At 33.8% G+C, this 132655-nt stretch overlaps 17 protein-coding genes across 22 annotated transcripts; 6 read left to right on the top strand and 11 right to left on the bottom strand.

Annotated features, from left to right (window-relative positions):
* Positions 1-17594: 17594 nt before the first annotated feature.
* LOC106380019 (transcription factor MYB86-like) lies at positions 17595-19513 on the top strand. Its single transcript, XM_013819851.3, has 3 exons — positions 17595-18203; positions 18289-18418; positions 18531-19513. Exons 1-3 carry the CDS (start codon positions 18071-18073, stop codon positions 19288-19290), a joined length of 1023 nt encoding a protein of 340 aa, XP_013675305.2. The 5' UTR covers positions 17595-18070; the 3' UTR covers positions 19291-19513.
* A 12999-nt stretch (positions 19514-32512) lies between these two features.
* LOC106378907 (flap endonuclease 1-like) lies at positions 32513-35480 on the top strand. The gene is made up of 12 exons (XM_048748049.1): positions 32513-33468; positions 33539-33587; positions 33638-33685; positions 33791-33856; positions 34063-34113; positions 34197-34316; positions 34392-34476; positions 34539-34620; positions 34696-34810; positions 34883-34939; positions 35015-35116; positions 35331-35480. The coding sequence occupies exons 1-12, from the start codon at positions 33398-33400 to the stop codon at positions 35406-35408; spliced, it is 924 nt and encodes a 307-aa protein (XP_048604006.1). The 5' UTR covers positions 32513-33397; the 3' UTR covers positions 35409-35480.
* Positions 35481-35563: 83 nt separating this feature from the next.
* Positions 35564-36417, bottom strand: LOC106380018 (heavy metal-associated isoprenylated plant protein 2). Of its 2 annotated transcripts, XM_013819850.3 has the most exons (3): positions 36259-36417; positions 36094-36169; positions 35564-36016 (listed from the first exon to the last, which is right to left on the bottom strand). In XM_013819850.3, exons 1-3 carry the CDS (start codon positions 36268-36270, stop codon positions 35739-35741), a joined length of 366 nt encoding a protein of 121 aa, XP_013675304.1. In that variant the 5' UTR covers positions 36271-36417; the 3' UTR covers positions 35564-35738. The 2 variants fall into 2 exon arrangements, with proteins under 2 accessions (XP_013675304.1, XP_048604004.1); XM_048748047.1 differs by lacking the exon at positions 36259-36417 and having other exon boundaries at positions 36094-36220.
* Positions 36418-37114: 697 nt separating this feature from the next.
* Positions 37115-37937, top strand: LOC125581879 (probable germin-like protein subfamily 2 member 5). The gene is made up of 2 exons (XM_048748048.1): positions 37115-37229; positions 37396-37937. Exons 1-2 carry the CDS (start codon positions 37115-37117, stop codon positions 37935-37937), a joined length of 657 nt encoding a protein of 218 aa, XP_048604005.1.
* A 59-nt stretch (positions 37938-37996) lies between these two features.
* On the bottom strand, positions 37997-42259 carry LOC111198215 (glutamate--tRNA ligase, cytoplasmic). Its single transcript, XM_048748046.1, has 6 exons — positions 41956-42259; positions 41777-41876; positions 40952-41105; positions 39431-40512; positions 38404-38871; positions 37997-38328 (listed from the first exon to the last, which is right to left on the bottom strand). The coding sequence occupies exons 1-6, from the start codon at positions 42093-42095 to the stop codon at positions 38104-38106; spliced, it is 2169 nt and encodes a 722-aa protein (XP_048604003.1). The 5' UTR covers positions 42096-42259; the 3' UTR covers positions 37997-38103.
* Positions 42260-60050: 17791 nt separating this feature from the next.
* Positions 60051-61193, bottom strand: BNACNNG61670D. Its single transcript, XM_013819848.3, has one exon. The coding sequence runs from the start codon at positions 60596-60598 to the stop codon at positions 60242-60244; it is 357 nt and encodes a 118-aa protein (XP_013675302.2). The 5' UTR covers positions 60599-61193; the 3' UTR covers positions 60051-60241.
* An 8374-nt stretch (positions 61194-69567) lies between these two features.
* Positions 69568-70318, bottom strand: LOC125581878. The gene is made up of 2 exons (XM_048748045.1): positions 70074-70318; positions 69568-69981 (listed from the first exon to the last, which is right to left on the bottom strand). Exons 1-2 carry the CDS (start codon positions 70152-70154, stop codon positions 69721-69723), a joined length of 342 nt encoding a protein of 113 aa, XP_048604002.1. The 5' UTR covers positions 70155-70318; the 3' UTR covers positions 69568-69720.
* A 2640-nt stretch (positions 70319-72958) lies between these two features.
* Positions 72959-75984, bottom strand: LOC106382539 (transmembrane protein 184A). Its single transcript, XM_013822571.3, has 7 exons — positions 75518-75984; positions 75279-75436; positions 75113-75186; positions 74806-74955; positions 74446-74731; positions 73718-73951; positions 72959-73637 (listed from the first exon to the last, which is right to left on the bottom strand). Exons 2-7 carry the CDS (start codon positions 75432-75434, stop codon positions 73266-73268), a joined length of 1272 nt encoding a protein of 423 aa, XP_013678025.2. The 5' UTR covers positions 75435-75436; positions 75518-75984; the 3' UTR covers positions 72959-73265.
* Positions 75985-79388: 3404 nt separating this feature from the next.
* Positions 79389-83951, top strand: LOC106382538 (DEAD-box ATP-dependent RNA helicase 3, chloroplastic). Its single transcript, XM_048748043.1, has 9 exons — positions 79389-79812; positions 79904-80040; positions 80945-81458; positions 81948-82172; positions 82243-82620; positions 82689-82832; positions 82924-83019; positions 83116-83414; positions 83503-83951. Exons 1-9 carry the CDS (start codon positions 79453-79455, stop codon positions 83579-83581), a joined length of 2232 nt encoding a protein of 743 aa, XP_048604000.1. The 5' UTR covers positions 79389-79452; the 3' UTR covers positions 83582-83951.
* LOC111203256 lies at positions 83647-84566 on the bottom strand. Its single transcript, XM_048748044.1, has one exon. It carries the CDS (start codon positions 84525-84527, stop codon positions 84096-84098), a length of 432 nt encoding a protein of 143 aa, XP_048604001.1. The 5' UTR covers positions 84528-84566; the 3' UTR covers positions 83647-84095.
* Positions 84567-94167: 9601 nt separating this feature from the next.
* Positions 94168-95174, bottom strand: LOC111202744. The gene has a single exon (XM_048748042.1). The coding sequence runs from the start codon at positions 94446-94448 to the stop codon at positions 94185-94187; it is 264 nt and encodes an 87-aa protein (XP_048603999.1). The 5' UTR covers positions 94449-95174; the 3' UTR covers positions 94168-94184.
* An 807-nt stretch (positions 95175-95981) lies between these two features.
* Positions 95982-96480, bottom strand: LOC111203255. The gene has a single exon (XM_022696801.2). It carries the CDS (start codon positions 96457-96459, stop codon positions 96199-96201), a length of 261 nt encoding a protein of 86 aa, XP_022552522.2. The 5' UTR covers positions 96460-96480; the 3' UTR covers positions 95982-96198.
* A 1143-nt stretch (positions 96481-97623) lies between these two features.
* Positions 97624-100131, bottom strand: LOC106382537 (UMP-CMP kinase 3). The gene is made up of 10 exons (XM_013822569.3): positions 100016-100131; positions 99462-99522; positions 99193-99244; positions 98994-99111; positions 98741-98897; positions 98586-98666; positions 98404-98511; positions 98257-98328; positions 98019-98073; positions 97624-97800 (listed from the first exon to the last, which is right to left on the bottom strand). Exons 2-9 carry the CDS (start codon positions 99489-99491, stop codon positions 98062-98064), a joined length of 630 nt encoding a protein of 209 aa, XP_013678023.1. The 5' UTR covers positions 99492-99522; positions 100016-100131; the 3' UTR covers positions 97624-97800; positions 98019-98061.
* Positions 100132-101988: 1857 nt separating this feature from the next.
* On the bottom strand, positions 101989-103160 carry LOC106380362 (two-component response regulator 24). The gene is made up of 2 exons (XM_013820125.3): positions 102481-103160; positions 101989-102326 (listed from the first exon to the last, which is right to left on the bottom strand). The coding sequence occupies exons 1-2, from the start codon at positions 102700-102702 to the stop codon at positions 102144-102146; spliced, it is 405 nt and encodes a 134-aa protein (XP_013675579.2). The 5' UTR covers positions 102703-103160; the 3' UTR covers positions 101989-102143.
* An 88-nt stretch (positions 103161-103248) lies between these two features.
* Positions 103249-109782, bottom strand: LOC106382536 (phosphoglucan, water dikinase, chloroplastic). The gene is made up of 19 exons (XM_013822568.3): positions 109529-109782; positions 108866-109448; positions 108333-108419; positions 108115-108246; positions 107574-107699; positions 107312-107490; positions 107149-107233; positions 106916-107065; positions 106787-106839; positions 106498-106706; positions 106300-106418; positions 106095-106165; positions 105855-105972; positions 105500-105586; positions 105348-105434; positions 105184-105260; positions 104968-105109; positions 104775-104886; positions 103249-104315 (listed from the first exon to the last, which is right to left on the bottom strand). The coding sequence occupies exons 1-19, from the start codon at positions 109684-109686 to the stop codon at positions 103411-103413; spliced, it is 3480 nt and encodes a 1159-aa protein (XP_013678022.2). The 5' UTR covers positions 109687-109782; the 3' UTR covers positions 103249-103410.
* Positions 109783-117108: 7326 nt separating this feature from the next.
* Positions 117109-118621, top strand: LOC106380016 (mavicyanin). The gene is made up of 2 exons (XM_013819847.3): positions 117109-117469; positions 118062-118621. The coding sequence occupies exons 1-2, from the start codon at positions 117304-117306 to the stop codon at positions 118460-118462; spliced, it is 567 nt and encodes a 188-aa protein (XP_013675301.2). The 5' UTR covers positions 117109-117303; the 3' UTR covers positions 118463-118621.
* Positions 118622-126740: 8119 nt separating this feature from the next.
* Positions 126741-128698, top strand: LOC106382535 (rhodanese-like domain-containing protein 14, chloroplastic). Of its 5 annotated transcripts, none has more exons than XR_001276904.3 (5): positions 126741-126932; positions 127108-127944; positions 128063-128116; positions 128214-128306; positions 128380-128698. XR_001276904.3 is itself a non-coding variant. In XM_013822567.3 (5 exons), exons 2-5 carry the CDS (start codon positions 127935-127937, stop codon positions 128500-128502), a joined length of 273 nt encoding a protein of 90 aa, XP_013678021.2. In that variant the 5' UTR covers positions 126741-126932; positions 127108-127934; the 3' UTR covers positions 128503-128698. The 5 variants fall into 5 exon arrangements, 4 of the variants coding, with proteins under 4 accessions (XP_013678021.2, XP_048603996.1, XP_048603997.1 ...); XM_013822567.3 differs by having other exon boundaries at positions 128070-128116; XM_048748040.1 differs by having other exon boundaries at positions 126918-127012; positions 128070-128116.
* The last annotated feature ends 3957 nt before the right edge of the window (positions 128699-132655 follow it).

Below are 132655 nucleotides of genomic sequence, written 5' to 3'. Positions count from 1 at the left end.
TATCATAAAACTTCAGAGAATATGCAAGTAAAAAATTTCAAAGTATGAGATGTCCAGTTGTTCAGATTATGATACATAAACTTATGAAAAAACAGATCTAAATCAATGTTCAGAATATGAAACATAAAAATTTGTAACCTTTTTAATATTAATTCTTTAGCGAACAGAAATAGTTTAACAACGCGTCTGTCAGGATAAATCGTTTCGATTACCTGAAAATAGGAAACAATAATTACGAAAAAAAATATTACGAAGAAATAATATATTCAAATCGATCTGCATATTAAAAATAAACAAAATCTCTAATACCAATCTGATTGCATCGTCTGTCGGAGGTAAAGAGATATTCTTCAAACACATAAATATCGGAAGCTGGTTTATGTCCGATAACTTCTAATATTGTATCGGAAACAACAAGCAAACGGTTCCTGTCTTTTTTTTGGAAAACAACCGGTTCATATCGGAGAGGAACACTACAAGAAAACACAGTTTTAGCAAGGAAATTTAACGAGGAAAACTATTCCTCGTGAAATTACGATGACTTAACGATGAAATTGCGAGGAAATAAAGTTTCCTCGTAATGGCCTTGTAAAATACCGAGTAAAGCTTTTCCTCGTAGAATCGTCGTAAGTTGACGTGGTTTTTCCGAGAAAAATGTGTTTCGTCGCAAATTCGTCGTAATTTTAGCATGATTTTTACGAGGAAATAACTTACGAGGAAAGAACGAGAAATCCACCAACTTAACACGTTTTTTTTGCCACCAACCTAATTTTTCGTCGTAAATTCCTAGCAAAATTCAACTACCAGATTCGAAAATTTTCTATATATATGGAGGTTTGAACATAATTTTAAGCACACCAACAAGAAAAAAAACGTGAAAAAAATGTCGGGCTTGGGAAATATTTTCGAGTTGCGGAGGTGGATGTATATGCATAGAGATGCTAACGGGAGAGTGACGAAAGAATATCTTGCTGGGTTGGAGCGTTTTATGCATCAAGCAGATTCTACACCGCTCGCCCAAGAAAGCGGTAAAATATTCTGTCCTTGTAGGAAATGTAACAATTCAAAGTTGGCAAATCGTGAAAATGTTTGGAAGCATTTAGTAAATAGAGGTTTCACGCCAAATTATTATATCTGGTTTCAACATGGAGAAGGTTATAGTTATGATCAGAATGAAGCTAGTAGTAGTAATAGCAACTTTCAAGAAGAACCGGTTGATCATCAATTGCATAATGCACATAGTTACCATCAGGAGGATCAGCCGATGGTAGATTATGATAGGGTTCATGATATGGTAACTGATGCATTCGTAGCTCATGATGATGAAGATGAAGAACCTAACATAGATTCAAAAAAGTTTTATGAAATGTTAGATGCGGCAAATCAACCACTTTACAGTGGTTGTAGAGAAGGTCTCTCTAAATTGTCATTGGCTGCTAGAATGATGAATATTAAAACTGATCACAATCTACCTGAAAGTTGCATGAACGAATGGGCAGATTTATTTAAAGAGTATTTGCCGGAAGACAATGAGTCTGCTGATTCTTATTATGAGATTCAGAAACTGGTTTATAGTCTTGGGTTGCCTTCGGAGATGATAGATGTTTGCATCGACAACTGCATGATCTACTGGGGAGATGATGAGAAGTTGGAAGAATGTCGATTCTGCAAGAAACCACGATTCAAGCCGCAAGGAAGGGGACGTAATAGGGTACCGTACCAAAGGATGTGGTACCTACCAATTACAGATAGATTGAAAAGATTGTACCAATCGGAGCAGACTGCTGGAAAGATGAGGTGGCATGCCGAGCATACTCAGACGGATGGTGAGATGACTCATCCATCAGATGCAAGAGCCTGGAAACATTTTAACAAAGTACATCCGAATTTCGCTAGCAATAGCCGGAATGTGTACCTCGGATTATGCACAGATGGATTTAGTCCATTTGGAATGTCAGGGAGACAATATTCATTGTGGCCTGTCTTTCTTACGCCATACAACCTGCCACCGGAGATGTGCATGCAACAGGAGTTTTTATTCTTGACCATATTAATACCCGGTCCGAAGCATCCAAAAAGGTCACTTGATGTTTTCCTACAACCACTGATAAAAGAGTTGAAGGATTTGTGGTCAACAGGGGTGAGGACGTATGACTGCTCAACGAAGAAGAATTTTACGATGCGAGCTATGCTTTTGTGGACCATAAGTGACTTTCCTGCCTATGGGATGTTGTCTGGATGGACTACACATGGGAGATTAGCTTGTCCATATTGTAATGGAACGACAGATGCATTTCAACTGAAGAATGGTAGAAAGACAAGTTGGTTCGATTGTCACCGTCGATTTCTTCCAGTTGGCCATCCGTACCGAAGAAACAAGAATTTGTTTAGGCACAAAAAGGTTGTGAGAGACACTCCTCCTCCATATCTAACTGGAGAACAAATTGAAGCGCAAATCGACTACTACGGAGCTAACGAAACAGTTCGCTGGGGTGGTAATTGGCATGTCCCTCGTAATATGCCTGATTCTTACGGTGTTCATCACAACTGGCACAAGAAGAGTATATTTTGGGAGTTACCATATTGGAAGGATCTTCTTCTGCGCCACAACCTTGATGTGATGCATATAGAGAAGAATTTCTTTGAGAACATCATGAATACAATATTGAATGTCCCAGGGAAGACAAAAGACAACATAAAATCGAGGTTGGACTTGCCGGATATTTGCTCAAGAAGTGAGTTACATATAAAAAGCAATGGCCAAGTTCCCGTTCCAATTTTTAGATTGTCTTCAGAAAAAAAGTCGGTTTTGTTCAATTGGGTGGCATCAGAAGTGAAGTTCCCTGATGGGTATGTTTCAAATCTTTCAAGATGTGTTGAAAAGGGTCAAAAGTTCTCCGGGATGAAGAGTCATGATTGTCATGTCTTTATGCAACGACTTCTGCCATTTGCATTTGCGGAGCTACTTGCAACAAACGTACATGAAGCACTTGCAGGTAGTTTACAATAGGACAATAATATTAAATTGGTTTAGTTTACAATAATAGTATTTGACTAACAATGTGTTTAATTGTTTTTGGAATAGGCATTGGAGCATTTTTCAGGGATTTGAGCACACGCACTCTTAAAGAAGAAGTCGTAGAACAGCTTCAGGAGAACATTCCTATCTTATTGTGCAACTTGGAGAAGATATTTCCTCCATGCTTTTTTGACGTGATGGAGCATCTAGCTATCCACCTCCCATATGAGGCATTGCTTCGTGGACCGGTACATTACGGATGGATGTATCAGTACGAGCGAGCCATGAAATATTTGAAGGGAAAAGCAAAGAACCTCGCCAAAGTTGAAGGTTCTATAATTGCTGGAAGTTTGACAGAAGAAGTTTCTCACTTCACATCGTACTACTTTGCGTCAAAAGTACGTACCCGAAGAAGAGCTCCAAGAAGATATGATGATGGTGGCGTTGCGCCCACATATGCAGTTGTTGGTGTTCCAGAAATCTTTAGCCAGATTGGACGACTTGGTGGGAAATCAAAACAGGTTTGGTGGTCGAGTGAAGAAGACGCTCATAGATCAACACTTTGTTAAGTGGTTGAAGAATCAGGTATTAATCAAATACTTTTAAAATTTTCATACATGAATGATTTGTATTTCAACGTTCTTTTTATTTTTAAATAGGTTGATTATGACGACGATGCAGATTATCCTAAGTGGTTACACGAAGTAATTCAATCTCCACTTGTAAAGGTCACCACATCACATATGTATTTCACACGAGGCTATACTTTTCACACATATGAGTATGGTAAACAGCGGGCAACCAGTAACTATGGAATTTGTGTGAAAGGAGAAACAGATTTCTACGGAATCTTGACGGAGATTATTGAAGTCGAATTCCCAGGGATATTGAAGCTAAAATGCGTCCTCTTCAAGTGTGAATGGTTCGACCCCGTCGTCAATAGAGGTGTTCGGTTGAACAAATTCGGTGTAGTAGATGTCAACGGTGGCCGGAGGTACAACAAATTCGAGCCCTTCATCTTAGCTTCACAAGCAGACCAAGTTAGCTTCCTTCCATACCCACGGATGAGAGAGTCGGGTATAAATTGGTTAGCCGTGATCAAAGTTACACCTCGAGGACGAATCATCGTAGGAGAAGAACCACCATTGCAAGAAGAACAAATAAATGAAGTTCATGAACCTGAACAAGAAATTGATGACATCCTTCTCATTGATCCGCATAATCACGAGTATGAAGATCTTACCGAAGATCCCACGGAGGAAGCTGTTGAAGACGAGTTTCATGTAAATGATGATGTTTCAAGTGATGACGAGAATGTCGATGAATCCGATTAATGTATTTCATATTTGTATGAGTTTGATTTATTATATATAATTAAAGATAATGGGAGTTTATTTATAAATAAGATATCGACATTAATTATAAGTAAAGGAATTGTGTTTTTATAATTTTCGGTTTGGATTAGAATGAATTGCTTGAGGTTAAAGGATAGAAGTGTTTGATATATGAAGTAGAAGATAAAGAAGATGTGGTTTGGGATTTGGGGTTTCGTTTTAGGGGTTTAGAGACAGTCGTCGTACTTTCCACGTTATCTCACGGGAATTTTACGACGATTAATAATACATTACCTCGCATATTCCACGGTAACAGTAAACGTCGTAAGAGCCTCGTAACTTACGTGGACTAAGCGACGATTTATAATTAAAAAAGCGGACCTCGCTTATTCCACGTAAGACCAAAACGTCGTAAGAGCCTCGTTAACTTACGTGGAATGAGCGAGGTTAGCTTTTTTATTTTACTTTTCGTCGTTAATTCGTCGGTAAATATAAACCCTAAACTAAAATGAAACCCAAATCCCTAAACCCCAAATGTGCAAACCCTAAAACTCCCCATCCTACTTCATATAAACTAAAAAAAAATTAATTTTCAATTTTATATAAACTTAAAAAAAAAAAAAAGAAAGATATTGGAAACACATATGACGAGATACGTAAGTGTAGCCCACATAAATCTACATCATTTGTATTCAAATATCTTCTTCTCTTTTTTTTTTTGTTTTTAAACCTTTCATATATGATTTGTAGCGTGTGTTTGATTTGTTGTGTGATACGTCAAATTCAAAATTTGTAAAATTGTTTTCCAACGTATTAAACCTTTCAAATTCAAAAATATATATATATTGAAGTTAAAGGGTTAGAAATATATGAAGTATTAGATAAGAAATATAAGAAAGATAGGGTTTGAGGTTTGGAGATAAGAAAGATAGGGTTTGAGGTTTGGGGTTTAAGATTTTAGGGGTTAGCAAAAAAAGCCTCGCTATTTGCACGTAAAATCGATGATAAAAACAAAAATCGTCGCAAGAACGACGTTAAATAAAACACGGGCCTCTGTATATCCTCGTTAATTTGCTTGGGCCTTGCGACGAAACGAAAGACGGGCCCACGTAAAATCGATGATAAAACAAAAATCATCGCAAGAACGACGTTAAATAAAAGACGGCCCTCTGTATATCCTCGTTAATTTGCTTGGGCCTTGCGACAAAACGAAAGACGGGCCTCTGTCTTTCCTCGTTATTTTGCGACGAATTTTCGACGAACACTAATCCTATATATAGGCGAAACCGCAGCCCTCTTCATTTCCTCTCTAATTCCTCTCTACAGCCTCTCCATTTCCTCTCAACATGGTAACTCTCTTTCCTCTCTAAGTAGTTTAGGGAATTTAGATTAGGTGGTTAGTTTAGGGAATTTAGTTTACGAAATTAGTTTACAAAATTTAGGTTTCCTCATTTTATTAATTACGTAGTTAATACTGTTCATAATTTTTTATTTACTCTTGACTTTAATTTAGAAATTTAAATTTTGCAGACTATTCGTAGACACCAGCGTAGTGCTCACTACTCGCAGATGTTCGGTCCACCGGGTAGTCGGTTAGACCCGCCTTCACTTCCCGGTTCTTCTTCAGCTCCCGGTTCTTCGGGTCAGCAGGAGACCGTCCCCGAGACTCAATCTTCTCAGAGAGTCTCGCCTTCTTCTACGGCATCGCCATCAGTTCCTCATGTGCCTCCTCCGGTAGCTCCTCCTCCGATGCCAGCTCCTCATGTGCCTCCTCAGATGCCCGCCCATCAGGTTCATGCTGATTTGATGGTGCCAGCGAGTTGTCCTTACTCTCAGTACACTGTTGAGGACATTCTCGGTTTGCCAGGCAGAGAAGGCTTACCGATCATAGACCCCGACCGACCTGAAGGAACACTTTGGTATGTATGTTACATTTATTTTTTAAATTCATTTGTGACTTTAATAAATATTTAAAACTTTGAATTTGTTTTTTTTTTCCAGGTTTGGGGTTGATAACTGCCTTGCAACAGAAGTAACCGAGACGATTAAAGGTTACTTCTCCATGGCACATCCCAACTGGAAATCCACTCCGATCTACATCAGAAGGACGTGGTTCAAGATTTACGCTGTAAGTTTTTACAATTTATTCCTGATTTATATTTTTTTAAATTTTATTTTTCTAAACTAATTATTAATATTTTTTTTTGCAGCAAAAATTTAATTGGTCCATGGGGGTCACTGAGAAGGTGCGGAAAGAGTTTATCGACAAGGCGAAGAAACGTTTGTTGGACACGGTCTCCAACTGGAAGGGTGACTGGATCGTGAAGGGCTATGAGCGGGGCAAACCCACAACCATCACCACGGACGTGTGGGATGGCCTCATCCGTTACTGGAGGGATCCTGATGCCATGAGAGTCGCCCAGTCTTGCTCCGCCTCCCGTAACTCGGTAGATGAGCACGGCCACAGGGCGATGCAACATAGTACGGGCCAAAAACCACACGCCCGCGTCCGTTTGGAAATGGTACGTAATTTAAATATTTAACTTTTTGATTTTTAATATATATATATATATATATAATAAAAACTTTCTTAACTATTTTTAGGCCAAGGAGTTGGGACGTTTACCGACTCTTATGGAACTTTTCGATCGGACCCACAAGAACAAGGCGGGCGCATTTGTAGATGAGAAGTCTGAGAAGATCTACAATGATGTGGCAGCTCGTATTGACGAGCGTGAGACCCAGCTGGCGCAGGAGTCCGCCGACGGATCACCCGTCGTCTTATCCACAATAGAAGTGGATAGAATTTACGAGGAGGTAAATTTTATATAAATTTTTTATTAATTCCATTTTACTTTAAATTTAAATTTTAATATATATTTTATTGTTTTTTAAGGTCGCTCCCAAGAAAAAGGGACGTGTGTTGGGGATTGGTTCCGTCAACGATGTTCCGAGAGCGACTTCCTCTTATGGCCAGAGACGGGATGATGAAGTCTCTCAGCTGCGCGACGTGTTGGAGACGACACAACATCAGCTGTCGTCGACACAAAACGAGTTGGCCTCGACAAAATCGTCGTTCACAGCTCGTATGACTGGTCTCGAGAACTTCTTGGACGTCATAGCGGCCACAAATCCGGAATGGGAGGCCATGTTCAGGACCATGAGACAACAAAACCCCATTCCAGGCGAGACATCCGTGCAAGTCAACGAGGAAGATCTCTCGAGAAGGAGCGAGGAATTCTACGACGCGGCAATGCAGCATTAGTTTTTTTTTTTGTTATTGTATTTTAAAATTCAAAACTTATTTATATATTATATAATTTCATTTTAATTCGGCCAAAAAAAAATTTTCTATTCGATTTAATTTCAATTAAAATTTTATTAATAAATTAAATAAATATAATTTTTATTTATAAATTCAGTAAATAGAAAACAAAGTAATTGCGTCGCTAATTCCCGATGTATTAACGAGGAAAATTAACGACGAAATATCGAGGAACAATTAACGAGGATTTTACGTGGATTTAGTTACGATTCTATTACGACGAATTGTTTCCGTGTTCCTTACGTTTTTATTACGACGAATTTATTTAGAGGTTTTTGCGGGTCTTTTACGACGAATCATTTACGAGTTTCTTACGAGGAAGCACAACGACCGCGTTACGTGGAAACCCCACGTGGTCTTTACGACGAAAACTTAATTCTTCTTTACGAGGAAAATATAACCTCGCTAATTAACGAGGAAATGGCGACGAATCTTCTCTTACGACAATCATATAACGACGAAACGTCTTTCATCGCCATTTCCTCGTAAGCCTTCTTTTCCGAGGAAATAACAACGATTTTGGCCGTCGTTAAATTTGTGTTTTCTTGTAGTGGAACAACCCGGCGATCTCCTCCTTCGGTAGCTGAATCGCCATCGATCGGACAGGACTTTTGTTTTTTAATTTTGATTCGATCTTGTGAAGTCTTGAATGTTCTTCCCAGCTTTTGTCGGTAGAAGAACAAGAAAAATGGGTTGGGCCTTAACTAAACAATTCAAGTTGCCCACATTTAAGTCATTTTGCTAAAATACAATATTAAAACTATAACAAATCATCAAAAACCCATTATATTAAAACCCATTTTACACCCATATTAATAGACCTGCAATTAAAAACTTTGATTTTAATTTTCAACAATAATTTAAATATTGACTATTTATAGAAAAAAAATTATAGCTTTATAATAACTACAGATTAAATCCCATTTATATATTTGCTTTTATCTTTTTAAAATTTTATAGTTAATATTAAAACTATAACAAATCATCAAAAACCCATTATATTAAAACCCATTTTACACCCATATTAATAGACCTGCAATTAAAAACTTTGATTTTGATTTTCAACAATAATTTAAATATTGACTATTTATAGAAAAAAAATATAGCTTTATAATAACTACAGATTAAATCCCTTTTATATATTTGCTTTAATCTTTTGTAAATATTATTTAGAGTTAATATATATATATATATATATATATATATATATATATATATATATAGTTGTGTGCAACAATCTTTCCAATACCAAAAGATATATTTACACTTCATAATTCCTACACTATTAAACAAAGAAACATCATTTTTAAAAACATTTCAACCAAATTTCAAAAACGCAGATGCTTGATCACATCAATATAAATCATGATGACTCTAATCTTAAAAAAATTATATGAACACAAAATAATAATCAATTTCAAATTTTATTTTTTCCGGAAAAAAACCCGCGCGGGTCAAAATCTAGTTTGGGAGTTAAAACAACACGTGCTTAGTTACATTATATCAGTGACCATTTTTTGCTACGTACGTTATGGTTCAAAGTAATCTCTCTATATTATATCTTTGTAACCACGCAGACATAAAGTTATGGTGTGCATTTTATTTACATTTTCTCTTATTAATTAGAGGACTAATCTGAACCTTCCATAGATCCGAATTATCTTCTATATTAAAAAATACATTACATGTGAATGTATATAGTATGCTACGTACGTTACATGTGAATGTGTATAGTATGCTGCGGAATCGGCTAGGCCGAGTTTAAGAGCATGGATTACATGTGAATATATATTACTCCTTCCGTTCCTAAAAGATTTATATTCTATAGAAAACTTGTGTTTCAAAAAGATACATATTTTATATTTCCAAAGTATTTTTTGTCAACCTTTTTTTTTTGGAACACAACTTAATTTCATAACTCTTCAAACTGCTTGATTACAACGATTAGATGGAATTAACCATCTTCTTTGATTGAAAACATAAACTACAACAATGTAAACTAAACAAGATAACTCTTCAAATGAAGATGACAGCGGATTCGAGACGAAGTTTGAATGCGTCGGAGTAGCCTTCACGACGAAGTCAGACAGCGTAGAAATAATCACATATAGTGACGTTGAAGACCAGCTCTCATAGACGAGGAAGCTGAAACCGGAACTCAGCAACGAGTTCAGGAATTCCTCTCCTTTCATAGAAAGGAGGTATGGTGATGACAGAGACCAACCCGGTGAATCCACCGGTAAACTATTCTTCGTAAAAAAGAACTATGGCATTAAGATCAAGATAAAGGACCCGGTGAACCCACCGGAAATCCTTTGCATCTTTGCCACACTTAACAAATCATCAAACACGGGTTTAAGATTTGGTGGGCCAGCAAGATGAATAACAGATTCACATATCTTACAGGGTCAGGCCCACAAGATTAACATTCTCGGCTTTGAACTAAACGGCTGCTTGATCGGGAGACTTGAAAGCTTAGGGTTCTTGCCCGAGTTGAAGGAGCAGTCACCGGTTATGAAGCACGGCGTGTCAGATGATGGTAAGTTATTCTCCCCAGAGTCGACTAGACTCACAACGCCATCTATCAAAGATGGAGCAGAACTGTCGTCAGCGCGTCGGACCTCGCCGTATCCATAGTAGAGTCTTTCAAAACGGGACCTTGCTGGGATGGAGGTGGTGGTTGTGAATCGAGGTGAGCTTGTCCATATCAACCAAAATGCTTCCACAGACAGCAGACGTTCGGTCACCGGAAACTAAAGGCGGAAGGAGGACTTGCGGAGGAAGGGAGGAAGAGATCCGATGAAAATCTTCGGTTGAGAGTCTCTGAGTTACGTTGATGGAGACAAGGCTCACAGATCTGCACGAGACAAGCGAGGAGCCACGGTAGAGGCTGCAGCGAGGGGAGGAAACGCTTTGACGGGATGTAGGCCGGGAACCCCCGGAGAAACAAACAATTCTGGTGGTATCCAAACCGCCAGAGAATGCCATACGAGTCATCTCAAAGGAGGGAGGAGCCGAGTACGGAAAAGACAACACAAAAACTCCAAAAGAACTTAAGTAGACATAGACCAGAGTGAAGAGAAGCAGGGGAGGAAGGAAACAGAGGCGATGCCGGCGAGAAGATGCGCCGCCGGCGCCGTGAAACGGTGACCAAATGGGTGTCTCGAGAATTGTGCTTGAGAGATTTATTAGGGCAAACTCTGTAATTTTTGTCAACTAATAATGATAAATTGTGAAGTTCAAGAACATTAATTGCATTTCTTAAATTTTATTGCTTTTAAAAATATAGGAAATATAAAATTACAAAAAACTATGCACTTATAGGTAAGTTTTAATATGTTTTATTAAAATGTGTGAAAATTCTAAAACATGGATCTTTTAAGAACGGAGGGAGTACTATTTTTGAATTAGGTCTGTTTACATTTATATTTGCGTTTCTAGAAGGGGTTAAACTGCTTTTAGTGATGTTGAAATACTTTTCATCCCCATGATATACTATTCTAGCAACTGTATAGAAACCCAAACAAACAGTTAGATTTTTTTTTGAAAACTGGCCTCGTCGGAAATTTAATCTGTTTTTTTTAAGAAACTATCATTGTAGCACAAAAATTAGGTGATTCTTAACTAAGGTCCTTAATTAGCTATAATTTAATAGTTAAATAATCATTAAAGTGTACTTAAGAAATCTTATGGGTTTCTAGGGATAATCATACTCTTAGTTGCATGTGACTAGTTTAACAAGTCAATTAACCAGTGGTTTATTGATCTTAATTAACTTCATCTAATATGGTCAGTATATGTGTCTCAGTATTCCAATAAAACTTATTGAATATATCAATGCCTCCAGTTTAATAAAGATAACATTTAATAAATAAACTAAATAATACAATTAAAAGAATTTTGTACAACTGAAAGAAGGAAACTAATAAACCTCCTAACAAGAAAAACAAATTTTAACTGAAACTAGAGTTTGATCCGCGCACCTGCGCGGATTTTGATTTTGATTGTGGGCTTTGATTTTAATTTTTTCTTTTATAAAATTTTAATGTTTTTTAAATGCATAGATTATTTGGATATTTTTAATTTTTTACGAACCTACCAAGACCCGGAAAGAGACTCAAACCCCCTGTCCAAAAATTTATAATATTCAAATGAAGTTTAATTTTAAAATCCAAAAAAACCTGATATCCAAAAAAAATTGATTTATATTCGAATGGACTTGGATGTCCATGTCTAACTTATTATGTACACATAAAAAAAATTGTTAAACGATTTGAATTCTTGTCACGAATGAAACAATTTCGTAAAAAATTGTAAAATTTTTAGGTTTAACACATAAAATAAATGATGTTCAAAGACTATAGTAAATACAATTAGTGAAGTAGCTAAGAAGAGTGCAAAAATCAAAATATTATGTAAATACTTTAAAATAAGTAATTATTGTTTTATGATTTTTAATAAATGATGTCGAATTAATTATTAAAAACAATAAATGAAGTATTTAAAATTAGTTAAAAAAAAAGAATGAAAGCCGGTAAGAAACCACTTAAAAAATATGCAAGTATTATTTTCTACTTCAGTTTTAATAGTGTAGATTATGTTGTGATATAAAAACGAAATAATATCAGAAGTACCACAAACATGATAGAAGATAGCTTTTTAGAGGTAATTAATATCTTTATGACTTATATGGAAAAAAAGTTGTAGACTGCACATATAACATTCAGGAAAATAATATATCCTTGCGATACCATTGGACTTATTGAGGCCTAGCTCTATCTGACGTGACCGAACATTGGATTTTAAAAAGTATATGTGTAATATATGTGTGAATCGAAAGAAATATGTAGACTGCACATATAACATAGGACTTGGGGTCATAATATTTTTGGTTTGATGCTACGATAAGAATGAATAATTTCGATATTGATTTAGTAGACTAGTGAATCATGTCTTTTGGAAAGCTATAATTTCGATAACAATGATTTAGTTGATACTATTTATTTTGGGACAACATATTAATCTAACTGAAAAGGGCAAGCATTAATATAGGTAAGTTCCATAATTACTCAGTGGCAAGATAATGTAAATAACTTTGAAAATTAAGAATTATTTTTTATTGGTACTTCTCTTTTAATAATAGATACGAAAGGAACATATGACCAAAAAGATTAGTACGAAGATAATGTGAGGTAGAAAAAGAAATATAACACACAGAAAAAGGAAAATATGAAAGTAAAAAAAAGTAAAGAAAGGAAAAAATATTAAAAACAGGCAGGTGGACATTCTTGGTTCAGTGGGTGCAAAGAGGGGCTTTAGCCACTAGCTGCAATGTATCCGTTTATTCCAAGTTTCCAACACAAATAGATTTAGCTTTAACTTTTTGTGGGGGTAGCTGCACCCCCATTCTGGGATGTCCCGAATACGGCTACTTGATACATAGGACAAAAGTATATCGTCAGGCTATGATTAGATTTGTTGTAAACTACGCGATTTCTTCTATTACAAGGGGACAGGTTGTAAATACAAGGGATTTTGAGTGTTTTCGTGTTAATGATACTCTTCAATTATGCTGATGATTTAATAATTTATTAAGACTCGACTAAAGCTAGTAGTTTCTTTATAAAAAATCAGGGTTAGCCCGTCCTACGGGCGGGATATACTTTATTTGTGTGTAAATATTGTGATTACTCTCTCCTCACCCTTGAACTATAACCGAGAGTCAATACAAGAGTTTTTGTATTGTATGTATAATTATTGTTATGAACTCTCTCTCTCTATCTCTCTTTGGTGGTGGTGAAGGTCATGGTTACGGAAATGGAACTGACGAAAGTGATAACACAAGGTAAAAATGCGTACGGAGGTGTTGTTCAAGGTGGAGGCATGGAGGAGGTGGTTTTATGGTGATGGTGCTTACGGAATCAGTGAAAAAAGAAGATGCATAAGTGGAAGTAGACCATAAACCAGATGGTATGGAGAAGGTGGCGATAGAACAAGTGGCGGCGGAAAAGCTTATGGAAATGGTTATGGAAGTGGTAGTGACGAAGGATGTGGATATTGTATACAATTATACATGACCACACCACTCTTGACCACATGTTCTTGGACAGCGCACTTCCACAAAGTCACCCCCTCCCCCAACCACAAGTTCTCCACCCACACTTACATTAACCACACATCACCCAACCAAAGTACAAATCCCCATCCACCACCAGACAAGTAGATGTGTACTTGCTTCAATAATAGCCGTCTGATTTTTTTTATAAACTTGTAATCTAACCGTTCTAACTCATTCCCACTGTTCAATAAACCTACCAAACTAATACACCCAAATCAAGTTAACTTTTGGTTATTTTACTTGTAGTCAGCATCAAACCAGAACTTAGCATTTCTCTCGTCTACATGAAGGGCAATAAAGGAAGAAAAAAATCAAAAGTAAGGCACAAAGTACATCTCATGGACAAATGTGTAAACTTCTCATTTTGTAATGTTCTCTAAATACTTCAGAAATTCGATAAAAGAATGCATTATTGTAATGTTCTCGTTGATTAATTTATTTGTAATACTTTTTGGATGATTTTAACTTTAAAAATTATATAGCTCATAATAGAAATTTTATCTTTTTATTTTTTAAATATTTACAATCAGCATGTTAAATACTCAAATATTATGTGCACATTTTTATTTCTGACTTATTCTTGGGTTCACCCCCTAGGGTAAACTTCTAGGTTCACCAACTAATAGAATTATGTTATTTCATATTCGATATCTTTTAAAAAAGAAAACAAAATATTGTCAAATTATATTGTGTTTTTAAAATTAAAAAGTAAAAGAAAATAAATAAAAAATAGTAGTAATTACAAAAAAAAAATATTTTTAACATCGTCAGCAAAACACTGAAACCCTAATCCCTAAACCCTAAACCCTTGGGTAAACCCTAAACCCTTGGATAAATCATAAACTCTAAATCACAATCACTAAACACTAAAACACTCAAGGATTTTGGGTTTTTGGTTTAGTATTTAGGGTTTAGGGTTTAGTGTTTTTATTTAGAGTTAAAGATTTATCCAAGGGTTTAGGGTTTACCCAAAGGTTTAGGATTTAGGGTTTAGTGTTTTAGTGACAGCGTTAACAATATTTTTTTAAAAAAAAAATTCAGTAACTACTTTTTTTTTTTGAAAACATAATATAACTTGGCAATATTTTGTTTCCTCTTTTAAAAGATATCGAATTTGAAATAATGAAATTCTATTGGTTGGTGAACCTAGAGGTTTACCTTAGATGGTGAACCCAAGAATCTATCTTATTAAAATAGAAGTACACTTATAAATTAACTCTTAGTTTTTTAATTTATTTACATCTCAATGCCACTGAAGTAATAAATTTACCTACTTTTTAGTATTCTTAGTTTAATGAATGCATTTTCCTAAAATGAAATACAACAAATTATGTCCTACTTATTGAAGGAATATTTCCTATAATCAAGCTAAATAATAAATTACATTTAATCAATACCAAAAATATAAAAAAATGTTCATTATATGGACTGGTTATTTTTTATTTTAGTATATTAACTATGTCTAAAAAACATAGAAAATGTTATAAAAATACATCATATAAAACACACAAAATTATAAATAATATATAGTCGATCATTTGATCGTATAAATCAAATATAACCATAGACAACATTTTTATTTTATCTAAATTTTTGATCCATAAAAAAAATACATTTACACCAACACACGAGTTATATTTTAAAATATGGGTATAATAATTGACGGATCAAAAAATAAAATAAAATTATTCACAATAAATTATAAAATTTATGGGTTTAGAAATATATTAAACGATTATTTAATACATATAAATTTTATAAATATATACTACCATTTATATAAGATAATTAAAAAAAAAGAATACCCGCGCGGGTGCGCGGATCAAGTTCTAGTAACTCTTTATTTCTTAACTAGCCATAGGCTGCACAAAATTTAAATAGTTAACCGCTGAAAATGGATGAAAACCGTTGGTTTCTATTTGTCATTAATGGTTAAATATTTCCTTCCGAATTTTGTATAATGATTTTTAAGAAATTAATTCGTGAAAGTAGTATTTTGATTAAAAATGCCAACTGTAGAAAATTAAGAAATTAAAAGATTATCAGCTCAAAAACATTGAATATATAAATTTAGCGTTAAAAGCCCAACAGATATGAGAATAAATGAAGTGCTGCGTTTTGTGTGGCCGGGACACGTGTCGACACTATGAACCTCGACTTTCTGACCTGGATCCTAGGTGACAGTATAGGAGAGAGTCAAACATTTTTTTATATATATAGATAGACATGTATTTGTTTTAAAGTAATCATGATATTATTTAGAAAACATTTCTCTTTCTAGACACATTGTTGTTGTTCTCTTGCAGAAACATGCTCACAATTCAAACTTAAGTTGTTGTTTTTGTTTTACATTTACCTTGTTAACTTTTCGTTACACGTTATATCACAATTCAAGCTTAAGTTGTTGTTTTTGTTTTACATTTACCTTGTTAACTTTTCGTTACACGTTATATCAACACCATCAATTTAAGATCGAAGAGAGGTTACAAGTTACAAGTAGGCAGCTATTAAATTAATTAATGTCTATGTAAAGTAGACTATTAGTGGTTACGCGACCAAATTATTGCATAGTGTAAACATTTATGGTTATTTTCACCGTCACTTTGCGTACTTGAATTGAACAAATCTTTAATTTTGGTACAACTCTTTTACATTCTCTGGACATCAAAGAAAATTAATACTCTTGGCACCTTTCAAAGTTCTATATTTTCCCCAATATTTTTGAGTTTAAAAGTAGGAGAAAATATAGAACTTTGAAAAGTACCAAAAGTATTAATTTTCTTTGTCAAACAAATTATATATCAACATTTCGTACTTTTTGTGTGGAGACAAATCATTTTAAGTTCGTTCAATGCTTCCATGGATATGAGACCGATGGCTTCCCTTTAGTATTTCTCTTCATTCTGCTGATTATAGGAAATTCTGAATTTTGGGTCATAGTATAGATATATATTTTTATACAACTCGGTATATTCGACGGAGGGAAACTCAATCGACTATTATCACTTGAACTATAATTAAATAACAATTCATCGCAAACATGCTTCTTATTTTTTTAGTCTTTTTTGATCTCTTTGCTTTAATTTAGCATTGACTAAATTGAAATAAAGATTATAAATTTGATGATAACAATTAGTGGAAATTCTTCACAATTTTTTTATCGATAAACGAATAGAGTTTCGTGTTTAATTGAAGAAAAATGACTTTGATGAACGCTAAATATGAAAGAATATAATAACTTATTTTTTGTGCTTCGTGCTTCTGTTTTATTTTTTGTTTTTTATTTTTATTATTAAAATTTTGAGCTTTGATTTTAATTATAGATTTGATTATTTTATTAGATGATAGAAACAATTTTTTATTTTTGTTCTTTTGGTTAAGCTTATAATATTTTTTAATAAATGAATGTGTTGACAACAAGGCTCTAAAATATATATAATATGATCCCAAAATAAAGAATTATGTTTTTGGTATAAAACCGAATAAACCGAAAACCGACGGTATATAAACCGAACCGAACCGAAGTAAATTTGGATTTAAAATGGTAGTTATATTTTACTAACCGAAATACCGAAAAACCAAAAAAACCGAACCGAAACCGAACCGATATCCAGATTGAACGCCCCTTATCACTTTAGGTTATTAAGTGGGGAAATAATTTTTTAAGTATTTTAATCGAAAGTACAACAAAAAAAATTAAGTATGTACGTTTATGTGTCTGAAAATTTATAAAGCCACAGTGTAATAAAACGAGGGTAATAGTTTTTATAAATTTACGATACAATAATGTTAATTTGTTATTTTTATTTAAATGTAGTCTTATAGATAAATTCTTGCAGCCAATGTATAACTTTATTTTTTATCTATATATTTAGAAAAAATAATAAAAATTTACGATTTTTTATTTAAAATATTAACCACTTTTCTTTCTATTTTGTAAAGGAAACAAATAGTTTTCTACTAGGTTTTTAGTTTATCTCTTGATTTTTTTTTCCTATATTGTGGTCCCATAAAAGGTGTCAATTATATCAAGCAAACGATTATAAAAGTTTTACACCCGAAATCGCCAATCACATTTACTCTCATTTTATAATAATTTCTCCATCATCTTCCTTCCTCTATCACCTTATAGAACCTTCACATGTCATAATACTCCCTATATTTACAGCAATCTATAGCCTCTTTTCTCAAAAAAAGAAAGAATCAGTTGCTTCTTGTTTCTTCATTACTCTTATATATCAATTGCTTCATTCATATACATATTACATATAAATATGAGAAGACATTCCTGTTGTTATAAGCAAAAGCTTAGAAAAGGACTTTGGTCTCCTGAAGAAGATAAGAAACTTCTCAATTACATAACTAGACATGGTCATGGCTGTTGGAGTTCTGTCCCCAAACTCGCAGGTTTGGTTTCATCATGTGTTCTTATATTTGAAAAGTTAAAGATATGTATTAAATGTTTATATTTATGGTTGGTATGATCATATAGGTTTACAGAGATGTGGAAAGAGTTGTAGGCTTAGGTGGATAAATTATTTGAGACCAGACTTAAAGAGGGGAGCATTCTCCCAAGACGAAGAGAGCTTGATTATTGAGCTCCATGCTGCGTTAGGGAACAGGTTAATTAACAAATTAACAACATATTTATATAGAGTTTTGAATACATATATATAATAATAATGTAAAATTTGAAATATATTTCATTGTCTGAATCGATTTTGAATTGTGTAGATGGTCTCAGATTGCAACTAGGTTACCAGGAAGAACAGACAACGAGATCAAAAACTTTTGGAACTCATGTCTTAAGAAGAAGCTGAGAATAAAAGGCATTGACCCAACAACACATAAACCCTTAGTAAGCGACCTTCAAACTCTTAACGTCATAGATCAGAAGCTGACGTCATCAACTATTTCAGAAGTATCAAAGTCAACGGGTTTGATAACAAACAACCATGATCAGTCGATGGTCATCTCATCGCAACTAGGTCCGTGTTGGTTCCCGGAGATCAAGACGGCGGCTAATCAAAACGTTGCGTTTTGCTTCAGTTCAAGTACTACTACACCAACAGTTTTAGACCAGATGACTTCAAACTTCAACCCTGTTCCAAACAATTGGGAGCTCAACTACTGCAGAAACACAGTTCCATCTCAGAGAAACAGTATTTATAATGCTTTCTTTGGTAATCATTTCACAGGAGCTAGTCAAATCATGAATAATAATAATAATCATGTACTGGATCTTCATTATCATCAAGACATGAAGTCATGGCCATCAGAGATTCTTCATTACACAGAACATAACCAAAGCTCAGAAACTGGTTTAAAAGCAGAGGTGAAGCCAGACATTGCCAAGTACTACTTGGGATCATCATCATCATCATCGTCATCACTAAACGAAAGCGCTGCGAGATTACTGCATAATGCTGAGGTTGATTTGTACGGTACAAACCTTCAGAAGCTTAATAACATGGCGTTTCATCAGAGCCTTTAGATTATTAACATGTGCTAGAGAGTGTCTAAATAGTTTTTTTTTTTTTTTCATTTTCTATCCGCGTTCACGGACCGGAGTTTATTTGCTTTTGGCTGTGTAAATTTTCTCCTCATGTATTTTTTCGCGTGCTTAGATGTAGTTAATTTTTCATCTTCTTCCTTGTCATGAGTTTGATCTTAATAGAGTGTCACGTTAATTTTTTTATATATCTTTACTTGAGAAATTTTATTCACTCACTGATTATAATATTTTTTCAGAAAATAAAGTAAAAATGTCCCGGTCAAGATGGGCGGTGTTTCAAAAAAAAAAAAGATGGGCGGTGTTTTTCTTTAAGAAGAGGTTAATAGATCCTAACTTGGAGTGGAGTGGGGACTTATTCGGAAAAGTGATTCCGGACAACGAGATGCATGCGTGAGCAATGAACCCACAATTTTGTACTTATTTAACATATCTACCAAGTGTGCCTCAATTTTTTTTTTTTTTTTTACATTACAAAATATATCGACCGTATTTTCATTTATGAATATGATAATATCCATAAATTTAGAATATAATTCAATAAAATGATTTTGGAGTATGTTTTGTAAAAGCTAGGAATTCACATATCTTAGAATTAATATTTAATCATTACGTTTACTATAGATATATGGAATATTAGAACTTATAATACTATAAGAAGGGATAAATTAATTTGACAAATAATCTAATTTTTGTTTAGCACCAACGAAAAAAACTAATCAAATCTCAAAAGAGTTTTTTGGTGTAAATGTTTTTAAAAAAAAACTCAAAGGAGTTATTGTTTATATAAAGTAAAAAATGTCATTAAGAATTTTTTTTAGTGCAATTCTCTCAAATAGTTTTTTTAAAAATTTTGTCACGAAAAGAGTTCTAAAAATGACCAAAATACCTCATTTTTATTTTGAAATTTTTAATTTTCAATTTTTATTTTTTAAAATTTGAAATCATATCCCCAAAATTTCACCCTTTAACTCTAAACCATAAGTGTAGATTAGTTAACCCTTTAATAAAACTTATTTTGGTCATTTTGAGAGTTATTTTTGTGAAAATAAACTAAAAAGGGTTATCATAGGGAATTTATTTATTTTTTATTAAGAAGTTTTGGGTTTTACTAATTATTATTTTTTCTCTAGTTGATTGCAGACAGAAAAAATAAGAGACGGTTAATTTTTCTCGATTTTCAGAATTTGAAGTCAAGACCTGATCTTTCTCTATCCCAAAAAACTTCTCTAGATTTAGCCGGTTTAGCTATTGAGACTGAATCATAAGTGAAAAATGTGTGAATGAAACATTTCATACCTTAGAATGGATCGAAGTCCATATCTTTGTGTCTCCTTTAGAAAGAGAGATAAAAATGTGCTTCACTTGTGAACAGTTCTCATACTCATTGTTTTTACTTCTCAAAATCGATTTCCCACAGTTTTGAAAACGACGTGTGAGAATAGGAAGATGTAATATGCAAAACGAGGAGAGAGCATGTGAAAGACCAATCGGAGTTCAAAGTTTCCGTGCATGAAAGAAGACTAATTACACATTCCTGTTTCTTAATTTTTTGAACTAAATATATATTTTTGTAACTAACTTAATACATTTCTTTATAGTTGATTTTCAAATCATATTTTGTTTCTGTGATCGTCATTCATCAGTTTATTTTAGAAATACAAAATTGATAAAATTATAAATGATCATAAGCTTTTTACAAGTCTAATACACTCAGCGTCTAAGAAATTAACATAACAATTGCAAGTTCCACAAACTAGTCTAGGTTTCGATTTATGGTCATCGTTTACATAAAAAGAAAGAAGTCATGGGGGTAGAAGGGACCCTTGATCTTGTACGATGATGAATACGTAATTCGAAGGTGTGTATGTACTCTTCTGACAATATCCCAATATAATTCACATGAGGGCAGCTTTTGGGTTGGTGTTTTTCTGGAGGTGGACCAAAAGTCCTATGCTTGGGACCCTTGTTGCTGATACAGTGTTGATAAAACTAGAAAAGCCATGCAAAAAGCTAATGTTTAACAAAGAAAAATGTCGTTACATTCAAGATTTTATTACTAGTTAATTAGGACATATCAGTTTAAGTGCTTAACCCCAACCAACTTGTCAGTGAAACAAGAGTAACGTAAATATGTGCATTGATGAAAAATTTGACATGCTTTAACCTTTAAATGGTGATGACGGTCATGATCATGGACTTATTGGATATCTGTGTATCGAGCCTTATACGAAAATAATGTGACTGAGAAATTATACAGTTTTTTTTTTACGTAAACCAAAATCAAAAGAAGAGATGAAAGTTGCATATATTGTCGGCTATTATTTGAAAGACTGACGCCTACGGCTTTCTCTTTATCTTGCTCTCTTTGATAATTGATAAGGAAATGCCTATATTTTCGGTCCGACTCTATTAATTCTTCAAATTTATGATGATATCTTTTAGTTTAATTATAATATATTGATGATTCTTTGTTTCTTTTTATATTTTTCATTTTAAGTATCAATAGATCCAAAGCAATGTCATACAAAGCCAAAAAGACTATTTCTACTATATAAAATAAACTAAATTGAAGTAATTCTAGGGGTGCCACATAGGACAAAATATTTCTAACCAATCATTTGCCCATGTAATTAAAGATGTTAAGATGTTGGGTCACGAATCTGTGATGCGTAACAGACCCATTTCTTTTATTGACCCGCGTGTATTACTTTCCTCTTCCTTACGGCGTCTACAGACCCTCCAAAACTCACTGTCTTCCCATTTCCTCCGTATAACGCCTGCGACGAAAACAATGATAAATCAAAGCTATCCTCCAGACAAATCGGCGTGTAACTCTCCATATCCCTTCTCTTACTCAATGATATTGATGCCTCTTGAAGACCCCTTAATTAATCACTCAAATGAAATATCTCAGCTCTCTCCTTTCCGTCTTGAGACTATATATATATCCCAACCCAACAATCGCTTGCTCAGCAAACGCATCCCAGCACTATGGCAAATCAAACGGCAGTCAGCACTGTGCAAGCCATTCTCCACTTTTTCTTCACCAGGACCAGGAGATTCCAAGTTGATGTTTAGGTTAATCCATTTCTGGGAAACTTCCATTAATTCCAAAGGAGCCATCCTTATCGGAACCAAGTACGTGACAGTTGGTTTCTTTAATCATCATCATCCACAGTAACTTGATCGCTTTGGTTACAGAATCGACCGGTGGAGAAAATATTAGAGACTTAGGCTCAATTCTTCATTGACTTCGTCATGGAGAAGAAGATTAGGAGTGGTTATGGGAGTTATAGAAGGTATGTTTTATCTATTGGAACAATGGCATGAGATTACATTTGATCTGAATACAAGCAGTGTTTTGTTATTGATGATGATCAAGAACCATTGATTTCTCAATTAATGATTGGAGATGAAACCAACTCATCAAGTAATGGCTCTTTCTTTGAAAATATAAAATATAAAAAATTCAAAGTTAAATGTGTTTTTGTTTGTGTTATCATCTACAGATATATTTAACTTTTGATTGTTTATTTTGGAAAGGATTACAAATCTAAAACCTGGTGAGGAACAAGAAGATCCATAAAGGAGGTATGTTGAGTAAATAAGAGTTTATGGTCGGATAACTTAGGGAGAGTGGTTGATGAGAATATGAAGATTGAAGAGAGAACATTGTAAGCAAGTAATTACACTTGGACTTATGTTTACTGACAAATCCCGGTTAAAGCAAACCAAGCTTCAACGCAGATTTATGACATGGTGTTTCTTCATATGAGTCTAGCTCAAGGCATCAATCAGATATTGTAATTAGGTTGGGTGTATTGAAGAATTGAAGCTTTATTCTTTTGTTTTGATTTTTAATTGATAAGATAGTTTTGTTACGATTTGAAGACATCTTTTGTGTTCCTTTCTTAGTGAAATTAAATTTCTATGATTTTTTCTTCGATTTTAAATTTCACATAAACTTAATCCAAAGTTACATTGTTGTCGGTACAACAGACATATACAAGTACAACCAATACAATTTACTTTTTAGGTAAGATTTCACGTGCACAAATAAACATACATGTTTTCTGGTTTATCAGTCACTATTTTCAGTCCAATGTGATCTCTTTTATATAAAGGATAGGCAAAGCCATCTGTGGATACAAAAAGGCTTCTAACGAGGTATCTAATGAGTATATCAAATGAATCTAAGGTTATAGGAAAACATGGATGAGATGACATGATGAAAAGTTTTGTTCAAGTTTGCGGGATCAAAACAAATTCTAAAAAACACATGTACCTATTATTTGTATAACTAGGTACAGAAAATATGAAAAACATTTCAGCATACAAAAACAAATACTGTAAAATTTCGAGATAAAAATTCATATTAATATGCCTATGATCAATAAACAAAACTTTCAACAAAACAAATAATAAAATTTGTATATATACAAGAGAAAACAACAAAATATACATTTAATCCTATAAATTAAAAGTCATGAATTTGAATAGTACTCACTCCGTTTCAGAAAGATGTACATTTTAGGTTTTTCACACTTATTAAAAAAATATATCAGATTTTAGTTACCAATGCATTATTTTTAGTAATCAAATATTCTCCAAAAGTTTTAACCAATAAAATTTTAATAAACACAATTATGTTTTAAAAATTTACAATTTATTATTAATTGATGCATTGAAAATGTAACATGTATCATTTTGGAACAATTTTTTTTTCTAAAACATAAATCTTTTTGGAATAGATGGAGTATTGTTTAACATGAAAACTCAGATATTGTAACAACAAAACATATATACACTCACCAAATATAATACTACATTACTATGAACTGAAAACCAAAACTAATCAAACAAATTTGTTAACTATGAGCAATAAATCAATCAATTTAATATTGTCCAAAAAAACCACTAATAAAATCATAAGCTGATCATATGATTTATTTTCTTATCTATATTTATATTTTTCTGGTATAAAATAATGTAAATCAAATTTTAAATATTTTAAAAAGTTTTAAATTAAAAAAAATTATAAGATACTATCTGCACGTAGCGCGGAAAAAAAAAATCTAGTTCTTTTAATATTTCCTCCAAAGTTGATTAATTGTTGAATGAGAATATAATAATACAGAAACTCTAGAATTTTCAAAAGCAAACGTTTATGACTTGAGCATTTGTATTTTGAAGACTTGTAAAAAAGGTCCCATTTTTTTTATCCTTACACCTCATAATTTGCATGTGAGCCAAAATAATTGAGGCCCTACTTTAATCATAATATTCATTTCTATATTAGAATCAAAAAAAATATCACTATAGCTCTATGTTTTATTCGATCATTGTTGTTTTAAGTTTCTCAACTTGTCTTTAAAATAAAAGAGCATAATAAAATACTAGATTATTTTTATGGGGTTGTTTTTGTATCTAATTTTTCAGAAGGATCGTTGTCGTTTTAAGATGGAGTTAACGATAACGTAAACAAAAATCTAGCTTATTGATAAAGACAACGGTGTGGTGGTGTCAAGGCAATATTATAAAGTTGCATTATCAATCAAACAGTCATGGGGACTTGATATTTAAAGCGCGAGAGTACTATATCCTGTATAATAAAATACTAGACTAAGATATGCGCCAAGAAAAATGTTATATATATATATATACGTATTATTTATTTGTGTTCTTTAATTTATATTAAATTCGTGAGAGATCAGTGACAATTACATATATAAATAAATTGGTGCGGACATATAAATTAAAATGATTATTGTTTTTTACAATCATTTTATAGTAAATAAATTCAAATAATTATTTTTATATTTTATATTTTTTATAATTAAATTTAAATAACATAAACATCAATTTATAGTATATATTTTTTAATATGACTATTTATTAAATAAAAATTTCCTATTCACATGGTTTTTTTTTGTCAACAACATTACAGACTCATATTGACCCTGTAAACCACGTTGGGAGATGTTGATCCATGTGAACGACGAAAGATGTTTGTGTCCTGACACTGCGTACTAGGTTATCCACCCTTGTATTTTGCGTTCTTGGTACATGAATAATCTCTGATCGTATGAAACTCTCTTTCAGACTCTTGATATCTTCCAAATAACTTGCAAAAGCTGGTCATTCTTCTGGTTCCGAAACCATCTTCACCAATTGAGAACAATCCGTTGCAAACGTAACCTGAAATTGTCGTAAGTTTCTCATACATTCCATAGCCCATAGTAGCGCCTCCATCTCTTCATGTAATGGTGTTATAGTGGCCCGTAAATTCCTTGCTCCCACCAGTCCCTCAAATCCTTCTAACGTACTGAACCAACCCTGACCAAAAATATCACCCTCTTTCCATGATCCATCTGTAAAACACCATCGTCTGGGAATTGACGGAAGAGTCGTTACCTGTATCTGAGATCCCCTTTTTTGTTCATTCAAAAGCTGTGCCTCTGCCCAAAGTGTAGATTCCGTTTCTGCCAATTTTAGAGTATCCATAGGATCCATATCCAAATTACTAAAAACCTTATTGTTTCTTCCTTTCCAAATATACCATAGTATCCAAGCAAACTGATGATCCTCCATCTGTGGAACAACCCTCCAAAAAAGATGATCCATATTCGTAAAAAGAGAACTCGTTGGGAAAATGACAGGATTTGTTGGTATCTTTGAAAGAGCCCAAACCTGAAGTGCTGGAGGACATTCGAAAAACACATGGTTAATAGACTCCTCCTCCGCTCCACATCTTGCACAACAAATCTCACCTTGCATCCCTCTCGCCTTCAGATTCTTCAGTTGTCCTGAAACCACCTCGTACTCCTTTAAAATCCTGAGAATAGTGTGACATTCTTCCTTTTGAGCTTTGCAGAAGAACAAACTATCATCCGCAAAAAATGGATGTGAAATCGATGGACATGCTCTGGCTACCTTAATTCCTGTTAATTGTTTCCCTCTCTCCGCCTTCTTGATATTTGCAATCAACGCCTCAGTACACAGAATAAATAAATAAGAGGACAGCGGATCTCCTTGTCGTAAACCTCTTTGTGGTACAATGAGCCCTCGTGGTTGGCCATTTAGGAGAATCCTATATTGAACCGAGGATATGCACTCCATCATTAATTTAATACAATGCTGATGAAAACCCACCTTCTATAGTAAAGCTTTAATAAATTTTCATTCTATCCTATCGTACGCTTTACTCATATCCGTTTTAACTGCCATATACTTTCCTTGACACGCTTTATTTGTCCTTAATCCATGAAACATTTCCTGAGCTATAAGAATATTATCAGAGATCAAACGCCCTGCCACAAATGCCGATTGAGTCTCCGAAACGAGAGAGGGTAAATAGATTTTCAACCGTTGACACAAAACCTTCGATATTATTTTATACCCCACATTACATAAACTGATTGGTCGCAACTCCGTCATCCTTGTAAGCCTTTCAGTCTTTGGAATCATACATATATTAGTAATGTTTAACCTTGCGTCCATTTCTCCCGAGACCAGAAAATTATTCACCATATCTACCAAATCATTCTTAAAAATATGCCACGAATGTTGAAAAAAAAGAGCCGTCATGCCATCCGGTCCTGGTACTTTCTCAGGATGCATCATAAAGAGAGCCTCTCTGACCTCATCCTCAGTCGCCATTCTCAGTAACCATTGATTTATCTGAGGAGTAATCCCCGGTGTTATTTCCGAGAGAAAATCGTTTATGCTTAGATGCCTATTTATGCCTAACCATTGATTTATCTGAGGAGTAAGCCTAAAGTTGTGAGTCGCCATTCACATGGTTTTATGATCATTTTCATTTTTGAGAACAAAAAAAATTGAAACATTGATAACAAGATTTTCAATATGGAACTTTTCATATTTTTATTAATTTATAATCATTTTTACAAATTCAATGAAAATTTTGAAACTAAAATATTAAATTCTTAGTATTTGTTCAATAAAAATTTAGAAATTTAAATATTTATGCATTTATATAATATATAATATAATTTAAACGATATCTGTATATATGTATATATATTTAATCTAATATTTATTAAATAAGACATCTTACTCATATAATTTTACGAACATTTGTATCTTGGTATATATAAAAATTAAACCACTGATCACAAATTTTCAAAGTGAGATTTTTAAAAGATTATCAATTTATATTCTTTTTCAAAAATTCAAAATATACCATATACAAAAATCGAAATTTTTATTACTTGGTTAGTTTTATTGTCTAATTTATTCTTATGATATTAATATAAAAAAAAATGATAGAGGAAGTATAAATTATTATCAAATTTTTATTATTTAAAATCATTAATTATCATATATATGTTGATCAAATTAGATAATTCCGTATGTTCTATTTAAAGAAATAATGAAAAATATTTTTATATTAATAATTAATTATATGATTAGTTTAAAAAAAAGTATATATGTTTAGATGGACCAACTTATTTTCTAAGGATTTTGAAATTGATTCTCGTGATGACACGTATCATGGTTCAAAGGTTGTAATGTTTCTCTTTTAATATATAGGGGATTTAAAAAAAACATTTCGTGCGATAACTAGGCATGGGCATTCAGGTCCTCGGATCGGATCGTTGCGGGTCCGGGTCCTTTGGATCTAAGAGTTTAGGATCCGATAGGGTAATTTGAAATTCTCGGTTTGGGGTCGCTTCGGGTCCGGGTCGGGTCTTAAATAGTTGGACCCAATAGAATAATTAGAGATTGTCAATTCGAATTCAGTTCGATTACGGATTGGGTTCGGTTCGGGTCATGTCGGGGCCAACCCAAAAAATACCTAAAACACATAGAAAATATTTAAATACTCGAAAAATATGAGAAATTTTATCAAAAATCTGATCCAAGGACATGAAAAATATCCAACATTTTATATGATTATACGAATTATATTTTTTTAAATGTAAAAAAATTTCCAAAACCCAAAATTATACCAAAAAACTAAACCTGAACTCGTTGGAAAAATGACTGGATTTGTTGGTATCTTTGAAAGAGCCCAAACCTGAAGTGCTGGAGGACATTCGAAAAACACATGGTTAATAGACTCCTCCTCCGCTCCACATCTTGCACAACAAATCTCACCTTGCATCCCTCTCGCCTTCAGATTCTTCAGTTGTCCTGAAACCACCTCGTACTTCTTTAAAATCCTGAGAATAGTGTGACATTCTTCCTTTTGAGCTTTGCAGAAGAACAAACTATCATCCGCAAAAAATGGATGTGAAATCGATGGACATGCTCTGGCTACCTTAATTCCTGTTAATTGTTTCCCTCTCTCCGCCTTCTTGATATTTGCAATCAACGCCTCAGTACACAGAATAAATAAATAAGAGGACAGCGGATCTCCTTGTCGTAAACCTCTTTGTGGTACAATGAGCCCTCGTGGTTGGCCATTTAGGAGAATCCTATATTGAACCGAGGATATGCACTCCATCATTAATTTAATACAATGCTGATGAAAACCCACCTTCTATAGTAAAGCTTTAATAAATTTTCATTATATCCTATCGTACGCTTTACTCATATCCGTTTTAACTGCCATATACTTTCCTTGACACGCTTTATTTGTCCTTAATCCATGAAACATTTCCTGAGCTATAAGAATATTATCAGAGATCAAACGCTCTGCCACAAATGCCGATTGAGTCTCCGAAACGAGAGAGGGTAAATAGATTTTCAACCGTTGACACAAAACCTTCGATATTATTTTATACCCCACATTACATAAACTGATTGGTCGCAACTCCGTCATCCTTGTAAGCCTTTCAGTCTTTGGAATCATACAGATATTAGTAATGTTTAACCTTGGTCCATTTCTCCCGAGACCAGAAAATTATTCACCATATCTACCAAATCATTCTTAAAAATATGCCACGAATGTTGAAAAAAAAGAGCCGTCATGCCATCCGGTCCTGGTACTTTCTCAGGATGCATCATAAAGAGAGCCTCTCTGACCTCATCCTCAGTCGCCATTCTCAGTAACCATTGATTTATCTGAGGAGTAATCCCCGGTGTTATTTCCGAGAGAAAATCGTTTATGCTTAGATGCCTATTTATGCCTAACCATTGATTTATCTGAGGAGTAAGCCTAAAGTTGTGAGTCGCCATTCACATGGTTTTATGATCATTTTCATTTTTGAGAACAAAAAAAATTGAAACATTGATAACAAGATTTTCAATATGGAACTTTTCATATTTTTATTAATTTATAATCATTTTTACAAATTCAATGAAAATTTTGAAACTAAAATATTAAATTCTTAGTATTTGTTCAATAAAAATTTAGAAATTTAAATATTTATGCATTTATATAATATATAATATAATTTAAACGATATCTGTATATATGTATATATATTTAATCTAATATTTATTAAATAAGACATCTTACTCATATAATTTTACGAACATTTGTATCTTGGTATATATAAAAATTAAACCACTGATCACAAATTTTCAAAGTGAGATTTTTAAAAGATTATCAATTTATATTCTTTTTCAAAAATTCAAAATATACCATATACAAAAATCGAAATTTTTATTATTTGGTTAGTTTTATTGTCTAATTTATTCTTATGATATTAATATAAAAAAAATGATAGAGGAAGTATAAATTATTATCAAATTTTTATTATTTAAAATCATTAATTATCATATATATGTTGATCAAATTAGATAATTCCGTATGTTCTATTTAAAGAAATAATGAAAAATATTTTTATATTAATAATTAATTATATGATTAGTTTAAAAAAAAATATATATGTTTAGATGGACCAACTTATTTTCTAAGGATTTTGAAATTGATTCTCGTGATGACACGTATCATGGTTCAAAGGTTGTAATGTTTCTCTTTTAATATATAGGGGATTTAAAAAAAACATTTCGTGCGATAACTAGGCATGGGCATTCGGGTCCTCGGATCGGATCGTTGCGGGTCCGGGTCCTTTGGATCTAAGAGTTTAGGATCCGATAGGGTAATTTGAAATTCTCGGTTTGGGGTCGCTTCGGGTCCGGGTCGGGTCTTAAATAGTTGGACCCAATAGAATAATTAGAGATTGTCAATTCGAATTCAGTTCGATTACGGATTGGGTTCGGTTCGGGTCATGTCGGGGCCAACCCAAAAAATATCTAAAACACATAGAAAATATTTAAATACTCGAAAAATATGAGAAATTTTCTCTAAAATCTGATCCAAGGACATGAAAAATATCCAACATTTTATATGATTATACGAATTATATTTTTTTAAATGTAAAAAAATTTCCAAAACCCAAAATTATACCAAAAAACTAAGATTTGAAACTTAAAAAAAATACGTATTATACCAAAAATATACTGAAACATCCATATATACCTAATATATACTAGAAATTTCGGGTTTTCGGGTACCCCACTCGGTTTTCGGGTTCGGGTCGGGTCGGGCCCAAGACCTGCGGATCCTTCACAACAAGACCCAATAGGATAAAAAGTTCGGGTTGGTTTCGGATCGGGTCATGATTTTTCGAGTCGGTTTCAGGTCGGGTCCGCGGGTCCGGGTAAAATGTCCATGCCTAGCGATAACAATGATATTCGAATTAATACCGTTAAATTTATATTTTCAAACTTAATAACATATAATTCACATAAAATGTTTTGGCTACAATACAACAACCAAAACTTATATATATGAATTGATCAAACTTGTTGAAATATTTTCAAAAACGTATCCTAATATTTTTAAAAACGTATCTTTTCGTATTTGACTTAATTAAAACTTACATCAAATTCATATTAAAACTCCAAAAAAGAAACACAATGTGTTTAATTTACGGGAAAAAAAACTTGGGTTAGACAAACTTAAAATTTCATTTGAACTGTGTTGGTTATCAACACTACTTGTAAAATGATCTTCAGAGTCGGTTCTTATGGAAAAATATCGAAAACAACTACCAATCTATACTAATAAAGCAGAATTCTATTGTCATTTTTACCTTAACCTGTCTTTTTCTTTACTAACATTGCATGTTTCGTTAAGGGCAATCAAATAATATTAATAACACATCTATATTGGATCATTTTTTTCGGATCCAACCCACTGTCCACTTCAGATCTCTCTTGGGTCATTTGGGCCGATTAAAAAATCAGATCCAATTCTCATATTTTTTTTTCCTTTGGACCATTGAGTCCAAGTTCAAATAATTTTTTCCAACCATTCTTAATTATTTTTTTCCTTTTCTTAATATAATTTAAGCATTCATGAAAAAAATTGAATTTTTTCATTGAAAAGTATAAATCTTTATTAAAAACAAATAATTTTTTTTATTAAAAATATTAACCACATAATAAAATTAATTTATCAGAGTTATACCAACTTAATTCATTAAAGAAATACAGTTTAATTTTTTAAACATAAATAGTCATTTAAAATGAAACACGATAAAGAAAAATAAAAAGTTTAAGTTTTTTATAATATAAAACACAAATATATGAAATATGACATTTACTAAATATTTGTCAATTGAAAAAAAATAAAAATAAAAATAAAAATAAATTCGCGTTTTGAAAGCGCGGATCAAAATCTAGTAAAAAAGTTATAACCTCAAACATTTATGTTTGAAACATTCAGAAGAACTATGTATATGCAGTTGCATGTTTTGAACACGAGTACTTTTAATATTGGTCATAGTTTTAAACTATTTTTTTCTTTTCCTTACTGGCATTTATTATAATGACTATAATACAAATAATTTAACAATAAATATTTATTAGTTAGGGAACTCAAGTACATTTTCCTTTTCGAAATCTCCATATGATTTTTAACTAAAAGATCATTAACATGACAATCTATCTCTTAATTTGTATATTTACATGACGTCAAAAAAAAAAAAAAAATTAGGATAGCACTAAAAAAGTTTTTGTCACAAATATAGCGTATAAGAATAAAAATGACCAAAATATCACTTAATGTTTTATCAAAAGAGATAAATATACACTTATACCCCAATGGTAAATTAATTTATACATTAGGTTTAAAGTTAATGGGTGGGAGTTAGGATTTAGGGTTTAGGGTTTAGAGTTTAGGGTTTAGGGTTTAGAGTTTAGGGTTTAGGATTTAGAGTTGGGGAGTGGATTTTGGGATAAAATTTCAAATTTTGAAATATAAAAAAAAATTAAATTTTTCAAAAGATAAAATGTTATTTTGGTCATTTTAGTTTTTGAAGACTATTTTTGTGACATAAACTTAGAAAAGTGCTATTTTGAAGATTTGGCCCAAAAATATTGTATATTTACATATTTCCTCCAAAATAAGACCAAAAGGACCAAAACTCTTTGACTAACCGAGAGAATGCCTAGCGGATAGCCTATGGGCCTAAACTACTTAATAGCCCATTTGTGTTAACAGGCCATGGAAAGCAACACCTAGTGGACTTTGATAAACAGAGCCCACACGAGTTCAGAAGCGCGGGAAAAAACAAATATCATCGGCGCCGGAGATATCAAAAGTCCCCGGAGACTAAGAGAGAGAGACGGAAACCTTCTTCAAATCACTCAAAAGATAGTATCTTTTTATGAGAAATGTTGAGTCTTGAGAGAATCGATAATGTTGTAGATTGTGGTGGGGAGAACTGGGACTGATATGCTTATTGGTGAACCTACATTGCTCAAGAAGGTGGCAAGTGCCCCCACAAAATTTTCAAAGTTTGTTAAATATGTTTAAACTTTGATTATTTTTCTTTTAGTAAATAACATTTTTACCTATACTTTTTAAGTTTATGTAAGATTTGTCCACACAAGAAAATAATTCTACATTCGCCGCTGGATATGCTTACCAATGAAGCTGGGGAAGTCACTAGGTTACTCTCTCATGTGTTACCCTGTTTGTGTCTTTTAGCATTTGTGTTCTTATGTTAATGTGGTGTCTCATGTTTATGTAATGTTCTAGCCATTTGCAAGGGATGTTTAATCGAACAATCCGTCTTCTTGAAGCTGGAATCAAGCCTGTGTAAATGTTCTTCTCCCCCACATTCTTGTTTTACGTTCTTTTAATACTACTTTTTCTAAGTTAGTTATGAATGTTTACTACAGATATGTTTTCGATGGGAAGCCCCCGGAGTTAAAGAGACAAGAAATAGCTAAACGGTAAGCTTTTAGTATCTTGAGTGCTGCTCAAATGAGTTTGCTTACTATGTTGGTAACCTTCTTGGTTCAGGTACTCGAAGAGAGCAGATGCAACTGCGGATTTAGCTGGTGCTATTGAGGTATGTCAGTCTTGCTTACTTTAGCTTAAGAAACTGTTGCATGCTGACAGGCGGGAAACAAGGAGGACATTGAGAAGTACAGCAAACGAACTGTGAAGGTCCCTCTATGTATCGCTGGACTCCTTTAGTTTCTATACCATCCACTTCAAAGCAATTGAATCTAGGACTCTTGATGATACCTTGTGTAATTCTCCATTCTTTAGGTGACAAAACAACACAATGACGACTGCAAAAGACTCCTAAGGCTCATAGGGGTGCCTGTTGTTGAGGTACTTATGTGCAGAAGCCCCAGAGTTGCTATGAGTTCTGTTTTTCTTTGTAATAATTTGAAATCCAAACAAAATCGGTCTAGGTGTTAAATTAGTCGGCTAAACAATAATCTCTTATAAAGCGTCTAATTGCTGCCTAGCGATTTCTTGAACATTGATTGAAATGGTTAAATTTAAGAGAGGCTGATGCTTTTGTATACATACAGGCCACTTCCGAAGCTGAAGCGCAATGTGCTGCACTTTGCAAATCAGGAAAGGTCTGTCGTTTTTTGTTCTCTGTTCTCTTTTCAGGTTACAAACAGCTGCAATGTTTCCTTATATTATGATTCTATCTGTTTAGGTGTATGGTGTGGCTTCTGAAGATATGGATTCCATAACCTTTGGAGCACCTAAGTTTCTCCGCCACCTGATGGATCCTAGCTCCAGAAAGATCCCTGTCATGGAATTTGACGTTGCTAAGGTTTACCCTCGCCTCTCATACACGCTACATCTTAAAGTAAATGTGATCATCTCTGATTTTGCAATCTCGTTTCAGATATTAGAAGACCTTCAGCTTACCATGGACCAGTTCATCGATTTGTGCATATTGTCCGGATGTGACTACTGTGACAGCATCCGAGGTATCTTTTTATTTTATCATTTAGACAGAAGCTTAGGAACTAACACTCATTTTGTGCCTCATGTATTGGTGGGCAGACTGCTCTAAAGCTTATTCGCCAGCATGGATCCATTGAGACTATACTCGAAAATATTAACAAAGACAGGTTCAGCTCTTCTAAACTATCAACGAGTAATTTGATTCGTTGAAGACGTTTACCGTTGTGGTGTTTTATGTATAGGTATCAAATACCTGAGGAATGGCCATACAATGAAGCTCGTAAACTTTTTAAAGAACCTGATGTTTTAACAGATGAAGAGCAGCTTGATATCAAGTGGATCTCTCCAGATGAAGATGTCTAAACCCATTTAGATTCTTCGATAAATCATTTTAGTTACCTCAGATTTTTTTTTCTTCTCCTTTGGCAGGGTATAGTCCAGTTTTTGGTGAATGAAAATGGATTCAACATAGATAGAGTAACCAAGGTATGTTATTCATACTTTGTTCCGTATCACCATATACAGGTGCAATCGTTTATTCTTGTGGTTTTTCTTATATAGGCTGTAGAGAAAATAAAATCTGCAAAGAATAAGTCCTCCCAGGGAAGGCTGGAGTCGTTTTTCAAACCATTTGCTAACTCATCCATGCCTGCTAAGAGAAAGGTTTGTCACTTACAACTTTATATATAGTTGAACCCATTAGGTCTTAAGATCCTCTCTTTTGACTTGTACATGAGTGAAACTATCTTGCATAGACTAAGCTCTTCCATTCTTTAGATTCATGGGATCATTAAAGCAATCTAGTTTGCGTTTCACATGTTTCTAGATATACATAGTTCATTTGGTGCTTGACAAACTGTTTCTTATTTGGTAATAGCAAACCCCAGATAGTAACACTAAAGGAGCAGCAAATAAGAAAGCCAAGGCAGGTGGTGGTGGGAGGAAGAAGAAATAAGTCACAGTCCAAGTTGTTATCAAGCTGAAGGCTGTGTAAGTTAGTAGATAATCTACTGCAAAGATCTGGGGAGTAGATAAATCAACTGTGATGATTGTTCCTAAGTTTTAGCAGTCTATTTGCTTTTTGTTTTTTCTCTGTTTCTGTAACCATTGTAAAAGCACATCTACATGTTAAATTATATATTTTCAATAATATTTTAAGCCTTGGTTCAGCTAATAACAAAGATTCATTACAGGAAAGTATGAAACATGATTGCATAAGAAACTTTGTCTTGACCACAAAGAGCAGGATTTTACATGAAGGGCTAAGAGATGAAATGAGGGATTTTCAAACAATGGTGCAGCCGCCTCCGTTCTCATAGGTGCTAACTGATACCATGTCACGGGTATTGTAGTTGTAGTATGGAAGGTCACATGTATTATTGTAGTATGGAAGGCAAGGCTTGCAACACTCTGGCTTCTTTTCTGGAGGTTTTGGTGGTCCAATGTTGACTACTACTGGTTTCTGTTTGATCTTCCTAAGCTGTTCCGCAATGCAGATGGGATCCATTGTGCCCACTACAGTAAGCAAGCTCTTCTCTTCATCCAGTACAACCTGATTCACACCTGCATTCATAATCTCAGTCTTTATAATTATATCTGTGGATTTGATAACACTTCTTTTAAGAAAAAAAAAGCAATACCTTCTAGCTCTGTGACAGCCTGCATGATTTGGTTTTTGCATTTCCCACAGTTGATGTCCACTTGCATCTCAACTTTCTGCTCAAAACCGAACCAAATAAAACCGAATAAGTTATGACAAGAAACCATATGGCTTTCATAATACTAGTATGAGCATGTTTTGTTACCTTAACCGTCATGATGGAGAAATTAATGGGGAAGAATATGGGATTTGGAAATATGATTAGAGGAGAGGAAACTTGGAAACATATATAGAGTTTTGTCTCTTGATGTTCTCATCATTTCTCAACATCTTCCTTTAATAGAAGAAGCTTCTCTGTAACAGTTATGAGAAGCGACTTGACTTTTATGTCTTTTCATCCCACACTTTTTGCGTCAACGAACTCATTGTATCTGTATACATATGTGATACATGTGTTTACATATAAATTCATTAATATATGTACATTTTGAGTTATTAAATTATAGTTTTTCTTGGTGAGACTCACCTGGTTGATGATATATAACATCTACTATGGTCTCAACTTGAACTTGTGGTTTTGTTAAAGAGGCAATTTGTTAGTCCTCAGTGTATATCCATTTGCAATTGACCCTTTATTTTATATTTATGTTGTGACACAATGACATTTTAACAGACAAATCTCTGTCGGCCTTTACCAAGATTGAACTATATAAAGGAAATAACCAGCCAACTTCCACATTTTCTATTTATTTATTGAAACAAGTTATTATTTTGAATTTGGTGATTTGGACTTTTGTAATTACCAGGAGGATAACAAGTTATTTCCAATGAACAACCCTCTGTTAATCACAACTAGCCTACGTATTAACAAACAACTAATTGTCTAAGTTAAGGCCTAATTACACCTTTCACAATTAGTCTAAAAATAAACATTCAAAGCCTCAGGACTTATAAAAACATCTAATTTTAAAGATTCTCCATCCGTTGATTTATTCTTAATTATAAACTCATCTTCAAGAAGAAGCTCTGTTGTTTTCAGAATATAAACAATAACAACAACAATGGCGTCAGTAACGACCCATCTACTTGTTGTTGTTACCATGTTGGTCTCAGCCATGGCCGTAGCTTCAGAGTCCAACATGCTTCAAGATATTTGTGTTGCTGATTTGTCCAATGGTATTTAATTAATTTTGTTTTATATTTTTAAACTTCATATAACAAATCATTTTTTTGTTTCAATTTCCACAGCATAATATTATTCTCAAAATTATTTTTAATTTTTTTAATTTCGTTATATTTCCTATTTTTAACATTTTCTTTTTTCCATCTTTGACTAATGAAGCGGTCAAAGTCAACGGATACACATGCAAGGACACAACACAAGTAACACCGGAAGACTTCTACTTCCAAGGCTTAGCCACCGCCTCCGCCGCTTCCAACACCTCCACGGGAGCCATAGTAACCGGAGCCACCGTAGAGAAGCTACCAGGACTCAACACTCTAGGCCTCTCCATGTCCCGCATTGACTACGCACCAAACGGCCTAAACCCACCGCACATCCACCCACGCGCCTCTGAGATAATTTACGTCCTAGAAGGTCAGCTTTACGTAGGCTTTGTAACTACCGCTGGAAAACTCGTTGCTAAACACATTAACAAAGGAGAAGTCTTCGTTTTCCCCAAAGGACTTCTACATTTCCAGAAGAACATTGCCAAGTCTGCTCCAGCTTCTGTAATAGCAGCTTTTGATAGCCAGTTGCCTGGAACACAGTCGCTTGTGTCATCTCTCTTTGGTGCTCTTCCTGAAGACATTCTTGTTAAGTCTTTCCAGTTCAAACCCAAACAGGTTAAGAAGATTAAGTCCAGATACCAACCCAAGAAGTGAGACAAGAACAGAACAGAACACAACACAATCTTTTTCTTCTTCTTTGTTTTGTTGCTCCATTGTAATAAAAGATGTACTTAAAACTAAAAGCAAAGAAGATTCTTGTTTTAAACAGAGATTTTTTTTTGGCAAATTCATTAATACAAGTTTCATAAAATGGGAAAAGTCAATTAGCAGCCAATGGCTGGTGTTGCCTTCCATCTGGGATTGAGAACAAGACGATAGGTTTTGAAGACTTGATAAAAGGCACATCACATCTGTAGTAGCCTTTCCTCTCAAGCTGAATCACATCACCACGCTGCAGGTTCCTCATATTAGAATCACCAAGTGCCGACGTTTCCTTCTTCGTGTAAGGATTCACAAAAGTAGCAACCTCATCGTCTTCCTCTAGCTGTGTTTGCACCAAACCAAAAACACATCAGTGATTCTGAGAGTAGAAACGATAGACATCAACAGATTCTCTTACCTTCTTCTTGGTGATCAAATAATCAAAGTCGGTCAACGTGAGCTTAACCAACTCATTAGTCTCTGGAAGCCATGTCAGCTTCAGCTTTGTAGTCTTAACAGACCCTTTGAGATTCAGAACGCCAGACAACGCAGTGACACGACCCTCCTCGTCCTTTGTGACTTCCTTCACAATGGCGTTTCCCCAATCCATCAAAGTCACTTCCTCGTTAACAGAGATGGCACTCGCATCAGCTCCCTCGATCCATATGTTCTTGGTGAAAGTGGTTGCCTTCTCTCCAGCGCCTTCAAACTTCTTGTGCTTTGGTATCATCCGGACAAACGGCTCATCAGGACCATCGGTTAGTGTCAACAGCACACGCCTCTCTTCAACCACAGCCGTATGTCTAGGACACACAGGATCAATTATCTTCTTGTTAATAGTCCAAAGCTTGTCCCACTCCATCAAGTTTAGATTCTTTGAAGCACCCTGGAAACATAATCAAAACATAACTGTTATTACAGAACACTTAAAATAGGTAGTAACTATTTTTTTAATCTGATTTATGCTACTCAAAATCGGTTTAAACTGTTCTAAATAGGTAACAAACAATTTAAATCGGTTTAAATCAATCTAAATTGGTCTAAATCAAGCAATAATGTTAGTTCAAATCCAAAAATTTGTCTAATTCTTTCTTTTTTGTATATCTAATTTTTATAATTCATCTAAAATTTATAATTAAACAACACTAAAATATCTAATGTTAGTTCAAATCCAAAAATTTGTCTAATTCTTTCTTTTTTGTATATCTAATTTTTATAATTCATCTAAAATTTATAATTAAACAACACTAAAATATCTAATATAAATGTAAAATATATGAAAAAATAAATCAATAATTTGTTAATCGGTCTATGTCCAAATAATTTGATTAGTAGCTAGTCCTCTAGTAAACGCCTAATTAACCGCCTAACTATTGATGAAAACATATTTGTTATTACAGAACACTTAAAAGAGACATAAAAACAAAGAGAAGTAAAATGTTTACCTGTTCTAGAATGAACTGAATCAGTGCCTCGATTTTCAAACCTCTACGAACAATACCTTGCACCGTAGGAAACCGTGGATCATCCCACCCACCAACCAACCCTTGCTGAACAAACCAGAGAAGCTTCCTCTTACTAAGAAGCGTATAAACCAGATTCAACCTACTAAACTCATAAATCTCAACTCTCCTCAACCCCATATCCTCCAGAACCTTATAGTACTGAGCATTCCTATCATGATACTCACTCGACCGAAGCGCGTGCGTTATCCCTTCAATGGAGTCCACAAAGGGACAAGCGAAGTCATACGTCGGATAGATCTTGTACTTGTCCCCTATACGGTGGTGAGACATAGGGTTGCAGCGGTAGTAAACAGGGTCACGCATAGCTTTGTTGGGGTCTTGCATGTCCAGCTTCCCGCGGACGCAGCACTGTAACCCTCTCTCGCTTCCAGCGATCATCTCTCGCCATAGGTTAAGATTCTCCTCGACCGTGTGGTTCCTGCATTTGGAATCTATCCCGTCCATCCTCTCCTTCTGCATCTGCTCCCTCGGCGTGTCGTCCACGTAGGCTTTCCCCTCGCGCATGAGCTTCTCGGCCATGTTCATGAGTTCGGGGAAGTAGTCGGAAGTGTAGGTCACGCGCTCGTACTTGATCCCCAAGGTACCGATGTCCTTGACGAGGTTTTCGACGAACTCGTTGCTCTCTTTGGCGGGGTTTGTGTCGTCGAAGCGGATGATGACTTCCCCTTGGTACCGCTCGGCGAAGTACTTGTTCAGAAGGGCGGCCTTGGCGTGGCCGATGTGGAGGTAGCCGCTTGGCTCTGGAGCGAAACGGAGTTTGACTTTTCCGAGTTCTGCGCCTGGCAGGTCCACTTCAGGCTTTCCTTTGTCGTTGACGTTGTCTGCTTGTTGGTCCTTGGACCTTGGTGCAGCAGAAACAGCCTTCCCTGAAGGCTTCTTCGCAGTATATGTAGCTAGCTTGTTGAGTGGCTCTGCGTACTCGAGCGATATTGAGTTGAACCATCTAACCAAGTTCTGATACTTTTTAGATTTCCTCAAACTCTCCCATCTTGGACCGGATCCTGATAAAATGATAAAAATGTGTTAGAATCTGTAACTAATGTTCAAAAATTACTAAGCTATAACTAGGAATTATTCAGGAAACTTTAACAAATTATTTGTTTGTTTAAGATATATATATATATGTATATATATAATATATATAATATATTTATATTAGATATTTAAATTTTTAGATTTAATTATAAAACTATTTAGATGAATATAATAGTTAGATATAAAAAGACAAATTTGTGGATTTATACTAACATTGTTACTTGATTTAAGATTTAATAGATGTACACCAATTTAGATCAAACTAGACCAACTTAGATCGATTCTAACCGATTCAGAACTGTTTAAACCGATTTAAGATCATTTTGGCTATGAACAATTTGGACTGATTTTTAGAACATTGCATGTAACTAACGAGGTTTGTTCAGCAAGATGATGGATACATACCAGCAAGAGCTGACCAAACAGCAACATCGGCAATGGAAAGAGAATGACCAACAAGAAAGGTGACACTCTGAAGGAACTTATCGACACGAGAGCAAGCATTCTCAAACTCTGAGCCAGAGGAGAAGACATTAGCGTAGTCTACCCACTCATCAATCTGCAAAAAAAAAACGAAAGAAACAAAAAAAAGATTCGAGACCTTAAACACAAAACTACAATTAGAAGAAGACAAAGTAAAGGGGGGGGGGGTTAGTGGGAGATTGATTTTTAAAGAGTTGAAGAATTTAAAGATTCTAGTGTTATTGGTAACATGATTCTTAAAGTTCTAAAAGGTTTGGTGTTATTGGTGTGGTGATTTTACAATTCCATATAAATCTTTTGTTATTCAAAAAGTTTAATTTTATATTTCGTAATTCTATTAAACTACGGTGTTATTGGAACAAGGATTCATTACATTTTAACTCACTACTCAAGACTTTCAAAATACTAGACTAAACCCATGTATTCTCAATATGGGAAGATATATTGTCAGAATCAATGAAAATATTTAGAGAATTAAAATCCTCTTGACTTTTGAAATCAGCGTGAATTAGCTCCCCACTAACCCCCCCAAAAGGTTGAGACTTTGTAACAAAATCTACAATGCAAAGAAGAACAAAGTAAAGGTTGAGACTTTAAACAAAAAATCTACAATGAGAAGTAGAAACAAAGAAAAAGTTGAGACTTTTTAAACAAAATCTACAGTGAGAAGAAGAAACAGAGTAAAGGTTGAGACTTTGTCCACTTTTAAAGCAAAATTCTACAATGAGGAAGATTCGTGTTTGAGACCTGTGAAGATTCGAAAGCATCGTGGCCGTAAAACCCAGGAAGAGACTTCGCTGATCGACCAACGTACCGGAGAAGAACAGATGTCCCACTCAGCTTTCGCCTAAATCCAGACAAAAAAAAGGGTTTTAGTTTCAAAGAGGAAGAGAAGGAATCAGATTGGGGAAAAGTGAGAGAAGTACCCGTCGGAGAAGACGAAAGTAGGGACGGTGGTTGCGGCGGAGGAGGAGTCGATGGTTACCGGAGAGGATGAGAGGGAGAGAGCAGCGATTACTGAAAGCGGCGGAGTCTTCGGTGGGAAAGAGAGCTTGATCCCTTCCATATTCTTCTTCTTCTTCCTTTGTGTTTGTGAGACGAGGGGCGGCGACAAAACCGATTAAAAAAAAGACAGTCTTTTGGGTCTTAGGTTTTAGATGGAGAGCGGTCCTGACTTAATAAGAGGACCCAGAAGCTATTTCAAAACGTAAAACCGGTAATGAGCCCACCCACAGATCGAACTTATGCTGTTAGATTCCAAATTAACTAATAACTAGATTCTGCGGGTATATTTTTGTTTTAATTTTTTTTTAGAAATTTAATTTTCATATTTTTGTTTTTTTTCATAATTATATTTCTGTTTTTCTTTTTAATCGTATCTGTGTATAAATCTTTATCAAAATCTATTTTATAAAATAATAGTCATTTAAAAGTTGACGGCATACGCTTAGTTTTTTATAATCATATTGTCTGTATGTTCGTTTCTTTGTAATCATATTTGTCGGTTCTAGATGTTGACCCTCATGTATAATGTTGGTTTGTAATTTTTTTGTTTTTTTTTAATGTAAATATGTAACATTTTTTGTAATTTTTTTTATATGTTAAAGAAATTTAATTTATATGTTTGTGTATAATATTTTTTAAATTATTAGTAAGAGGTTTTGATAATTGTATTGAATTTGTGATGTTACATAACTATACAATTGTGTCATGGTCATTTCACACATTAATTATGTATTTTATTTTTAAAGAATGATTAATTTTAAAAAGATAAAAAAAAGTTATAGTTACAATTGATATGTGTTTGGAATGTCAATATATATTGGAATATGTGTTTAGAATGTCAATATATATTGGCATAAATTTAATTAAAACAAAGTTGATTTTTCTAATGTTTTTGTTTCTTTGGTATCTGGATTTATAGTCACTTACTACTAAAAATATATATATTGGCATAAATGTTTCTTTGGTAACTGATGTGATATATTAATTGATGTTTGTATGAATAACTGCATCAATATATTTTAATCAAACTGGTCATGGTGGTTATTGTGGTGGTTACCCGATTATTAGACATGTGGTGGTTAGATTCAGAAATTAAATTTAATTGCAGTTATATTTAAAAGGTATGTTTTGTTGAAATAATAGTTGGACATAACATTTTATCAATAGGTCATATTTATAATTTAATAGTATTGATACCACTAGGCTAAACAAACAGTTTGAATAATTCGGCCAAACATTGCATTTCTATCAGGGCCGGGTCAGAATCTATCCCAGCTTGGATTGAATTATAAGTTTTCTTTACACAAAAAGAGAGTAATTGTCATTCCTAGGGTCCGACTGGTGACCTTTTCGGGAACAAGTGGAACAATGGGGAAAAGGAATCAAAAGGAATGAATATGAACAAATTAAAAGGAATAAATGCAGAGAAGGAATGGAACAAAATATTGCAATGAATGGTAACCACTAAAAGGAATGAGTATTTTTAATTAAAGTAATTTAAAAACTATTGTTTAAAAACATTTTAAATATAAATAAACTTTCTTGTCCATAGGTTTTGGTGTCTCTTCCTTCACACGTATCTTTCACCTGCACAGCAAACATTTGTTTTATTTTTCACAAGAAAACACTATAATGTAATACCTATTACATTTCACGTATCTATAATTATTTGCAAACTTGTATTTATAAAGATACAAACCTATAGTCGACGAGAAGCATGTCTTTTATCAGTCCAGATTTGTTCAGCGATATGATCTCACACAATCTTCATATAAACTCCTGCCGATGTGTTTTGGTTCACTTGTTCATCACTCTCATCATCTGAATGATTGTTCACATTCGAATGTGAATGAGTAGTGTCCCCCCCCCCCCACATCAAATTCTTCGAAGTCAATATCTTTAATTTTGTTCCAACGAATAAAGTTGTGGAGCCCCATTGTTGCAAATATAACCTTTCTTTGCGTTGAGATATCATACCTTGGAAATTCATTTAAAACCCTCCATTTTTGTTTCCAAACACCGAATGTACGTTCAATAACTGAACGTAGTGACGCATGCCATCTGTTAAACATTTCCTTGCTGTTTTTTGGAGGTTCATTATTAAAAAAATCTTGGAGATGATATCGCGTACCTTCTATTCTTTCTTTTCGATATGGAGCTAGATAACCACGCCTATTTGCATAACCAGAATCTACAAGATAATATTTTCCTTCTGGAAGATGAGGAAACATTGGATCCTCTCGCATAGCGGTGTCCAGCACTCTAGAGTCATGTGTTGATCCTGCCATTCCCACGAAGCAATATGTAAATAACATATCATGATCACAAATTCCCAAAACATTAAGGCTTTCTGTTCCCTTCCGGTTCACAAAACGTAATGCATCTCGACCTGGAGTCACCATTACTGGTACATGTTTCCATCAAGAGCCCCGACAAAACCATTAAAATAAGGCGAATACCGCTTGTCTCCATGTAAGCTATTTGATATTGCTTCAAACTCACGAGTTGTTCTTGGTCGTAGATAGTCAACTGCCAATTGTACCACTGCTCCAAGAACATAGTGAAATTTTCTGCATATAGTCTCTTGCGCATGGCCAAATCTTAAACCAATGTCACGTTGAGTGTCGTTTTGGCCACACAAAATCAAGAAAATTGCAACGCTCTCATCCACTTTGATATTATTTGACTCTTGTAATTCATACTTCGTTTGAAGAACTTTGCATAAACGAATAAAGGCTTCTGAACTCATGCGGATAAGAGTACGACATGAAACTTCGTTATGGTAGATTTGGCCCCGTATCAACTTCCAACCATTTCCCCAATCTTTGTTCATTGGTTCTTTAAAAAAGTTTGTCTTGTAGTACTCTAATATAGGATGCATGTACCTTTGGAGAAACTCTTCTTCTTCCAATAACATTAGCTCCATCAACTCATCTTCATTTAAGTTTTGAATTCCACGTGAACGTAATCCTAGGATACGAAGTTCCTGCAAATATTTACATAGATATTATTATTTAGAGATAAAGAAAATAAACTCAAGTGCTCATAAATAAATAATTATCTTTATAAAAAGAAAACATGCAATAAAGCTTCAAAGCACTAAAAAGAATATCTGTAAACACCAAAACCAAATTCTTAAAGTCAAAACTTATATAATAAAGTATTTCTAGAAAGCTTACACGAGGCCATCATCATTGCTTTCATTAAGTAAATTGACAAAACTTGTTGGTTCTCTATGTGGCTCTTCCAATGCAGTGGAGTGCACACCAAGAAAACTCATGTAACCACCTCCAGTATTAGCTCCTATTGCAGTACTTCCACCCGTTCTAACACTCTGAAAATGGTTTTGACTTGTCGTCAACAAATCAACCTGATTGCATGGACTCCCATGTCTGTCTATGCCAAGTAAACTCTCCATATATTTGATCTTAATTTCTTCATTCTCCAATTTCACAAAGGCTTCACGTATATCAGCATCATTCTTTAACAATTTATTTGCTGCCCACCAAAATACCCCAAGCTGTTCTATTGGTAACTTTTCTAGAACTGATGTTGTTCTATTGGTAACTTTTCTAGAACTGATGTTGCATCACCATATGTTATCTTTTGAATTTTTCTTGATCATAGTTCTTCTAAAAAATCTTGCCGAGTATCTACGACACGCTGAAATCCACTCTCCACCTGTGTTTCAAAACTAGTTTTTCTTCTTGCAAGACGACGTGACGACATGCTTTGGATTGATGGGTTGCATCCTTGATCACTAGTAAGATCCACTATTGGTTCAGCAGTTTGAGTTTCTTGCAGTTGGTCCACCATTGTTATGCCATCAACATCTAAAGTAGGTTGAACTTGCTGGGGTTGTAGGCCAAGCATATGTGGTGAATAACGTTCATCTTCATCTTCACCAAAAATTTGATCCAACAAATCTTTAAATGGCAAAGGCTTCTTTTGCAAAACATGAACTAGTCTTCCTTTAGTTCCTCCATATTCCTGTGAATAATAAAAATTAGTATAAAACAAATATATCTAAAATAAAGTAATTATATATGATATACAGTAGATAATTACCGCAATCCGATCACTCCACCAAGTTTCCACCATATCTATTTGTCCAGAAGATGGATCAACAGCAACACCGGTGCGTTTTACCAATTGACTGTGAATATTCCAAAGTTTACGCAAGTAACCAATTTTGCTAGTTATCTCTGGATCCCAAGAGATCTTTTCACCTATCAGCTCGAAGTATTTTTTTTCAATTCTTTTTCTTGCTGCCACATCTGGCATTCTACTACGGTAGTCATCGGCTTTTAACTCCGCAATGACGAGTTCAAGCATAACTTTACAATTCTTATCCTTCCACAGATACTAAAGTATATATGTATTCTTATAATTAATTCACATGTTTTATAGTAATACAACAATGATTTAATAAGAAAAAAGTGCAAATATAAATACATGTCCTTCACGAGTTGTTCCGCCATCAGTCGTGGTTCTTGCCTCACCACTGGATTGACGTCCACGACGTTGTGATCCGCTAGTGTTTCTTGAACTTGACATGATATCTAACAGGCACACATAAAATATTCATTTATTTTCTATCTTAATACTGTGTATTATATACATATAACTTTCTCTTAAAAATTGTAAGAAAAAAGTGTGTACCTCTTGCTGTAAAACTTTAGTTGATTGTATTAGGTTATGTGAATAGAATAATTCTCACATATATAGTGGAAGCAAGACGTGAAAAGAGTCAAGAAAAATGTTAATTTTCTGTATAGTTCAACTCACGTTAATAGAGATTTGCCATTTTTTTTTATTTTCCATTTTGTTCCTTGCCAATATTGATAGGGAATATTTTTCTTCTATTATTCCTTAAATAAAGAGGAATGAAGAGGAATTGTATGTGTTCCTTATATATCAAAAGTTACTTGTGAATGGTGAAAAAAAAAAAGAATGAATAGGAATGCAGTGTTCCCTCTCGTTCCATTCCTTCTTAGCGGTCACCATTCATACCCCTAATGTTCAATGTATTGAGTTGATTATAAGTTTTTCAAACTTTTGTACTTTTTTACCACTAAAGTCCATAAAGTATCAAACTTTACATTATTCATCCCAACTTGTATTGAATTTAGTGTTCTTTAGACAACGAGAGACAACGAGAACTTGGTTTTTACATAATTCTCAAATAGTCTCACAGACATTTCCACAAGAAAGAGAGACGTCACATGTTTTGATTTCATTAGTACCACCACTGTATCCTTGCAATACTTGCTTCATCTCTAATAGCACTTGTAGTTGTAGGTAACAATGTTAGGCAAGGATGTATGCTTCAATCTCATATGGAGTGTGACTACTATATCCTTTTGGTTATGACTATTTTTCATGCATCAGTGTGTTTTCAAGAGAGTAGATGAATCCGAACAGAATCCACTTAGTTATGAGGCGTTTGGTTAAGTGTTAACTTCAGAGAAGATGAGCATGTTTACATTCTTTTTAGAACAAATACTCTAGTAAGAATTTAACATTCTTGCAATATTTTAATATTTATTCTAATATATGTATTTTGCTGACCTATGGCTCCTATAAATATGTAAGTCGTTTGTAAAGAGATATAATAATCTCTCTCTTTCTCTCATGTTTCCTAGCCATAACACTAATTTAGACGAGCACGATTACGATGTTAAACCAGCAAATTAAGATAGACATTAACTCAGTTGAGTCTTAGGTTAGACCTTAATCTATCATCTACCCTAAATAAACAAGTTCACACTTGGATTCCAATGAAACATTCCATAAAGAAGAGAAATCAACTTAAGTTCATCCGATTTTTACAAACAACTCTTTGATTCAAAATTATGCCGACAAATTTTCCCACTCACAGAGTACCCACCGCTGACTGATGCAAAGATTTTGCAAAATATAGATATTTTGCAAAATATAGATACCATCAACAAACTCACTTCTCAAATAATAATATAGATTGGTTGTTAATACAAAATTTCACATTTAAAAAATAATTTTTACTTATATTTTACTTATATTTTTATTGATTTTTATTTATATTTTTATATAATTTTATTAAATTTTATATATAAACAAAAGTTGTATTTATTTGATAATAATAATAATAGTAAAAACATTAGTATTGTTTATCTATACTATTATTTATGAGGTATTTTTTCTTATTTGTCGTACTTTCCATTAGTTTATTAATAGTTTTTAGCTGAGTTAATAATTAATTAATTTAATAATATAACTATAAAATTTGTAATTAGATATATAATTTTTTTTTTGCTTATTTGTCATGTTCTCCCGGATTTTAGTTAATTTTTCTTATTCGTCATTTTTATTAGGTTTAGCTTAGTCAATAATTTATTATTAGTTTTTAGCTGAATTATTAATTTATTAATTTAAATAGTATAACTATTTCAAGTTTTGTAATTAGACATACATCTTTTTTATTAAAAAAAATTGTAACTTTGAAGAGTTATGACCGATTCTTATTATTCTGTTTTAAAATCATATATGCTAATGGATAATTTTAAATCATATTTTTTACTGGACGTGGAACATAATATATCTTTTATTATAGTTTATAATTTAATGATAGTATAGATAATGTGTAAGTGATATTTATCTTAGTCTATGTCGTATTATAGTTATAATAGTATGTATAGACATGTCAATTAGGGCCGAAGCCCGCAGCCCGAGCCAACCTACACTAAAAATTATCGGGCTTGGGCTTAGTTTTATAAACCCAAAAAAATCAAGCCTTTCGGGCTAAGCCCATTTGGACTTTGGGTATTTTGGGCCTAAGCCCATTTGGGCTAGGACCGGTCCGAAAACCCGAAATTTTATACTTCAGCTTAAATATTATCATTCTTGAATCAAAATCATTATTAGTATTGATATATTATTTCAATATTTTTATCCAACACTCTAATAAAACACATATAAAAGTTGTTAATGCACTTTATTGTTTGATCATTACAAGTGTCACATTTTATATTTTGCAAATGTACATTCTTCTTTTATGTATAACATGTTTTTTGTTTCCAAATACAAATTATGAAACGTTTGACCATCTTTATCATAAATTTTGCTTTTTACATATTTAGTTTTAATTTATTTTTTATTATTATTTAAATCTTATTAAATTTGATTTGTTTATAATATGTTTTTAAATCATACGAAAAAGTAAAATATTTTTGATAAAGAACAAAAGTTTAAACTTACTTTATATTTTAAAACTAAAAAATGAAACTGTTTTTTTTAATGAAAATTCACATATATTAAAACGATAGAAGTGACAATGACAAATTATTTTCGAAAATGCCAAAAAAGTCCGAAAAGTCCTATAGCCCTACAAGGGCCGGACTGGGCCGGGCTTTGAATTCTGGGCCCAAAATATTTTCGGGCCGGGCCGGGCTCAAATGTCAACGGGCTTAGCGGGTTTGGCCGGGATGGGCCGGGCCAGCCCGAATTGACACCCCTCTGTATGTAAATGCTAATACATAGAAGCCGACTTTATCTTGGTATCCATCTTAATAATGTCTTATAATAATTTGTCGACTTTAGGCTATGATAGTATATATTCTCATCATACATTTGATGGGAAATACATACAAAACTTACAGAACTTCATCTTCAAATAATACTAGATTTTGCCTAGCACGTTCGTGTGGATAAATTTTTATCTTATACATTTTCCTTTGTTATTAATTGTTATTATATACTAATATTTTTTTAGTTTGGTACAGTAAATTCATAAATATAAGATAATCAAATAGAGAAACTCCTTCAGTATATATATATATATATATTTAAAATTTCTACAGTTTGTATACACTACATTTTAAAATTTTATTTAGTTCTACTATAGAAAGGATATTTGTTCAGGATAATTTATAATTTCATGTTGTGTTTAAAGTATACTTTAGCATTTTTATTATTTTAGTATATTGTGAGATCTTATAAGTAAATACATTTTTCAGTTTAAGCAATTTGGTTCGATTGTTTTAGTATATTGTATACATAGAACATCTATCATATTATTTTAGTATATTATATTAGTTTTAGTATATTATATTTTAAAAAGATGACAAAATCATATTATTTTAGTATATTATAGTAATTTAACAATTTAATATAATTTTCATTTTAATTCATATATTACAAATTATAAAATTCATAAAAATAGCATATAATTTTATTTTTGTAATAAAATTTTATTTAAAATTAATTTTTAATAATATTATATTACTAATTACGAAATTAATCATGCATTAATTTAAAAATATATTTAAAAATTTAGTAAGATTTTGTTAAATTTTTCTCTAACAGGTTTCGTAATAATATTAATATCTTTATAATTATTAAGAATTTTTAGAAATGTTGTATATTTAATAGATAATGTGAATAATTAAATAGAGGTAATTGATGAAATGGACCCAGTATGACTTTTTATAGTAGATAAAAATTGTACTTCTCTTTTAATAGAGAAAATGAAACACTTTCAAATGTTGTCTTTTTGAAAAAGAAGATCGTTTCAATTTTTCTTATTAGAGATATTGAGCCGGCTAAAGATTGCTATAAAATTAGAGAAAAAGTGTTGATACTTTGGAATCATGAAAAATCAAAATTTGTTTCAATTGAATTGGTGTTGGTTAATACCTTTGTAAACATATTAACTTATTTCGTTATTGATTCACGTTAATTATATGATTTGGTGTTAGTCACTTATTTTTCAAATTTAATTTGTAGGGAACTAGGGCTCATGCATCTATTGATAAATGTTCTTTTGGTGACTTGTCTTTTGGTAATTTCCTAATTAAGTTATCTCATAAGGATTCTTTTATTCTGCATAATTTCACTTTCGTGATTATACCATAAAATATAGAGTGACTCTTCTGGTTTTTAAGATAAAATTTCTGTAGATCAACCAAAATCATACCTTGTGATGATTTTCCATAAGAGTTAACACATAATTATTTCAAGGGATTTAAAAAAAATATTGGAACGTCAATACAATAGAAAAAAAAAATTTAGTCGGTGTATTTTCTATATCATATTAATTTTTTTATTGATGTGTCCTATTTATGATATGTTTGTTCACAAGTTCTTCTTTCTAATGCCGGCGTGTCTTAGTGAGATTATATGGAGTGTGAACTTCCTAATTATATATCGAAAATGAAGGGTATACATAAGTTCAGTCCCATGATCAGTTGAATTACTTGAATACACACTTAACATTAAATTTTAGACACTTCTGGCTTACTAATATGAGATTTGTGCATTAGTGTATCAAAGATAACTTGCAGGACAAGAAGTAAAGCTTGTGGACCAAATATGAGTGATGTAACCGTCGATTCATTATTGAGCAACCAAAACAAACATATACTTTTGATATTTTTCTCATAAATGTTGCTAAGCATTCAACAAAGTAGAGAGGACTCGCTCTTCCCACTTGATGTCACAGTTTCATCATTCCTCTGGTCTTGATCTTTTTTTTGGTATATATACGAAGTCACAAACGTCAAAATCTTAGCCTTTTCCCTAATACAATAGGGAGAAGAGAGAATGAGATTGGGATATAAATTTTCTATTTTCATTTCATCTGTTATCCTTGTGTAAATGCTCAGAGAACTCTTATTGATTCTTCTTCCCATTTTATGAAAGTTGTGTTGAGAATTTGCTAAAAAAGAAAAAAAAAATCTCTGTTAAGACAAGAATCTTCTTTTTTAGATATCATCATCAGAAAAACACTCATAGGCATTTTTTAAATTTTGCAAATGTACATTCTTCTTTTATGTACAACATGTTTTTTATTTCCAAATACAAATTATGAAACGTTTGACCATGTTTATCATAAATTTTGCTTTTACATATTTTGTTTTAATTTATTTTTTTATTATTTAAATCTTATTAAATTTGATTTGTTTATAATATGTTTTTAAATCATACGAAAAAGTAAAATATTTTTGATAAAGAAGAAAAGTTTAAACTTACTTTATATTTTAAAACTAAAAAATGAAACTGTTTTTTTAATGAAAATTCACATATATTAAAACGATGGAAGTGACAATGACAAATTATTTTTCGAAAAGGCCAAAAAAGTCCGAAAAGTCCTATAGCCCTACAAGGGCCGGACCGGGCCGGGCTTTGAATTCTGGGCCCAGAATATTTTCGGGCCGGGCTGGGCTCAAATGTCAACGGGCTTAGCGGGTTTGGCCGGGACGGGCCGGGCCAGCCCGAATTGACACCCCTCTGTATGTAAATGCTAATACATAGAAGCCGACTTTATCTTAGTATCCATCTTAATAATGTCTTATAATAATTTGTCGACTTTAGGCTATGATAGTATATTTTCTCATCATACATTTGATGGGAAATACATACAAAACTTACAGAACTTCATCTTTAAATAATACTAGATTTAGACTAGCACGTTCGTGTGGATAAATTTTTATCTTATACATTTTACTTTGTTAGTAATTGTTATTATATACTAATATTTTTTTAGTTCGGTACAGTAAATTCATAAATATAAAATAATCAAATAGAGAAATTCCTTCAGTATATATATATATGTTTTTTAAATTTCTACAGTTTGCATACACTACATTTTAAAATTTTATTTAGTTCTACTATAGAAAAGATATTTGTTCAGGATAATTTATAATTTCATGTTGTGTTTAAAGTATACTTTAGCATTTTTATTATTTTAGTATATTGTGAGATCTTATAAGTAAATACATTTTTCAGTTTAAGCAATTTGGTTCGATTGTTTTAGTATATTGTATACATAGAACATCTATCATATTATTTTAGTATATTATATTAGTTTTAGCATATTATATTTTAAAAAGATGACAAAATCATATTATTTTAGTATATTATAGTAATTTAACAATTTAATATAATTTTCATTTTAATTCATATATTACCAATTATAAAATTTATAAAAATAGCATATAATTTTATTTTTGTAATAAAATTTTATTTAAAATTAATTTTTAATAATATTATATTACTAATAACGAAATTAATCATGCATTAATTTAAAATATATTTAAAAATTTGGTAAGATTTTGTTAAATTTTTCTCTAACAGGTTTCGTAATAATATTAATATATTTATAATTATTAAGAATTTTTAGAAATGTTGTATATTTAATAGATAATGTGAATAATTAAATAGAGGTAATTCATGAAATGGACCCAGTATGACTTTTTATAGTAGATAAAAATTGTACTTCTCTTTTAATAGAGAAAATGAAACACTTTCAAATGTTGTCTTTTTGAAAAAGAAGATCGTTTCACTTTTTTTTATTAGAGATATTGAGCCGGCTAAAGATTGCTATAAAATTAGAGTAAAAGTGTTGATACTTTAGAATCATGAAAAATCAAAATTTGTTTCAATTGAATTGGTGTTGGTTAATACCTTTGTAAACATATTAACTTATTTCGTTATTGATTCACGTTAATTATATGATTTGGTGTTAGCCACTTATTTTTCAAATTTAATTTGTAGGGAACTAGGACTCATGCATCTATTGATAAATGTTCTTTTGGTGACTTGTCTTTTGGTAATTTCCTATTTAAGTTATCTCATAAGGATTTTTTTATTCTGCATAATTTCACTTTCGTGACTATACCATAAAATATAGAGTGACTCTTCTGGTTTTTAAGATAAAATTTCTGTAGATCAACCAAAATCATATCTTGTGATGATTTTCCATAAGAGTTAACACATAATTATTTCAAGGGATTTAAAAAAATATTGGAACGTCGATACAATAGAAAAAAAAAATTAGTCGGTGTATTTTCTATATCATATTAATTTTTTTATTGATGTGTCCTATTTATGATATGTTTGTTCACAAGTTCTTCTTTCTAATGCCGGCGTGTCTTAGTGAGATTATATGGAGTGTGAACTTCCTAATTATATATCGAAAATGAAGGGTATACATAAGTTCAGTCCCATGATCAGTTGAATTACATGAATACACACTTAACATTAAATTTTAGACACTTCTGGCTTACTAATATGAGATTTGTGCATTAGTGTATCAAAGATAACTTGCAGGACAAGAAGTAAAGCTTGTGGACCAAATATGAGTGATGTAACGTCGATTCATTATTGAGCAACCAAAACAAACATATACTTTTGATATTTTTCTCATAAATGTTGCTAAGCATTCAACAAAGTAGAGAGGACTCGCTCTTCCCACTTGATGTCACAGTTTCATCATTCCTCTGGTCTTGATCTTTTTTTTGGTATATATACGAAGTCACAAACGTCAAAATCTTAGCCTTTTCCCTAATACAATAGGGAGAAGAGAGAATGAGTTTGGGATATAAATTTTCTATTTTCATTTCATCTGTTATCCTTGTGTAAATGCTCAGAGAACTCTTATTGATTCTTCTTCCCATTTTATGAAAGTTGTGTTGAGAATTTGCTAAAAAAGAAAAAAAAAATCTCTGTTAAGACAAGAATCTTCTTTTTTAGATATCATCATCAGAAAAACACTCATAGGCATTTTTTAAATTTTGCAAATGTACATTCTTCTTTTATGTACAACATGTTTTTTATTTCCAAATACAAATTATGAAACGTTTGACCATGTTTATCATAAATTTTGCTTTTACATATTTTGTTTTAATTTATTTTTTATTATTTAAATCTTATTAAATTTGATTTGTTTATAATATGTTTTTAAATCATACGAAAAAGTAAAATATTTTTGATAAAGAAGAAAAGTTTAAACTTACTTTATATTTTAAAACTAAAAAATGAAACTGTTTTTTTAATGAAAATTCACATATATTAAAACGATGGAAGTGACAATGACAAATTATTTTTCGAAAAGGCCAAAAAAGTCCGAAAAGTCCTATAGCCCTACAAGGGCCGGACCGGGCCGGGCTTTGAATTCTGGGCCCAGAATATTTTCGGGCCGGGCTGGGCTCAAATGTCAACGGGCTTAGCGGGTTTGGCCGGGACGGGCCGGGCCAGCCCGAATTGACACCCCTCTGTATGTAAATGCTAATACATAGAAGCCGACTTTATCTTAGTATCCATCTTAATAATGTCTTATAATAATTTGTCGACTTTAGGCTATGATAGTATATTTTCTCATCATACATTTGATGGGAAATACATACAAAACTTACAGAACTTCATCTTTAAATAATACTAGATTTAGACTAGCACGTTCGTGTGGATAAATTTTTATCTTATACATTTTACTTTGTTAGTAATTGTTATTATATACTAATATTTTTTTAGTTCGGTACAGTAAATTCATAAATATAAAATAATCAAATAGAGAAATTCCTTCAGTATATATATATATTTTTTTTAAATTTCTACAGTTTGCATACACTACATTTTAAAATTTTATTTAGTTCTACTATAGAAAGGATATTTGTTCAGGATAATTTATAATTTCATGTTGTGTTTAAAGTATACTTTAGCATTTTTATTATTTTAGTATATTGTGAGATCTTATAAGTAAATACATTTTTCAGTTTAAGCAATTTGGTTCGATTGTTTTAGTATATTGTATACATAGAACATCAATCATATTATTTTAGTATATTATATTAGTTTTAGTATATTATATTTTAAAAAGATGACAAAATCATATTATTTTAGTATATTATAGTAATTTAAAAATTTAATATAATTTTCATTTTAATTCATATATCACCAATTATAAAATTTATAAAAATAGCATATAATTTTATTTTTGTATTATTTAAAATTAATTTTTAATAATATTATATTACTAATTACGAAATTAATCATGCATTAATTAAAAAATATATTTAAAATTTTAGTAAGATTTTGTTAAATTTTTCTCTAACAGGTTTCGTAATAATATTAATATCTTTATAATTATTAAGAATTTTTAGAAATGTTGTATATTTAATAGATAATGTGAATAATTAAATAGAGGTAATTGATGAAATGGACCCAGTATGACTTTTTATAGTAGATAAAAATTGTACTTCTCTTTTAATAGAGAAAATGAAACACTTTCAAATGTTGTCTTTTTGAAAAAGAAGATCGTTTCACTCTTTTTTATTAGAGATATTGAGCCGGCTAAAGATTGCTATAAAATTAGAGTAAAAGTGGTGATACTTTAGAATCATGAAAAATCAAATTTGTTTCAATTGAACTGGTGTTGGTTAATACCTTTGTAAACATATTAACTTATTTCGTTATTGATTCACGTTAATTATATGATTTGGTGTTAGTCACTTATTTTTCAAATTTAATTTGTAGGGAACTAGGGTTCATGCATCTATTGATAAATGTTCTTTTGGTGACTTGTCTTTTGGTAATTTCCTATTTAAGTTATCTCATAAAGATTTTTTTATTTTGCATAATTTCACTTTCTTGATTATACCATAAAATATAGAGTGACTCTTCTGGTTTTTAAGATAAAACTTCTGTAGATCAACCAAAATCATACCTTGTGATGATTTTCCATAAGAGTTAACACATAATTATTTCAAGGGATATAAAAAAATATTGGAACGTCAATACAATAGAAAAAAAAAATTTAGTCGGTGTATTTTCTATATCACATTAATTTTTTTATTGATGTGTCCTATTTATGATATGTTTGTTCACAAGTTCTTCTTTCTAATGCCGGCATGTCTTAGTGAGATTATATGGAGTGTGAACTTCCTAATTATATATCGAAAATGAAGGGTATACATAAGTTCAGTCCCATGATCAGTTGAATTACTTGAATACACACTTAACATTAAATTTTAGACACTTCTGGCTTACTAATATGAGATTTGTGCATTAGTGTATCAAAGATAACTTGCAGGACAAGAAGTAAAGCTTCTGGACCAAATATGAGTGATGTAACGTCGATTCATTATTGAGCAACCAAAACAAACATAGACTTTTGATATTTTTCTCATAAATGTTGCTAAGCATTCAACAAAGTAGAGAGGACTCGCTCTTCCCACTTGATGTCACAGTTTCATCATTCCTCTGGTCTTGATCTTTTTTTTGGTATATATACGAAGTCACAAACGTCAAAATCTTAGCCTTTTCCCTAATACAATAGGGAGAAGAGAGAATGAGATTGAGATATAAATTTTCTATTTTCATTTCATCTGTTATCATTGTGTAAATGCTCAGAGAACTCTTATTGATTCTTCTTCCCATTTTATGAAAGTTGTGTTGAGAATTTGCTAAAAATGAAAAAAAAAATCTCTATTAAGACAAGAATCTTCTTTTTTAGATATCATCATAAGAAAAACACTCATAGGCATTTTTTAAATTTTGCAAATGTACATTCTTCTTTTATGTACAACATGTTTTTTGTTTCCAAATACAAATTATGAAACGTTTGACCATCTTTATCATAAATTTTGCTTTTTACATATTTTGTTTTAATTTATATTTTTATTATTTAAATCTTATTAAATTTGATTTGTTTATAATATGTTTTTAAATCATACGAAAAAGTAAAATATTTTTGATAAAGAAGAAAAGTTTAAACTTACTTTATATTTTAAAACTAAAAAATGAAACTGTTTTTTTAATGAAAATTCACATATATTAAAACGATGGAAGTGACAATGACAAATTATTTTTCGAAAAGGCCAAAAAAATCCGAAAAGTCCTATAGCCCTACAAGGGTCGGACCGGGCCGGGCTTTGAATTCTGGGCCCAAAATATTTTCGGGCCGGGCCGGACTCAAATGTCAACGGGCTTAGCGGGTTTGGCCGGGACGGGCCGGGCCAGCCCGAATTGACACCCCTCTGTATGTAAATGCTAATACATAGAAGCCGACTTTATCTTAGTATCCATCTTAATAATGTCTTATAATAATTTGTCGACTTTAGGCTATGATAGTGTATATTCTCATCATACATTTGATGGGAAATACATACAAAACTTACAGAACTTCATCTTTAAATAATACTAGATTTTGACTAGCACGTTCGTGTGGATAAATTTTTATCTTATACATTTTACTTTGTTATTAATTGTTATTATATACTAATATTTTTTTAGTTCGGTACAGTAAATTCATAAATATAAAATAATCAAATAGAGAAACTCCTTCAGTATATATATATTTTTTAAAAATTTCTACAGTTTGCATACACTACATTTTAAAATTTTATTTAGTTCTACTATAGAAAGGATATTTGTTCAGGATAATTTATAATTTCATGTTGTGTTTAAAGTATACTTTAGCATTTTTATTATTTTTGTATATTGTGAGATCTTATAAGTAAATACATTTTTCAGTTTAAGCAATTTGGTTCGATTGTTTTAGTATATTGTATACATAGAACATATATCATATTATTTTAGTATATTATATTAGTTTTAGTATATTATATTTTAAAAAGATGACAAAATCATATTATTTTAGCATATTATAGTAATTTAACAATTTAATATAATTTTCATTTTAATTCATATATTACCAATTATAAAATTTATAAAAATAGCATATAGTTTTATTTTTGTAATAAAATTTTATTTAAAATTAGTTTTTAATAATATTATATTACCAATTACGAAATTAATCATGCATTAATTTAAAAATATATTTAAAAATTTGGTAAGATTTTGTTAAATTTTTCTCTAACAGTTTTCGTAATAATATTAATATCTTTATAATTATTAAGAATTTTTAGAAATGTTGTATATTTAATAGATAATGTGAATAATTAAATAGAGGTAATTGATGAAATGGACCCAGTATGACTTTTTATAGTAGATAAAAATTGTACTTCTCTTTTAATAGAGAAAATGAAACACTTTCAAATGTTGTCTTTTTGAAAAAGAAGATCGTTTCACTTTTTCTTATTAGAGATATTGAGCCGGCTAAAGATTGCTATAAAATTAGAGTAAAAGTGTTGATACTTTAGAATCATGAAAAATCAAAATTTGTTTCAATTGAATTGGTATTGGTTAATACCTTTGTAAACATATTAACTTATTTCGTTATTGATTCACGTTAATTATATGATTTGGTGTTAGTCACTTATTTTTCAAATTTAATTTGTAGGGAACTAGGGTTCATGCATCTATTGATAAATGTTCTTTTGGTGACTTGTCTTTTGGTAATTTCCTATTTAAGTTATCTCATAAGGATTTTTTTATTCTGCATAATTTCATTTTCGTGATTATACCATAAAATATAGAGTGACTCTTCTGGTTTTTAAGATAAAATTTCTGTAGATCAACAAAAATCATACCTTGTGATGATTTTCCATAAGAGTTACCACATAATTATTTCAAGGGATTTAAAAAAATATTGGAACGTCAATACAATAGAAAAAAAAAAATTAGTCTGTGTATTTTCTATATCATATTAATTTTTTTATTGATGTGTCCTATTTATGATATGTTTGTTCACAAGTTCTTCTTTCTAATGCCGGCATGTCTTAGTGAGATTATATGGAGTGTGAACTTCCTAATTATATATCGAAAATGAAGGGTATACATAAGTTCAGTCCCATGATCAGTTGAATTACTTGAATACACACTTAACATTAAATTTTAGACACTTCTGGCTTACTAATATGAGATTTGTGCATTAGTGTATCAAAGATAACTTGCAGGACAAGAAGTAAAGCTTGTGGACCAAATATGAGTGATGTAACCGTCGATTCATTATTGAGCAACCAACACAAACATATACTTTTGATATTTTTCTCATAAATGTTGCTAAGCATTCAACAAAGTAGAGAGGACTCGCTCTTCCCACCTGATGTCACAGTTTCATCATTCCTCTGGTCTTGATCTTTTTTTTGGTATATATACGAAGTCACAAACGTCAAAATCTTAGCCTATTCCCTAATACAATAGGGAAAGCCCCAGTTAGAAGAGAGAATGAGATTGGGATAGAAATTTTCTATTTTCATTTCATCTGTTATCCTTGTGTAAATGCTCAGAGAACTCTTATTGATTCTTCTTCCCATTTTATGAAAGTTGTGTTGTGAATTTGCTAAAAAAGAAAAAAAAATCTCTGTTAAGACAAGAATCTTCTTTTTTAGATATCATCATAAGAAAAACACTCATAGGCATTGATTGACTTAACCAGAAGATGAAGAAAAAAGTACTATACAAATTGAGCAGCAACAAATTAAAAAAGAATAATCCCCCCATCCCCCCGCCCCCCCCCAAACAGCAATGATCATCAAAGCTTACACAAAATCATCGATGTGGATTGCACTCGTCAGAGAAGTAATCATTGTTCTCCAACATAACTCTCAGCATATCATGAGCTGAAGATGAAGGAGAACCCTCTTCCTCCTCCTCCTCCTCTGTTCTTCGAGGTCTCATCACAGAAAAGCATCCTCCCTTACACGACCCAGAACGTGATTTGTGTTTCTTTCCGAACCTGTCTGTAAATTGCTTCCTGGGTTTTGAATTCGAGGGCACTATTAATTGGTTCCCGTTCTCGACATCATCGCCCTCCTCCTTCTTCTTCTTATTCTTCCTTGTCTTCTTGTTGTCGTTAACGACTCTGTTCTGTTCAACCACCGTAATCTCCCCGTGGCTTCCAGGCATTAACCAGACGCCGTTTCTCGATTCGGATAGCAAAAGAGAAGATCGGAATCGAAAGCAGAGGACGATGGTCAAAGAGAAATTGAGTAATTGAGAGAAACAGGAGTTTGATTTTTGCTGTTGTCTTCTACACGGTTTCACTTCGGTTTCGTTTCCAATCAGAAACCTTCGCTGGCGCTGTTCTCTCTCAATTAATTTATTAACCACTTTATTAATTTACAATTTAATTTAATAGATACGGTATCGCTGGTCTTTTTCTTTATTCTTTTTCGAGTCAAATCTTTCCGATTATCGTTTTATCCAAAAGATAGTAATAATCCAATATAATAAAATAATGTAATTTAATTTATTTATTTTTACAACAAAATAATTTAAATTATAATACAGAATATCTCAAAAATCACAAAAACTCATGTTTGAGTTTATAACACAAATAGACACTTTATGTGTTTTTATTACATGAAAGAACACATTGCGCTACTGACACACTTTATATTGGTTGATGACTTCTTTGTCCTCTCAAAACCAAAACTAGACATGGGCATTTGAGTAAAAGACTATATTGTTCTGGTTAGTTTTGTTAGTGGATTTAAATTTCAAAAATGACAGGTTCTGATTGGTGGACGCTTGAAAAAATGTTATTTGTTTAATAAAATGACTTTGTGCCAGTAAAAAAATAATATTTGTTCCCATTTACGTTTCTTACTCCTAAACCTAATTTATCCATTTCTTTTATTCTACCTGAGCAAGAACACGACAGAGATAGTGACTGCCGACAGAAATTAAAACGGTGGATCTAGGATAAATCGACAATGACGACAAGGAGGAAGCGACGGCGAGGAGGAAGAGAGCAGGGAAAGCGAAAGCCGACGGTTAGTGTGTCATTAATCTGTGAGTTTGGTTCTGGTTTTTTTTAGATTGCACAGTTAGTAAAGTTTCTTCTCTGAGATTTACTTCCTAGTGTTTTATGATGTGATTCATTGTTATGCGATGTTATTTTCAGCATGGTGGATCCATGAGAGATGTTGAGCACATAGCATATTTGAAGTCGTCCAAGTATGTTATATGTTAGGGATCTCGTGGAGCATGTTGTGTGTGGAGACTATAGAATGGAGCATGGTGGCTGTGGAGACTAAATCCATGTGTACACCGTTGTAACGATATTCATGTGTACACTATTGAAACAATATCCATGTGTACACCGATGTAATGATATTTACATTTACACAAAAATGTAAACTTTCCAACATATAGCAGTACCGATCTACTCCATTGCAAATTTATTTTTCATTTTTTATTCGAATACTTTCTACATTGAGAACCATTTACAACAGAATTATAAATTGGATCACATATTTCATTGATGGGGTGGATGGATATTGTTTAAATCAACCATCTATATAGTGAGTGAAATAAGTGTACACAAGAGGCTGTGTACATATGGACATTAGAGAGAGTGTGTACATATGGATAATAAAGAGAGTGTGTACATATGGACATTAGAGACCGAGAACTTGTGGATAGCAATATAACCATAAATGTGTTTTTTTATGACTTCAGAAATTTGATTACTTTATGTTAGAAAGTTTTATGCAGTCTGAGTAGATGTAATTTGTGCATGTAGTCTGGGTAGATGTAATTTGTGCTGGATGAATGGACTGGATCTTTGTGAGAACAATACTCACTGTACACCTGAGAACAATATCCATGTGTATACCTAAATACAATATCCACATGTACATGATATCCATATGTACACACACTTAATGTAACCAAACATGGTATCCATATGTACACAATCATCATGCCTAGTTCAGTTCACGTAATGTTGTCTTGACTCAGTTTAAGACGTTACCCTATTATAGTTTGGAAGCTTAAGTGGCTTTTAAAAATATTTATATGTTTGAAACCTAATGAATTTTAGTAATATAACCTAATGAATTTATAACCTAATGCATTTTAATTAATGCATTTTAGTAATGGATCTTTATAAATGAATGGTGTACATATGGAAATCGTATAAAGTTGATGTACACATTGATATCATATAAAATTGATGTATACAACACACATATATAACATAGACATCATAAAAATTGGTGTACACACGGATATCATATAAAGTTGATGTACACGTAAACATTATATTAAGTTGCATGTTATGAAAATCTTACAAATTATCAGATGAACCCATACACTGATTATGAAACAAGATGATTCTGAAACAAAAAGACAGTTTACTGAACCTGAAAATAAATAAATCGATTTTGGAAGACTCATCTACCCTTTATAGCTCTCAAGTGATCAAAATAATCACAATGTACATACATTGATATTCAACATAAACCCACTCTTAACATCTTCTCTAATCTGCTACAATATTAGTTAAAACAATGAGCACGAGTTCTTTTCCTTGAACATTCCATAGTTCTATCTATCAGTAGCAAAGACATATAGAGGAATGAATGAATGGAAATGAATGAACAAGAGACTAAGACGTCGAAGCATCACGAGCTTCAACGGTGATACAATCCACGGTCGGAGGAGCTTCATCAGAGATACATACGCCGTGACTCCAATCCTGCGAGAGAGATACAAACACGTGATAGAGAACTCCGTTCATGTGAGAGAGAAGACCACGGAGGAAGAGCTTCATGGGACGATGTCGAAGACGCAAATCTCATCGTCATAACATAGAAAAACGAGAGAGAAATAATTTGTTTGCATCAAAATTCTTTAGTTAACAAAAAAAAACCTTCGCCAGAAAAGAAAAAATTGAAAGCAATGAAGGTGATGAAGATGATGATTTGGATTTGTGAAATAGTAATAATCTGGGGCCTTGAAGTACAACAATCGATCTAGTGGATAGGATTTTAGGTAGATATACTCATGTTTAAATCCAGATCTGTGATAAAAGATTTTGGCCGTTGGAATTAAAGATAAATCAATGGTTGTGGTTAAAGCCCGCCAGTTCTCTTCTTTTTATTATAACTAGTCTTTAATAGTTGAACTAGAAGATAAATGATTTAGTTAGGACTGATGGAAATGGTTAAAGAAAGTGTGTGGATAGAAGAATGTGTTCTAGAATGTAATAAATAAGTTGAAATGTGTCCTAAAATGTAAATGTTTCTTAAAACATCTCTTATAAAATAATTTAGTGCAAATTTCTAATTTTTTTGAAAAATGATACAAATGTAATTTTTTTTCATTTTTTAACATGGAACTATTACTACAAATATAAATATAAGTACCTATAAATATTAATAAATTTTTTTTTTCTTCAAACGGCTATTCTATTACTCAAGCTTGAGGTGGTCTGGAAAACCAGACCGGAACAGAACAACCAATGTAATACAAGTCCCTATGGAAAGATCTCGCTATCTTAGCTAGTGAATCAGATGATACATTTTCCTGACGAGGTACAAAAACAATCGAGAATTCCGAGAATCTTGCTTTCAACTTCATAAACTCCTCCAGCTCAGTAGAAAAGCTCGGCCATGCTCCAAGGTCTTTGGTCATCGCGATTAATTCCTTACAATCAGTCCCAAAAGATTGGCATGTTGATACCTGTAGCATACATTCCATTGCCCATGATAATGCTTCCAGTTCAGAATGCAGTGGTGAGATTCAACGTCGTTGATTTCTTGCTCCCAATAATTTTAGCGCACCACTTGAACTTGCCCATGTCCATCCATAACCACTAAAGAGTGCATCATGTGTCCATGATCCATCTATCATGCAGCGCCCGGAGATTGGATTCCTTACTATGTTTTGTTCTTCCACCACCTCATCCGTTCTTTGATTTGTGTCAAACCAAGCTTGGCATTCAGATTCAGCGTGTCTGACAGTTTCCAAAGGGTCCCTGTCAATTCCTTTAAAGAGTTTGTTGTTCCTCGCTTTCCAAATAAACCATATGATCCATGGATATGGGTCCCTGTCCAATTCTGGTTCTACAATATCATTCTTCCTCCAAAACAGGTAATCTATATTTGTGAACTAACTTCCGCTTGGAAATATAGTCGGCGGCGTTGGAGTTGATGCATGTGCCCATGTCTGAATTGCAGGAGGACACTCAAAGATGGCGTGATTTACAGATTCATCATCTGCACCACATCGAGGGTAGTAATTATCGCATCGCATATGGCGATGAGTCAGATTACTCGTTACTGCTAGTTGGCCCGATACCACCTGCCAAATGAGATGTCTCATTTTTGGAGGAGCTTTTATCTTCCAAGCATAGGCCTGGAGCTTTGTGATACTAGGCTCCTTCGTCTCCAATGACTGTTCCTTTAGCAAATTAGTTGCCACCCAGTAACCTGATTTGACAGTGTACATCCCATTCTTCGTATAGCTCCAGCAATATCCATCTCGTTGATAGTCCTGGCTTATGGCCAGTGACTGAATCAATGGGATATCCTCCTGATGGACATAATTCTCTATCATTTATGTATTCCATCTCTTCGGGTTCCCAATCATCAGACTGCTCACTGGCATCATTGGGTGAAGTACTGGTGCAATTGGCCTAGCTGGTCTCGTCGGTATCGTTGGGATCCAAGGATCTTCCCACATCCTGATTTCATTCCCAGAGTGTACCTTTTGTCTAATCCCCAACGTTATTAATGGCTTTGCAGCCATTATACTCCTCCACCCATATGAGGGATTGTTAACATCATTTAGTCGTAATGGTGAGCTAAAACGAAAATATCGTCCTCTCAATACTCTTGCCAGTAAAGAGTCCGGAAATTGCACTAATCGCCACAGTTGCTTCCCAAGTAATGCGAGATTGAACTCATGGATCATCCTGAACCCTATTCCTCCTTCTTCCCTTGATTTGCAGAGTTGCTCCCACTTAACCCAGTGTATTCCTCTCTTCGGAGGGTTCGAGCTCCACCAGAACTGTGCAATGGCACTAGCTAAGTTCTCACAGGTCTCCAAGGGGAGAAGAAGGGTCGACATTACATACGTAGGTAGAGCCAGTAGTATAAACTTTATAAGCACCTCCTTTCCTCCCCTTGTTAGCCATCTTCCTGTCCAGCCATTAACACGGTTTTGTAGACGTTTCTTCAGAAAGGCAAAGAGCCTTACCTTCGAACCACTAATATCTACAGGGATACCAAGATAGGAGCCTATTCCTCCCTCATTTATAATTCTAGTTGATACTTTCAGAGTATCCTTGACATGTCCAGGTATTCTTTTACCAAAGAGTAAGGAGGATTTTTCAAAATTAATGCATTGTCCCGAGGCTTTTCCATAGGTCCCAAGTGCTTTCATAACTTCATCACATTCACGTGGCTCCGCCTTGCAAAAGAAAAGGCTATCATCAGCAAAGAGAAGGTGGGATACCGGGGGGAAACGCGCATCCCCGTAATCTTTCCTTGGTTCTCTGCATGATTAAGAAGGCTAACGAGTGCTTCCGTGCATAAGATGAATATGAAAGGAGACAAAGGATCTCCTTATCGTAAACCTCGTTGAGGGGTTATATTTCCTCTTGGTTGACCATTGAATAAGACATGGTATTTCACTGATGATACACGTCGCATTATCCATTCAATCCATGTGTCTAAAAATCCCATCTTCTTCAAGACCGCACTAATAAACTCCCATTCCAACCTATCGTAAGCCTTACTCATGTCACTCTTTATCGCCATTCGCTTCACCCTTCCCCCAGAGTTCGTGCGCAGAGCATGGAACATTTCCTGAGCTATCAAGACATTATCTGTTATATGTCTTCCAGCAACAAAAGCTGACTGGGTTTCAGATATTCGATTTGGTAATACTTTTTTCAACCTTTGGCATAGGACTTTGGATATAATCTTGTAACTGACATTACGTAGACTTATTGGCCTGAACTGTGACATCTCATCTGGCTTCTCCTTCTTAGGTATAAGACATATATTTGCATCATTAAGCCCATTGGCCATTGTTCCATCGAAAAGGAACTCATTAACCATACGAGTTAAATCTTCCTTCACAATGTCCCAAAACTTTTGGTAAAAAAAGGCAGTGAAACCATCCAGACCCGACGCTTTTTCAGGATGCATCGCAAAGAGAGCCAACTTAACTTCCCATTCAGATACATGAGCTGTAAGATCCGCGTTTATCTGGTCAGTGATGGTTGTGGAAACATTCGCCAATGCCTCATCAATGAGTTGAGGGTTGGATGTTTGAAACAAATCTCTAAAGTAACTAGTAGCAATGGCTACTAATTTTTCCTCCTCCTCTACAAGGTTTCCTACCGAATCTAAAAGACTTGTAATCTTATTCCTGGCTCGACGTTGCTTTGTAATGGCATGAAAAAATTTCGTATTCAAGTCACCTTCCAGAAGCCAGAGTATCCTACTCTTCTGCCTCCAAAACTGCTCTTCTGCCTTAAGAGCATCAGTTAATTCCTTCAGGGCCTCTACTATTTCTTCAGTCGTGGCCTCGTTATCAGAGTAAAGATTATCGACCTTAGCTTTAAGATCTTCGATCATTTTTGCAGAGTTTATATCCCTTTCTCTTTTCCACTGAGATGATGCTTTTCTGCAGCTGGATATATGATCCATTATGCGTGCATCCGGGGAAAGATCAGAGGAGTTCCAGCCGTCTAAGATTACTTGTCTTATTTCTTCACTTTCTAACCAACGCTTATCAAACTTGAAAGTTTTCCTCTCTTGGTTGGCTTAGATAGTATATCCGCAAGGACCGGACGATGATCTGATCCTCACATTCTTAAGTACTGGACTTTGGAGTGTGGAAACTTTTCATGCCAGTCTTCACTGCCAAGAGCACGATCAAGGCGACACCGAACAATGCCATTAGTGTGCTTTCCAGCCCATGATAGTTTGTTCCCAGTGCATGGGAATTCTAGCATTCCACAATCTGATATCATTTGATTAAAAGAAAGAAATGAAGAATCAGATCGTATCCTCCCCCCTTCCTTCTCATGATGTCCTGTGATTTCATTAAAGTCCCCTATCATAAACCAAGGCCCATCTTTAATTGTTGAGAAACGCGTAAGACGTTCCCAAACTTCATCTCTTCTCTCTAGTACAGGGTCTCCATAAACAAATGTCATATAGACCTTTATTCCATTAATGACCGCTTTTACATCAATCATTCGATTATTAGAAAATAAAACATCAACTTGAAATTCATCCATAAAAAATAAAGCTAAACCACCACTTTGGCCAAGAGGCTCAACGGTGAACCATTTATTAAATCCTAGGTCAGCCTGAATGTCTTGCAACAGCAGCTTCCTATTTTTAGTCTCAGAAAGAAACAAAAGTCCTGGGCGATGCTTCTGACACATCTCCTTAAGGCGTCGAACTGTGAGGTCGTTTCCTATCCCTCGACAGTTCCAACTGAGCGTCTTCATTGACGATGGTGGGGCGGATGTTTAGCATCCACCGTACCTTTCTTTTGAACCGCTTTCGATTTCCTCACAGCCGCTCCTTGCTGGTGCCCACTCTGTCCTCTCGCACCACTACCATGTCCTGATGTTGTCTGTGCATTTATCCTTGTTGAAGCCCTACGGCTTACAGCTTGTGACGACGAGAACAAGGAACGCGTAGCACTCCTCGTTATAGCTTTCGCATAGTCATCTCCAGCTCCATCATCTCCGGAATTTTCCTTCGCTTCAATCAAAAGGATTGAATTACCATGTTCTGAAGCAAACACCGGCTGCGATATGTCCTGCTCAAAGGGCTCTTGATTTTCTGTCTGGTTTAGTTCCTCTCTGAGGAAATCATCTTCCTCCATTATCATTAATTCATTACCCACCGGAATGTCGTTCATATCCGCATCACCTATACGATCCTCCTCATCTTGTTCTTGTTCACTTAATGCATCAATCTTTAAAGCATCATATGGTGGAATAAGATCATCCGCTGTCCCAACATCCACTGTCGACTTGCCACTTCCTGACCCACAATATATCTTTGATGAGATCATCACTTAATATATCTTTTGTCGGCCTATACTGGATATATGTATCACAATCTATCTATGCCAGAACTTTTACCATTCTCTATTTAACCAATTGTCATTAAACACAACATGGATACATATTTGATTTTGTTGTCCCGACCGAAGTTGGTTTTTGACAACATATCTTTGATGAGAACCAGTTATGAACAATTGAACATACATGATGAATTATTCAGCCAATTTCTTTGGAAATAAAAATTTGCAACAAGATAGTATATAGTTTAATGGGCACATTGCAACTCTTTTTACATGACTTTGAGAAATCTACAACTCTTATTTTCTGAAAACATTAGACGACGATTCTTACACCCTCCAAATTTTCTGAAAACATAGAGAGAGCTTCAGTGCCTAGACTAAGTGAGACTTAATGGTTATAACATTTTGGGTGATAACATTCCTTTTGAAAAGGAGGCTTCAATGAATGTAATAACGTTGCTGATTCTGACAAATATTAGGAGAAACTATCCTTGCATTATTCAAAAAAAGTCCCGACCCACGTGACTTTGTAATGGTGAACATTTTATCAGGGATGCTACAAGGAACAAGTGTTTTGTTCGGGAAACGAAGCATGTGGTTGATCATAAGCCAAGCAGGAATCCTATGTCTTAGGATAAACGTCTCAAGACTTTCTTGACTCATGCCTGCATGAGACAGATCCTCGTCGCTAGGCATCAAGAAAGTAATCTATTGGTTCTTGAAGACATTTGTATCGCTGAGGACATGGAGAAGGGTGACAAAACCATAGTAAGATTCTCTTCTCATGTCGGAAATGGCAGAGAAGAGGTCGCTGCTTTGGTTGTCATGTCTCAATATAGGAGTTGGACGTGGCTCGGTTACGGTGGTTGCAAGAATCGTAAGAAGAGAATATAAAGAGTGATATAATTAGGAAAATAGATCTCATACTAGCTGATATTTGAATCATCACTCATATCAATCCTAAAACTTTTAAAACAAAATTTGTATGAGTTTTAGAAGTTAATACTATTAGTTGATGCAATGGTTGATTCATGACCTCCAACTCTTTTTTTTCATTTAGCAAGTATGACAAGAATAAACACAAAACTGCATACTACACAAGTAAAATTAACCGAGAGAAATACACACGTATATACACATTCTTCAAGAAGATGAAAAAAGAAAAGAAATTTAGGATTTAATTAGTGAAGAACAAGATCATTAAAACCACGTTTAGAGGCTAAACTAATAACACACAACATGTAAAACACTTTACCACTCTTCACTTTTGCCTTTACTATTGCTTTTCCCTTCTCCACTTTCATCTTAGCCTTAACCAACATTGGCTTATGAGATTCTCCTAACCACTCTCGCTCTTCCGCTTCAGGTTCCTCCTCTATAGTCTCTAGTCTCCCCTTTAGTATCTCCTCCAAGTCTTTCCCCAAGTCACATATACTCTTATTCTACCAAATCATAACACTTTAATTTGTTTTAAACTCCATGTCCAATATTGAAAATTATGTGAATCAGAAGCTCATGTTTTCACAAAACATACCTCAAAATCGCGGTGTAAGTTCCTCTTGTTCTTCCTTCCATGAACAATCCACCACATCTTCCTATACACCAAACTCCTCATATAGCCTTCTCCTTCTCAGAAATGGTTTCTTTTTGAAAATGGTTTCTTCTTGAAAATGTTATACCTTACAGCTTTATAATGATACTTCTTGATTCCCTTAAAAGTGACCAAAAAAAGTTTTTTACTTTACAGAGAAGCTTCAATCTTTAAATGTGTTGCTTCTGATTATAACACATATAAAAACACAAGGTGGTTGTCACAAATCATCACATTCTGTTTTGTAAAGTCTTTATGTTCTGTAAAGTGGTTATCTCCTTTATCATGCTATCTCTCTTCTTGCCTTTTATCTCTTCTTTAATTGATGCTTTATCTGTCACGCTTAATCTCCAGCAATTATACTAAATGATATGTTTAAAGTGTGCTTACTACTCTATCTCTTGTATTGTCAAAGACTAATCCCGGATAAAATGCTATATAACGTACTAAACATTGCAATCAACATGACCAATGGCATGTCTTAGTGAGATTTTGGTCTATGAAGTGTGAACTGTTGAGAAGCTGCTCGTGACATGAAATTCCTAATTTTATATATATATATATATATATATATATATATATATGAAGATATACATAAGTTCAGTCCCATGATCAGTTGAATACACACTTAACATTACATTTTAGACACTCTGTTGTGTATTAGTGTATCAAAGATAACTTGCGGGACAAGAAGTAAAGCTTGTGGACCAAGTATGAGTGATTCATTATTGAGCAACCAACACAAACATATATTTTTGATATTTTCTCAGAAATGTTGCTAAGCACTCAACAAAGTAGAGAGGACTCGCTCTTTCACTTGATGTCAAGTCTCAACCATGGAAAAAATAAGACAAACCGAACCATCATAACCATTTGGTTTAACATTGTAAGTAGCATTTGGTTACAGTTTCATCATTCTTCTGTTTTTAGTCTCTTTTTGGGTCTATACAAAGTCACAAACGTCAAAACCTCAGCTTATTCTCTGATACAATAGGGAAGCCCCAGTGAGAAGAGAGAATGAGATTGGAATAGAAACCTTCTCTGTTCATTTTATCTGCTATCCTTGTGTAAATGCTGAAGAACCTTCTTGGCAAAACCAGTGCCTTAAGAACCAGCTTCCTTGGTCGGTTTAGTCTAAACCCTTTTGACCCGCCCTCTATCTTCTTCCCCCAGTTATGTCTTGTCTTAACCTTCACGCAATGATGACTTAGCTTCTGGTAGCGGTTCTTACCAGTAATCTGCAGCATCTTGAGCTTATTGTTGTAGTTTAGGAGATATGCGAAACAGAGTGAAGAAGATGTTTTGGAAGATGAAGTGATTGAGAGTAGCTCTAAGACTAGGGAATACTTAAATGAGTAATGAAATCAGTGAGATACAGCATACAAACAAAGAACACTTGGATGATGATTGATGAGAGAAAGGGGCTCCATTAAATGATAAGAGAGTGAGGGAAAAGATTCTGAAAGCACATGGCTATATTCCTGCTTTGTGTTTATTAAAAACCACAAATCCCCAAGTCTTATGAAAGTTTTGCAGTTCTTATTTAACCACATGAGTGATGAGTCAGAGAGAGATTGCAGCTGCCATGTATTTGACCTATGTGGTTATGGTTGTCACATAAAAAAATTTTTTTTAAAAAATTGATGTTATAATTGATAGGAAAATTGAGAGCCATGTGCAATGATTGTATTAGGAGGTTTTATATCTTTTTTTTTTCCGTCTAAAGGATTTTAATATTAAAAGAGATGGATCAAGCCCAATACAAACCTAGTGCCCAACAAACCAAACGGACAAACCTAATTCCTCAATTGGGCCTAAACATACGGTCCAACTTGAGAGAAACCCTAGAGACCAAACGAGATGGGCACGGCCACCTCGCAAGTCTGTCTTTTTGCTGCTTGGACACATGTTGCAATCCTCGCCGTCAAGGGGACACACGTCGCGAGATCCTCGCGTCAACACAGCTTCTCGTCGGCGCCGGAGATCCCACCATCGGATCACCCAAGCCAGACCGGAACTCCATCGTTCCGTCAAACCTTCACCTCAGACCATCTTTGGGACTCTAGAAACTGGAGAGAATCGATCGCCGTAGCGAGATCTCATCCACCACCTTAAACTGCAATCCCCAAAAGAAAGCATCGCATGCACCAACACCCTTTCCGCTGGAGCACTTCACTCTCGCCCGACAAACACACTCAAACTGAAACGAAATACAAAAAACAGAAAGAAACAGACCACTGAGATAAAAACTAAACCCTGAAGAGTAGGGACCAAAATCCGGCGACGCAAGGCTGTAGGAGCCCTCACCCCCCGGAGACTAGAGCCGATGACGACGGAACTGAGGAAGCTTCCCCGCCACGGAGACAAAAGACCGGTGGCGACGGATCTGTGAGAGCATCCGCCTCCCGAAGAAATTACTCAAAACACTACGGTCTTAACCACGGCGGGCCCTGGCGACGGCACGGACGCTCACGCACCGGCCGACCGCCGAACCCCTCTGCGTTTTTACTTTCTCTCTCTTTCGAACTTTAGCTTCTTTGATAAGTATGTTAGAGGAGGTTTTATATCTAAACAATGAGATTAAGGAGAACAGAAGCCACTAAGTAAGTAGCTGTGTAATCATTTGGGAACATGAATAGAAGAAAGGATAAATGCAAAAGACAACTGAGTCCCAATTGATCTGTGTTTTTAAAAATATTATATTAAAAGAAAATTTATCAAAAGAATTTGTTTTGAATTTTTTATTAATTCAAATTATGATAAGTGGTTGATTAACCTTAGCCGTTGAGAGAGAGTTTCAAGGCCTTACAATGCTCTCAAACGCCATGGAACACACAAAATGTAAACTTCTAAAGATTCTGCAACCCAACTAGTTACACGTATATGAATAACGTTTCTGGCTGCTAAGCAATTCTCAAACATGCTGCAAGAGAGAATGCAAGTAGAAGACTCATCATATAAAGCTACAAGAAGTAAATGCAAACTGGTTTAGAAGCTCTTTTCATTTATCCTCAAGTCTTCTACTAACATCTTCCAACTAAGAACACACCTGAGAAGATTCATCCGAATCCAACTCTTAGGAGCACGTTTTTGTACCTTTAAACGGTGCTTGCTACATCTTTTTTTCTTCTGCTCCTATCTGGGCCCACTTTCATTTGCTGAAGGGACATTGCTTGGGAAACTAGATATATCAATGTCAATGAGCGTCATATCATACATTGTATCAAGAGAATCCGAGGCGTCAACAAGCAAAGAAGACTTCACAGCTTCAGAGCGCACAGGATCAGATGTCACGCTGGAGCTTTTAGGTGAGCTTGCATTTGAAGATAGACTACTTGAAACCGAAACACCATCTATCTTGTTTGCATAAACAGGTTTGTTCTTTCTCATTGCATCCATCTCTTGGCCAGTTGGCACAAATGTTCTCGACCTGTACTTCTTTGTCCCCTCTTCACCACCCTCGTTGTGATGATTATAGAGCACGTAGTCATGATAAGTAGGAGCAAACTGTAATATAAACAAATCATCAGGAAACCAAATTATTTGAATCACCAGTGGTTTAAAAACAACATGAGTTAGTTAGTTACCTGGTGAACAGTGTCATGGTAAAAGTCGTTTAGTTTCACAGCATGTGTTAGGCTCCCTGAAAAGCTGCGAGATCCACCAACATTGGCACCCGCATACTCCCTGTATGGGAAAGCATAGAAATGGCATGCTGCAGCAATAAGCATCTCAACGCATATTATGAAATTTTGAAAATGAGCCGCTTCCTCTGCGGTCTTTATGAATCCAGATTTTGCAGCAAGAAAGACTAGAACACCCTGTACAAAGAAGAGGGTCACGGAACAAAATTAGCAAAAAAACACTAGGCCTTGGATTTTGAACTGAACCGCCGAACCGGATAGTTCGGTTCGATTTAGTAGTTTTCGGTTATCGGTTATTTCGGTTTTCTTCTTTAAAAAGAAAATTTTATACCCAAACCATACCAAAAATCCGAGCCAAACTAACCAATTTCAAACTAAACTAACTCAAATAACAATTAAACAAATTTAATCGAAATTAATTGAATTAATCCGAAATTTTAACAAAATTAAACCAAAATCTAACTGAAATCAAAAAATTTGGTAGGATTTTTAAAAACCGAACTAACCGAATACCAAACAGACCTTTATTTCGGATTAATTCGGTAAGATTTATGTTGAACCGAACTAACCGAACCGAATAACCCAAACTAACCAAACCCGCAGGCCTAAAGAAACAACTATATGTGGAAGATAGCAATTAGCAAAAGCCAAGAGTTGATGACAAATTTTACCTGCCAGTAAGTTAGAAAGACCACAGACTTAATGATCACAAACTTTGGGACCGGATTGAACGGCTGAAGCAGATCTCTGCACGCCATGTAAAACAGCACAAGCGCGTACAATGCCACTGTGTAGGATATGGTGTAGATGATGGTAAGATAGAGATACGCTTGGTCAGGGTTAAAGTTCCCATCCTTGTACTTCCCTTTTGCGTAAAGCACAAGTGTGACAGCCACTAGGATAGGCTTCAGGATTACGAATTGCAGACAACCTTGCTTGCATCTTCGAATAAAACGCCTGTAACATGGCACATGTGTCAGTATACATCTCAAGATACTATTAGATAAAGACTTGCAAACTAGCAAACTTACCCGTCGAGTGTTAAGGGAGGAAAGCAACAAGTCATGAGACACCATGATGGTTGTAGAGAGCGGCCGCTTAAGCTAAGCACTACTGCTCCTGGACCTCCAACCCAAGCCAAACACAGGGAGAGGAAGTTGTAAATGACCCATGCTTCATAACTGAAACACAACCAATAAAAATTCATTAGAAACATTAATGTCACAAGGCCATTGACATTAAAATGAACTAGTGAGGGACTCCAAACTCAGAGTAAAACACAGTGAACATCTTCTAAGCTCAATTCTCAAGCACAATCAGAGTGTTAGGAAGACTCACACTTCTCGTATGGAATCAAAATAAATGGAGCTTGTAGGGAGGACAAGAGACAAGAATGACATGAAGGCATAAACCTGTGGCACAGTGAGGAGAAGAAACCAAACCAATCAAGAACAAGTTAAATACTAAACAGCTTCAACACGTTAGAGATGCTGAGAGTACTGACCGGGACCATGAAGACAATGCGTACGATATATCTCTGATAAGTCGGCTCCGTGTAGTTCAAGAGATGCCTATAGATGTGGAATATTGCAAGAGCAATGGCTCCAACAGTACACAGAAACGCCACAATGTTGAGATAAAACGGAATCGAATCCGCCATTTCTGCAAACAGGACAACAAAACGCAAATCTCTCTATCAACAAACTATGTAATCAAGCAAAAGGAGAGGTTTTGGGTGCAAACCTGAGACGGATCTACGGGGGAAAAGCTCCAATTGAAAGGATTACGGCGAGATCGAAGCAGAGACAAGCAAAGTTGGTAACTTTACGTTGTGGGTTTGATGAATCGAAGATGGGGGAAGTAGCGGGAATGATAACGATCCGTGATCGAGAGCAGAGACAAGAACCCTAACGAGGATCCCAGATTGTCGTGATTAGCAAAGTTGGTAACTTTTCGTGGTGGGTTTGATGATTCGTGTGAATTGAAGATGGGGAAGTAGCGAAAATGAGAGGATCTGTGATGGGGAAGAGAGCAATGTAACCGTAGTAACAGAAAAAAAAAACCCTAAATTTGAGGTAGATTGTGGATTTGGAGATGAGGGTTTTGGTAAGCCTTCCTTCCTTTCTTGAGAAAGGAGCAAGCTTTTAGGAGGAGATGGGCTTTCACAGCAGAGCAAGTTTCGAAAAGAGTTATTTTTATTTTATTTTTGGAATGATTTAATTTTCTCATTAACAGTCACGAGTCTACAAAATCCAGTGATTTTAATAGAGAAAAAGACAAAAATAGCAGTAAATCAAGTTTTTGTTCCTAAACTAGCACTCAAGGTCAAAATTCACAAAAATAGCACTTGATGTGTTATCAAAAGTCATAAACTTAGGGTTTAGAGTTAAAGGGTGAGGTTTAGGATTTAGGGTTTAGGGTTTAGGGTTTAGAGTTTAGGGTTTAGATTTTAGGATTTAGGGTTTAGGGTTTAGGGTTTAGAGTTTAGGGTTTAGGGTTTAGAGTTTAGGGTTTAGTTTAGGGTTTAGAGTTGAGAAATGAGGTTTTGGGGATAAGATTTCAAATTTTGAAAAATAAAAAAAATTAAAATTTTCAAAAGAAAACTTAGAAAGGTGCTATTTTGGTCATTTTAGTTTTTGAGTGTTATTTTTGTGATATAAACTTAGAAATGTGCTATTTTGGAGATTTGTCCATTTTAATAGACGGTTCACTATTCTAAATTACATTTTATAAAACTACAATATCATTTGTCGGCAAGTTTCATTTTATTTAGCTGTGCTCTTTACATCAGCAAGAGAAAAATTGTATAAACTTGTCAAAGGGGTGGTGAAAGTGTGGAACTGAGGAAAAATAGAAATAAACAGCCTATTTGACAAAAAATAAAAATAATAAACAGCCTATATTTGAGAGACTTTTTTTTTTCTTTATTACATTGTTTATATTAAATAATAGGGCTTGTGTAAGTAGGCATGAACATTCGGGGTTTCGTTGGTTTCGGTTCGGTTAATCCGGACTTTGAAATTGTAGGTATTATACTCATAAATCCCATTCGGCTTTTACTAAATATCAGATCAGGTCCGATTCTGTTTTTTCGGGTTCAGTTTGGAATATAACCAATGTATGAAATCGTCAAAAAATATTTTTGTAAACCCCAAAATTGACAAAAAAAAAATTAAAATATATAAATTATTCACAAATCTAATTAAAAATTTGTTAAATTATTTAAACTAACCAAAATAATTCAAAATAAAAAAATAAAACAAACTACAAAAATCTTTGGAATGCTATAAAATATCTAAATTACCTTAACATATATATAAAATATTAACTTATTTGACTAATTCCAGATATTCTCGGATCCTAGTTCGGATTTCAGTTCGGTTCAGATTATACTCAAAACCCTAAATTACTAAGCTTACAAGTCCCGTTCAGATATTTTTGTATAGTAGATCATATCCGGTTTCGTTTTTTTTTATTTGGATTTAGGTAGGCATTTCGGCTTGGGGTAAAAACCCTACCTCCATTATTATCATTTTTGTTTTTTTTTTTGTATGTAATTACTAGATATGACTATAGTATTAGAGTTTTTTTTTTGACAACGAAAAACTATTATATTATTCAAACTTGAGGTGGTCTGGATAACCAAACTGGAATAGAACAACCAACAAAATGAAGCTGGTAACTATAGTATTAGAGTTAAGTTGGCAACTATCACATATTTTTATCTTCTTATGACAAACGTTATGTTCATGCCGAAAGTCCCCAGGCCTATGCGTAAGGGAATGAAACTAAGGTCCGAACTGGTTTAAACGCATCGGCGGGTGCGGTTGCGGGGAGTTTGCGGAAGCTGGTGGTTGTGATTTCAAGCGTTATAAGGTATTTTATATGACTGACACAACTAGGGATGGCAATCAAGGACTTGGACCGCGGGTCTGACCCGTAAAGGCTAGCTGCGGGGCGGGATTGGGCCTCCATTTGGTAAGCCCGCAAAATTGCGAGCCTCGCGGGACGGATTCAAAGCGGGACAGATCAAAAACAGGACGGGTCAAAAACGGGACGGGTCGAAAGCGGGATGAGCTTAACCTGCGGGATTTTGATGACCCGCAGGCCGCAGCCCTAAGTCCATATTTCTGCTTTCGCCTAAAACATTGAGAGAGAGAGAGAGAGAGAGAAGGTGATTCGACGTTATGTAGCTCCGGTGATGGTGGTTTTAGGGTCGATGATGCTTCCGGTCTCCCAAGCGCCTTCAATCTGCACTGATGGAGCTTCTTCGAGTCATCATAAGAAGTTTGAAAACTCACTTTCCACCGAAGAAGAAGATCTAGTTCCCGCCATGTGTTCTTCATAGTTTTGCCTATATGTATTTGTTCACATTATCATACATTTTGGAGTTTTAGGTTTCAATATATCTTTAACTCACTTTTATTATTCTTATTTGCAGAAGATGAAGTTGATGGTGAAGAAGAGAAATTTCCATCTTTTTGTCGCTTGTTGGTGATAAACACGAAGAACAAAAAATGTGATTGGTGTTTTTTTTTTTAATCTATTTTTGGGATTCACATCTTTGATTTGGTGTTGGTTTTATTTAATTTTGGATTCAGAAAACTAAAGTATTTGTTATGAACTTATGAGTTATAATATTTGGATTCAACAACTAAAGTATTGTTTATTTTAAAAATGTTTGGAGTCTAACAAAAATAAATAAACTAGTGTTTTGATCTAACTAAAATCTTCAACTAACAAGGGTATTGCCTTATCCAGTTCAATCATCGACTAAACTCACTTACTGATGCGTCATGAAACTAATAAAGCGTCTTGAATCATATCTTGAAGCATTCATGAGCCATATGTTTGTTTGTAATTCTATGTCCCGCGGACCGATCCGCAAAGCCCTACATGTTTTGCGGTACGGGTTTAGTCAGTCATTTTAAGGACCACAGCCCGCGCGGGCCTGACTCGCCGTGACCCGCTCGAAGACGAGCCCGCTGCGGTATGGGACGGGACAGATCAACTTGTTTGACATTCCTAGACACAACGTTTGAAAATTGTTGTGTTTGCAGATCATTTTTTACTGGTTTGCCCACAAATGCAAAAATTAATTAATAGATAAAAAATTAATTAAAAATGATAATATTAAAACCCAATAATAGATAATAAATATTAAAATTATATTTATAAATCATATTATTATAGTAAATATAAAAAATATATTTATAAAATCATAGTATTAAACTTATATATATTAGTATTTATATCATCTCAATTTTTAAAACTTATTTGAAATTATTATTTTTATATTTATATAATTTTGTCAAAAAATGAAAAAACATTTACCTTCTCGCAACCGCAAACGATAGGTGGAACCAGTTTTTGATTTTCAGTGGCTTGGAGTGGTGTAAAACGTTTTATAGCATTTTTTATTATTATTGTAAGACGCTAACAACCGTTACCAACCGCAAAAGCTGCATTCGCGGAGAACCCAATCGTACCCTAATTTTTTTCTCAAGAAAATATGCAAGCCAGAATGGACTTGAATATACATACCCCGGCCCATAAAAAGGCCCATCATATCTACGCCACTTGGCGAGAAACAAATTACATAAGAGAAACAAAGCCTTTCATAAAACTCATCACTCTCACCTTATCCTTCCCCTTCCTCCTCCGGCGAGTATCCAAAAATGGCGTCGACGGTGGGAGTTCCATCTCTCTACCAAGTCTCCCACCTCGAAACCTCCAAACCCATTTCCAAAAAGAGGTCTACTTTCTTACCTCTCTCTCTAGATAAGCCTTTCTTCTCCTCTCCCATCTCTCTCCGAAGAACTCGTCTTATCCACTCCTCTCCCTCTTCCGCCGTCGCAACTCCCAACTCCGTTCTCAGCGAGGAAGCTTTCAAAAGCCTCGGCCTTTCCGACGAATTCGACAACGACCACTCAGAAGAAGACGATGGTGAAGAGCTCGCTATCTCGAAACTCGGCTTGCCTCAGCGTCTCGGCGAGTCTCTCGAGAAGCGTGGTATCACTCACCTCTTCCCGATTCAGGTTTTAAAGCCTTATCCTTTTCAATCTGAAAACTCTTAAAGTCTTGTCCTTTTATCTGTATTGACATACTGTTTCTGTGTTGTGTCTGAAGAGGGCTGTGTTGGTTCCTGCGCTGCAAGGACGAGACATCATAGCTCGTGCTAAGACAGGAACTGGGAAGACTTTAGCTTTCGGTATCCCTATCATTAAACGCCTCACTGAACAAGCTAGAGACTACTCTGCTTTCAGGTCTTTTTTTTTTTAACCTTACATCCATTTTTGTTTACAGAAATGTTCTAGTGACTAGGTTCTCTATGGAGGATTAGTGAGTAGATGAATTATTTGGGTCTTAGGTTAGAATGAATATTGATATATTTTATATTTATATTAGATATTTTAGTTTTTTTGTATCTAATTACAAAGTTATTGTGATGAATTATAAAAATTAGATATACTAAAAAAAATAGACAAATTTATGATCTGCATTAACATTATTGTTTGATTAAACAAATTTAGACCAACTTAGACCAATTTTAACCGATTTAAAATGTTTAAATCGATTTACCCAATTATTTTTTTATATAGTTTACATATATATTAGATATTTTAGTTTTTTGTGTCTAATTGTCAAATTATTTTAACGAATTATAAAAATTAGATTAAAAAAAATATTAGACATAATTATGGATTTACACTAACATTATTGCTTGATTAAACTAATTTAGACCAATTTTAATTGATTTTAAACAAATTAAACTGATTTGAATCACATAAATTGGATATTAAGAAAATGGCTTTGCTAGCTTGTGCGGATGCCTAAGTGCTGCCTACAGGGCCGTGCCTGACTATAGGCTGATCAAGCACATGCTTGGGGCCCTGATGTGTATAAGTATTTTAAGGGCCAATTTTTTTAACAAAGTGTGGTTAGTTCTACTGGTCTTTGTCCAATTCTTTCCTACAAAGGGTTGGGGGTTGAATTCTTTGCCCCATAAATTTTAATCCTTTTCCATGATAAGTAATTGAAGGGCCAAAAATATATTTTGTGCTTGGGGGCCCAAAAAAGTCAGGCACGGCCCTATGCTTAGACTGCATTTTAGAACATTGGTTTACATTGATGGTTTTCTAAATGTTTGGTTTTCTCTTTTATGAGTAGGAAGTCTGGTCGTCTTCCCAAGTTCCTTGTCCTTGCACCTACACGAGAACTAGCGAAGCAAGTGGAGAAGGAGATCAAGGAGTCTGCGCCTTATCTAAGCACCGTTTGTGTATACGGTGGTGTCTCCTACACCATCCAGCAGAGTGCTCTCACTCGTGGTGTTGACGTTGTTGTTGGAACTCCCGGAAGAATCATTGACTTGATAGAAGGAAGAAGCCTCAAGCTAGGCGAAGTCGAGTACTTGGTGCTTGACGAAGCTGACCAGATGCTTGCCGTTGGGTTTGAGGAGGCTGTGGAGTCGATTCTAGAGAATCTACCGCAGAAGAGACAAAGCATGCTGTTCTCAGCAACTATGCCTGCTTGGGTGAAGAAGTTGGCTAGGAAGTATCTTGATAGTCCATTGAATATTGATCTGGTTGGAGACCAGGATGAGAAGCTCGCTGAGGGGATCAAACTGTATGCAATCTCGGCTACGTCGACATCAAAGCGCACTATTCTAAGCGACCTTATAACAGTATGACTCAGCTTTTAGTTTTCTATTTCCTTAAACATGGTTGATGATTGCTTGGTGTCTTTTAGGCTTTCGGGTTCGGTTAGTTCGGTTCGGGTAGTTTGGTTTTCGGTTATTTCGGTTCGACATAAATCTTACCGAATTAACTTAAAACAAAGTTTGGTTTGGTATTTGGTTAGTTCGGTTTTTGAAAATCCTAGTTTTTGATTTTGGTTAGATTTTAGTTCAAATTTGTTAAAATTTCGGATAAGTTCGGTTCAAAATTTGGTTAGTTCGGTTCAAAATTGGTTAGTTCGGTACAAAATTTGGTTAGTTTGGTTCGGGTTTTTGGTATGGTTTGGTTATAAATTTTTTTTTGAAGAAAACCGATTGCCGAACCGAAAACCGAAAAATATTTTCGGTTAATTCGGCGGGTTTGGTTCGGTTTAAAATCCCATGCCCAGTGTCTTTAGTTCTCTATACTGATTTGTTCTAATTTTCAAAAACTTGAAGGTGTATGCAAAGGGTGGCAAGACGATTGTTTTCACACAAACAAAGAGAGATGCAGATGAGGTCTCTCTAGCGTTATCAAACAGTATAGCTTCCGAGGCACTTCATGGAGATATCTCTCAGCATCAAAGAGAGAGAACGCTCAACGGTTTTCGCCAAGGGAAGTTCACAGTTCTAGTTGCCACTGATGTTGCATCTCGTGGACTTGACATCCCCAACGTAGATCTAGTAAGTTTTTTCAAAGCTTTTTAGTTACATAGTAAGTAAGTCACTTTGTTCTGATGTTTTTCTTCCTCAGGTTATCCACTATGAACTTCCTAATGACCCAGAGACCTTTGTGCACCGTTCTGGACGTACCGGGCGTGCTGGAAAAGAAGGCTCTGCGATTCTCATGCACTCCAGCAGTCAGAAGAGAACGGTGAGGTCTCTTGAGCGTGATGTAGGCTGCAGATTTGAGTTTATTAGCCCACCAACAGTTGGAGACGTCTTGGAAGCATCTGCTGACCAAGTGGTGGCCACTCTAAACGGTGTTCATCCTGAGTCTATCAAGTTTTTCTCAGCAACTGCTCAGAAACTACATGAGGAAAAAGGAACTGATGCTTTAGCTGCAGCTCTGGCTCACCTCAGCGGTTTCTCTCAGCCACCTTCATCTAGATCTCTCCTCAGTCATGAACAGGTTTGATTCTCATTCATACTTTTTGAGCACTTCTTGAGAGTCCTGTAAACATTGAACATCCACTGCAGGGATGGGTGACTTTGCAATTGGTACGAGATCCAACAAACTCTAGAGGCTTCTTGTCAGCGAGGTCTGTCACTGGTTTTCTTTCAGATGTATACGGTCCAGCTGCTGATGAAGTTGGAAAAATCTTCTTGATTGCAGATGAGAGGGTTAGTATCATTGAAATGATCATTATATAAGCAGTTTTTTTCAAAATTGTAGCCTTATAGAAAATCTCTGATTCTGCTAATATATTATCAGGTGCAAGGAGCTGTTTTTGATCTACCAGAGGACATAGCGAAAGATCTACTAGAGAAAGAGATGCAAGAAGGAAACAGTATCTCCATGATAACAAAGGTATTCACTCTTTTGATACAACATAACATATTCACAATAAGACCCTTTTTGACTAACAAGTGACAACACTTGACATCTTTTGGGTTTTGATTGTAGTTGCCTCCTCTGCAAGACGATGGACCGTCTAGTGATAACTATGGACGGTTCTCTAGCAGAGACAGGATGCCTAGAGGAGGAGGAGGAGGTTCTAGAGGGTCAAGATTTGGAGGTAGAGGAGGCTCTTCACGAGGACGTGATAGTTGGGGAGGTGATGATAACAGAAGAGGTAGAAGCAGTGGTGGTGGAGGAAGCAGCTGGTCCCGTGGTGGTGGTTCCAGAGGAAGTTCTGATGATTGGTTGATTGGCGGTGGTAGTGACAGAAGATCATCAAGCAGGAGAGCTCCTTCCCGGGAGAGGTGAGTTTTCTTTTAAGCTTCAAACAAATCTAAGTTAAAATCTTCACACTTGCCCTCATCAAATGATTGGTTGATGTATGTGAATTAGGAGTTTTGGAGGTGCTTGCTTCACTTGTGGAAGTTCAGGACACAGGGCAGCAGATTGTCCTGACAAGAGAGGGTTTTAAAGTATTCTTAGTTAATGGTGTCTGCTCTTGAGAGAGAAGAGAGAGAGAGATGGAGGTCCTTGTCCTTTTTGGTGTTCTTGATATGAATCCTTTAGTTCTTGCTTCAACCGTTTGTTTCAGACGGTAGAGAGTGCAATCACTGAGGGTGTATACTTCAGACGAGGTCTAACTACAAGCATAGTGCATAAATTAAGCAAGGGAGAAGGTTTTCCTCAATTGGCATTTTCAGAGATTGCTTCAGAAACATGGCAAAGCTGATGGATGTTTTATTTTTAGGTTATTATAATGATCAGATTCCATGTTTCTAATTTTGTATTTGTGATCACATTTGTATTTATATGTCCTTATAATAGAAAATCAAGTTTGAATAGACTTGTCACATAAGTATCAGATACATAATCATAGTTTATTATAATTCTCAATTCTTTTCTTTTGATAAAAAACATATAAAAGATATCTTTACCAGTAAGCTCGATCAAATATTAGAGGCAAAAATCACAGAGAATAAAAAATATCAAACGGTGGAGGAAGGTGATGATGGAGATGTTGTTGGTTTAGCAAGTCGTCGTGGGAGACCACATTTTGGCAAACATTCTTGGTAACAAGGCTTGTTCTGTTTGCCACATCTAATGGAACAGACTCTGAAGCAAAAGAATCTTGAATCTTCTGTTGGCTTGATATCATCACCATCATCAACATCAACATTCATTCCATTGCATGCTTGTAAAACAAATCCCATCATTATCAATGCCATGACCATATACACCTTTCCCGCCATTTTCCTCTTACAAGTTTTTTTCTGTTCAAAACAAAACTCTAGGACTTGTGTTTGTTGTATGAGATGTGTAGATTGGTGATAGAGAGGAAGGCGTTTATATAATGAGTTTTTGCCTCTATAGATAGTATATTTGTTGTTTCTGTTTGTGATTTTTGTCTGGCTTGACATGAATAGGATTTGCTAACTGTTGTTTGAATTGCATTCTTGTTATTTCATTTCTTGTTATGTCATTTTGTGACTTGGAAAAATATGAAAACATGCGATGTACAGTTTTCTAGTATTGATTCTTCTAATGAACAAGAGAGCATTGTTGTCTCATGGATTTTAATAAAATTCAAAATCGAAAAAAATCTACTGTTATTTAATTAATGATTCTACAATGAGCAATAGCGGAACCAAACTTTTATATATCAATACTGAACATCAATTGGTTGAATTGACTAAGCGGCTCTTTCCATCACAATTTCATCATCTAATTGGCAAGATTAGGGCTGGGCAAATAAACCGAACCTGAAAATCCGAACCAAATCCAATCCGATAAAAATGAATCCGAACCGATCCGAACCCGAGATAAATACCGATTGGATCCTGTTTTTTTGGTATTTTGGGTTATCGGTATTATCTGAACCGAACCCGGACCTAAATGGATATCCGATAGAACCCGAAACATTTTTTTTTTTTTTTTTTGTGCAACTAGAACCCGAAACATTTAAAATCACAAAAATAACTTCTACCAAATATGATTTTAATTCTTAATATGTATCCAAAATACTTTAAGATATAATTGAACTTCTAAAATAATTATCTTTTGATGGTGGAATGTGGCGGTTAAAGCCTAAAGTTTTTAGATTTTGGTTTTGTTTTCATTGAATTATGTTTCTCATTTTATGAGAACTTAGTTTTTGTTTTATGATTTCATTTATCTGGTTTTCTTTCTATCACTAACTATGTTTATCTTTCGCTTGATTTTGAATGATCACATTTGATGTTTTTTCTTATTTCTGAATCGATTTTACTTATGTTTTGGCTATTAAAATATGTACAAATCATGTATTTTAAATCCAAAGAACCGATTTCATTTATGTTTTAGTTACAAAATAGGTACAAATCATGTATTTTTAAACCGAAGACCTAATTGGGACCCGAACCCGGAAGTACAATGGGTTATACCGGTTCTTTGAAGATTTACTAACCCCGACCCGAACCCGATAGAACCCGAACCGCTCCCGAACCGAACTTTTATATAACCCGAATGGAGTTGATTTTGATAAACCTGAAAAACCAAAACCCGAATGGATAAAACCGAAACCCGATTGGGACTCCGAATGTCCATGCCTAGGCAAGATGGGACTCTCCAAAACTCTAAATTTCAGTGTTATTATATTCTACTAGAGCTCTTCACCGCGCTTCGCGCGGTTTATATTTTCTAATTGTATAAAATTTGAAAAATACTCTTATATGACATTTATTTGAAAAGAACTCCTTTTTTTTTTTTGAAAAATCACGTTTACATTTATGTAAATTGATTAAGCTATACAATGTGAAGTTTTATTAATTTTCTTTTTAAAACAATACTGTTGATATATACACAATATATACACAATATGTTACTAATAGATATCTTACTTAAAAAAAATAAAAACATGGAGCATTTCTGTTTTCGGAGCTTTTACTTGTTCTCTATTTTCTCAGTTCGTCTCTTTCCTCTAATTTTTTTCCTGCTTATTTTCTTTTTAACTAAATAAAATCAAAGCTAGTTGCAGATGTCATCAACTCCTAAGCTTTAAACTAACCCGATAAAAAATAATCAGTATGAAAGGCTAGCAAAAACAATAAGAAGTTGCATCACAGAAAATAAGCTCAAAATCGAAACTCTAATTTGAGTATAACAAAATTTAGTTTATAAGATATTGACTTAAGATAGAAAGCTAGATAGATTGTATGCTATGTATGAGGATATGCATTATGATTGCAAAGTACGTAAGTTCTCTGTTTATATAAATTTAATATTTTTGTAGAAATATGGATTTTAAATTTTTTTATAAATTTTTTTTATTATTCACTTGAATAATTAACATGTATCTATCTTAAATATGTTTATCTCAAAACATAATGAACTTAAATTTAAATTTATTTTTTAATTTGTTAGTTTGAAATCAAATCAGGATAAAAAATATATATTTTCAGATAGACGAAGTGTAGTTTTCAAAAAGCAAAAAGTAAAGAAAAATTATATTTCAAATTTAAAATCATAAATATATCATTTTAAAAACTTCCCCTTTACTATTAGGTGAGTTGTTTTGCTTGAGTTTGTATTTTGATAAGTATTTATTGGTTAAATAATTTTCAATATTAGTTGCTTTATTTTTTTTAATAAACTTGGAGTAAACTTGTTCATTATCTTATTTATACCACAAATTCTTTTTTTTTTGTGTGATAATTACACAAAATTGAAATATGAGCAGCATAACTAACACACTAAATGCAAGGGATTAGTTCCCTTAGTTTAATGTCATTTTTCATCTCAGTCGTTAATTTTGTTGATCTCTTGCATGATATGATATTGTACATTCTTTTGTAATTTTTTGTTAGTTCTCATTTGAAGCTTTGAGCAATTTGAACGTAGTTGTTATAACAAACTCTTGGTAGTAGTGTTGCGGCGAGTATTAATTTTTAATTTTATTTAAATTAATTTAAAACATATGACGTACGATTAATATGAAGTCTTAATCTTTATATATATATTAGGATTAATGTTCTTCAATAATTTTATAAAAATACTTCTTTCATCCTTTATAATTAGTCCCACAAATGTGTACTTACAATAAAATTTAATTTATTAAACCTTCATTTTCATTGCATGTTTTCTATTGTCTTTGTACTTAGGTGTAGCCTCCGTCTTTCTTCATTTTTTTTCTCGATTTAGAAGTTTATCTTTGTATAATGTAAAATTTGCCAATTATATTTCAATATTTTTCTATATGTTTAATTATATTCAGTTTTTAGTTATCGTTGTCTTCAATTCTTTTCATATTTATATTTTTACATTCTTTTTGGATATTTATATTGACTTTGATTCTATATGTTTAAGACATCATCTTTTTGGATATTTGAAATTTACGTTATTTCCAAAATTTGTCTAAATTTTAATTTTATTTATAGAAGTTTTATTTTAAACAATTAATTTAGATATATATATATTTAATATATTAATTTCTTACAATTTTGGAGTTTTAACCTGTTAGATAATTTTTATGCTTAGTTTCCAAACATATGTCTAAATATCTATTTTTAGGAAAGGCTGAGAAATTTATTAAATTTTTTCCTATATACTTTTTCTCAACTGTGAAAAGAGAAGAACTGTTATCTTGCGATCAATAATCATAAAAATGTTGATTTTATTATTTTAGCATTAGGACTAACAACATATGTGTAATCCCAAATTTCTTTTGCTTATGAAAATAATCAAACATTGACAACGTCGTAGCATTGGGGAGCTAAGAGGGATCAACACTGAGCCAAGCTTCCCAAGTATCATCGTCCCCAGTAAAAATATCATCTAATCCTACAAATGACAACTTAGTACAGTATTACTTCTATCTAATCATTCAGGTGAAAAGAATATTACAATTTTTTTACAAATAACTCACTTATACAGTTATACCTGGAACCTGCAAAAATCCAAGAGGGTTGAAACCTCCTTCGGCGCCAGACCTGTGTGAAAAACAATCCAAACGAAACTGATCTATTGTGTTATCATCACCCATACAGGAGTTCTCAACAACATAGCTTAGGTTATATGTGAATCTTAAAATCGAAGAACTCAATACGGTAAAAAGCAACAGGTGGATACTTTTTTTATAGTTCTTCTAGTAAAATTTGGATCATTAGTCGATACTCTAGTGGAAGACTTCTAACCTTGTTACGAAATGAAATCTCCAACTGTTTAATGTTACTGGCCTCTAAGCACAGACCAACTATCTCTATTCCAGTACACGGGAAACAATACCTCCTCACCAAGTTCAACATGTCAGAAACATAGATTGGATATAAGGACTTTAAAGGTTCAACATGTGAACATTTACACGCAAATTTAACACTGCAAAGAACGATGGTACCTCATATAGACGACTCTAAACAGGTACACCAGCTCTCTCCTCTTGAAGTTCATATAGAGTAGAAGACACAAAAGCTTCTGAAGGAGTTTCAATTGACTGCTTATTTGAGTTATTTTTAAGGAATAAAAGCAAACCTGGTGATCGGCGGTGGGGTTGTCTAATGGGGCCGATGAGAATGCCGATGCTGTCCTGTCGAATCCGCTGCGCTGAACCAGCTCCTGCTGTTTTAAATCACATTAATCAGACTGATATATATCTCAAAATCAGCGAGGCATGCTATTCTCACCCGACCGCAGTGCCTCGCTTTGCATATAGAGACGAAAATATCATTTCGTTGATGCACGATAAGTTGATTGGTTTTACCTGGGCTTTCATGGATGGGAAGACATTCCAGAACCTTAAGGTTCATCTCCTACTCTGTTTACAATAGTTTGTCCATCAGGTGAGACCGCAACGTACATAACTTGGTATGTGTGACATGTTAGAGTTGCATTCTGAACCACGAAAAAGGGACAGACACACTACAAGAAAAATGCCTTTTATTAGCGGACGAAAAACGCTATCTATCGATACGATAACGGTTTATGAAGCGTTGTATCATCTCCCGTCATAATAGGTCAATCACTTTAGATAGCGGTTTTTTGCGTTGTTATCTTATTGTCATATATTATAGCGTTTTTTGTATGCAATTAAACAATCTTTAATAGCATTTATTTTTTGTTATTATTTACATTAAAGTTATTTATTTTAGAATTATTTTTTAGTTAATTATTTAAAAATAAAAACATAATTAAAGTACATATACGTATTGATGCAAAGTACGTATTGATGCAAAGTAATATACATAATCATAGTTTATCATAATTCTCCAATTTTTATTTTGATAAACACATATAGAAGATATCTTTACCAGTTAGCTGGATCAATATTAGAGACAAAAATCATAGATAGAAGAAATAAGATCAAACGGTGGAGGAAGGTGATGATGGAGATGTTGTTGGTTTAGCAAGTTGTCGTGGGAGACCACATTTTGGCAAACATTCTTGGTAACAAGGCTTGTTCTGTTTGCCACATCAAATGGAACAGACTCTGAAGCAAAAGAATCTTGAATCTTCTGTTGGCTTGATATCATCACCATCATCAATTGGTTGAATTGACTAAGCCGCTCTTTCCAACACAATTTCATCATCTCATTAGCAAGATGGGACTCTCCAAAACTCTAAATGTCAGTGTTATTATCTTATATATATTAAAACACAAGTCACTAGACCAATAACATTTTGCCACATAGATTCAAAAAAATTAAAAGAAAAAACAAATTAAAAACAAAACCGAGAAAGCTAAATGTTTATCTCATAAAATCAAAAATATTTCTTCTTGCCACTTTGCCGACCGTTTTCTTTCCATACCACGATCACCAATTATCAACAATCTAAAAATAACTACCCAATTCTGTTACTTATATTTGTACGAGGTTTTTCTTTATAATTGCATCTTGATACAGAAACACATCTTCTCTCTTTCTCTAATCACAAACCTGATTTTGCAATGCAAGACTTCTTTCCCGAGAGACATTGTTATTAACTTATTGATCATATTTTTTATTTGTGTTTGCTTAATATCTTTGGATCTCACTCTGTTCTCTACTTCTATCATCGCCTTGATTTATCAAACCTCACCCACTCACGTGCATGATTTTCTTCAAAAACTCAAGGTTATAAATGTGCAAAAAAACACAAGGTCATCTTCTTTTCCAAAAAGAAAATGTGAGACAGAGAAGACAAAGTAGATATATCAAAAAAATTCTTTTGTCTCATATGTTACTCTTCAAAAATCTCTTTATTTTTGTATGCTTAAATTTTGTTTATTGTATAACTAATAGATAATGATTGACTGATACAGGATTCAAAAGATGTGAAAAGATCAGAAAATCTAACTATCCAAAAAGACTATCAACAAAAATGAAATTACAGGTATAAATATCATATTTTACTAACCTTTTTATTGTAATAAAATATCATATTTGTAAGTGATGTCTACAAAATATTTCTGAAAGGAACAATATTTTTTTCTAAATATCATATTTTTTATTGTTTCTCTCAGATTGATGTTTTTCTTTCTTTTTGTTCTCGCAAAGATAAAGTAAAACTCATGATGATAGCATCTAGAATATCATTCCTTTTGCGATTTCTTTTGAAATTTTACCTAAATAGCAAGTACATATTTCTTGGTTTATTTACTAAATAAAAATCTTATAATAAGTTGAGAAACTAGAATAAGATTTTATTTTTTTCTTTTATATAAGAAAGATAATTGTTGTAAGAGAAACATAACAAAAGCTAACACAAACCTTGCAACCAAGTAAAATGAATTAAAATGTTAAATAAGATTTAGAAAAAAACTATTAATCACTTTGTCCCTCTAAGAAATAAGAGAAGGTGACTATATCCTAACAGAAGTTAAGTACATATATATTTGTTGTCTACAGATATTGCAATACGTTGAGTATTAGCATGAACCTCGCAATACATTTGCTACAAAACACACTGATTAATATAATAAACTAATCATTTTTTCCTGTACGCAGTACAGGTGGAACACTAGTATTCTATATTTGTTAATCATGCTTACGAGATTTTTATTATTTGGTTTTATTCAATCAACATTGTCCATATCTAATTAGAATCCCGTACTATTTAGAACATTTATGAATACATAATCATTAGAAAAATTCCAATAAATATCACAGTAAATTACTAATATATTTTTTTTTTATGATTTGATGAGTTATACAAACTAGCTGTGAAAAAAAAATTAACATAAAGAGAAATTAATATGGTATATTAAAAATCACATGATTTCAAGTTTATGAAATAAGAGAAAGCCAATCTCACAATTCCACCCTATAATAAATATTTTATAACTAGTTGATGTCCCGCATCTTATGCGGATTAATATATCTATATATCTAACAATTTTTAACTCTAATATTTATTTTTATAAAATAATAATAACTAAATTAGATACAATTTAAATTATTATAAATTATAAAACTTCAATATTCATATTGGTAATCAATGTACTAAGTTATGTTTTATTGGATCAAAATCTTTTCTATAGTAATAATTAAATTAGGAAATTTGTATTTGAAATTAAATACATGTAGTATTTGGACCGAAAAGAAATCATGTGGTATTGGAAAAGATTATAAAAAAATCACAACTATAAAACATTAATAAAATAACAATAGTCTAGGAGTGTTCCATCCGGTAAAACCGAACCATTTAAAACCGAACCAAACCGAAATAGAGAAAACAGTCTTGATTTGGTAGTACCGAGTAAACTGAATGGATGTTATTTTAAAAAAAACTGCGGTATATGGATATGGTTTAGTATATTAAGCGATCAAACCGAATAAACCAAAGAAACAGGTTAATTCAGATATATTAAAATATTTATATATAAAATTTGTATTTCATCAATATTTCCTATAAAATTAAAGAAATGACTATAATATTAGTCATTAAAATCATAAATTAATATAAGATAAAAGTAATAACTATATTATCAGTAGATATTGTTAATATCTATTTATTAATTAAATGTCCTAAATATCATGAAAATTATATATTAAAATATATATTTTTAAAAAAATAATAGTATATATATATCAGTAGAATATTAACTAAAATCATGAAAAAATGGTAAGTAAGCAAAATTTTAAATAATAATATTAATTAAACTAATGATTTATCTTAAAATTATGGAAAAATGACAATTAAGCAAATTAACTAAAATCATGGAAACTATGACAAGTAAGCAAATTCACTTCTCAAATAACAGTATAGATTTGATTAAAATTATAGATATTATCATTAAGAATAAAAATAAAATATTGTGTTTATTAACTCATTTTTTATTAGTTTTAATTTTACTTTTAATTATTAAAACTGAAATAATATAACTTTTCTCTTAAAATCGTATCACATTTAATAATAAATTTTGATTAATTATTTTTATATTTATATACTACATAAAATAATTAGTAGAACACAATTTATAGAAATTGATATATTGATTTAATAATCTTATAAAAAATTACATTCGTATATAAAGAATTATAATAATTATTAATGTATTATTATGTGCATATATGTCTTATTAGTCATTTATAAAAAAAATAAAAAATTAATAAAATTATCTATCATGGTTTACAAAATTATTTTATCTTAATTTTAAATTATTTATATGAGTTTCTATAAAATTTATAAAAAACTTTCTTATATATTAAACGAGAAGTCACTTAAGTGACTTTTACTTACATGTCGATCATTTAAAAATTTTCTTGGTCGATAATTTTTAATTTTATTAATTTTATTTAAAATAAAAAATAAATCTTGAACCAATTAATATCAGTTGCCAAATAATTCAAATTATATTTCAAATAATGATTTATGGTAGCTAATTGTTGAAATTATATAATGAATAATAATGTTTGATCAATTATTTTTATATTTATAAAATATTTTATATAATAAAAGAAATTTTTTAATTTTTAATATTTTAATAAGATCTAAAATAATAGGTAAGTCTAAAACTAATTATTATCACTTGCCAAATAACCTAAATAATAATTAATAGTAGCTAATTTTCAAAATTATAGAATGTGTAATAATTTTTGATCAATTTTTTTTATATTTATATAAATTTTATTTTTTATTTTTTTATAAAATCGATATAACGATTTTATATTCATATAAAAATATAGTCGTATCCATATTAATTATTGATCTCTTATAATGTCCATATATGTTTCATAAATAATTAGGATCAGAAGATTGGATGATTATATTTAACGGAACTTTTTAGAATTTTGATTCAAAAAATGTTTTGTATTTAAGTCAAAAATATAGTGAATAAGGTAATGTTATGATTAAAGAATTCTAAGATGGATTTTTGGTTCATTGATTATATGTTTTGTATTACTATTTAGAGTGAGAAATAAATATTTGACAAAAAATATGTACAAAATTAGGAAAATATTAGCAAAATTTGAATAAAAAGAATGAAATGATAAAAAGAAAAATAAGAAGAAACCAAAGAAGATGCATAATATGTGTTGGAGAAGTTAATGTGATAATTACATATATAATTTCACAAGGATTTTTTATTATTTAATATTCGTCAGTTATGTTTACATCAAATTTATGGAAAATTTACGACTGATTTTCAAACCATTTGATAATGTTTTTTATTATTATTTTAAAATTATGACATTTTATACATAATATATATTAAAAAGTTTCTTATAATTTATAATATACATTTAGTCATAAAATTTTATAAAATCATTTTCTATTATATATATATATATATACGCTTCCAACACGTACCCGCCTCTTAATTTTTTTTAAAATCTCGCTTTTGTGTTTTCATACGATTCTGCTTCCACGTGCCGCTTCCAATTCCATGTAACATAGTGTTACTACCTCCAATAGAGGTTAATCTCCTACCTTAAATATATTATGTTCATGACTATTATTAATATGTTGGCAATTAATCAACTGAACCATTCTTCATGTATTTATATCCACAGTTACAAATATATGATGTTGATAAACACACATAGAAGACAACTTTAGCAGTTGGCTCAATTGATATATAGATAGAACTTAAAAGACACAAATCACAAATAGAAGAAAAAAGATCAAACGGTGGAGGACGGTGATGATGGAGATGTTGTTGGTTTAGCAAGTCGTCGTGGGAGACCACATTTTGGCAAACATTCTTGGTAACAAGGCTTGTTTTGTTTGCCACAATTAATGGAACATACTCTGAAGCAAAAGAATCTTGAATCTTGTGTTGGCTTGATATCATCACCATCATCAACATCAACATTCATTCCATTGCATGCTTGTAAAACAAACCCCATCATTATTATTGCCATGACCATATACACTTTTCCCGCCATTTTGCTCTTAAAGTTTCTTCTGTTTAAAACAAAACTCTAGGACTTGTGTTTGTTGTATGAGATGTGTAGATTGGTGTTAGAGAGGAACGCTTTTATATATTGAGTTTTTGCCTCTATGTATAGTACATTTGTTGTTTTTGTTGTTTGATATGTTTAGTTTGGTTAGATTTATGTCTGGCTTGACATAAATAGGATTGGCTAACTATTGTTTGAACTGCATTCTTGTTATTTCATTCTTGTTATGTACTTTAATGGCTGGAAAATATGAAAATATGTGAGGTATAGTTTACACTGTGGTCTCATGGATTTTAATAAAATTTAAATCCAACAAAAATCTACGGTTATTTAATTAATGATTCTACATTTCTACAGTGAGTAGTAATAGCGGAACCAAACTTTTACATATCAATACTGAACATCCATTGGTTGATGTATTGACTAAGCCGCTCTTTCCCACACAATTTCATCATCTCATTGGCAAGATGAGACTCTCCAAGATTCTAAAATTCAGTGTTATAAAATTTTATATCTGTTAATCCCGCTGACAAAATTTTTAATTATGATTTGGTTTTATTCAATTAGAATTTTCTATTTCAAATTAGAATCCAGTAGTATTTACAACATCTTTGAATACATAATCATTTGAAAAATTCCAAGCAATTTTATGGTAAATTACTAAAACAGAAATTATGATGAGTTACACGTACTAGCTGTGAAAAACAAAAGTTAACATAAAGACAAACTAATATAGTATATCATAAAATCCCATGATTTCAAGTTTCTGAAATAAATAAGAGAAAGCCAATCTCACAAATTCCATCAAGTACAAACAAAAAACAAAAATTATATACTAGGTAAAATGTGTATTATAACAATAACTAGAGGGTCAAGATTTGGAGGTAGAGGAGGCTCATTACGAGGACGTGATAGTTGGGGAGGTGATGATAACAGAAGAGGTAGAAGCAGTGGTGGAGGAGGAAGCAGCTGGTCCCATGGAGGTGGTTCCAGAAGTTGTTCTGATGATTGATTGATTGGCGGTAGTAGTGACAGAAGATCATCAAGCAGCAGAGCTCCTTCCTAGGAGAGGTGAGTTCTTCTTTGAGCTTCAAACAAATCATGTTAAAATCTGCGCACTTTTCCTATGTATGTAAAACAGGAGTTTTGGAGGTGCTTGCTTCAATTGTGGGAGTTCAGGACACATGGCAGCAGATTGTCCTGATAAGAGAGGTTCTAAAATGTTCTAATTTAATGGTTTCTGCTCTTGAGAGAGAGAGAGAGAGAGAGAGAGACATCCTTGTCCTTTTTGGTGTTATTAAATGCGAATCCTTTCGTGCTTGTTGCGATCACGGAGGATGTATACTTCAGACAAGGTTTAGCAACAAGCATAGTGCAGAAAAAAATAGAAGCAGAAAGTGAGCAAGGGAGATTGCTTCAGAAACACGGGAAAGCTGATAGATGTTTTTATATTTAGGTTATAGTGATCAGATTCCATGTTTCAGAGTGTTGTATGATTTAAGTGGTTAGTCGAGTCTAAATACACTACTCTCATGTTTTGTTTTTTGTTGTACGTTTCTATTGTTATATGTGAATCGTGATCACGTATTTTGACAGAAGGTGGTCTATGTCCTTATAATAGAAAACAAGTTTGAATACACTTGTCACACAAATACCAGAGATATAATCAAAGTTTATCATAATTCTCAAATTTTCCTTCTTGATTGACGACATCTTCAGCAGTTAGCTTGATCCATCAAACGGTAGAGGAAGGTGATGAAGATGTTGTTGGTTTAGCATGTCGTCTTGGTAGACCACATTTTGGCAAACAATCTTCATAACAAGGTTTGTTTTGTTTGCCACATCTAATGGAACAATTTCTGAAGCAAAAGAATCTTGAATCCTCTGTTGGCTTGCTATCCTCACCATCATAAACATCAGGTTTCATTCCATTGCATGCTTGTAAAACAAACCCCATCATTATCAATGCCATGACCATATACACTTTTCCCGCCATTTTTCTCTTACAAGTTTCTTTGGTTCATAACAAAACTCTACGATTTGTGTTTGCTGTATGAGATGTATACATTGGTGATAGAGAGGAAGGCGTTTATATATTGAGTTTTTGCCTCTATATATAGTACATTGTTGTTTTTTGTTTGTGTTTTTTTTGTTTGATTTGTTAGGTTGGTTAGACTTCTGCTTGGTTTGACATAAATAGGATTAGCTAACTATTGTTTGAACTGCATTCTTGTTATTTCATTTTTTTGTTATGTCATTTAGTGACTGATAATTATGAACATATGTGAGGCATAGTTTACTTCAACATCATGAGGCATGAATTTTGAGTCTTACCGAAGACAATTTATGTAGATTAAAAGACAAAAGACTTACATAAGATTTTCAGAGGATTTCATAAGACAGCCTATAGTGATATACTCAAGCGTGAATTCCTGTAAAGCAAGTAAAATTTCCGGTTGTAAAATTGTCTTTGTAATGTTTCTCAGAGTTTTTAATATCATATTTTACAATCGTTAAAAAAGTTTACTAGTATTGTTTTTATCATTTTTAATGAACAAGAGACCATTATTGTTGTCCCGTAGATTTTTAATAAATTTTAAATCCAACCAAAATATATTGTTATTTAATTTAATATTTTATGCTGACAAAAAATTAAATACTTTACAATATAATTTTAAATTCACATCTATTATTAAATTTTGTATTTGTTAATCATGCTTACGAGACGTGAGATCCAATGGCGGGGGCGGTTGGGGTGTTACATTTTCTGTAACAGGTTATCCATGATGAACTTCCTAATGACTCAGAGACTTGTGTGCACCGTTCTTGGCGTGCATGAAAAGAAGGCTCTACCATTCTAATGCACACCAGCAGCCAAAAGAGAACGGTGTGGTCTCTGTAGTTATACTAACTAGCTCACGAGGTAGGTAATTCAAGCTGAGAATTATAGATAAGTTGAGCCATAATAACAGACTGAGTCGAGTTAGTATATATGATGCACATTAGATACGTCTTTTTGATAATTAATTAAATAATATGAGCATTTTGGTGAAAAAAAAAAGTTCAGATAAATAGAAATTAATCTAGTATATTATAAAATCCCATGAATTCAAAATTTTAATGAAATTATTACAGAGCCAATCTCACAAATCCCACCAAATACCAAAACAAAAACAAAAATTATATAATATTGTAGGTAGAATATGTATTAAGTAGCACAAAAAAAAGGGTAGAATGTGTATTACATTACAATAATAACAGTAATCATATGGTTATATAGAAGAAAAAAATACGGCCAAGCATGGACTTCCTAGTAAAGATGCCACTGCCCAGCAACCTGTAAAATTTTAAACAAAGCAGACATTAATAATCATCACATACATACACTCCTTTTGTCCTAAAGATTCTACAGAACTATATACTACTATACATATGATATAACAAAGCATCAGCTTCCACAGCCTTTCTTCCAGATTCTTAAGTTAACTTTTTTACTTTTATACATCAAAACATGAGCTGGAAAATGATTATCATTGACTGTTAAAACATACATACCTGAGATCAATTAATCTGGATATCTCTTTACGGATGCTGCTGCCTAGGCTGCAACCTAAATAAAACGTTAATAGATTCGTTAACTCAAGAATCTACCAATCATGAATCCATTGATTCGAACTTGTAGAACATAAGTTACAAGCTTCTACATTACATATGGTTCATATGAATCTTATATTTCATTTTTGACTACTAATAATTAGAGGACAGTGCAGAATGCAGATATTGGTGTTTTTACCTTCTCAGCTTCAGGAGAAAACACTGCCTTCACCTCCTGAAACACATCATCAATGGGCTTTGCGGCATGAATCTGAAGAGCCAAGTAGTTTGTTACAACTTGCAATCACTGGACCTTCATGGAATTAGAGAAGAAATAAGATTTTACCTTCCTAACTTTCCCCTTAGCTTCATAGTACTGAATCACTGGTAAGCTAGACTCAAGAAACACCTTGAAACGCTTCCTTATAGTCTCAATATTGTCATCCTCTCTCCCCTTCATTAGAGACAACAATCAATATATATATATATGGAACAAGAGGCTACACAGAGTAAACGCTTATTACTAACCTGGTTACGTCCTAATAAGCGTCTCTCCATCTCTTCCTCAGGACAATCAAAGAACAAGACAAACTTTGGTTCAATCTCAGTCTACAAAAACCATCAAAGACATGTCATTTAAGCAACTGTATTGCCAAACATAAACATTTTGAATGTTAACTTACAACTTTTTCAAATGCTGCTCGGTTCTCCTCATTACGAGGGAAACCATCAATGAGGAACTTGTCATTCCCGTTTTCCTGAATTGCTTTCTGGAGAAGCTTGATTGTAACCTCAGAAGGCACAATCTTCCCTTCTTTAATCATGTTCTGGATCATTGTTCTGTTGTAAAAGGACAAAATAAAGTCGAAAACCGCTTCAATAAAGAATCTCAAGAAGGATAATGAATGTAAAATCTGAGAAGTTTAAAGAACATACCCGTTTTCAGAACCTGATTTAATCTCAGCCCTGAGAAGGTCTCCAGCACTGAGATGTGTGTAACCAAAATGCTCAACGATATAGGCACACTGTGTACCTTTCCCACTGCCTGGACCACCTGCTCAGAAGATGTACAATTAACTTTCAATAAGTAGAGCTAAGAGAGAATCTCATGGTTCATAAGGACAATGCAACTTACCCAGGACAAAAATAACAGTTGGTTTCTTTGCACTTGAGGTTCCATTTACCTCCTGGAGAAAATAGATTAGAAGCAAACTTCAAAATAGGTTTTAACAATGTATCTCCTAAGCAGAACAATCACTATATGTAATTGGAACATGATAATGGTATTTTTTACTTCCTCAGTAATTAGGATTATTTTAACAATAAGATCATTATAGTCACACAACAATCTTCTACATACTTAAAATGGTTTATAAAATTCCATCAGAAGTGTGGAATCATTACCTTGTTTGCAGCATCAACAACGGATCCCATGGTACTAATAATCAATTCGTTCAAATATTACCTGTGATTAATAAGAAGGATTTAAATCATTTTTCTTTAAAATCTCCATTAATGGAACCAAAAGCGGTAGATCTAAGGGAACATAAAGGTAAAAACTTTAAAACAGCTTTTACCGAATTCTACAGCACATGTCATAAGAAAGATCAAGTGATGTAAGCAGAGATAAATGCTGACGTATACAGATTAACAGACAAGAACCCAGATCCGACAGAACATAAAAATAAGAGCTTTGAAACAATTCAATTCTAAAAAAATGATTCAATCTAGAAGAACTCGAATTCATGTGACTTAAGCGGAGATCTAAATCTGGAGAATGAATCAAGGATCTAATAAAGATGCAAACTTTGGATGAATTGTAAGAGATCGAGCATTGGTGGAAAATGACATGAGTGAAAGACACAAACCAATTACAAATGTTTTGGAGATACGCAAGCAATTTTCAGACAGGATTATAAGAAGCTGTGAAAGAGAGAATGGAAAAAAGATCTGCGAACCTGGAGCGAAGGGAGCACGGAGAGCTTTGATTAGACGCTGAAAGGTGAGAAATGGAGAAGGAGAGGCAAAGCGATATAAATAAGCGCACATAAATATGTTTTTATATATTTATACATTCCGTTTTAATTATTTATTTAATCTTCTGTTGGTTACTTTTTAAGTAACGTCCATGTGTCTGTTACTTTTAGTTTTTCTTTTTAATATAATACTTTATTTTTGTTATTTGACATTTTTAAATTAAGCGCACAATTATTTTGATATTATTAGTACTCATCAACCGATTCCAATGAATAAATTCAGCACACAGAAAAAAATAGTGATTTCTAATCTGATATAGTATTCGATCTAATTTTTCTATAAATATAATCAACCAATACAAGAATCCCCTATATATTATCTGTGAAACATTACAACTTTTTTTGTACCCACGTATCATCACTATAATGATTCTTAGAATATTTAGAGAAATATATTGGGTCATCTAATTATATAATAAGCTTTTTATTAAACTAACCATAAATTCATTATTAATGTCATTTATTATTTTCTTAAATAAAGATTACGAAATTGCCTAATGTGGCTAAAGTATATATGACAATTAATGATTTTGAATAATAAAGATCTGATAAAAAATAATGTATCGTCTATCAAATTTGTTTAATTTTAAACTATTAAAATAATTTAAAAAAAAATCACAATAACCATATTATAAAAATTTAGATTTTTCTGTATATGTTATATTTTGAATTTTAAAAAACGACTTTAAATTACTAAAACTGTTAAAAGTTTCACATTCAAATTTTGCGATCCATTGTTTAAAATTTTTGTTATGATAAAATACAAATGATTACAAAATCATATAAATAAAAGTCTAATTTAATTAATCATTAAGATTTAAAATATATATGTATATATATCATTCCAAATTAAACTATAAACCATATTGAATAAATAAATATTTTAATTTCAAAATTTACTTTGAATAATTTTTTTTTGATAAAAGTTTTGAACTAACATTGATAATTTTTTTTAAATTATAAATTACTAAAATTATTAATCCCACAATGAAAATTTTGTTATCAGTAATTTAAAGTTTTTGCTATTAAAAATGCACGTGATCAAAAAAACATATGAATAGCATCATTTAATAGACATTAATATTAAAAATATACTATGTATGTTAATATCATTTAAATTTAATTACATATCCTATCAATTTTTTAAAAAAATTGTCTGGATTAATAAAATTGATTTATATGTTCGCACCAATTTAATTGTATATGTAATAGTTACTGACTTTTAATTATTCAATATATATTTATTATTTCACAATATGTAAAAACATATAATACATAAAATAATTTTTATGTATAATGTTTATACCGCGCAAGACGCGGATCTAGTGGTTATTATACATGCCACACAATGTAAAATATGCTTAAACGTTTCTTTGGCAACGTTATGCAGTAGATGGACTGTTCATGGTGTACGGTGATTACAACTTATTAAATTTGCTTATACATGCTGCCTCTAGACCGGGTCTGAATTTTTAGGTCTATCGGCCAAACCAGCCAAACATATGGACCTTGCGTATAACTGCAATATATTTTATTAGAGTTCTTGCTTTTGTGTCACACTTTTTCATAAGTCAACGTACTTTGAATTTAACGATTCAAGCTAGGTGTCTATGAGCCAAACGAGCCTAACATATGGACCTTGCGTATAACTTTAGTAGTGGATGAATTAACTGGTGGTAGATTTGAATTTGATTAAAGTTCTTGCTTTTGTGTCACACTATTTCATAAGTCGAGGTACGTACTTCGAATTTAACGATTCAAGTTAAATCTACTCACGTGACACAACGCTTATTTTCATGAAACGTTTATTCGTCTTGCTATAAAAGCATCCCAATTGTTTAACACTTTTATGATGGCTGAGGTGAGTATCTTGTGGTAATTCATGCACGGTGACCTATTTTTAATCATAAACCTCAAAAAAAGTATTATGTAAATTCAAGCTTGACTTGCTCGAAAACTTTATCGGCTTTGGCAATTACTATTTGAAACTATGGATATTCAAAACAATAAGTATGTTATAAAGTGAAGGTTAAGAAATAGATATTATTAACTAGGTTTGGACGTAGAACTCAAGATTATGAAGAATAGAGACAAGTTTAGAGATGGTGAGAGGTTTCTCTTGAAAGTCATTAAGTCCAGCTTCCATAAACTCTTTCACCTCTTCTTCCTCAGCTCTAGTTGTTACTCCTGCTATCTTGCTCTCTATCCCCATCTCTCTTAGTCTCCTTGTCGCCTAATACAAAAATATTCAATTAATCAATACAAAACAATCCATCAGTTATTGAAAAATACTAAAATGCATTTATAAGGAGTCTAATTCCAGCATTAAGTAGAACAGTTTCCTAAGGCTTCTTTATTGTGGACGAGTGAAAGATAAATCAATATACCTGAATACCATTCATGATGGGCATATCCATGTCCATGAGGATGAGATCATAGTTTCTGCCGGAACAATGAACGTCAACGGCTTCTTGGCCGTTAGATACGACGTCGTTTTTAATCCCGAGACGGTCCAAAAGTTTATGATGGACGCTTTGGTTTACGAAGTTGTCATCGACGACCAAAGCTGTTAACTTCGACGCTTCCAAATTTGGAACTTCACCGGCCATCTCAAAAACTTCTAAGAAAATATTATAGACTTCTAAGCAAATATGTTTGTGATGGAATCTCAAAAACTCGTTGCAGTCTCTATTTAAAAGGAGAAGACATTGATAAAGACAAGATTCATCAACTTATAAACACCCAAAAACAGGATCAGTTGGATTGTGTTTTGGATTCTGAGGAGATCTAGTGGTATTTTCCATTTTTTATTACACTAAGATTGATCAAGATCTTTAACTTTTCATGTTACTTAGGGTTTAGATTTAGATCAATTAATGTCAATGTATCGAGATATTAATTAGCCTAAACACAATGGGAGCAAGAGACAGAATAGCAAATAATCATATATGATTATAAATTTAGAGATGTTTTCTGCTAATTTTAGCAATAAATATCACATTATATGATTTAACTTTGATTCAGTTGTAATTCATAAAAGAAAAAAAAATCTAAAATTCATTGAAAGTTCTGAGATTATTAAATAACTACGTATTATTTTTAACATAACAAAATTGGCAGAATGATATAACAAAATCTTGTACAGATTGCATCTCTTTCCTCAAAGATATCTTATTAGTTAAGTTAATAATTTAAAATCTGATAATTCCACAAACATGATTAGTAAATATATATGTCACTATTAAACATACACGATTGCCGATTTGATTTCTGACATTTTTATTATTCGATTTATATAAAAGTAAAAAGAAAATATTTTACAGAGGTTGTGGCCTTGACTGAACAATGTAAACATCTTCACCAACCAAACAACCTTCAACGTCTTGTGCACAATGAAAGTTTCTTTCCAAGAAGAAACCAACCGAACCAAGTCTCTGACCGAGTCTCTGTCTAAACACCGAGTCAACCGTTAACCGTTTCTTGCTATAGTCAACGGTCAACCGAACATATTTGCCATCAGCAGGACCTTTACCTGACACAAGAAGCTCTTCACTAAAGTTAGCAAACGCTAAGGTCTGCACAATCCCATCAAGCTTACCCGAAGCGAGCCTCCACGGTGTTCCTCTCGTCCCTGAAGCTAAAGTCTCACCTAAACCAGGAGCAATCTCAGCTTCCACTAGGTTGCTCTTTGGATCAGAAGGACTCACAGTGTGAAGAACGAAAGATAAGTCCGGAGAAAGCATTTCTTGAACGAGAACCGCCATTGAAGCCTCTCTCTGAGAGACACCAGCAGCTTTACGGCTTAGGACAGCTCTTCTTGTGTAGAGAGAAGCCCAAACTCCGCAAACGGAAGCAGAGAACACTGAAGAATCTGAGGGACTCACGTTGGGGATTGATTCATAGAGTCCTGCTGCTGACATTCCAGCTAAGTCCTCTACGTTGGCGCTTGAACGAACGATGAGACGAGCGTCTTTGGGAAAGGCTTTGCTTATGCTGTTGATTGTTTCTTTAGGGACTTGCAGTGAGTTCATCAGTTCATGGATCTGATCACATATGCTGTCTAGCTCACCGTCTTGAGGTGTGGCGGTTTCTAGCTTTTCTAGGAGAGATGTAAACTTTTCTTCTGAGTTGCTTTGCTTTAAAGCTGACTCCATGGAGCCAAAAGGTATGACAACTCCGGTTGGAACCTTAAATGATGCTGGAACTCCATGTTCGCTGTGCACTGCAGATTCATTATCAAACCAGACAAAGCAATCAGATATTGTTCCACTCAATTTAATCCCATTAAGATATTTTCGGTTTCGGGTAGTTCGGTTCGCCACATTCCCACCAAAGTATACCACAACAATCAGTCCAGTTTTCAGTTAATTTCGGTTTTTAATTTTACTTCCGAAAATAACCGATTTTTTTTGTCACTTAAATTTCAGCGTAATTTTCTAAAAACTCGGATATTTTCGGTTAAATTGTTAGTTTAGTTATTTTGGTTAATTTGATTCGGTTATTTCGGTTAATTTTGGATATTTTGGGTTTTTCTTTTTTGAAAATCGGAAACCGAACCTAACAGAAAACCTAATCATGTTCAAAATCTCATCGAATTAAACCAATCTCAAAACCATAACCGAACCAAAAATCGAAAATTTTGGTTCAGTTATAAAATCTGAAGGCCTAAGGAAAACTTTACCTCTAGCAGAGGCTGCTGCTAAAGAAGCAAGAAGACCACAAGCAGCAGCTTTTGAACCAGATGTTGATACATCTGAATCAGCAAGTGCTATGATTCCTCCACTAGGGATATCCTGTGGACGAACATTTCCTAAATCGGTATGCAATCTGAGTGTGAAAGTGTAGGTAGCCACAAGAGATATCAAGAGTTTGACCTTGGATGAGTAAAGGAGGCTATTAGAAGATGAGGAAACAGGCTTTGACTCTTCTTCACTGACAGATACACTCTTCTTATCCGTCCTTTTGTTATCTTCAGTTGACAGTATCAGATTCACATTGCTTGGAGATGCTTCCAAACTGTAAGGTTCACATTATAAAGAACATTAGAGAAGAGACATAGAGCCTCTAGGATAGCGTCAGAATGAATTTACCTCACATATTTTTCAACAAGTCGCCGTATGTCAGCCACCTTTTCATCGTCATCACATGTCACAAAGACTATTTTCTCCTGTGTGATGTGAAATAGAGTGTCAACAATGCACTTCTTTAGTAGATTTTTTTGGGAAATGAAATAAGGGGGTGAAGGTTATATTGCCTGCCGCGCTCTAACGCCAAGGTGGGACAAGTGAGGCAGTTCCTGGAGAAGCATGACTCCGGCTATGTTCCCATTAGCAGCACTTACCTGTTACAATGTAATCTTTAGAATGATGCTAGGAGTCACAATGAGGTTGAGTGTTTGGTTAAAACCTCTTCATCGCCATCAGCTTTGTTGACCAATAAAATAACAGGACCACCATCAGTTGATGGTAATGAACCTGGCACAATGCTATCCACCTGCAGTCACAAAACCCAAGAGAAAAATACGCAACTGTGAATTCTCATCCAAGTTACAAAGCCAAGCAACACACAGACATTAACTGTTTTATGCATTTGCAATCATCAGTAAAAAGTTGTACTTAAGAAGAGTTCACACATAACATTATCTTTTAAAACACTGAGACCAGACAGTATGAGTCAACAGCTGGCCTTGGAAATGAAAATGAATCACAAAGCAATAAAGTGAAGACCAAAGCTATGTTGTTCATTTGCCTTCTCCACGTACCTGAACTAATGTCCCAGAAATGGATCCAGGAACAATGACGTCCCATCCCTCAGAACCAAGTGTGTTTCTAACAGCTTTCAGAAGAACAGTGCAGAGCTTTGAGATCTGAAATATTATCCTTCAAGGTAGAAGCACAGGTTTGGTCAGAGGAATATACAGAAAGAGAAACATTCTCAAATGATTTCATGAGGCTGTTTGTACGGCTTAAGTTAAGTACAAGGAAGTAAAGGACAGACTTACCCAGCACGAATCTCAGCTTCTGTATAGGTCTTGACACTGTTCTCTGGAATCCCTAGAGCTCTTCCTAATATCTGAAACGAGAAGCAAGTTCTATTAATATTAGCAGCAGAGTAATGATTTGGTCTAATAAGTCTTTTTCTGGTTGAACAAAAACGAGTTTGTGCATCACTAACATTCAGAATGTAAGGCATGTGATTATGTGTACCTCCACATTAGAAGGAAATATTTGAAGAAGCAAATCAGAATATTCTGCTGTTAATCTCCTTGCTCGATCAAGTGTTGCTTTCAGCCTCATGGCCCAAATCGTTTTCCCATCCTCTTCCCCTACATAAGAAATGAGCATAAGCAGCTTCTAGTTATTTACATGGAGAAGGAGTTGAGATAAGTGAGAGAAGGAAGTAACCTTCTTTTTCAAGTGGGTCTCTCTCCCGCCACGCTAGGAGTTCGTTTCCAATGGCTAAACATTCCTCTTGCTTCCAACCAGATAGACCCACTTGGTGAACACCCAAGAGCAAAGCATCTAGAGGATCATTCCACGAGGAAACATCTCTTGATCCCACATCTTTCGCCAGTTTAACAGCTCCTCCCATAGTTTCAAGAGCATTCAGGAATCTACTCAAAAAATCATTGACAAGACATGAGGCTGGGAAATAAAGATGCTCCAAAAGAAATTAAAAAAATCTTATGCAGACCTGCTTAGTAGAACAAAGAAGTAATCCTCGAGGCCAATCTCACAAAGACGCCACTAAACAAAGGTAGCAAACTATATAAATAAACAAATTGCTAATTGATAATGTAAACTGTGTTTAAGAAAAGCTCACCTTCTGGCGCATTGCAATGGCAGCATCAGGAGCATCATTTCGCAAGCCTCTATTAAGTTCCTTAACAATTGTTTCTCTTAGAGAAGCCAGAGAATGCATAGTTTTAATCAACTCCAAAACATTGCTTGATTCTCCAGATGCGTCAAGGCGCTGGTAAATATAAATATTATGCAAATCAAGACTCATGCAGACTACAATAACTAACTTTGCAATGATTGTGTTTAATATTTTACCTCTTTACATTCAAGAAACAAAGTGAGAGCAGAAAGACCTCTCTCATCCATAGAAACTTTCATAGAATCAAGTTGTTCAGTGAGGCTGCAACAAGATACAAGAGCTATAAAACCATTACACATATGATGAAAGAAAAGGGTTGGCTTCAGAAAATGTAAGTACCTTCCAGCATTAAAGAAATCCTTAAGCTCATTATGGAATATTTTGAACTGCTCCACAAAGTCTCCACTGTATTTTCCTGGGGTCTCAGTGATTCTCTCAAGCATTGCTTCTGTTGCAATTAGATCTTCTGGACCGGCATTCCGGTGGAGCTTGTTTTGTATTGTGTGCTTGATCTCTTGCTGGAACAAAGATATCTTGTAATGAATACTATGACAGTTAACTCCTTTAGTGACAGAACAGGTAAAGAGAGTATTATTATTACCTTGAGATCATGAGGAATGTCATTGCGATGGGCGATGTCTCTAATTCTAGTTAGAGGGACAGATGCAGTGAACTCTGCTTTGAAAGAAGGTAAACACGGATGGATTTTCCTAGCAACAAGCACTTCCTACCAAACAAAAGCATATCCAACTTAGAGAAGCTACAACTCGGTCTTAGCCAAAATAATTTTCTTAAAATCCAATTTATACTACTCAAATCAGATTAGATTGTTCTACATTAGATTGTTCTAAATCAGTTAATATCGGTTTAAATCAATTTTAATTTGTCTAAATTTGTTACATTAAGCAATAGTATTAGTACAAATCCACAAATTTGATAATTTCTTTTGTTTTGTATAATATAATTTTGATTCATCAAAATAATTTTATAATTAAATCCAAAAACTAATTTTTTACATAAATGTAAAATCTATATAAAATAAATAAATAATGCCTTGCCTAGACCCGAATAATCCGCCTAGTCGCTAATCCCGCCTAGCTATTTCTTGAACATTACAATAGACTGGTTAAAAAATGTGTCACCTCTGCAGTAGCATCTTTCTTGCTGCAAATGTTCTCCAACTCACGGAATATAAGCCTGGAGATCTCAGCATGCCGGTTCGGACGGTGATGCCCTCCATCTTCAAAACATGGAATCTGTCCTGTGTTTATCCACTGCATAAGATGCCAAACAAAACCAAAACAAAGATAAACAAAGGTGAACTTCCAGATAAGGCTACAAAGAAGAGAATTAGAGAAACCTTCAAATACACTGCAGAGTATATAAGCGCCTTCAACCTTTCCTCCCTCTCAACACTCCCAACTATAACCTCCCGTACCATTTCAAGCTTTGAACACATGAAAAGATTCAACAAATAAGAGACAGTTTCATCCAAATGTGAAAGCTTAAAAATTGGTCTAGGCAGTGCCTAGTCAGCAAATCGGGTCTGAAATGATGTATTATACAATCATATATTCTCGTATATTCTGTTAATAACTCATTAGGGTTCTCTTGATGTAATATATAAACAACTATGTATTCTCATTCATAATACAAGAAACATTATAAATCTATAGTTTCATCCAAATGTGAAAGCTTAAAAATTGGTCTAGGCGGCGCCTACTCAGCAAATCAGGTCTGAAACGATTTTTTTAACCAATTTTTAATTAAAAAAAACGGTGAAGCCGACACCCGCCTAAACAATAATTCTCTATAAGGCGCCTAGCCACAGCCTAGCAATTTCTTGAACATTGCTTTTAACTAAAAGGTACACATCCAAACTCATAGTAATACCTTTCTCCACCAGTTCCTAGAGTTGCGATCACCTTCCACCATCTTGAGACCCGGACCTTCAAGACCACTAGTATCCCAACTCCTCCCAACCTCTCTGCTTCCATGCTCATTAGAACTCATAAAGGAAGCCTCTTTCCCTTTCCACTCCCCAGCCAACGTACTCTTCCGAAGCTGCGCACCGTTCTCACTACTCCCCACCACTCTCTCTCCCTCACCAACCTCCTCCTGAGAGACAACATCAAGGGCCTCTCTAGTAGCGTCCCAGTGGCATACGAGGGAGAAAGCTCCGGACTTGGGGAGGTTAAGGACGCGGTTGTCACCGGACTCCCATGAGAGCGAACCGTCGGTTTTCACAATGACGAACTTGAACTCCAGAGGCTGGCCTCCGTTGAGGTGAAGCTCGCAAACCCATCCAGTTTCAGTCCAAGTGAGAGGAGATTTCTCCTTCCAGGAGCCAATCTCTTCAGCTGAGCCAAAGATAGCCACGTGCTCACCGAACTTGACTTGATGGTTAAGTCTCACGTTTAACTTCACTTTCTTTCTCGACGGACCCGACCCATCTTTGTTCATCCGTTGTTCTTCACTGGGTCAGATCAAAGTTTCAATTTTTGCAAATTAATTAACGGTTTTGATTGAAAGTAGGAGGAAAGGAAGAGACTTTACATGGTGGAGGAAGAAGCAGAGCATGTGAGACGACGAGAGTCTGACTGGTGGCGGAGGTGGAATACTCTGGGAGTGAAGTGAACGAGTCTGGGGAGAGAGGAGTTTCTTGTGATGGAGGTGAAGGGAGAGGTGTTACAGTGGCTGCCAATGCTCTCCATTGGAGGTGGTGATAAGAGAGATTTTTCTCAAATCTTCTTCAAAGTCCAGAAAAATGCACTGAGAAAATTGCTAAAAACATATCTAGAAAATATCTTCTTTTTCTTATAGCTTTCCATCAGTGTTTTTAGACGGTCCGGATTGAACCAAGAACCAAAAATAATCCGGGTCGGATTAGTGCTAAAACCCAACTAAAATCGAACCAGTTAAAAATCCCTATTGAACCGTCAAAAACCCGGGAATCGACGACCCAATGAACCGCTCAAACTCCAGTTCGTATATATGCAAAACTTTTGTTAGTGAAACAATTAATTTTTCTTCTTTTTAAGTAAAAATAAGATTTATCAAAGATTAATAAAGTATCGTCTCTCGTTTTTTTCTTTTGTCGTTTTTACAACTTATAAATTACAAGATTCATAAAGTTTAATATTCACGTCAAGATATTGTTTTTGTCTACTTCTCACCTTGTTTAAATTTTTATTTCATGATCACTTATTCACTTGTTTTGAAGACTTTAAATAATTGAAATATTTACGTTTCTAAAATTTGTATTTCAAAATGTAACTTTTACCTAATATGTATATATATTTTTTTAAAGGTGATGAAGATTTAGGGTGATAAGATTTGCGAATAAAGTTTAAATGTGCTTTTCATATTGATTTTAGATTTTAAGGTTTTCTACACATTATGGCTATGTAAACATTTTATTTGATATTGTCTATTTTTTTTTAAAAAAATATGCATATTATTTATAAAATATAATTAAATATAGTTTAATCTAAGTAAACCCGATCGAACCCGGTTTAGACCGGACGAACCACAATGACATATGACCCAAAACATTTCCGGTTCGGTAGCCGGTCCGGTTTTAAAAATATTGCTTTCTATTGATTTTTTTTTCAGTCCGATGTGGCCATGATAAATAAAATAAAATAAAAAACAGAAAGAATAGATTTTGAGCAATTCTCTTAAATAGACCATTTTCAAGTTTTGGTCACAAAAATAGATCACAAGGAGAAAAATGACCAAAATGTTTCATTTAATAGGTAAAATGATACTAATACCCTAGATATAAAAAAATATTTAAAAATATTTAAAAACATATATATAAAAAAATAGAATTTTTTTTATAGTTTTAGATTATATGTTTTCAAATTCGAACTTTTTTATAAATTTTTATTTTTGAATTTTTATTTTTGAAATTTTTTTTATTTTTTTTTTTCAAATTTTCTTTTTGTAATTCGAAAATAGTTTTTGAAACTTAATATTTATTTTTTATTTTATAGAATTTTAAACTTCAATCATAAATCTCCACCCCTTAACTCTAAATCTTAAGGTTTGAATTAGTTAACTCTATGGGTATAAATGTATATTTACCTATTTAATGAAACATTTGGTCATTTTCTTCATTATGGTCTATTTTTGTGACTAAAACATTTTTGGAAAAATTGCCAAAACGAAACAAAAAAACAACATAGTTGTCTCTACGGTATAAAATCATATTTGTCTATTTATTCTCCTTTTTATCCTTTCTATTTTTGAAATTTAATGAAATAAATAGTTTTTTGAATCCAATTTTTTTTAAAAAATATAAACAATTAATAAAACACCTATATACACAAACACATATTTTTTTTGGTTAAAAAACTTGATAAATAAAATTTTAAAATAACGTTCCACTAAAAGTAGAATTCGTCTTCTACGGAAAATGTGTTAGTAGAAAAAAAATTCCAGAATAAACAAGTCCATCTACTTTTTTTAGAAGAAACAATCTAAAAATGATTAAAATTCTAAATATGGAGAATGCGAATTCTACTAATTGTAAAGATCGCTACTTTTCTTTTGAATACAGTTTCTACTTTTATGAAGTATTCTAAAGTTTCGGGTATGCGAAATCTAAACTTAACACGAACGTCTACAAAAAATAGAAATTGTATTCAGAATTTTTGTCATGGTTCTACACAGTGCAGAAGGTGCCTTCTACGGATAAAAAACCAGTTTTTCCGAAAATTAAGGAAGTTTCAGTTAAGAAAATATTGTAAAAATATTCTAATTTCCTAAAACGTGTCTCGGTCGATTTTCTTTATCAAAATATCAAAAAAAAAATGATTTTTGCTTTTCTTCTTCATCAATCTATGATTTCTCCGTAGTTTATCTTGTGATTTTCAAAAACTCTTGCTCTATGATGCATATCTATACAATATGTGGTGTTTGGGAATTTAGTGTAAGCACATGATGGATTTTTTTGGCTGATGATAAATGGAGTAGGTTACTGTTATTGGAATCAAGTTCTACTTTAGAGGATTTTAAAAGAATAGTTTCGGAGGATTTTAGAAACCAAATGCAATTAGGTTACGAGATATTTTTGATATGTGTCGTGTGTTTTTTTTTTAAATTGTTTTTAAATTTTTTTTTCCTTTCTAAAACATTATGGTATTACTTTATTTTTTTTCATTAAACTTTTTAAAAATGGTTTTAATTTATGTTTAATTTGATTAAGGAAATGTTAGTTTTGGGATTATGAAAAATATTATACTATAGGGACAACTTAGTGATGGTTTTATACTATACAGACAACTATGTTATTTTTTTGTTTTGTTTTAGCAATTTTCTCAACCTTTTTAGTGATATCTTAGGATATTTCTCGTAGATTTTTGTGGTAAGCCATTCTTTTCTTAGAAAGTACGTAAAGTACACCAATTTTCCTAGTAATACGATTCGTTTTTAATATACTTTTCCAAAAATAGTTGCAAATAAATAGAAATGTGTGTTTGTAAGTGTAGATTTAAATTCAGATAGTATACGTTTCATTAGCAGAATCATTTTTTGGTGGTTTCAGCTTATCAAAGTAGAAGTTATGCGAATGTGTGTTTGTAAGTGTATAGTGTTTGTTAGAATGCCCTTTTTTCAAAAAAAAAAAAAGTGTATAGTGTTTGTTCAAAATTAAAGAATTTGACTTTGAGAACTATACTTATGTGTGTAAGCTGGTTAGGTCTTAATTGGTTAGAAAATTACTAGACTGGTTATGGGCTTCGTTAAGTCTTAATTGGTTAAAAAAAATTTACTACACTGTTTATGGGCTTTTAACATAAATAATATATAAAGTTAATGGCCTTTTGGGCTGAGCTTCTCAATCTCATAAACAAGAAGCGGGGCAAAGGTGTCAATTTCGACACAACAATTTAGGTAGTTGATCAGTGCCGAATAGAAATCAACTCGATTATAATTCAAAAAAACTACTCAAACTTCTTAAATCATGCTTAAATCTATATTGACTCTAACAGAAGTTGTTCAATCGTTAACAAGATAAAATAACGTCGTTTTGATATACGAAAAAGTATCAATTTCGATCCCAACACTTTCAATCGTGCCAAATAGCACCCGAAAAATGGTCAGTGCCAAAACCGACATCAACTTAATTATAATTTAAGAAAAACTACCTGAACTTTTTAAAACGTGCATAAATCTACATTGACTCTAACAGAAGTTAGTCAACCGTCTATATATATATATATATATATATATTTTTTTTTTTAAATATATATATGTTCATTATGGAACTCAAACCGTGTTGTAATACCTTTTTAAAGGAGCACACTAACAACTAGATAAAAATAACTTTTTGAAATATTATTACAAATTTGAAATTATATAAACTACTATCCTTCTTCATCTTATCCAATTTAAAATTTTCGTGATAATTTTTTCTGATTTATATAAATACATTAACATGTTTTCTATTTATCATATCTTTAATAAACGTATATCTTACTTAAATATAAATAATAAAATATTTATTATTATACGATCTGAATTTATTTATAAAATTTTCTTATATAAATTATTTTTAATTTTTAAAGTTAACTGGAAATTTTTTTATTCTTCAAAGTTAATATTATATTTTTTTGATATTTTGTTCAAAAATGTTAAGAGGCCTTTTACCTTTCTTTCACTAAAATATCTTGTACAAAATATTAGACATATTAAACAATAATTAAAATATAAAAAAGCAATCACCAAAGATTTAAATTGGATGATGAAGAAGAATAGTAGTTTATATAATGGGGAATTTCAATTTGTAATAATATTTCAAAAAGTTACGTTAGTCTAGTTGTTAGTGTGTCCCTTTAAAAAGATATCCCGACACGGGTTTGAGTCCCGGAATGAACATATTTTTAAAAATATATATATATATCAAAACGACGTTAGTCTTATCATGTTAACGGTTGACTAACTTCAGTTAGAGTCAATGTAGGTTTAGGCACATTTTTAAAAGTTTGAGTAATTTTTCTTAAATTATAATTGAGTTGAGGTCGTTTTTTGGCACTGACAATTTGTTCGGGTCCTATTTGGCACGACTGAAATTGTTGGAGTCGAAATTGACACTTTTCCTCGTATATCGAAATAACATCGGTTTATCTTGTTAACAATTAACTAGCTTTTGTTAGAGTCAGTGTAGATTTATGCACGTTTTAAGAAGTTTTTTTAATTATAATTGAGTTGAGTTCGTATTTGGCACTGATCAATTGTTTGAATCGTATTTGGTAAAACTGAAATTGTTGGGGTCGAAATTGACATTTTTCCCGAAGAAAGCGAGAGTCATGTACTCTTAAGGGAACCAAGTAAATATCTAAGAAACCACAAAATGAATCTAACATTGAGACAGTAGGAGACGTAGACAACGATCAAATTCTTCCCCGCTAAGAGATGAATAACTCTTTTGTCATAGGATCGGATGACTCTTATCTTATCTATTATTTGCATTTTACTTTAATCATAAGCTCCCGGTTTGGTTTGTAAACCGTTGGACCAGTCTTTTAAACTAAATGATATCTTGCATATTTCTAATGTTTTATCCATTCACCCATGTGCATTTTGATCATATAGATTAGGATTTAGCCATGTTTAGGTTATATTTTGCATACATGAGTCCTTATCAGGTATTGGAGTACCACATGGAGTTCTTGGAGACATTTGGGTACATTTGGAGCTCAAAAGAAGTGTTTAAAGCGATCAACGGACGAACAGCGCACCAGAGCGACCTCACCGGAGCGACGCCGTGAAGTCGCTGTGGCACACATCCCAGAGCGACCTTGACAGAGCGACGCAGAGAGGTCGCTCGCGTTTTTATCGCGAGACACCCCTCCAAGAGCGACTTGCCAGAGCGACGATCCAAGGTCGCTCGCGTTTCCATGGCGAGACGACACCCAACGAAGCCTGGAGCGACGTCCTCAGAGCGACACAGCCAGGTCGCTCGCGAGGAGACGACCCGGGAGCGACGTCTTCGGAGCGACACAGCCAGGTCGCTCGCGAAGAAACGACCCGGGAGCGACCTCTCGCAGCGACGTGCCGAGGTCGCTCCGCGTCTATTTGTTTGGGCGAATTCATGATTTCTCAAGGGCCTTTTGGTCATTTCATTATGCACGTTTTACATTTCTAAAACCTATGTTTTAAACATCTTTGGTAGCCACCAGACAGATTATCTTTGATCTATTGAAAAAGACACAAAAACTCTCTGGAGAAGTTCATCTCTTGGATTTTTGATTGTTATGTTCTTGTGTTCTTGTTGATTTCTTATCTATTTCTCTACATGATTAATCTGAAATTCAATATGGGTTTAAGAGGAATCATGGAGATTAGTGAGTAAATCACCTTTTGAATTCATGGGTTAGGGAGATTAAGGGTGATTAGGTTAGTTCTAGGATGTTTTAGTGTAGATCATTCTTGTTCCTTGCTAGTAGAGTATTCCTAATGCATCTTCTGAGTTGGCCACTCAAAAGTTGATCAATAGGCATTTCCCACCCGAAAGGTGTTTGATGAAATGCCTGAGACAACTCTCCTAGGCTTTTAGTATACTTTGCCAAAGACATTTGTTGTTAAAGATGCTAAGATAGCTAATAGACTTGTTAGTAATGATTGCTTTCATATTATTCAACCAAAGACATTTGATGTTCAAGATATGTTAGCAAATGAGCATTCATCTAGACACAGAGCTTGCTTAGAATTGTGTCTAGGCTTAAGGTTGATAGTTTGATTGATCATTTGCCATCCTTAGTTCGATACTTGATCACCCAAGGTCTAATCCCTATGCCCATGAGTTCTCTTTTCCCTTAGTCAAGAAAGTATCATTCTGTTATTGCTTTCTAGTTTTAGTCATAGCTTAAAACCCATCTAAATCATTGGTTGCACTTAGATTAAGTGAGTACTTGCATTCTCATTGCTTTGATATCCCTCAGAACTAGTTCGACAATCACTATACTACAACATTTGCCTTAGGAGCGTTGAAAACTCCTAACATCACTAAACCAGTCACACAAACAGTACTTGGAGCCATTTGGCGTGTGAGGAATCATTAAGCAAACAGACAACTCGGTTCCCTGACCGTTAAGTACTTAATGTCATGCAACGAATGTTTGTTATTTTTACATGAGCGTGACAATGTATATTTCAAAGTCTAAATATGCATTGTTGATTGTGTATAAGTAGAAGGCTATGTTAATGGGCTGAAAGTAGGTTTGGTATGGGCCTACTATGGACATTAAAAGAGTTTTCTTAGTATCTTATATAGTAGCTGCAGTGATAAGATTACCAGAAATTTTGCTACAAGAACTTTGACAACAACAAAGAAATTTTTTTTAATATGATTTAAACTAGTAAAGAAATATGGTTACCAAGATGTAGGAGGAAGAGTAATTGGGAAGTAGAATTATTAAAAGATGATTCAAATTAGTACACCAACCAACTTAGCATTCTTTCCTTACAAGACTTCCAAACTTTAAAAGTTTAAAGCATGTGATACTTACTTTACAACTTATATAACTAACAAATATAAATTTTATAAATTATGGTTGTGTGTGTGTGTGTGTTTTAACTCTTTAATTTGAAAACTAACAAAATTTCCAATTCTGTTTATAACAAATAAACTAGAAAATAAAAATTTCTAGAATAGCTTAACTAATCAAACCTGTGGAGTAGGCTTTAGTGCAGAAGGAAGACTTCCAGTATTTCGTACTAAATTATCCATTTTAAGTTTTCACAAGTGAAAAAAACTCTAATACCAATTAATAATACATAAATAAATGAATATTAGTCTTTATCATTAGATCAAGTCCCAATTCATAGTTGATGTGAGGGTTTCTATTATCATTCTTACAAATAGTGGTCCTTATAAATCATTTCTGTACATAAAATTCTGGTATAAAATTAATTTTGGGTCAGATTAATTGCTTTCTTCAGGATCTAATATTGTGTCAAGATTCATATGTTTCCAACTTCAAATCATTTGATAATGAGTGTATTGATTTACTATGTGAGACTACAAACCTAACTAGTGCACAAAAATAAATACATTTAAGTTATATATAGTCTTTGGGTAGTTTCAAGCGAGTGATAGAAATTAAATCCACCAGATAAACAAGTAAAGTAAGCAATCCTTGTCGGTATTTTGCTTTTCAGTCACTCCTTTCTCCAAATTAGCCAACTAACAAAAAAAAGTGGCCACCCCATACATACACACCACTAGTTCATACCTCATTGTATACACAGCAAGAAAAAGGATAAATTTAAGGAGAAAACCTTGTGGAGCTCTCTACCAGGATCGAAGCAGAAGAGTGAAAATAATGGCGGCGAGGATAGTGGTGGGTTTGGCATGTATAATGGTGATCCTAAGGCTTAGTGAAGCGGCGGTGTACAAAGTCGGCGACTCAGCAGGCTGGACAACCATAGCCAACGTGGATTATAAGCTATGGGCCTCAACCAAAACTTTCCACATTGGTGATACCGTCTGTGAGTTCCTTAATTTTCTTAACAATTTAATTATACATTAAGATGAACAGATCTTCATTCTAAACGTAATTATTCTGAGACTGACGGAAAATGGGTCCTTAATGCGTAAGTGCGTCAGCTTTAGGTGGAAAGTAATAGTACCACTCACGCCCTAATCATTATGACTTTTCGTTTTATTTCAATATAAAAAGGAATAAATTGTTATATTTTTACATCTGCTCAAAGTATGAATGCTTATTAAGTTTAGAACTGATTTTTAAAAATACATATTCTTAACTTATGATTGATAATAAAAAAAAAAAAAATATATATATATATATATAAACGTTATATATCATATTAGTAGTGGAAATTATTTTAGTCTAAGCCAACCTAATCTTTCTTTAAACTGCTCTTAGCCGATACATCATCCTTGTGAAAATACGAGAAAGAAAAAGAGAGTAGAATACAGTATAGTATAGCAGTCAAATAGAATGGATAAACATAAAAAAATAATATGATCTTTTTAGTTTCATGGTATTCCCCCATATAAAGTGTTGTTAACTTTTAGGCAAATTGAGTGAACTGAAACTAATCTTTTTGATTATAACAGTGTTCGAATACAACCCACAATTCCACAACGTTATGAGAGTGACACACACAATGTACAGAAGCTGCAACAACTCAAACCCAATCTCCACCTTCACCACTGGCAATGACTCAGTCACACTCACCAATCACGGCCACCATTTCTTCTTCTGTGGCGTTCCTGGCCATTGTCAGGCCGGTCAGAAGCTCGACCTCAACGTCATTAACCCCACCTCCTCCAGGCCACTCTCTGATCCACCAATCTCCTCGGATTCGTCCTCCCCCTCTTCTCCTCCGTCCACTACTACGATTCCTGCCGCCGGAGTCCCCGGTCCATCTCCTAGCCACGCTGCTTCTCTCCCGAATTCGGCCGTAGCTGTGGTGGCTGCCCTTGTCTCTTGTCTCTTTGCAAATTTTTCTTATTGATTAGGATTTACATATACGTTGCAATTGTTGCATATAAGTTTTTGTTATATGTCCAAAAATGTTTTTGTTATGATTTTTCCTTTCTACCGTATTGTTCTTTTTATCTAATTGATTCAAAATGTTTAGACCGTCAATAATAAAAAGAAACGTGTGCATTAACGATTTTGTTTTTTTTAGTGTACTTATTTTTGTAATAGTAAGTTTTCATTGAAAATGCTATGTTTAAACGAATATCAGAGAGTTGCTCAAAAAAAAAAAACGAATATCAGAGATATCTATTACATTACAGCACAAACATATAACAACTTGTCTTATTACAGACCCCAGTAAACGTCTCTTTATTCACAAGGTTGTATGTATCATACTGTTTAAGCGGAAAGAATTTTCTTAAAGATTTTGTAACAATGGGTGTGCAAAAGATCTGTTTCGATTTGGTTATTGTAGTTTTTATGTTTTTCCAAGTACCACAAATCTTATTAAACAATATATGTATGAATTTGTGGAAGATCTAAATGTAGTGGGTGGAAAATGTTCAAACTATGATTTTTTAATGGTCTTACCGAAGATTACTTAAATAATTGCATGATCCACTCAATGTCAAAGGTAATATCACTATCACCTGCCGTGGGAACGTTCATAAAGACCTAAGGCAAGTTTAATAATTTGGGGGCCTTTATATATAATTTTAAACATATAATTAATACTGCTCAGTATATATAAAATTGTTGTAAACTTAATGATTTAGAACCGTACGCATCTGTATATTATTAATGAATAAGTGTTTCCTTTATATATGGGTTACAAGAGAGATAAATTGAAATACAATAATAGGAAAGATTACAAATCATAAACATAAACGAATTAGAAAATAGACAAGTTGTAGCCGCCTCTATCTCCTCTCCAAGTCTCGCGGCCGCCTCTCTCTCTCTAGGGTTGGACCGTCTCTCTCTTTAAGTGTATGGGCCGGTTATGGATAGGGCCGGTTATGGACCGGGCCGGTTATGAACATCCACCAATTGATTTATAACACTCCTCTTGGATGCCATAACCATACAGAGATTGTAATACGCTTAATGTTTCCTCATTAAAACTTTATCAGGAAAATCCAGTGGGACAAAACCATGATGAAGGAACCTCAGTGGAGGTCCTTCAGCCTACGCATCCCAATCTAATGCGTGAGCTTCCTGAACGTGCAGGTAGGAAGTGCCTTGGTGAATAGGTCAGCTGAATTGTCACTGGATTGTACTTGGACGACCTGGACCTCACCGGCTTTCTGAAGCTCGTGATTAAAGAAGAACTTAGGCAATATGTGTTTCGTCCTATCACCTTTTATGTATCCATCCTTGAGCTGAGCAATGCACGCAGCATTGTCCTCATACATCACGGTTGGCTTTATGCACTCGGCCATCCCGCAATCAGCTCGGACGTGTTGGGTCATCGACCTCAACCAAACACACTCGCGGCTGGCCTCATGTATGGCCAAGATTTCCGAGTGATTAGATGAAGTGGCCACGATGGTTTGTTTCATGGAACGCCATGATATGGCCGTACCTCCATGTGTAAAGACATATCCTGTCTGTGATCGAGCTTGATGTGGATCTGATAAATAACCAGCATCAACAAAACCAACTAAACCATCTTTGTTATGGTTAGTATAATATATACCCAAGTCTTTCGTTCTTTGCAGGTAACGAAGAACATTTTTGATCCCATTCCAATGCCTCTGGGTCGGATAGGAGCTAAACCTAGATAGTAGGTTCACGACAAAACTTATATCAGGCCGTGTGTGAGTTGCCAAGTACATTAAAGCTCCTATGGCACTGAGATATGGCATTTCGGGACCTAGGTCATCTTCATCGTCCATCTTGGGATGGAATGAGTCATTGTCCAGGCCGAGAGACCTCACGACCATGGGACTGGTCAGAGAATGGCAATCGGCCATATTGAATCTCTTGAGTACCTTTTCAGTGTATGCCATCTGATGCACAAGGATCTCATCATTTATGTACTCAAGTTGTAATCCCAAACATTTTGTTTTCCCGAGATCTTTCATCTCGAATTCTTTCTTAAGGTATTCAACCGTTTGGGAAATTGTATCCAGAGGTTCCTAGGATATTCAGATCATATATTTCGATGATTATCAATATTGTTCTCGAGAACTTGCTGTACATTCAGCTCAATACCCTCTAGTACTTTCATTATCCAGTGGACCATATAAATATGCAGTCACTACATCAGTTTGCTGCAAGTCTAATTTTCTCTCTTATATAGCCAGACTTATGAGAAATCTTAAAAGTAGTTGCATCCACCACATGAAAGTATATCTCCTCATAATCCATTACTGGTCTTTGTGAGAATCCTTGTACAATATTAGTTTTATATCTCACGATTTCTATTCCTCACAAGACCCATTTATATCCACTGATTTTAACATCATATGGCGTCTTAATCATATGGCCAAATACACATTTCTTCTTTAAACTATTTAACCCCACGTTTCCGTTCAATCTGTTTTACGAGTGCGCACTCTTATATTGACGTGGGTTCATGATCTTCGCTTATATTCATAAATTCAAGTGCTACCTTGTATCATCTTATGTCGACATTCCTTATTGTGTTCCATTATGTTCCAGACATGATATAATCGATTGAGATTCATTATTATCAGGACCTTTAATACTTTGCAGCTTGGCGTCCCAAGCTACATTGTTTGGTACATGTACCTTAGAGCCGGCCGGCCTTATCTCTATGTCTGGGATGGTTTCCTTGACCTCCGATTTGCTTTATCATTCTATGCACCTTTCTCTTTTGTTTCCGAGGATTCTTATCTTTTGGAACTTATTGGTCTATCCTGTATAGACTTTGTAGCAACTTGACTGTGTCTCTCTTGGACATCAATTTGGTTGGTGCTTTACAAGCTGGTTTATATATGACTTAGTCATTCTTTTTCGGGTCAGCAAATGTGTCTGGCATTTGATTAGCTAGCTTTATAAATGTATAATCTTTGGACGTCTATTTCACATTATTTAGTCCGAGGATCTTGCCAAGACAATGATGGTCGAAGCCATTCTGTTTCTCTTACCAGCTTATTATTTTCTCCCCCTAATGTTGGATAGTCAGATTCATTAAACTTTGCAATCTGTGTTCTTGGCCACTAAATAGATCACCCATATTTGGCTCAAGGTACTTCATTATTTGTGGGAGATTCATATCCAACATATATCCCCATCCTCATCATCTTCTAAGGATCCATCTTAGACGGCACATATATTTGTGGTGGCTTATCCAAATATCTCAAGATGTTATATGTCTGGCTCATGACCCGTAATAAATTTGAGATGGGAATATCTATGCTTACTTAATGGTCTGATGCTTATTAGTTAAGATGCATGTAAATTCGTGTGTCCTCAAGCCTTGGACTGAGAGTTTGGACCTATGGGCAATGGCCAATACAAATTTATAAAAGGATTCAGCCAAGCTATATATAGTATGGACATGTGCGGATTTGTCCTCAATGCCCCCTCATGGACATACTATAATCTTTAAGTTCTTTGGGACATCATGGCCTAATGAGTTTCCCTTGTGTTCATGATACACATGTGAGATTCTATGGGATAACTCTTTGTGCCCTTTCCAATATCAATTTCGCATCATGTTTTAGACCAGGACGGCCAATCCGGTCATACCATAAAGTGTATAATTTTGTGGCTAAACCATTCTGGTTACCATGACTATTGCCTCTATCATACTGATCTTGGCATAATATAGATCAATAGAGAATGCATGTATAGTTTTTTAGGATTCATTATGGCCTTGGGCGATTTTATACATATATCTGAAGGAACTCTTTGTTTCCTTCGCCCATTGTTTTAATATGGAAACCATTCACTTTTATACCCCTATATAATCTCAATGGGTTTTTCAGGGTGAATATAAAGCATCTAAATGCTTGCCCTTATACATATATTGCCATAGCCCTTAATATGTACCATACCCGCAAATCATATTGGCGTTTTCAAAAAAAAATCATTCATTGCTTTTATTAAGTTTTAATAAAACAAGTTCATAGAAATGAAAAACATAGAAATAAAAAACATCAAAACAAAGAACATAGAACTTAGATTACAAATGTCGAAATCAATCTTCAGTTTTTTTTTAGACAATCTGAAGTCATAATTCATAAGATCGTCATTCTCATGATTGAAGTCGTTTTCATCATCTTGGTAAGTCATATGGGCTTTAGGATTCTTCCCTTTCAAGCTCTCTTGATAGAGGTCAACTAGATGCTTGGGAGTCCTACAAGTCTTAGCCCAATGATTGCTCATTCCACATCTATGGCACACGTATTTCTCTGATTTAGTCGAGTGTTGGGGTTTGAAAGAAGATCCACGGCCACGACCATGGCCTCGTCCAAATGAGCCACGGTCCCGTCCATGGTCTCGACCATTTCCTTGCCTGCGACCAAAGGATCTTCGACCGCGGCCACGTCCGTTCGATTTGTCTCGACCACGGTCATGCTGGTCATTTCCTTGGACGTGATTGGACTCTTTATTGTCCTCTGTAGCGTGTGCATCAGGTAGTGGAGCAGATCCAAGTGGTCTCATCTGATTGTTTCTCATTAGTAATTCATTGTTCTGCTAAGCGAGCAAGAGACAAGAAATAAGATTAGCATAGGTTTTGAAACCTTTCTCTCGGTACTGTTGTTGTAACAACACATTGCTTGCATGGAAAGTGGAAAAAGTTTTCTCAAGCATATCCTGTTCCGTAATACTTTCACCACACAGTTTCATTTTAGAAACAATCTTAAACAGTGCAGAGTTATATTCGTCCACAGACTTATAGTCTTGGATCCTCAGATTCGTCCAATCAAACCGAGCTTTTGGTAAGATCACCGTTCTCTGGTGATCATATCTCGATTTCAATTCATTCCAAAGATCTAGTGGATTCTCAATGGTTAGGTATTGATCCTTGAGACTCTCAGCGAGATGATGACGAATGATCAAGATGGATCTGTAACGATCCTTTTCATTGGCATTATTGTTCTCGGTGATACACTCACCGAGTCCCTTGGATTTCAGGATGATCTTAGCATCGAGCGCCCACTGAAGGTAATTGTCTCCAGATAGATTTAGGGCAGCGAAATCAAGGTTGTTGATTTTCGACATCTGAAGTTATAGATTAATATTTTTAGATCTTTTAGGAATAGTTTTTAATGTTTAAACGATTAGGGTTTTATTTTCAAACAATCAAACAAGCCTTCACAGCCAAGATCTATGCCTCACGGCCAATGAGCAAGCCGCACGGCCATGGATGCAAACTAGTTCGTTTTTATGCATTTAGTTTGTCGTGTAATTGCAATCCTAACATGGTTTGTTTCTATCAGTTCATGATGCAATCAAAACAAGCAAAGCTATCGGTCAAGCAAAGATCAAGCCACACAGCTATTTGATTCAATTCAACACCATTCCTAGAATAAGTTCTAAGTGTAATTGCAATCAATCAATGTGATTAAGTTATGGTATGAATGCAACAAGGCCATACGGCCACGAGTATGATCAAGTCTAGAACAGTTTAACCTAATATGTAGTTTCAGATTTTGATTTTAAAATAATCTAAACTAGGTCATTAGGGTTTTAGTTTAAACAAGCTAAAGAATCAGATTCGAGTTTGAACAATCCTAACAATAGTTCTAGGTGATCAAATCAACCAATCAATGTTCAATTTCAAACAATCAAAATCGATTTTCAGAATTAGGGTTTTAGGGTTTCGATTTTATTAACAAACAATTTCAATTTCAGGATGATCAAATTCAATCTCAATCAATCAATCAATCAGTTTTAATTAATCAATAGTTTTCGAATTAGGGTTTAGGGATTTCGAAAATTTGATCTTAGATCAAAGGGATTTGATTTGAGATTCAAAACCATTAAGGTTCTGATTTTAATTGATCAATGGATCAATATCGATTTTTAGGGTTTGGGGATCAAACTTATAGAGCTTCGATTTACTCGCTTAGGGATTGATCTATTATCCGATGGCTTTCATCTTAGAGATTATATTTTAGGGTTTCATTCTTTACAATCAACCAAATTCGATTCATTATGTTCTTAGAATTCGAAATACCTTTAGTTTAGCTGTTTGTAGAAACCGGACCACCAAAAATGAACCTCGAGCTTAGACACGATCGGGACGCAAGCTGGCTGGGACGCGAGCTGGCCTGGAACGCGAATGGATTGAGGTTGGAGACGCGAGCTGCTTTTATCGGATCGCGAGCTGTCCTTGATGTAGGATGGAGCTGAGTTTGTCTAGGATCAGGAACGCCTTGGGGCTGGATCTGATCAGGTGGACACGAGCTGGAACGGAGTCGCGAACGGATTAGGGTTCGTTGGTATCGTCGGGTTCGGATTAGGGTTCCAAAGCAAATTGGCACGCACTATATATGTACGTGAAGGGCGTCGGTGGTCAGATTGACAAGCGGTTTGCACTGACTGATTCGTCTCGTCCAGGGCTTCAATTTGATATCTTAATCGTTTTCTGGGTCCTCACGGTTTGGGAGAACGGCATCTTCGAAGTTCCGAGGCAGATTCATTTTCATTTAGGGTTTTAAGGTTTTAACGATTTGGTTTTAGGCTCAGGGTGTTAAAGGCTATTGTCGTGATAATGTGTTGTAAACTTAAGGATTTAGAACTGTAAGTATCTGTATATTATTAATAAATAAGTGTTCTCTTTATATAGGGGTTACAAGAGAGATAAATGGAAATACAATAATAGGAAATATTACAAATCATAAACATAAACGAATTAGGAAATAGGCAAGTTGTAGCCGCCTCTCTCTCCTCTCCAAGTCTCGCGGCCGCCTCTCTCTCTCTAGGGTTAGGCCGTCTCTTTCTCTAAGTGTATGGGCCGGTTATGGACCCGGCCGGTTACGGACCGGACTGGTTATGGACATCCACCAATTGATTTATAACAAAAGAGTTTATTATTGAGAAATTTCCTATGATAGTTTTTTTTTAGTTTTTGTCACAAAATAGTCCTAAATGAATAAAATGACCAAAATAAGTTTTATTAAAGGTTAAAAATGTGTTTTTATCCTAAAGTTATCTAATATAGACTTAGAGTTTAAAGTTAAGGAGTGGAGTTTTGGAGATAGTGTTTCAAATTTTAAAAAATAAATACTAAAAATTTCAAAATAAAGAATGGCTATTTTGTTCATTTTCTTTTTTTGAAGGCAATTTTTGTGACAAAGACTTAAAACTGACTATTTGAGAGAATTGCCCTTTATTATTTCCTTTTTATATAAGTTTTATTCGAAAAAATGAAAAATAAACATAGCCAAAGTATTTTTGGGGTTAGTTACCGTTTATTGAATACTTTGGCTATGTTGCCATCGGGGGACCGTTCGTCTATCTGATTTCACTTCTCTCTGATGCCATCGGGAGACCGTTCGTCTCATCTTAGCGTTAATTATTGTCGTCTCTCTGATTTGCTTCAACTTTCTGTTCTTCCTTTGCCATAGTAATTTTTGTAACTATAGTAGGTCAAAATTGTTTAAACACGTTTTACGGATTTAACCAAGTGATTTAAATATTATAGAAAACAATCGTTAATATAATATATTTTCAGATCTGATGCAACCTGGAGGATCAGATCCACTCTAGCTGGTATCGCATGGAGTTTCTACCACGCAAATGGAGAGATACTTGTATCTCATAGTAAAGCAATCTCATTTGTGATCTTGCCTTTTGTAGCAGAGGGGCTAGCAATGAGAGGGACCATGGAATATGCAGGGTCTCTAGGTTTGACGAAAATGATCTTTAAATCCGACTCTCAACAATTGGTGACCGCAATTGGCAGAGGCTCTAGCTTCTTGGATCTTCACAGCATTGTCTCGGATATCAAACTCATGGCGGACTGGATGGAGTCAGTGTCTTTTAGGCTTCTTCATAACTTTTTTTTGAGGATGGTTTAGCAAAGTATATCTTTGGTTCTCTTGTACCAACCAGACTTTAATTCTCTTTAATGAAATGTGATTTCTTTGACAAAAAAAAAAACGATAATCTATTATTATAAAAGAGCGTTTCCTCTCTCCAGGACGCGTCCCGTCATTAAGTAGGTGATTCTGAGCGCGCCACGTGTCCACTTAACCAGAATGCAGCGCTCCATTTACGGTAAGTAATAAAAGTTTGTGGGCTTTATGTTTATGTTAAGAATTAAAGCCCAAAAGGCCCTTTTGTCTTCATCGTCTACATACTGCAATCTAGGGTGTCTGTCCTTTCTCGATGTCTGATACCTAAGAAGCTTCTTCTGCGTTCTTTCACACCATCAATGGTGTTTCGAGATGGATGACTGAAATCATAATGAATAATCTCTTTTTTCCTTTCTCCATTCGCGTCGTTTAACCTTCTACTCAACCAAAACCTTTACTGACTCAGCGTCATTACGGCCTTCAAAGTGATTTGTTGTCATTAAGGTCTCAATTAACTCCATCCCCCCCCCCCCCCCCCACTCCTTCCACGATATCACATTCATTGCATCTCCCATTTTCTTCCAGTCGGTGATTCTGGAGCTATAAATAGTTTAGTTTGTCTTCATGAAATTCATCACTTTGTTCCTCACAATCATATTGACACCAAAACCTTTCGCAGAGTATAGTGGCAAACTTCTCTCTCCTTCTTGCTGACTTCAAAGACGATGACTGCAGCACCACCGCCGAACTGCGGCTTCTGGAATTTTGGAAGGCAGAAATGTGACAAATCCTCTGTTCCGACGATCCACTTCACCAATCCTCCCTTCTCTTTCCAATCACACAAGAAAAAGTTCCTCGAAAGTTCCTCGATCCAAGCGATATTAGCTTATATCCTTGCCTACACCTGAAAACGAGTTCCACTATTTTAGAATCTCTAATCGGTGTTGTAGATATCCTCAAGTATATGATTCTCATGTTCAAAGTGTTCTTAAGATTATGTTCATAGTCTTCTTTTGTTATTAGACTCATGTTCATAGTGTTCTTAAACTAAACATTATGAAACTGTTATTCAGATCTTGATTAACCATCGTCTGAAAGATTTATTTAGAAATCGTTTGTGATTTTGTGATAGTATGTTTATAGTGAACTTCGATGATCTCTCTATTTTTATTTATCTGTTGATCTTTTTAATGATGGTGAATTACAGGAGACAGGGCTAGAGCCATAACGACTCCATCAGATCTGACTGTGTTGGGCAGATCTTCGGAGAATCTCACGGTTTCGGCGATTCTTGATTGGTTCAACAATGGCGGCAGTGAAGATGGTGGTATTAACAAATGTGTGATCGAAAGGTTCGACAAGGAAGCTGCTGAGATGTACAAGAGGTCCTTCAAGTACGTCTGGGTGTTGGGTATCACCATTGATATTGCTCTCCCGAAGTTTGAGCCCACTAAGTAGCATTGCACTGTCATTGATGCTTATGGACATCTTGATTTCATCAAGAACATGATTAGAGGTACCTCATTGTGCTGTTCTTATCATTGACTCCACCACTGTGGTTTTGAAGCTGGTATCTTCACAAGCTTTGTTATTAGATTATTAACCCCTTGATTTGCTGGTTGTGTCTCTTGGAGGGATTAGCTGAAGTCGATTGGAGACAGAAGAGAGAGTTTCTTTTGGAGAAAAGGGTATGCACGCACATCATTATGTCTGATCAATTACTCTAATAATCGATGATCAAATTGTAACAGAGAATGTTTGGATTATTGACCTTTTTGATGTTAGGTGAAAGGCGTGGACGTGAAGGAAGCTCTGCGGTTACAGAAAGAGAACAACTTTTTGATTCTTGATGTTAGACCAGAGGCAAAGTACAAGGATGTGAGCAGTAATACGCTTTCTGATATGATGATCTCTTTGTAGCTTACTTAATGGCGAATTCATGTGTGTACAGGCTGAAGGGTCATCCCCCGGGAGCTATCAATGTGGAGATGTACAGACTGATACGGGAATGGACGCCATGGGACATAGCTCGCCGTCTTGGATCTGCTTTCTTCCGTATCTTCTCTGGCACTGAAGAGAATCCAGAGTTTATTCAAAGTATATGCTCTTTAATGAGATCAAAAGCTTTGTATTCATTTACCATTAATATACTCTGTTGATACGCTGCTAAAACAGATGCACGTCTTTTTGTTGTTTGATGTGGTAATCTCTCCCATTTCTTTTACATACCAAGTAATGGGACCTAATGGTAATTGCATTTATCTATATTCCTTTCCTTTTCAGCAGAAAACTAACATGAAAATCACATTAACCTTGCATAAATGTCGAGACTATTAGTATCTATGAGAATTGAACCTATCGCATATAATTTTTAAATTTCTCCCAGGACAATCCACCAAGACAAATATCTCCCACCTTTATACGTAGAACAGAAGTTACGTGTAAAATAAATGGGAGAGATTTTAAGCTACACAAATTTAATTCAATAAATCAACAGAAAAAGCTTAAAAAATAATCTAGAAAATATATAATAAAAACAAAATAGTTTAAAAGTATGAGAAATTTATTACTAATAATAATAAATAATGATGACTATATATTATGAAACTAAACATTTCAAACTAAAATAAATGTTTAAATATAATGCTATTTATCAAAGAATAGTGAAGGTTATTGTCATTTTAATTCAAAAGAAATATTTATTATTATGATCTCATAATTATTTCATTATTTGTTTTTATAATATTTTTTAAATCTATAATAATTTTTAAATACTTCATAAATTAATATAAAATAAATTTGTTATAACTTAAAGCCCGTTCAAGTCCGTAGGGTGGGCCGACACTAGTATAATATATTTCAATGTGGATATATATAATTTATTGTTATAAAAGTAATAGAAAAGTCTATTTTTATTCATAACATAGAAGTTCTTTATATACGAGATTACACCGCTATAGATAAATAGAAAGATTACAAATCATAATCTCTTGGTTATGAGTCACCTACAATCTGGTTCATAACACTCCCCCTTGGATGCCATAACCATTTAGAGCTTGTAATGTGTTTTAATGTTGCCTCATTAAAACTTTACCAGGAAAACCCAATTGAGACAAAACTATGGTGAAGAAAAAAGAGTACAACACACATTACTCCCCCTGATTTGGACATTACTGAAGGTCCCGTGGACCTCTCCAATTTTCTGCAATCCGTGGGTGATGAAGATCTTGGGCAGAATATGCTTCGTCCTCGAACATGATAGTTGGTTCTTCTTTACCATCGGCCATGCCACAATCTGATCGAACATATTGAGTCATCGATCTCAAATACACACACACGAAATCTTGGATGATGTTGCTGTGATATGCGTGTACCACCATGTGTAAAACATAACCTCTCTGAAAACAAATCAACAAAACCAAAGAACCCCTCTTTGGGTTGGTTAGTATAAAATAAACCAAAATCAAAGGCTTCTTCATCGTCCTTCTTATGGACCAATAAGATCAGTGTCTAAAACAAGACTTCTGCATCGTCCATCTCAGGACTAAATGGACTTCTTTATCATCCACCTTTGGACACTGGACTGAATGGATCAGTGTCCAAAACAAGTGATCTCACGCCCATGTACTAGATAATGGGTGAGACTGGTCCATATTAAATCTCTTGATTACCATTTTCTGTATATACTATTTGATGCACAAAGATTTCATTGTTAATGTACTCAAGCTGTAATCCCAAACAAAACTTTGTTTTCCAAGATCTTTCATCTCAAACTCTTTCTTGAGATATTCAACTATTTGAGAAATTGTATCCAAAGGTTCCTAGGATATTCAGATCATATACTTTGATGATTATCAATATTGTTCTCGAGAACTTGATGTACTTTCAGCTCAATACCCTCTAGTACATTCATTATCCTGTGGACCATATAAATATGCAGTCACTAAATCAATTTGCTGCAAGTCTAATTTTTTCTCTTATATAGCCAAACTTATGAGAAATCTAAAAGTAGTTGCATCCACCACATGGGAGTATGTCTCCTCATAATCTATTACCGGTCTTTGTGAGAATTCTTGTGCAACATCAACTTTATATCTCACGATTTCTATTCCTCACAAAACTCATTTATATCTACTGGTTTTAACATCATATGGCGTCTTAATCATATGGCCAAATACACATTTCTTCCTTAAACTATTTAACCCCACGTTTCCATTCAATCCAATATGTTCTACGAGTGTGCACTCTTATATTGACGTGGGTTCATGATCCTCGCTTATATTCATAAATTCAAGTGCTACCTTGTATGCAAATAAATCATCTTATGTCGACATTCCTTATTGGTTCCATTATGTTCCAGACATGATATAACCGATTGAGATTCATTATTATCAGGACCTTTAATACTTTGCAGCTTGGCGTCCCAAGCTACATTGTTTGGTACCTGTACCTTAGAGCCGGCCGGCCTTATCTCCATGTCTGGGATGGTTTCCTTAGTAGCCTCGGATTTGGATTTTGATTATCATTCTCTGCACCTTTCTTTTGTTTCTGAGGATTGTTATCTTTTGGAACCTATTTGGTCTACCACGTTTCATACGTTGTGTAGACTCTGTAGCAACTTGACTGTGTCTCTTCTTGGACATCAAATTCGTTGGTGCTTTACAAGCTGGTTTATATATGACTTAGTCATTCCTTTTCAGGTCAGTAAATGTGTCTGGCATTTGATTAGCTAGCTTTGTAAATGCATAATCTTTTTGACGTCTATTTCACATTCTTTAGTCCGAGGATTTTGACAAGACATTGATGGTTGATTCCATTCTATTTCTTTTACCATTCTTTTACCAACTTTATTATTTTTTTTCCTCCTGGTCTTAAGATAATCCGTGTACCTGGCCTCAAATATAATCACCCATAGTTGGCTCAAAGTACTTTATTATTGTGGGAGAATCATATCCAACATATATCCCCATCCTCCTTTTGAGGTCTCATATTAGTTTTCTGTGGTGAAGCAATTAGTACATAGACAACACATCCAAATATCTTATGATGGGGTATTTCTGGCTCTTGATCTGTTAATAATTGTGATAGGGGATATATATACTCACTAAATGGCCTGATGCGTATTAACTTAGGTGCATGTAAATTTCATGTGGCCCAAGCTGTGAATGGGAGTTTGACCTCATAAGTTATGGTCTATCAATCAGCTATTTGCGTTTTAAAATATTTTGGCCAAGCCGTTCTTGGTATGGACATGTATCACAGAATTGTCCACATTTACCTCCATGGACATACCATAATCATTTAAATGCTCGGGACATGTATTCACCAGTATTATCTAGACATATAGTCTTTATTATGAAAAAGGGACTCGTAGCCGTTTTACTGGTGATGGCCTAATGAGTTTCCCTTGTGTACATGCTACACACGTGGGATTCTTTGGGATAACTCTTCTTATTTTTTAATGTGTGCCTTTTGAATATCAATTTTTGCATCATGTTTGGACCAGGATGGCCAATCCGGTCGTGCCATAAAGTGTATATTTTCGCAGTCTTTTAGCCTTTATCATACTGATCTATGCATAGTCTATGTCAGTAGAGAATGCAGGTATAGTCTTTAGGACTTATTATGGCCTTGAGCGATTTTATACATATATCTGAAGGAACTCTTTTTGTTTCCTTCGCCCATTGTTTCAATATGGAAACCATTCGTTCTAATATCTTTAAAACTCAATAGGCTGCTCTTGCTCTTAGAGCTGGGTGAATATAAGACATCACTGATTTCTAGATGCATACCTTTTAGGCAATAATATATTAGTCTAGCCATAGTTTTATTTCAGACTGGCGATACCTGCTTTAGTACTTATATTGGCGTTTTTCAGTGTACTCATATAGAAAAATCATTCATTCATTTAATCTAAGCAGACAATGTAATAGAAATAAATTCAAGAAGATAAAAAATCAGAGAAAGCTCATTTGTCGACACACAAGTTTGATGTCGAAATCATATTATCAACTTGATTCTTTTAGGCAATCATAAGTCTCATATTCCATAAAATCATTTTGATCATGTTCAAAATTATTTTCACCATCTTTATAGACCAAGTGGGTTTCAGGATTCTTCCATTTCAGACTTTCTTTGATAGAGGTCACAAAAATGTTTGGAAGTCCTTCATATCGTAGCCCAATGGTTCCACATTCCACATCTATGGCACATTGATTTGGTCGAGC

The sequence above is a fragment of the Brassica napus genome, chromosome C2 (assembly GCF_020379485.1).
Source record: "Brassica napus cultivar Da-Ae chromosome C2, Da-Ae, whole genome shotgun sequence".
NCBI classification, from domain to species: Eukaryota; Viridiplantae; Streptophyta; class Magnoliopsida; order Brassicales; family Brassicaceae; genus Brassica; species Brassica napus.
Note: the sequence above shows the minus strand (reverse complement) of the source record. Positions and strands in the feature narration are given on the sequence as shown.

What these genes read in the sequence shown, in the direction of transcription:
- LOC106380019 (XM_013819851.3), top strand. Translation starts at nt 18,071, where the DNA reads ATGAGAAGACATTCCTGTTGTTATAAGCAAAAGCTTAGAAAAGGACTT. An exon ending in TTCTGTCCCCAAACTCGCAG is followed by an intron (nt 18,204 to 18,288) that starts GTTTGGTTTCAT and finishes ATGATCATATAG; the next exon opens with GTTTACAGAGATGTGGAAAG. An exon ending in CATGCTGCGTTAGGGAACAG is followed by an intron (nt 18,419 to 18,530) that starts GTTAATTAACAA and finishes TGAATTGTGTAG; the next exon opens with ATGGTCTCAGATTGCAACTA.
- LOC106378907 (XM_048748049.1), top strand. Translation starts at nt 33,398, where the DNA reads ATGAATGTTTACTACAGATATGTTTTCGATGGGAAGCCCCCGGAGTTA. An exon ending in AGACAAGAAATAGCTAAACG is followed by an intron (nt 33,469 to 33,538) that starts GTAAGCTTTTAG and finishes TTCTTGGTTCAG; the next exon opens with GTACTCGAAGAGAGCAGATG. An exon ending in CCATGCCTGCTAAGAGAAAG is followed by an intron (nt 35,117 to 35,330) that starts GTTTGTCACTTA and finishes ATTTGGTAATAG; the next exon opens with CAAACCCCAGATAGTAACAC.
- LOC106380018 (XM_048748047.1), bottom strand. Translation starts at nt 36,220, where the DNA reads ATGGTTTCTTGTCATAACTTATTCGGTTTTATTTGGTTCGGTTTTGAG. An exon ending in GGCTGTCACAGAGCTAGAAG is followed by an intron (nt 36,017 to 36,093) that starts GTATTGCTTTTT and finishes TTATGAATGCAG; the next exon opens with GTGTGAATCAGGTTGTACTG.
- LOC125581879 (XM_048748048.1), top strand. Translation starts at nt 37,115, where the DNA reads ATGGCGTCAGTAACGACCCATCTACTTGTTGTTGTTACCATGTTGGTC. An exon ending in TGTTGCTGATTTGTCCAATG is followed by an intron (nt 37,230 to 37,395) that starts GTATTTAATTAA and finishes TGACTAATGAAG; the next exon opens with CGGTCAAAGTCAACGGATAC.
- LOC111198215 (XM_048748046.1), bottom strand. Translation starts at nt 42,095, where the DNA reads ATGGAAGGGATCAAGCTCTCTTTCCCACCGAAGACTCCGCCGCTTTCA. An exon ending in ATGCTTTCGAATCTTCACAG is followed by an intron (nt 41,106 to 41,776) that starts GTCTCAAACACG and finishes TTTTTTTTGCAG; the next exon opens with ATTGATGAGTGGGTAGACTA. An exon ending in ATTTGATCACCAAGAAGAAG is followed by an intron (nt 38,329 to 38,403) that starts GTAAGAGAATCT and finishes GTGCAAACACAG; the next exon opens with CTAGAGGAAGACGATGAGGT.
- BNACNNG61670D (XM_013819848.3), bottom strand. Translation starts at nt 60,598, where the DNA reads ATGCCTGGAAGCCACGGGGAGATTACGGTGGTTGAACAGAACAGAGTC.
- LOC125581878 (XM_048748045.1), bottom strand. Translation starts at nt 70,154, where the DNA reads ATGAGGAGTTTGGTGTATAGGAAGATGTGGTGGATTGTTCATGGAAGG. An exon ending in ACTTACACCGCGATTTTGAG is followed by an intron (nt 69,982 to 70,073) that starts GTATGTTTTGTG and finishes ATGATTTGGTAG; the next exon opens with AATAAGAGTATATGTGACTT.
- LOC106382539 (XM_013822571.3), bottom strand. Translation starts at nt 75,434, where the DNA reads ATGGCGGATTCGATTCCGTTTTATCTCAACATTGTGGCGTTTCTGTGT. An exon ending in GCATTGTCTTCATGGTCCCG is followed by an intron (nt 75,187 to 75,278) that starts GTCAGTACTCTC and finishes ACTGTGCCACAG; the next exon opens with GTTTATGCCTTCATGTCATT. An exon ending in CCTCCCTTAACACTCGACGG is followed by an intron (nt 74,732 to 74,805) that starts GTAAGTTTGCTA and finishes GCCATGTTACAG; the next exon opens with GCGTTTTATTCGAAGATGCA.
- LOC106382538 (XM_048748043.1), top strand. Translation starts at nt 79,453, where the DNA reads ATGGCGTCGACGGTGGGAGTTCCATCTCTCTACCAAGTCTCCCACCTC. An exon ending in CTCACCTCTTCCCGATTCAG is followed by an intron (nt 79,813 to 79,903) that starts GTTTTAAAGCCT and finishes TTGTGTCTGAAG; the next exon opens with AGGGCTGTGTTGGTTCCTGC. An exon ending in TTCTAAGCGACCTTATAACA is followed by an intron (nt 81,459 to 81,947) that starts GTATGACTCAGC and finishes AAAAACTTGAAG; the next exon opens with GTGTATGCAAAGGGTGGCAA.
- LOC111203256 (XM_048748044.1), bottom strand. Translation starts at nt 84,527, where the DNA reads ATGTCAAGCCAGACAAAAATCACAAACAGAAACAACAAATATACTATC.
- LOC111202744 (XM_048748042.1), bottom strand. Translation starts at nt 94,448, where the DNA reads ATGGCGGGAAAAGTGTATATGGTCATGGCAATAATAATGATGGGGTTT.
- LOC111203255 (XM_022696801.2), bottom strand. Translation starts at nt 96,459, where the DNA reads ATGGCGGGAAAAGTGTATATGGTCATGGCATTGATAATGATGGGGTTT.
- LOC106382537 (XM_013822569.3), bottom strand. Translation starts at nt 99,491, where the DNA reads ATGGGATCCGTTGTTGATGCTGCAAACAAG. An exon ending in TTGTTGATGCTGCAAACAAG is followed by an intron (nt 99,245 to 99,461) that starts GTAATGATTCCA and finishes TATTTTCTCCAG; the next exon opens with GAGGTAAATGGAACCTCAAG. An exon ending in AAATCAGGTTCTGAAAACGG is followed by an intron (nt 98,898 to 98,993) that starts GTATGTTCTTTA and finishes CTTTTACAACAG; the next exon opens with AACAATGATCCAGAACATGA.
- LOC106380362 (XM_013820125.3), bottom strand. Translation starts at nt 102,702, where the DNA reads ATGGCCGGTGAAGTTCCAAATTTGGAAGCGTCGAAGTTAACAGCTTTG. An exon ending in CCATCATGAATGGTATTCAG is followed by an intron (nt 102,327 to 102,480) that starts GTATATTGATTT and finishes TTTTTGTATTAG; the next exon opens with GCGACAAGGAGACTAAGAGA.
- LOC106382536 (XM_013822568.3), bottom strand. Translation starts at nt 109,686, where the DNA reads ATGGAGAGCATTGGCAGCCACTGTAACACCTCTCCCTTCACCTCCATC. An exon ending in ACTCTGCAGTGTATTTGAAG is followed by an intron (nt 108,247 to 108,332) that starts GTTTCTCTAATT and finishes CATCTTATGCAG; the next exon opens with TGGATAAACACAGGACAGAT. An exon ending in AAGCTGATGGCGATGAAGAG is followed by an intron (nt 105,435 to 105,499) that starts GTTTTAACCAAA and finishes ACATTGTAACAG; the next exon opens with GTAAGTGCTGCTAATGGGAA.
- LOC106380016 (XM_013819847.3), top strand. Translation starts at nt 117,304, where the DNA reads ATGGCGGCGAGGATAGTGGTGGGTTTGGCATGTATAATGGTGATCCTA. An exon ending in CCACATTGGTGATACCGTCT is followed by an intron (nt 117,470 to 118,061) that starts GTGAGTTCCTTA and finishes TGATTATAACAG; the next exon opens with TGTTCGAATACAACCCACAA.
- LOC106382535 (XM_013822567.3), top strand. An exon ending in AGTTTCTTTTGGAGAAAAGG is followed by an intron (nt 128,117 to 128,213) that starts GTATGCACGCAC and finishes TTTTGATGTTAG; the next exon opens with GTGAAAGGCGTGGACGTGAA. An exon ending in CAGAGGCAAAGTACAAGGAT is followed by an intron (nt 128,307 to 128,379) that starts GTGAGCAGTAAT and finishes ATGTGTGTACAG; the next exon opens with GCTGAAGGGTCATCCCCCGG.